Below are 144,179 nucleotides of genomic sequence, written 5' to 3'. Positions count from 1 at the left end.
TCTTAATGATGGTATGTGAAAGAACATCTCGGCAAGGCACCTTAATGAAATGACAATTGGTTGAAGACTTAGAAGATTAAAAATACCCAAGACTTTCAGAAGCCATATCTACTTTCATTTGGATCCTTTAAGGGAGAGTGTAAAATAATGTTCTCTGCCAAATAACAAGAAAGCTTATAGCAAATAGAGTAAAAATCTTTTTAATATATTTTTTAAGGATGTAACCATTAAAAATATCTCATCAGAAAAGCTAAAAATAGGAGCCAAACTCTCAAACTTGAATATATCATACAGACACATTCTGACAAAAGCTTCCCATGAGTGGACTAAAATATTGCCAAAAATATTTAGATTCTCTTAAAATGAAATGCCTTTAATTTCTTCCATAGAGGAGATATTATTGGTCAAACCCTGTGTTAGACACAGTACGCACAGTCTTTCATTTAACTCTGAGACCAGTCTTATGAGGCAGGTCATAGTAAACCCGTTTCGCTGATGAGAAAACTGAGGCTCAGAAATGTTAAGTACATTGAGTGGAGCTCACAGTAGACAAGACTTCACTGTTGTTAAGGCATGATTGTCATTTAATAGCAAACTGTGGCCATACTGTATGTCCCATTTTATAATCATCACATTAATCAATACTACAAAGAGAAAAATTGTGGTCAGGCAAGACTCCTTTTCTAGGTCCAATATGGCAAACAAAAGGCAACACATTTCATGACAAGAATTCTAAATTCTCTCCCTGGCTCCCTGGCTCCACCTCAAGCACACTGGATAACTTGAGATAGCCATTCCCTGTGTTAGTTTCCCCAGGAAAAATATCATTGAGTACCTACTTGTTCCTAGTACTCCACTAACCATTTTCACATGCATTATCTCACCTAATTGATTCAACCTAATTAAAAATTTTTTTTCCTTCTGCATAGCTAGCAGATATGAAAGGTGTGATAATATCCTGTGTGAAAAATTATGTGCCAGTATTTACTGATAACATAACAAACTACCATCATGATCAATTAACCAACAATATTCCTTGAATTTTTCTTATACTAAATACATTTACCAACCCTAAAAAATTTTAAACTAATATATTTCAGAATTAGTAAATGATTTTCAAATTAGTACCCAATGCATAATATAAGTCACACGTGGTGTTTGCCAATAACTGTGACTAATATTTGGATATCTTTTCAAAAAGTAGGCTATTCTGAAAACTTCTTAATATTCATATCGCTAGGTGAATTAGAGATGAAGGCTATTCTCTAAGGGCCAAAAATGTAGCAGAATTGCATGATTGTCTACTCTAAGTCTATCTTGCACATTCTGTAGAGCCATGATTTAGTACGTAATGAGACCTAGAAACAAATATTAGAATATACTCATAGTCCTGTGAGTAGACTGGGAATTTTATCTAGAGTACATGAGTTAACAATCTAGATTTTAAAGTATAGCCTTGTCCTACTGCGCACCTTTAAGCCCTCAGGTCTTGCTGTGCACCATGTAGCCAGCACACAGAGAAGTGAGATTCTACAATCCATGCATTGTTCTCTGTGTTAATGCAGAACCATTTGCCTTTGGCTGTTTTTATTATACATCCTTACCTGCTCCCATTCTTCCTGGCTTCTGACTTTGACCCAGCTTTGCTTATGCCCTCACCTTGGCTCTCACACTTGCTCTGCAACACTGCTTTGATTGCTTCCAACATCTTTTGCATTTCCTATCATGATTTGAGTTTTCCCCTAGCAAGTCAACCTTCAGTTTCTCTGCATTAAGGTTCAGTATGGTCTATGTTAGTCCTTAGAACACTCTGATTTGGCATGTTTCATAAAGGTAGTACTACTGTTGTGCTTGTGCTGTCCTTTGAGCAGAAATCTAGACGTACTAAATGTAATTAGGATGATGTTATTAGGTCAAAGTTATCCTAAATTCAACAACATAAACTAAGCAACTTGTTATAAATCAGACACTGACTCTACAAAGATCTTCAAAGGAGAATCATCTTTCATTATATTAGATTATTTTTTCAATATACACACATACATAAATGTGTGAGTTGGCAGATGAAGTGGAAAACCAGATTTTGAGGGCCATTATGTCATCTGGAAGTATGGGTCAGTATGGTCAAAGAACTGAGTATGTGAGAGATCCCCTATTTCAAGCCTTTAGCAGTTTTGCAAAGATTATCTCTACATCATACTTAGTAGCAATGGTTACATGTGGTGGTTAATTATAAACTTTTGGGACCACAAGAGTCGTCATACTAACTGAGAGCTGAAGAGTAGGCTAGAGATGAGGGAAGAATGGTTTAAAGTAAACACATAGCTGCTAAATATGAACCTGAAGAAATGCTGATTAGATCTTAGCCACTAGGGAGAAAAACACAGATTAACTGAGACCAGCAGTTCTCAAACAGGGGTTATTTTGTACCCCAGAAGACACTTGGCAAAGTCTGGAGACATTTTTGGTTGCCACAACTGTGGGAGTGGAGTGTGTGTTAATAGCATCTTGTGGGTAGGGGTCAAGGATGCTGCTAAACATCCTACAATGCACATGACAACTGCTCACAACAAAGAACTCTTCAACCTAAAAGTCCAGCAATACTGCCCAGATTGAGAAATCCTAATCTAGAGTAGAATATTCTGAAACAAGCTGGCTAATATTTAATCAATGTGTTAAAAGGAGAGCCACGTATGAATACAGCTTGCAGAGTATAAATGTACTCTGGGCCACGTATCAAGATTGCCTCTGCTGTTTCAGTCTTCTCTGCTATCCTAAATCTACTTATTAAGTATAGAGTTCTTTGCGATGTTTCCATTTACCTTTGGGTCAAAATCTTACTCAAGAAAATTTATAAAAACCATCAGTCCCAATATAAAATGGCTTACCACTCCATGAGCAATTCTCTCCTAGAAGTGGAAATATTTTCATAGGCAACGAAATACAAAAGATCACAAAGAATGAATCTCTAGTTATGGAATCTAGGCATGAATCAACTTAGTGTAGAAGGTTTTAGCTTGAGGGGGAAGTATTTATGCATGCAAACCAAGTAATGGGTAAATGGACACTTGGTAATCTAGATATCTCAGGTAGGTTAATGGGAAACAAACTAACTTCATAATTTTAAGTGAAAGCCATGCAGGTATAGGTAATTTCAGGATTCTGCAGGCCAAGTTTCAGATTTATATGGGCTCAAGACCCTGGCTGTACAAGTCTCCCCAAAAGGAGGAAAGGACCACCACCAACAAAATAAGATTAGGTTGTACAAATCTATATAAATCAAAACTAATGAGTTATCCACAGTTCTAGAAATAGGACTATTTCATTTCTTTTCCTTTTAATGTTTGTGAGCATCATAAGGCTAAAGTCAAAGTATCCTGAAAATGTACTTCTTTGAAAATAATGTTGATTTAAACGTATTATTAACATACGTTAACATTATTAATATTATTAACATATGTTATAGGACTATAGGTTATAAGCAGTAACCTATAGTTTGTATAAACAGCAGAGTCTGAAACTTTATGTAGAAAGGATCATGGAGACTAGTAACAAATAAATAATATAGAAAAGAAAAGATAGTCCCAAATTCTATTAGAAATATACTCTACTTAGCATCCAGTAATCTGGGATTTCTGTAGCATGCTCTGGAATGCACAACCCTTACGCTCACTTTGGCTTTGCTCTCCAGCTCTTTTCTAGCCTTTGTCTGTGTTTTTCTCATTTCTGGCTTCTTTCCCCACCCTCTCCTTTGTATATTTTCCCTTCCGTCTCTTGCTTGAGCTAACCCCTGTTTTGTATTTCTTCTCATTCAAATTCCATCATGTAGTCAAAACACACACACACACACACACACACACACACACACACACACACACACACACACACACACACACACACACACACACCAGTCCAGAGTTTCTACGTTGCTCAAGATCACTCATTCAGTCTCAGTGCAAATTTTAGTATTTCTTCTCAGCATTAAAAAGCTGATTTCATTGTGAAAGTCAGACAAGGATTTTAGTCCATGAATAAAATATGCAAAAGGGACACATGCCCAGACAGACTGAAAGGAAAAAGCAACACAACACATTTTTAAACTAGGTAATGAGGACACATAAAGGAAATATATTTTTCTCCTTATGAAAATAATATATATTCTTTTGAAAATTTAGAAAATATAAAGAAGAAAATTAAAATCATCTGTAATACTTCCACAAAAGATATAATCAATGCTCACCCTTTTCTATATTGCCTTCTAATCTTCTTATATGTTCATATACATGTATAAATATACACATTAAAAATAACAAAATTGGAAGCTTACTCTTTGTATAGTACATACACACATACACATATATTTAATTATACATTTAAATATATAGTTAAACATCTATAGATTAAGCAGTTTTTAAACATTCTAAAATAATTTGGCTTAACAATGAGATTTTTTCAAAAAGCAAAACGAAACAAAACATGCTCCCTAAGGAATTGGCTGTATATCCTCATAGTAAAGATGTATCACATGATTGGTTGGTAAGGTATAGCACAGATCTAGAACGGTGCTGCTTTTTTTTCTCTTCCAGTTTTATTGAGATATAATTGACATACAGCACTGTATAAGTTTAAGGTGCACAGCATAGTGATCTGACTTACATACATTATGAAATGATTACGTCAATAAGTTTAGTGAATATCTACCATCTCATACAGATACAAGATAGAAGAAAAAGATATTTTTTCTTATGATGAGAACTCTTAGGATTTACTCTCTTAACTTTTATGGATAACCTACACCAGTGTTAATTATATTAATCATGTTGTACATCACTAGTACTTATTTATCTTATAACTGTAATTTTGTATATTTTGACCACCTTTGTCACCATATAAAGATATTACATTATTACTGACTATATTTCCCACTATGTACATTTCATCCCTGTGTTGCTAATGAGATTAAGGCCATGAGTTCAACCTCTGAATCGGTGAGTTTAGCATCACACATACAAAAGCTCTATTCTGTGGCCCCAGAACACCCCCCAACCCCAAACAGCGACTTCATACATACGCATCATTGCTCAAGAGATGTGCATCAGGAGAATGTGAGTGGCTGGTGAAACCCACTATCTCATAAGCCTATCTCGGCACCCGAGCCCTTCACTTAGAGTAACAATGTTCCCATCCTGAAGGATTACTATTCCACAGGATGCACTTTAGGAAATGCTGGCCATACTATTTAAACTTCCCAACATCATATCACATGAGGAGCTTTGTGATCTGGCTCCATCTAACCTTAGAAACATAATGGGAAAAAGCTTATGCTCTGGAATCAGGTAAATTTGAGTTTGAATCCTTAACCTTTATAAACCTCATTTTTCTCTTCTATGAAAGAATTAATCACAACACTTTGCACATAGCTATGAGGATTAAAAATAATGTGAATAAGATTTATCATAAGAGCCTCTCTTATGATAAATAAATGGTGGACGTCTTCATTATTATTGTTGTTGCCTTTTTTTTTTTTTAAACACATTTATTCTATTCTCCCACATAATCCCTCTCCTCAAGCCCAACAGTCGTCCTGGCAATCATATGCAAGTTACACCACCAAGTTTTGACAAAAGTGCCAACTTTCTTCTTGTTAGAACTGAACGTATATTGTGTTTTGCCATTGCCTATCAGGTCAGCATACTTAAGCAAGGGAGTAAACTGCGTCATGAGCATATTTAAGCAAGGGAGTAAACTACTCAAGTACAGTCACATTGCTGAAGAGTGACTGCTTAAGTAGTGTGATAACTATGGGTAATTTAATGTATGCTGGGAAATATTCTTACAGTCTAGTGCCAATTGGGTTATGATGATTGCTGGTTAGTTTAGTGTTGCCTTGAATCTTCTCATCCCCTAAAGAGTGCTGCCCACAATTCTGCAGTGCCAGGAAGAACAGCACTTGAGAATCACTGCACTAGTCATGTCAAACCCCCAAGCTTGCTCTTGCTTCCTTGACTTGGCACAAAAAAACAAAAATTACTCTTCTTCTTGTCTGTCTAGTAAGCTCTACTTTCAGCACTCTCTTTAAATGTTTATCTACTGTTTAAAATCCAGGGTAGATGTAAATTATAAATGGTAGCCTAGAAGACAGAAGACAAAGATGAGAAGATAATAATGCTATAGGAAATTTAGAAAAGATAGGGCACTTGGTGAATGCAAAAACAGATTTTCAAAATACGAGCATTTAGAGCCAATGCATGGTTCTCTGTGACAGAATTTACACATATTATTGGTTCTGAAGAGGAAATAACAATGCTCCACAGGCATTGCTATTGGGGGATATTTAATGATACTATACACAAGAAGTGTCATGGCACTTAAGCTCATATACCAGAAGGGATTGGTTCTTTCCTTTGATGGCTGGGGAGTATAACCCTGGGCTGGAGAACATGAGCTCAGGCCAGGTTGTTTAGTTACTCTGAAGTAATAATTCTAAGGTGAAACTCAGGAATCTACATTTTATATAATGCCACTAATTTACTCTGATGCGCTTGATCCATAAACCACAGTTTGAGAAACAAATCTAAAAGTCATTTTCCAGTCGATTAAAAAAATACAAAAAAGATATAACTGAAACACAATTTTAAAACTTGGAGGAAACACATACACACACACACACACACACACACACACACACACACACACACACACACATCTATGTTTCTAGCATTGGAAACTAGAACCATGACTCCTATATACTCAGAACCATTCTAGCATCCTTTCTCAACAAATGGCAATAAAATCTACTTGTTATGGACTGAATTGTATCCCCCCCGCAAATTCATACACTGAAGCCCTAATTCTCAATGTGACTGTATTGGAGATAGAGCTTTTGAAGAGATAATTAAGGTTAAAAGAGGTCAGAAGGGTGGTCCCTAATCCAACAGGACTGATGTCCTTATAAGAAGAGGCAGAGATACCACCCACACACAGAGGAAAGGCCGTGTGAGGACACAGTGAGAAGGCAGCCATCTACAAGCCAGGAAGAAAGTATCACCAGAAACTAACCTCCTGGCACCTTGGTCTTGGACTTCCAACCTCTAGAACTGTGAAAAAAGTAATTTCTGTTGTTTAACCCACCCCGTCTGTGGTATCCTACATGGCAGCTCAAGCTGACTAATATATCTACTATTCTAAACACTAAGAATATATCTATAGCCCAGAGATAAGGTCTATTAATGGAAATTACTGATGTGGACACAACTATTTAACTCTAAAAAAAATTTCTCAGAAAACGATGTTTTCACAGGTCTTTACCCATGGAGAAATTTTTTAAAATGGTGTTTTGGTTTCAGTATCGTATTTACATACATTAAAAATTATTGATAAAAATGTATAATTTTTTAAATAAACAAACTGAAAAATAAACTCTTCTTAGATCCATCACAGAAGTGAGGTCACAGGGAAGAGCCCTGCCCCAAACATAGGAGAGACAGACAGAAGGCTACAGAGAATCACAACTTATTGGAATAGAAACCTACAAGCAGAAAACACTGTAAGAACCAGTGCTGGGGTAGGAAATCTTGAACTGTAACTGATGAATTGCTGGAGGTCCAGTGGGGACGAGTCTGACAGTTAAAAACTCCAGGTGGGTCCAGTCATAGGGCAGTCCCCACACTTTTGAGGCTTTTACCTCCAGGAGCTCTCCCAGGTTCTCACAGTAAATATTAGAGAAAAATCCCCTCACGCCTCCAGCAGAGGGGAGGGCAAAAGTAACCATTTTGAAATACTCTTCTCAATAATTTCTGCCCATAAGAGAAACTTTTATCACAGATCAACCTATCAGGATTTTATTAGAGCCTAACCAACCTGAGGGAAGGGAAATACCTAATTCTAGCATCCTCTAGCCATCCTGTCCTTCTTAAACAGGGAAGAAAACTGAGATGTGCTTGTGAAGTTCACAACCCAGAGGCACGGACTAACTAAGAGACTGAGATCTAACCATAGGACTATACAGTGCTTCACCTTCCCCCTCCTCTCACCTCACCACCACATCACTAAAGACCAAAGACCTATCTAGTTCCTTTATCTAGTATATCATGCTTGGCTTTCAACAAAAAATTACAGGGTATACTAAAAGGCAAAAAAATAGTTTATAGAGACAGAGTAATCATTAGAACTAGACTCAGACATGGCAAGGATGTTGGAAGTACCAGACTGGGAATTAAAACAACTATGATTAATATGCTAAGGGCTCTAATGGATTACACAGACAGCGTGTAAGAACATATGGGTAATGTAAGCACACAGATGGAATCTAAGAAAATCAAAAAGAAATGCTAGAGATCAAAAACAATGTCACAAAAATGAAGAGTGCTTTTAATGGCCCACTAGTAGTCTGGACATGGCAGAGGAAAGGATCTCTGAGCTCGAGGATATGCCAATGTAAACTTAACAAAACTAAAAAGCAAAGAGAAAAAAGACTGAAAAAATGAAACAGAAAACCCAACACCTATGGGACAACTACAAAAGTAGTAACATATGCAAAATGGGAATACCAAAAGGAGAAGAAAAAGAGAAAGAAATTGAAGAAATATTTGAAGCAATAATAACTGACAATTTCCCTAAATTAATGTCAGTTGCCAATCCACAGATGAAAGAAGTTCAGAGAACACTGAGAAGGATAAATGCAAAAATTAAAAAAAAAAAAAAAAGACATCTGGGCCTACCATATACAAACTGAAAATCAAAGAAAAAGAAAAAAATCTTGAAAAAAGCCAGAGGAAAAAACACTTTAACTATGGAGAAGCAAAGAAAAGAACTATATCCAACTTCTCCTCAGAAAACATGAAAGCAAAAGAGAGTGAAGAGAAATATTTAAAGTGTTAAGAGGGAAAAAAAAAAACCACCAACGAAGAATTCTATATCCTGTGAAATTATCCTCCAAAAGTGAAGGAGAAATAAGACTTTCTCAGACAAACAAAATTGAAGGAATTTGTTGCCAGTAGACCTCCCTTGCAAGAAATGTTAGAAATTCTTTAGCGAGAAGGAGAATGATACAGGTTAGAAACTTGGATCTATTTTTTTTTTAAGGTAACATTAGAGAAGGAATAAGTAAAGATAAAATAAAAACTTTTATTTTTTATTATTTATTGATCTAACAGATAAGAGTTTGTTCAAAATAATAATAATAGCAAAGATGTATTTGGTGATTATAGCTTATATATAAGTGAAATGAATAACAACAATGTATTATTTGAAAGTAGACTTAGATTAGTTGTAAATGTATATTGTAAACTCCAGGGCAACCACTAAAAAAGGAAAAAAAAAGTAGTATAATTACCATACTAAGAAAGGAGAAAAAAATAGGATCTTATAAAATACTCAATTAAAGCCACAAAAGGTATAAAGAGTGGAAGACTGAAAACAGGAACAAAGAAAGAAGGCAATGAATAGAAAACAGTAATAAATATGGTAAATATTAATTTAACTAGCAGCTTTATTCATAATTGCCAAAACATGGAAGCAACCAAGATACCCTTCAGTAGGTTAATTGATAAATAAATTGCAGCACGCCCAGACAACGGAATATTATTCAGCACTAAAAGAAAAAAAAAAAAAGAACAATCAAGCCATGAAAAGTCATGGAGAAACATTAAATATCTGTAATTAAGTGAAACAAGCCAATCTGAAAAGGCTGCATATTATATCATTCCAACTGCATGACATTCTGGAAAAGGCAGAATGGAGACAGTAAAAAGATCACTGGTTGCCAGAGGTTAGAGGAAAGGGGTGGATGAATAGAAGAATACAGAAGATTGTCAGTGCAGTGAAAATACTCTATTTTAGAGAGTGCCACTGGAGAGATATCTGTAAGTCTTTTGCAAATACAGGTTTAGTACATAAAAAAACTTGGGTTAAAGACAGTGGTATGCTAGAGCCTATTCTAAGCTTGCTAGATTTGATTGTTAAATATTCAGGAATTTTGTGTGCTGGTTGTTAAAACATTGTAGCTTGAAACCAGATAATGTGGGATTATTTATGACACAGAAATTGGCAAAGGCTACAAATCAGGCTTCAGTGTTTTTTTGTCTGTTTGTTTAGCTTTGTTTTGTTTTGTTTTGTTTTTTAACCTCTTCCAGAAGTAGTCTATCAGCACGCCACTGCTTAGAGACAAAATTTGAGGGCTATCAAAATAAAAGTAATGACAGTGGTTATATTTTCTGCATAGTAACTTACTTTGAGGTGTATCAGTATAAACTAGGAACATCTGTGAATTAACTTTAATCCACACCCCAGGGGTAATTAGTTTGCATTTGAAGCAACCTAATCATGAATACACACTCCAGTGATGGTTATAACTTGTACTACACTTTAGATATTATTACAGAAATCTGCACCAGGGGTTTATTAGCTTAAGAAATATTCAAAATAACTTTTGTTGGTGGTAGTGGTGGTGAGATGAGGGGTATTGAAGACATGTGCTAGATTAGAACAGGTTACAAAAATCCAGCCAGCTCCAAAAGCCAATAACTGAACTGCCCTCTTAAGACCAGAGTTCCATTTGATCCATTGTTCCCCACTTCCCATCAAAGGAACCGGTTAAAAAGCTGGTGGTTCTTTAACAAGGTTTTTAAACTGTTGTTGTGCCTTCTTGATAACAAGTGGATATATATTTGGCATTGGACTAGTATCTGGTGGAAATGGTATGGCGAAGACATCTTCTTTGAGACACCACTAGCTACCAATTTTTACCAAAAGAATCTGGCAGTTTCTGAACTGCCACTTTGACTGAGGTCATTTTGTGGTGGAAGAAAGTAAGAGTTGACAAAGAAGTTAGGGCTTCAGCCCCTTACTTCTGGGATTATGTCAAGTCCCCTCTAAAGATTTTGTTTCCAAGATGCCTTGTCTTTATTGACCTTACATATTGCCTTAAGAACAATCTTTGAATCATGTTGTTCCTCTGCTCTAAAACTTGCCACGATATTTATTAACTTAAAAATTACATCTCTTAATAAGGTATTTGGAATCATTCATAATCTGGTTCTAATCTAAAATCCTAACTAAATGTCTGGCTTTTCCTTCATTCTAGCCAGACTGCTTTAGACAGTCTTTGAAACATACTATGTGCTTTCCTTTATAAGCAATGTGCTGTTTTTATGATGTTTTACTTGAAGATTCTCAAAGTGTTGTCCCAGGACCAGCAGCATCAGCATCACCTGGAAATTTGTTAGAAATGCAAAATTTCAGGTCCTATCCCAGACCTGCTGAACGCTAAACCCAGAGGCTGGGCCCAGAAATCTGCATTTTAACAAGAGCTCTAGGTGATTCAGATGCATGTCTTGAGAACCACTGATACATTCTGCATATTCTTTTATTGAACATCTGTTGAGCCCCTTACCATTAGGCTTTAAGTCCCAGATCAAACCCAGCCTCTCTGTGAAATCTCTATCTTCTGAAAATCTAAAGTACTCATTGTTCTTACCACATGTTCATCTTCTACTGTTCGGTCCTTTCAAATGTTCTAAGGCATATATATCTAATTCCCATCTAGACTGTAATACAACAGAGAAAATTTTTTTGTATCTCCCTTATCACCTAGCAAGGTAGTTACTGTTGAGTAAGGAGAGGAAAATGGACTTTGATGAGGTGTCCAGTATAGGCCCTGATCCCTGTAAGGGAAGTGTAGTCAATGCTGTGGTGCACACCCAGACTTCCCTTACAACACTGAGACACTCCTTACCCCAGCTTCCTGGGTCAGCCTCTCTCTAGGAGTTTCCCACAGCCAAAGAGCACCAACATGTCTCACCCTTCCCCCAGGGGAAGTCCAGTGACTACTCATAAAACGTTAAAAGGCCAGGCCCCCCTCAAGGTAGGACAATTCTGCAGTACCATCCCAGCTCCAGAGCTCCCCAGAGGATAGGCCAAACCCTCTGCTACAACTGCCTTGCAGTTTAACTTCCCCCCTTCTCCTTCCTGCTTCCTTTTCCCCTTACAGCTCTTATTCCTGAGAGCATTTCCCAATAAACCTTCCTATAAATCTCAGAGTCTTGGAGCCTGTTCTCTAGGAAACCCAACCTATCACAGAAAGCTAGAGGGCTTCTGGGCACTGATGGCTTTCTCCCCACATCATGATGCACAGTTTGATTCAAGAACCAAGAAGGCATGATACAGATATATATAAACCTTCCCTTAAAGGGAAGCCCATGGATTGTGAGTATAAATTCCTTCAAAGTAGTAATCTAATCTTGAGTGTAGTAAAAGAATAGTGGCACAGAAGGAATTTGGCTTCTCCCATCCTGTAGGACCCTGCCCTGTGCCTACAGCATCCTCGGCAGCTGATTCGTTCCATTAGAGATTCTGGGGCCTGAAGGACACCGTACTGAGAAGCAATGCATCTGCTCCTGCTCTGCAGCTCCTCACTTTGGATCAGTTCCTGTTACCTGGGCTACTTAAATCTGGAGCATAATTTAATTGAAAGGTGGGTGTGTGGGGCGATGTTCCTTGTCATATTCTGTATCCACCTGAAGTTCTATAGTTGCTACAGTGGGCACACACATTTTTAAGAGACAGGCCAAGGCCCTACACTTCATTTTGTTTAGGCAGAGTTATGACAGATATAGGTTGAGTAGACAGACAAAACCAGTAGACGCGACTTATGTAGTGTGATTTGAGATGTGTCAGGAAGGTGAAGTTCTCATTTTTCTCATATGAACTTTGAAATTCAACCATTCCACCATTAAATGTTTCCTCCTTAAATAACAGAATGCATATGGAACAAGACAGGCAATCAATAGCTGTTGGCTGAATTCAAATTTAACTTGTTGGATTTCTAGGTAAGTTTCCCACTGAAGTTTCCTACTGAAGTTCAAATACCTTATGTGCTTATTGGATAAAATGTCTCCAGAACTGAGTTGTAAGATTAATTTCAAGATGTGGACAATTGAGTACAGGTCCATGGAGGTAGAATGAGAGGCAAACCTGAAACATGAGGGCAGGAGTGGGGAGAATGGATGCTTAAAAAGAGAGATAAGATCAACCCAAAGAAAACTTTGTATTCCTCACAATTTTGCTGCTTCATAAAGGTAATGTCAAAATTTTCATATGAAATCCACATTGGGAGACACCATTGTAGGTATATGCTTACTGCTGTGGGCCACATTGAGAATAATTATTTAGACTATAAGTCCAATGAGAATGTTATGCAATTATGGTTGGCCCTCACTATCCACAGATTCTATATTTGTGAATATTCCTACTCTCTAAAATTTATTAGTAACCCCCAAAGCAATACTCCTGCTGCTTCTGTGGTCATTCACAGACGTGTGTGTGCAAAGAAGCAAAATTATTTCGCTTTTTCCCACTGCACATTTCCCAGTGAGTATGACCAAGGCAACAACTCTGCATTCTTCTTTCAGCTGTCCTACTCTTAATGAGTGTCCTATTTGCAATCTACTTAGTGCCAAATTTTCTCATTTTTGTTAGTGATTTCACTGTTGAAAATGGTCCCTAAGCATAGTGCTGACATGCTGTCTAGTGTTCCTAAGCATAAGAAGACTGATATGCCTTGAGGAGAAAATATGCACGTTCAATATGCTTCATTCACACGTGAGTTATAGTGCTATTGGCCGTGAATTCAATGTTAATGAATCAATGATATATATTAAATGTCTTCAAACAGAAACACACATTAAACAAGGTTATATATTGGTAGGTTGACAAAAATGTTTTGACCAGAGGATTGCAGGAAATGAATCCTGTATTTCCACTAAGAACAAAGGTTCAGTGTTTGTTAATTCAGTGTTCCTGGTGACTTTGGAGAACATAACTACTGCAAAAAACGGAACTTGACTGTATTTCCACAGATAGTCTCTCCATGTCCCTATAGAGTGCACCAAAAAAACAATCATTTTGAATGTTCCTCAGATTCTGCAGGTCCTTCGACAATCTACTCGGCTTAGAGTCTTACTTTTTCAGGTTTAAGAAGCTGCTGTAACAGAACTGTGTCCCCACCCCAACCCGCCAAATTCATGTGTTGAAGCCATAACCCCCAACATGGCGGTAGTTGGAGACGGGGCCTTTACAGGTCATTACGTTTAGACGAGGGCTAAATCCCTCATGATGGGATTAATGCCCTTATAAGAAGAGACACCAGAATGTCTGCTTCCTATCTTTCTCTTCATCTGCATGCACCAAGGAAAGGCCATGTGAGGACACAGCAAGAAGGCAGCCATCTGAAACCTGAGGAGAGAGCTCTCACCAGATACTGACCCTACTGGCACGTTGATTTTGGACTTCCAGTCTCCAGAACTATGAAAGATGAATTCTTGTTGTTTAAGCCACCCAGTCTGTGGTATTTTATTATGGAACTTGAGCTAATTAAGATGAAAGCATCTGTATAAGAAGCTCTGAACTCACATATGTATTATTCTTTCACTAAACATGTGTGCATTCCTTTCTTCCCCCTTCTTGATCAGGGCCTAGGTGAGTTCACCAGTGCGACAATCCAAGTCCAACTAACTAATAACCCTGTCAAGACCATGAAGGTAATGACATATAGTGAAATGAAACTCCCCAGGTCAGGAGGCAAGGAAGCCAGGAGAGAAAGAGTAGGATGTGAGTAAGCAAAAAAAGAGTACAGGATTAAAGAGTGCTGGAGTTTCCCAGCTTTGTATTCCAGTGGAGAGTGCCGAGGTGGCTTAAAGGTACAGAAAAAACAAGCTAGGATGGTGGGCTAGAACCTGAAAGAGGATTCTAGGGGTGTGATGTCCTTCTCTTTATCCCAGAGGAAATCCTCTTCATACTTCCACTGATCTAAATTAAAACTAACCACCCAAAAAGACAGAGGCACAACTTTCTTTTCAAAAATAATTTTGAAAAATTAATTTTTTTTTCTGATTATAAAATTTATATGCAATCATGAAAATTCAAGCAATACAGAGAATCACAGAAGCTATCCCTACAAATTCCATCCATAAGAGACAACTATTGTTTGCATATTAGTGGCCATCCTTCCAGCTGATCTCAACAATATGTCCTAGACATCAATAGTTATAGAGCAAGATAAACATTTTAAACATATGCATGAATCAATGGCATTTATGTATCATAATTTATTTTTAATTGCCTATGCAAAAACAATTAGATTTTTTTCCACAAGATAGACTACAGTGAACAACTAACTCTGTACATCTGGGCACACTGGTTGAATTATCTTTCCTTATTAAATTTCCAAAAGAACTATTTCTGAGTCAAAGTGAATACACATTTAAATTTTAGATTGATATTGAGAAAAACAACCTTATCACAAGCCTGTCAAAGGGCATTAAGAAAATTTAATCCAGGAGAGATACTAAGTTTAAACAAATAGATTGTGCACACTCTTCACTTCTTTGGGTTTTCTGACTGGTATGAAGTCTCTGATATTGGCTGTGGCATGAAATCAACCACTATTTACATTGCAAGTAAATTTATCTCCACAATGCATGTGTCAATACTCTAAAAGTCCTAACTTCCTACCAAAAGCTTATTCAATTATCAAAGTCAAGTTGATGTAGAAGCTGTGAATGCAGAAATATCAGTAGCAGTCTGAGAAAAGCCTCACAGGAGATGCCTTAACCTCTTCTAAACTGTCTCTACTCATAATTGCTTGTGAATATGTGCCTTAGTCAATTTGGGCTGCTATAGCAAGATACTACACACTAGGTGCCTTAAACAACAAATAGTTCTTATGTTTGGGGAAACTGAGAAGTCCAAGATCAAGGTGTCAGGAGATTCAGTGTCTGGTGAGTCCAAGATCAAAATATTGTCAGATTCCCTGTCATTTGCAGATGGCCATCCACTCCTTGTATCCTCACATGACACAGAGCGGGCCAGCTCTCTACCTCTTCTTGTAAGGACACTAATCTCATCATGGGGGTTCCACTCATAACTTAATTAACTCCTCCAGGCACCACCTCCTAATACCATCACATTAGGGGTTCAACATATGAATTTGGGGCAGGGGGACACACTCAGTTCATAACAATATGTTCCAAATAGTTGCTCTATGTAATTAAAGTTTTAAAATTTGTGAATTGTCTCAGTCTTTCATTTTCAACATCTTATCAGACATTTCCACTTGCATGTTCTATAGCCTCTCTAGACCCAATCAAAAATAGGGGGGTTTCCCTGGTGGCTCAGTGGTTGAGAGTCTCCCTGCCGATGCAGGGGACATGGGTTTGTGCCCCGGTCTGGGAAGATCCCACATGGCGCGGAGTGGCTAGGCCCGTGAGCCATGACCGCTGAGCCTGCATGTCCGGAGCCTGTGCTCCACAATGGGAGAGGCCACAGCAGTGAGAGGCCCGCGTACTGCAAAAAAAAAAAAAAAGGAATACTAACAAATAATATTATTTGTGTTTTTTTAACATCTTTATTGGAGTATAATTGCTTTACAATGGTGTGTTAGTTGCTGCTTTATCACAAAGTGAATCAACTATACATATACATATATCCCCATATCTCCTCCCTCTTCCATCCCACCCTCCCTATCCCACCGCTCTAGATGGTCACAAAGCACTGAGCTGATCTCCCTGTGCTATGTGGCTTCTTCCCACTAGCTATCTATTTTACATTTGGTAGTATATATAAGTCCATGCCACTCTCTCACTTCATCCCAGCTTACCCTTCCCCCTCCCCGTGTCCTCAAGTTCATTCTCTACAACTGCGTCTTTATTCCTGTCCTGCCCCTAGGTTCTTCATGACCCCCCCTTTTTTTTAGATTCAATATATATGTGTTAACATACGGTATTTTTTCTCCTTCTGATTTACTTCACTCTGTATGACAAACTCTAGGTCCATCCACCTCACTACAAATAACTCAATTTCATTTCTTTTTATGGCTGAGTAATATTCCGTTGTATCTATGTACCACATCTTCTTTATCCATTCATCTGTCGATGGACACCTAGGTTGCTTCCATGTCATGGCTATTGTAAATAGAGCTGCAAAGAACATTGTGGTACATGATTCTTTTTGAATTATGGTTTTCTCAGGGTATATGCCCACTAGTGGGATTGCTGGGTCATATGGTAGTTCTATTTTTAGTTTTTTAAGGAACCTCCATACTGTTCTCCATAGTGGCTGTATCAATTAACATTCCTACCAACAGTGCAAGAGATTCCCTTTTCTCCAAACCCTCTAGAGCAATTATTGTATGTAGATATTTTTGGTGATGGCCATTCTGACTGGTGTGAGGTGATACCTCATTGTAGTTTTGATTTGCATTTCTCTAATGACTAGTGATGTTGAGCATTCTTTCATGTGGTTGTTGGCAATCTGTATATCTTCTTGGGAGAAATGTCTGTTTAGGTCTTCTGCCCATTTTTGGATTGGGTTGTTTGTTTTCTTGATATTGAGCTGCATGAGCTGCTTGTAAATTTTTGAGATTAATCATTTGTCAGTTGCTTCATTTGCAAATATCTTCTCCTATTCTGAGGGCTGTCTTTTCATCTTGTTTATGGTTTCCTTTGCTGTGCAAAAGCTTTTAACTTTCATTAGGTTCCATTTGTTTATTTTTGTTTTTATTTCAATTTCTGTAGGGGGTGGGTCAAAAAGGATCTTCCTGTGATTTATGCCACAGAGTGTTCTGCCTATGATTTCCTCTAAGAGTTTTAGAGTGTCTGACCTTACATTTAGGTCTTTAATCCATTTTGAGGGTTTTTTTGTGTATGGTGTTAGGGAGTGTTCTAATTTCATTCTTTTACATGTAGCTGTCCCGTTTTCCCAGCACTACTTATTGAAGATGCTGTCTTTTCTCCATTGTATAGTCTTTCCTCCTTTATCAAAACTAAGGTGACTATATGTGCATGGGTTTATCTCTGGGATTTCTATCCTGTTCCATTGATCTATATTTTTGTTTTTGTGCCAGTACCATACTGTCTTGATTACTGTAGCTTTATAGTATAGTCTGAAGTCAGTGAGCCTGATTCCTCCAGCTCTGTTTTTCTTTCCCAAGATTCCTTTGGCTATTCAGGATCTTTTGTGTTTCCACACAAATTGTGCAGTTTTTCTAATGCTGTGAAAAATGCCATTGCTAGTGTGATAGGGATTGCATTGAATCTGCAGATTGCTTTCGGTAGTATAGTCATTTTCCCAATGATGATTCTTCCAGTCCAAGAAAATGGTATATCTCTCCATCTGTCTGTGTAACCCATGTCTTATAGTTTTCTGCACACAGGGCTTTTGTCTCCTTAGGTAGGTTTATTCCTAAGTATTTTATTCTTTTTGTTGCAGTGTTAAATGGGAGTGTTCCCTTAATTTCTCGTTCAGATTTTTCATCATTGGTGTATAGGAATGCAAGATGTTTCTGTGCATTAACTTTGTATTCTGCTACTTTACCAGATTCATAGATTACCTCCAGTAGTTTTCTGGTAGCATCTTTAGGATTCTCTATATACTGTATCATGTCATCTACAAACACTGACAGTTTTACTTCTACTTTTCCGACTTGGATTCCATTTCTTTCTTTCTCTTCTCTGATTTCTGTGGCTAGGACTTGCAAAACTATGTTGAATAACAGTGGTGAGAGTGGGCAACCTTTGCTTGTTCCCAATCTTAGCGGAAATGGTTTCAGTTTTTCACCATTGAGAACAATGTTAGCTGTGGGTTTGTCATATAAGGCCTTTATTATGTTGAGGGAAGTTCCTTTTTTGCCTACATTCTGGAGGGTTTTTATCATAAATGGGTGTTGAATTTTGTTGAAAGCTTTTTCTGCATCTATTGAGATGATCATATGGTTTTTCTCCTTCAATTTGTTAATATGGTGTAACAAACTGATTTGCGTATATTGAAGAATCCTTGCATTCCTGGGATAAACCCCACTTGATCATGGTGTGTGATCCTTTTAAACTGCTGCTGCTTTCTGTTTGCTAGGATTTTGTTGAGGAGTTTTGCATCTATGTTCATCAGTGATATTGGCCTGTAGTTTTCTTCCTTTGTGATATCTTTGTCTGCTTTTGGTATCAGGGTGATCGTGGCCTCGTAGAATGAGTGTGGGAGTCTTCCTCCCTCTGCTAATATTTTGGAAGAGTTTGAGAAGGATAGGTGTTAGTTCTTCTCTAAATGTGTGATAGAATTTGCCTGTGAAGCCGTCTGGTCCTCGGCTTTTGCTTGTTGGAAGATTTTTAATCACAGTTTCAATTTCAGTGTTTGTGATTGGTCTGTTTATATTTTCTATTTCTTCCTGGTTCAGTCTCGGAAGGTTGTGCATTTCTAAGAATTTGTCCATTTCTTCCAGGTTGTCCATTTTATTGGCATATAGTTGCTTGTAGTAATCTCTCATGATTCTTTGTATTTCTGCAGTGTCAGATGTTACTTCTCCTCTTTCATTTCTAATTCTGTTGATTTGGGTCTTCTCCCTTTTTTTTTTTTTTTTTTTTCCGGTACATGGGCCTCTCACTGTTGTGGCCTCTCCCGTCGCGGAGCACAGGCTCCGGACGCGCAGGCTCAGCGGCCATGGCTCACGGGCCCAGCCGCTCCGCGGCATGTGGGATCTTCCTGGACCAGGGCACGCACCCATGTCCCCTGCATCGGCAGGCGGACCCTCAACCACTGTGCCACCAGGGAAGCCCTCTTCTCCCTTTTTTAATTGATGAGTCTGGCTAATGGTTTATCAACTTTGTTTATCTTCTCAGAGAACCAGATTTTAGTTTTATTGATCTTTGCTATTGTTTCCTTCACTTCTTTTTCACTTATTTCTGACCTGATCTTTATGATTTCTTTCCTTCTCCTAACATCGGGGGTTTTTTGTTCTTCTTTCTCTAATTGCTTTAGGTGTAAGCTTAGTTTGTTTATTTGAGATGTTTCTTGTTTCTTGTGGTAGGATTGTATTGCTATAAACTTCCCTCTTAGAACTGCTCTTTTTGCATGCCATAGGTTTGGGGTCATCGTGTTTTCATTGTCATTTGTTTCTAGGTATTTTTTGATTTCCTCTTTGATTTCTTCAGTGATCTCTTGTTTATTAAGTAGTGTATTGTTTAGTCTCCTTGTGTTTGTATTTTTTACAGATTTTTTCCTGTAATTGATATCTTGTCTCATAGCGTTGTGGTCGGAAAAGATACTTGATATAATTTTAATTTTCTTAATTTTACCAAGGCTTGATTTGTGGCCCAAGATATGATCTATCCTGGAGAATGTTCCCTGAGCACTTGAGAAGAAAGTGTGTTCTGTTGTTTCTGGATGGAATGTCCTAAAAATATCAATTAAGTCCAACTTGTTTAATGTATCATTTAAAGCTTGTGTTTCCGTATTTATTTTCATTTTGGATGATCTGTCCATTGGTGAAAGTGGGGTGGTTCAAGTCCCCTTACTATGATTGTGTTACTTTCCATTTCCCCTTTTATGGCTGTTAACATTTGCCTTATATATTGAGGTACTCCTATGTTGGGTGCATAAATATTTACAGTTGTTATATCTTCTTCTTGGATTGTTCCCTTGATCATTATGTAGTGTCTTTTTTGTCTCTTGTAATAGTCTTTATTCTAAAGTCTATTTTGTGTGATATGAGAATTGCTACTCCAGCTTTCTTTTGATTTCCATTTGCATGGAATATCTTTTTGCATCCCTTCACTTTCAGTCTGTATGTGTCCCTGGTCTGAAGTGGGTCTCTTGTAGACAGCATATATATGGGTCTTGTTTTTTTATCCATTCAGCCAGTCTATGGCTTTTGGTTGGAGCATTTAATCCATTTACATTTAAGGTAATTAACAATATATATGTTCCTATTACCATTTCCTTAATTGTTTGGGGTTTGTTATTGTAGGTCTTTTCCTTCTGTTGTGTTTCCTGCCTAGAGAAGTTTCTTTAGCATTTGTTGTAAAGCTGGTTTGGTGGTGCTGAATTCTCTTAGCTTTTGCTTGTCTGTAAAGGTTTTAATTTCTCCATCGAATCTGAATGAGATCCTTGCAGGGTAGAGTAATCTTGGTTGTAGGTTTTTCCCTTTCATCACTTTAAATACGTCCTGCCACTCCCTTCTGGCTTGCAGAGTTTCTGATGAAAGATCAGCTGTTAACCTTATGGGGATTGCCTTGTATGGTATTTGTTGGTTTTCCCTTGCTACTTTTAATATATTTTCTTTGCATTTAATTTTCAATGGTTTGATTAATATGTGTCTTGGTGTGTTTCTCCTTGGATTTATCCTGTATGGGTCTCTCTGAGCTTCCTGGACTTGATTCACTATTTCCTTTCCCATACTAGGGAAGTTTTCAACTATAATCTCTTCAAATATTTTCTCAGTCCCTTTCATTTTCTCTTCTTCTTCTTGGACCCCTATAGTTCAAATGTTGGTGTGTATAATGGTGTCCCAGAGGTCTCTGAGACTGTCCTCAATTCTGTTCATTCTTTTTTCTTTATTCTGCTCTACAGTAGTTATTTTCACTATTTTATCTTCCAGGTCATTTATCCGTTCTTCTGCCTCAGTTATTCTGCTATTGATTCCTTCTAGAGAATTTTTAATTTCACTTATTCTGCTGTTCATCATTGTTTGTTTGCTCTTTAGTTTTTCTATGTCCTTGTTAAATGTTTCTTGTATTTTCTCCATTCTATTTCCAAGATTTTGCATCATCTTTACTATCATTACTCTGAATTCTTTTCCAGGTAGACTGCCTATTTCCTCTTCATTTGTTTGGTCTGGTGGGTTTTTACCTTGCTCCTTCATCTGCTGTGTGTTTCTCTGTCTTCTCATTTTGCTTAACTTACTGTGTTTGGGGTTTCCTTTTCGCAGGCTGCTGGTTCGTAGTTCCCGTTGTTTTTGGTGTCTGCCCCCAATGGGTAATGTTGTTTCAGTGGGTTGTGTAGGCTTCCTGGTGGAGGGGACTAGTGCCTGTGTTCTGGTGGATGAGGCTGGATCTTGTCTTTCTGGTGGGCAGGACCACGTCCAGTGGTGTGTTTTGGGGTGTCTGTGAACTTATTATGATTTTAGGCAGCCTCTCTGCTAATGGGTGGGGTTGTGTTTGTATCTTGCTAGTTGTTTGGCATAGGGTGTCCAGCACCATAGCTTGCTGGTCATTGAGTGAAGCTGGGTCTTAGCACTGAGATGGAGATCTCTGCGAGAGCTTTTGCCATTTGATATTACGTGGAGCCCAGAGGTCTCTGGTGGATCAGTGTCCTGAACTTGGTCCCCCCTCCTCAGAGGCTCAGGCCTGACACCCGGCCAGAGCACCAAGACCCTGTCAGCCATGCGGCTCAGCAGAAAAGGGAGAAAAAAAGAAAGAAGGAAACAAAATAATAAAATAGTTATTAAAATAAAAAATTATTAAAAATAAAATATTAAAAAGTAATTAAAAAAGAGAAAAAAGGAAGAAAGAAAGGAGAGCAATCAAAGCAAAAATCAATTCACCAATGATAACAAGCGCTGAAAAGTATAATAAAAAATTTAAAAAAAGAAACCAAAAAAAAAAGAAACAAAAGACAGACAGAACCCTAGAACAAATGGTAAAAGCAAACCTATACAGACAAAATCACACAAAGAAGCATACACATACACACTCACAAAAAGAGAAAAAGGAAAAATATATATATATCGTTGCTCACAAAGTCCACCACCTGAATTTTGGGATGATTCATTGTCTATTCATGTATTCCACAGATGCAGGGTACATCAAGTTGATTGTGGAGATTTAATCCGCTGCTCCTGAGGCTGCTGGGAGAAATTTCCCTTTCTCTTCTTTGTTCACACAGCTCCCGGGGTTCAGCTTTGGATTTGGCCCAGCCTCTGCACGTTGGTCGCCTGAGGACATCTGTTCTTCGCTCAGACAGGGCGGGGTTAAAGGAGCAGGGGCTTTGGGGGCTCTGGCTCACTCAGGCTGGGGGGGAGGGAGGGGCATGGAGTGTGGGGCGGGTCTGCGGCTGCAGAGGCCGGCATGACGTTGCACCAGCCTGAGGCACGCCGTGTGTTCTCCCAGGAAAGTTGTCCCTGGATCACAGGACCCTGGCAGTGGCGGGATGCACAGGCTTCCGGGAGGGGAGGTGTGGGTGGTGACCTGTGCTTGCACACAGTTTCTTGGTGGCTGCAGTAGCAGCCTTAGCGTTTCATGCCCGTCTCTGGTGTCCGCGCTGACAGCCACGGCTCGCGCCCACCTCTGAAGCTCGTTTAGGCAGTCCTCTGACTCCCCTCTCCTCCCGCACCCCGAACAATGGTCTCTTGCCTCTTAGGCAGATCCAGACATTTCCTGGACTCCCTCCTGGCTAGCTGTGGTGCACTAGCCCCCTTCAGGCTGTGTTCACGCAGCCAGCCCCAGTCCGCTCCCTGGGTCCGACCTCCGAAGCCCGAGCCTCAGCTCTGAGCCCCCGCCCGCCCCATTGGGTGAGCAGACAAGCCTCTCAGGCTGGTGAGTGCTGGTCAGCAACGATCCTCTGTGCAGGAATCTCTCCGCTTTGCCCTCTGCACCCCTGTTGCTGCGCTCTCCTCCATGGCTCCAAAGCTTCCCCCTGGCCCACCCCGTCTCCACCAGTGAAGGGGCTTCCTAGTGTGTGGAAACTTTTCCTCCTTCACAGCTCCCTCTCTGAGGTGCAGGTCCCGTCCTTATTCTTTTGTCTCTGTTTTTTCTTTTTTCTTTTGCCCTGCCCAGGTACGTCGGGAGTTTCTTGCCTTTTGGGAGGTCTGAGTTCTTCTGCCAGCGTTCAGTAGGTGTTCTGTAGGAGTTGTTCCACATGTAGATGTATTTCTGATGTATTTGTGGGGAGGAAGGTGATCTCCGCGTCTTACTCCTCCGCCATCTTGAAGGTCTCAGTATTATTTGAGTGCACAATATGTATCAGGTGTTGCCACAAAAATACATGATCACTCAAATTCTCAGCAATTCTGCATGATAAGAAGTATTACCTCATTTTTATAGATGAGAGAGCTGAGGTTCCTCCACATATGATTGCCTAAGGCCACCATCAACCATTAAATACAGGGAAGAGGAACTATTTATTTATTTAGCTGTGCTGGGTCTTAGTTGCGGCACGTGGGATCTTTAGCTGCGGCATGCTTGTGGCATGTGAACTCTTAGGTGCAGCATGTGGGATCTAGTTCCCTGACCAGGGATCGTACGCAGGCCCCATGCTTTGGGAGCTCAGAGTCTTAGCCACTGGACCACCAGGGAAGTCCCAAGAGGAACTATTATTATGAAAACTTCCTATATTCTAGTTGTTTTATATACATGCAACCCTTGTAGTTACCCTGTGAGTTAGGTGTCATCTGTAATGTATAGGTAAAGAGTTTCCCACTCATCCCCTCCATTTTCTAGCATCTACAACGGAGCACCAGGCACACAGCAGGCACCAGGGAATGGATACATGGGTAACAGTGCCCCTCAGCAAATATGGGCTTCCACATGGATACAAAATAGCCATTTAAATGTCTCATCAAACTTATGTCCTTCAAAAGAAAAAAAAAAAACTCTTAAATGTTCAGGTTTAAGAAACAAAAGCAAAACTTTAAAATAAAGTGATCACTTGCAGTCATTTTCAGATGTCCATCAGCTCTCTGAAAGCAGTCTCCTTGGTAAAGAATTACAACAGCATCATACTGATGGTGGGAGGGGATGTACATAGTAAATATATTACCTTAATACACAGTTTCCTCTCAAATTTAATCCTAAAATCGTTACACATTATTTACAAATTTCAAGATGTTATCTCACTGTATCATGGGCTCCATAATAAGTAAAGACTAATGTTTAAAAAAAGATGAATAAGACAAATAATTTCAAGGCCAAGTACTTGTCGCTTGTAGATTAAATTTGCAAATCTATTCATTTAGCACACTCAATTGGGAAGATGGGAGATACAGAGTTAGTCCCCTAAGTGACCTTTTCCTGAGAAATAATTAATTGGCATGTGCTATGCTTTGTTAAAGAAAGCAAACACCCTTCATGAATATGAATTTAATGCCTTTTGAAACAAATAGATCTAGATTTTTTAACCACTTCCTCCTTTTTTTGGTCTCTGCATTTTTGAGAAACCTAAACAAAATTCTATTTAGTCAATATAAGTTTTCACAAACAAATAAAAGGCTTCTGGAACCAGTCTCCTATTCATGGGTTTCCATGAACAATTACTGGAGATGTGACCGCAGTGTATAACTCATGTGCAAGGTATTCAAAATGCATCAGAAATGAGGAATGTCTGAAAAACACTTGATTCACGATCTCCATTCACAGAAGCCAAAGACAGAGCTAGAGACAAAACTAAACGTTCAGTTTCTATAGCAGAGGGAAACGTAAGTATTATGATATTGTATTTAATGCAGACTACAAATAAGGAGGAGGGGATATCCCACCTGCCTTGCCTTTCCCTTTCTCTCTTCCTGAGGAGCAAAATGCAAAACCTGAAGGCCTGGGACATGTTTGGGACTCTATGATAGCAAACACAACAAACAACCATGAAACATTTAAATTGTTTGTGTGCGTGTGTTTTATTAGGATACTGGAAGAGTTACTATTTCTTGAAACAATGTGGGACAAATCTTGATGTGCAAGAAATTTTAAGGCTGAGGAAATCTACAGAAACAACTTTTAAAACGTGCAGAAAAAAAGCCTTAGGTGAGAAAGAGGTGAGGGGGGGGAGAGAGAGGGAGAGAGGAAGGGAAGGGGTGGAGGAGGGAGAAGGGAGGAGGAGGGAGAAAGAGAAATAGAAGATTAATCTTCACACAGTTTATTATGTAAGGCAAAATGCTTGGTAGTTATTATTTGTCCAGACTATTTAAGACAAATGAGTCTATCTCCTGATGAAGGGGGGGTGGGTGGAGAGAAGAAAAAGGAGAGAGAGATTGAGAGAGAATGGCTCCGTCCATTTTAAACTTAATCAGTATCCATGGTGATGTATTTCTCCAAAATAATAAAATGGATTAAGCAGGAGCTAAGAGAGAAAAGAGGGCGACCATTTTATGCAGCCCCCCACAAGCCCAATTCCGATGAAATATACATAACATAAGAATGTCTGCTGGCAAGTAGCCACAGGAAGAGCCCCTGGAAGATTAAAGCTGTGGCCATAACATTAACAAAGTACAAACCACACTGAATTAATGAGCACTGGAGATAGACATTCAGTGGAGTCTTAATTTATTTTCCTTTTCTAGCTCATCCTTTAAGAAAATGACAGTGTCTTCTTATCGATTTTACACTCAGAGATCAATCAGAATTGCCCTGACTCAGACAAAATTTACAGCAGGCTCTGACACCGCCCCGAGCATGTGGGCTCAAACAGACATTACAAGGAAGCAATAGATCATGTTTGTATGTAGAGCTTGACATGCTTAAAAATAAGCTAATCTGTAGTGGAATTTCCTTCTTTTTGACAAGTTGCTCTGCCCAGCTCTTCGGCCCCTTGTTATGAATTTCTCTCTGGGCTCCACTATTAATTATAACATGCGAAAAGGATTCATGTAGTTAGGCCCTGAGGGAGGTCCTCTGATCTGCAGTTTTAGATAAAATATAAACTAACAGATCACTCCTACTTAAACAATGTGAAATGTCACTCTGAGGCACTCCATAAAAAAAAAAAGCTAGAGGTGTTCTGTCAAGAGCTATGATCAATTCTGACAACCCAACAATATCAGGGCTAAATGATGGGCCTGTACATTCCTAAACAGCCCCCAGTGGAAATTGCCGTATCCGGAAGCTCTTTTGTGCAAGTAACTAGCTGTATTAAATGCAATAATTACAGAAAAGACACTGATGTGGTGCTCAGGCGGTTGTTGGCTAACCTGACTTGTTTCCACAACACCATTTATCTTGTAACTGGGGCCATGTGTGCCCTGACTCGACACATTGGAGCAAAAGTCTATGGAGCTTCCCTTTCCGAGCCCACAAGAGGTTCTGGCTCACAGTGTGCCAGTGGAGAGAATTATTCTGGGAGGCATTTGCTCATCAGGGACCGAGGAGAAACATGGAAACAGTTGCCTGGGGAAAAAGCATTTTGTGTGTGGATCTGGCTGCAATGTGGCTGCCTCTGCCAGCAGCTCAACTCCAGGGAAAGCCCTTGCTGGCTGGGTGAAAGGCCTGCTTCCGCCCAAGGCGTGTGGCACCTAAGCCCCCAGCAGACGCAGGCGCTGAACAAAAGATAGTGGAATAGATCCAGTGACACCTTTTCCTTACGACTGACTGACCAATAGTATAAGACGATGTTACTCTATACTGTTACCTGGAAGGAAATGAAACCATTTAGGTATCAGAATGTTTATCTTAACAAAGCAAGTGATTTACCACAGTTGGGGAGACCTCTCTGAGATCACTGTTTATGACCATATCACAAAAGAATGACAACTAACTTTAAAATGTATGTGGAGAGCAACACAGACATTCTCTCCTATATGGAGGAATGCCACAATTCCTAGAGTTTGATTCTTAAAGTTATCTTTTTCTTAAACCTGCACACTAGAATATAGATTGATATCTTAGAAATTTTCAAATGGTTAAGGAGGTAAATTCACAAAGGACTTCTCTAACTTCCTGTAAAAAAGAAAACACCACTGCATTAAGGCTCAAGGTATTTCAAGGAGCGGGTTTTTATTTTGCTTTGTTTTTGCTATAAACACCCATACATGGACCTTGACATTTTATTTTGCCAGCAGATAATAATTATCCATAAAAATCATATCCAATAGCACCAAACATAATTTAAAACTATTTACTGAGAAACTCCTCTGTGCCAAGCTCTGATAGATGCTGAGGATACAGATGAGGAAGTTATGACCACTTCTTAAGCTGAATGTAAGTAGGAGAAAGAGACAGGTCAACAATTATCTTAATACACTGTAATAAGTTTTTCATAAAAGTATGCAGTGCTACGGAAACACTGTTGAAAGGGATCCACACTGCTTGGAGAAGAAAGAGGCTTTCCAGAAAATAACAAAGAAAAAATAACAGACATTTCATTTGGACCTTGAAAGATGAGCAGAAAAAAAAAGAAAGAAAGGAAGAATGATGAGCAGAAATTTTCCACGGTGACCTGGGAGAATGGAGAAGAAAGGTGTCCTTGTCAGTGCGAACAGCATGAGCAGAGAGAGGTATGGAGGTGTGAGAGTGTCCTGCACTCTCAGGACATGGAGGTGTGAGGTCCTGCAACAGGAAGTACTCACGGAGACCAACACAAAGAAGGATGGCAGAGGAGGAGCTAGGATGGAGGTGAGGTTAGGTCAGTTCATAGGTCTCCAGGAACAGAGACAATGCGGAGCCTGTGTGTATGTGGCAGGGAGCAGGGAACACACACACGTGCACACATACACATGAACCTGTTTAGAAGGAGCTTAGCATGACTGTTTCCCAGAACAAGAACTCTGGCAAAAGTGTCAAAGGGACCGAGGACACGGCTGAGATAGTTCAGGCAAGGGATGCTCAAGCCTTCATTTCCAGGTGGGTTTGCTATATTTATATGTCCCCCAAATGCTTTCTCGATCTGGGCAGATTAGTTTCTCCTGCTCAAATTTTGTAAATAGCCATTTTCTCCCTGTGAGTAATTTTGTTGTGCTTGTTCTAGAAAAAGGTTAGGGACCCCTGATCTCTGAGAAAGGTGAGGGAGTGCAGTGGTTGAGTGCCCAGACTCTGGAACCATAATGATTCGATTCAACGCTTAGCCCCACCTCTTATTTGTGGTTTGACTTTGGGAAGTTGCTTAGCTTTGCTGTGCCAGGTGCTGTCCAGTGTAAGATGGCGATAATAACGGCACCTACCCTTTACGCTTGTGAGAATCAGATTAGTTCTCATATTAAGTGCTTAGAGTAGCATCTAAATTGCCAGATCTCTTTGTCAGATTTGAAGAGGGGTTTCAAAATTAGCATAATGGAAAATTATCTAGATCTAAATATTATAATATGATCAAATAAGTTGATCAGTGATTTCAGGGAGGTCTCCCAAATTGCTCCAAATCATTTTATTCTTAAGCTAGATATTCTGATACCTAACTGGGTCTTTCCAGGTAGGTCTAAATCTCTTGATCTAAATATTGCTCTCCATGATGATTCAGATCCATTTTAATATACATTGGAGCTGTTATAAAATATCATGGATCTAGAACCTGAGGTTGCTGGGTCCTGGCAGAAAACCAGGAGGGTAATTAAAACTTGTCAGGCACAGGGACTTCCCTGGTGGTGCAGTGGTTAAGAATCCACCTGCCAATACAGGGGACACGGGTTTGAGCCCAGGTCTGGGAAGATCCCACATGCCGCAGAGCAACTAAGCCCATGTGCCACAACTACTGAGCCTGCGCTCTAGAGCCCGTGAGCCACAACTACTGAGCTCATGAGCCACAACTACTGAGCCCACATGCCACAACTACTGAAGCCTGCACGCCTAGAGCCTGGGCTCTGCAACAAGAGAAGCCCATGCACTGCAACAAAGAGTAGCCCCCGCTCACCACAACTAGAGGAAGCCCACGCTCAGCAACGAAGACCCAACACAGTCAAAAATAAATAAATAAATAAATAAATTTATTAAAAAAAAAATTGTCAGGCACACACAATGCTGTTCCATGCCTCCCTCCACATCCACAGCAGAGAAAAACCAGCAAGAATGCTGATCCAGAGAGTAAATGTTCTAAAAGACAAGATAAGGATACACAAAGTCAAAGCGGATCACCTCTGAAATGCAAGAAAGACAGGTGATTCCACCACATCAGTATGAACATGATGTAAATGTGGTGTTGTTTAAATTGGAATTTGACTTATCAGTTGACAATAAGATGAAATATCAAGGACCGTGCACAAGATCTCCAATAGTATACTTGAACATATGTCAAATGTATAACTTAATATTTCAAAGTCTATTAACTTGTAGACTAAAACAAATGGCTTTAAAATGGATGGCACAACAATATAGGTATCTACTACCTTCAGATTTCTGTGGCCTGTAGACTCAGTCTCCCCTCTTCAAGTTTTTTCAGATAATCAAACATTACTTTATGTTATCATTTCAAAGTGATGGCTAGGTAACCAGTACTCTTTTTATGATGTTACTCTCAGGCATGTTAACTCACTGGCTTTGCTTCAATTTCTTCTTATACATAAGGATTAATTCTTTTTAAAATAAAAAAAAACTTGGTGGTTTTCTTACATTCATTCATTCATAGTTGTGGTAGAAAAACATGTAACAGAAAATTTACCATCTTAAACCATATTAATGGTACATTTCAGTAGTGTTAAGTATATTTCTATTGTTATACTACCATTACCACCAACTATCCACTTAACTCTTTTCATCTTGTAAGACTGAAACTCCATACCTATTAAACAATTATCTATTTCACCAGCCCCTTGCAATCACCATTCTACTTTCTGTCTCTATGATTTTGACTAAGTATCTCATATAAGTGGAGTCATACAGTATTTATCTTTCTGTGACTGGTTTATGTTCACTTGGCATAAAGAGATACCATAATAAGTTTCTACCTCATGTCCATTAAGATCGTTACTATCAAAAACAACCAGCAGACAATAACAAATGTTGGCAAAGATACAGAGAAATTGAACTGTTGGCAAAAAATGTAAAATGGTGCAACTGCTCTGGAAAATATTATGGTGGTTCCTCAAAAAACTAAAAATAGAATTACCATATGATCCAGCAATTTCATTTCTGGGTATATACCCAAAAGAACTGAAAGCAAGAACTTAAGCAGATATTTGTACACCTATGCTCAAAGCAGCTCTCTTTACAGTAGCTAAAACATGGAAGCAACCAAGTGTCCATCAATAGGTGAATGAATAATCAAAATGTGGTATATGCATACAATGGAATATTATTCAGCCCTAAAAGGGAATGAAATTCTGACACATGCTGCAACATGCATGCACCTTAAGGACAAAGATTGATTTTTGCAGATTACTACCACTGCCACCTCACCCATACCTGAGGTTGTTGTGGATACCAAATGAATTGTGCACTCATGAAATACTCATACTGTACAATACACAAACGGATGGGTAACTGAAGGCAAGTACTTATTTTACCTCTAAACTTTTCACTTTCGTACAAGGAGTACACAGATGTTTACATTTGCTCAGCCAAATGGTAGAAGAGTTATCCTTTTTCCCTTATCTAGCCTCATAACAAATATTCAGCTGCATTTCCTTTGTTAGAACCAATTCACAGTATATTAATGAAAACTATATTAGTAGTTTATTACATTAGTGAATACTCTGAAATAATGGATGCTTGACAGTTTCTCTTTCTTTGTGACTTATGGGTCTTTGGTTCTTTCTTATATATTTATATACTCTACAGTGTACATATAAGTTTCATTTTTAACTTCTGAATTAAATATTATAAAGTTGCATAAGAGAAGGAACGACTGAACAGATAAACTGTTATACTAAAGTGAACATAACTTGACCCCAATCACAAAATTTAATAATGTTTTGCTATGTAGCATGTAATCATACCTAGTTTAATTTAAATCAGTGCTACTGTGAATAAATTATAAAGATCTGGTCCCTAAAGTGATGAGATGAAGTTATATTAATTCATTCTTTCTTTTAAAAAATTCAACCCATAAATGTATACTGAGAACTTCATGTGTTCTCTGTGTGAGTCAGCCACTGGCTCCTACTTTTATTTTTATCCTAAGAGATATTTCCATATGTTCACTATCCTTCCCATAAAAATCCTATTTCCATTCATTTGTCCTATCATGTTCATTCGCCTTATGAAATCATTGTTTTATCAATTTGTTCTATACATTGTCTTTTCAGAATGAAGTTCCAATGTCTTTTGGCCATTGAAATCATTCTTTCTGTGGCAAGAGATAGCAGAAGAAATAATGCTTCTGAAATATCTCCAAAACTAAGTTCAACTAACCCCACTTAATTTCTTCCCAGGTAGAATGTTTCCTGTTTGCCAATTAACTTTGTTTGCCTTCTTTAGCAACTTAATTACTGTTCAGTGGTATAAGGTAAACAACCCAAAATGGGTGGATTTAAAAGGTACAAGGGATGTAGAAAATTACTTAAATTTGCTAATTTGCTGTCAGTCCCTTCCCAGAGGTTTGCTTTCCATCTCTCTGCCTCTCTTGTCATTTTTTCTCTTGGTGATTCAGACTCTCCTAAACTTCAAGGGAAACTCCCATATGGATAATGTTCCATTTGATTTTTGTCTGTGCTAAGGGTCCCCCATTATGCAAATACTCAGGAATTGCCTTAACTTATAAATCAGATGTTTTTTGAAAATGAGTGGGAAAATTAACTAAATATTCTTTGTGTTATTTTACTTTTTTCCTTATCATACAATTAATACACATTCATTGTAGAAAATACAAATAAAGAAAGATAAGGCTTCAAAATCGTCCACAAATCTTAACCTTACACCCAGAAATAATCACTAACAACAGTGTATGTGATTCTGGTCTTTTTATGTATCATGTTTATATATTTTTAAATATGTCTATGTTTGCATATATCTATATTTATGTCTTCAATGAGATAGTAATGTGAAGCTATTTTGCATCCTTTAAGTAAATACTTTTTCACCAACTTCTTTTCCATTTGATAGATACTTCCTTTCATTTTGTATTATGGAAGGATTATAGTTAACCAAACTCCTATTACTGGTCTTTCAGGTTATATTCAAATCTTTGGTATTATAAACTATTAACATTGTAGACTAAGTTTTGTCCATAATCTTATTTCCCTAGTGTACTTTTCCAGAAAGTAAAAATATTTGGTGAAACAAATTGTTGGTAATTTTTTCAGGGTACTCTCTACCTTTTTTTCCAGAATAACTGAAGGTTGAGAAACGGATCCACTGAGTATCTATTTAAGTATTTTGTATTTCTGTGAAGGCAGAGTGAACTCCATTGAGAACATCTGGACTCCCCGTTTTCTTCCCACTTGGGGCAACTCTGACTTTCTTAGGAGATCATAATGGTGAAGCAAGCAACAAGTGCCTAGAAATATAGACTGAACTACATAAAACTGCTACTTTCGTAGCTCAGAAATGGTTGAAAGTTGACAACTTCATGTTGTTTAAAGTTAAGTCACTTTATCCAGTAGTGAAATAGCCTTTTTTCTGGCCCTCCTCACTTAGAGCATTTTGCTATTCTGATGTGTTTTGGTGCCCTGAGCAATTTTTATTTTGAGGCTTGTGATAGAAAACATTGTCGTATCAAAAGTAGTTAACTGGCTTCAGTACAGTATATGCATTAAGTCAAATAAAATATCCCCCCAAACTTAAGTAGGTTCTAAGTATGTCCGTAACAGCTCTAAATTGTATTGAAGGAGAGTAATAAGAATGCTCAAACGTAGTTTAAAGATGTGCATGTTAGTTGAGAGGATGTTCTGATTTCATTTTAAGTAAGAAACTATTTCAAAGCATCTGTGTATTCTGAGCCACCTAAATAGATAAATGCCAGCAGTTATACCCTTGACTCAGAATTTACAATTATGGAAGTTCTACATTGGCATGCTGTGCGGGCCACCGTAAAGGTACTGTAACGTATGCCTGTGAAGGAAAATATAGAACTTTCATGCATCAAATGAGCAAGGCTTGACAGGCAGTTCCATTTTGATATGGGTCATGCTGCTGATAACTACTGCACTTTTTAAAGGTTACATTTTAAAGGTTACATTAATGCTGAAGTTGTGCATGAAGATGAGTACCCTGTGTAACCATAAGCTTTATATTTCACTCATCTCCTGTCATCTCAAAAATATAGTTAGTGATACAAGTGGGACATAACATTTTGAAAAGCTCACTTGGCATGATAAGAACTTACCCAACCAAAGCACTGTTTTTTTCTGAGTAGTAATTCCATTAAGGGGAAAAAAAATCCACATGACCTTATTTCTTTCCTATCTTCTTTCAATCATACCACAATATTATGAAACAAATTGCTACTAACAGTGAGGCTGTCATATTCAGGAATGAAATGGGTGAGCCTATAAAGGCAAGTGATTGGCACAGTGCAAGTTTCTTTTTATCAATTATACCACTCAACAAAATACCAATGTTTTAAAGGGCTCTACAAAGTCATGAACTAAGATGCAACCCATTCATCCGTTGAATACTAGGATGTCCTCATGGAGATTCTTCCTAGAGCTTACCAATAAACACATCAGAAATTCAATAACTATAGATCATAATTCCTGCCTGCAAATAGCTAGGTTATGTCCATGAATTTCATGAGGGGCTGGTATTCTTATCTATAAAATAGAGATATCAATGTCCAATTTCACAACAAAAATACGTATCAATATTATTAAAATCAACCTGATAAGGCATGAACCCTAGTTTTAAAATCTGTATCTGTTTACAATTTCAGAATCTTCATAAATATCCCCCACCAAACACTTGTCACTTCGATACATTTTAAAAAGTGACTTATTTGTTCAGTAAATATGTATTGAGCACCTGTTTTATACTAGGTACTGTGCTAGATGTTGAAGATAAAGCAGGGAACTGGACAGAAAGAGCCTCGTTTTGTTGTGTTTTCATTCTCTGAGAGTAAAACATTGAACTGAATGAAAAACAGAGAGAAAGACATTGCATCTTTGGTTTCATTTCTGATCACTATTGCTCACCAGTAGTCCCCAGAGCAAAGTCTAAGATTGGGTTATTGAGTAGAGTGGTTTTCAAACTCTGTTCACTGGAGTCCTATGGGTCTATGGATGGGAATTAGGAGGAGGAGTTCAGAGTGATGAGCAGGGTATGTAAGACCCCCAACCATCCCAAGATTCCACCACAGCAGTCCCACTTTTAACAGTTTTATATACTATAAAATTTTATTTGGGAGATGAAGCATTCTGTTATTTGTTATTAAAAGGAAAAAACTCTCTGGATTAACAAATCTTTCCAGATATGACTGAGATATTGAGAAAGAATAATAAATAGATTTGTTTAAGGTGTTAAAATAGTAGCACACCAAGGGTTCAAACACAGGTCTCCCAAATTAGTCGAGGGCTCTTTGTACTTTGCTACTGAATTGCTCAGGCATACACTCAGTCACCAGTTGGGTAACTTGCAATTTTTAACTTTTGAAAATTACAATCTTAGAGCTAGAAAAATGTTAAGAATTATCTACTGCAACCCCTCATGCTATATAAGAGTTTCTCAAATTGTGGCTTGTGATCCATTAGTTGGACAACAGATTGAATTAGTAGTGGATAGGAACCAACATTTTTTTTCTTTTTTTTCTTTTTCTTTTTTTTTTGCTTTACGTGGGCCTCTCACTGTTGTGGCCTCTCCTGTTGTGGAGCACAGGCTCGGGACACGCAGGCTCAGCGGCCATGGCTCACGGGTTCAGCCGCTCTGCGGCATGTGGGATCCTCCCAGACCGGGGCATGAACCCACATCCCCTGCATCAGCAGGCGGACTCTCAATCACTGCGCCACAAGGGAAGCCCTATTTTTTCAGTGGAAGAGAAAAAACCAGAAAATATCAGAATGCATACCATGTGGGATAAAGGTAAGAGTTATTTCATGAAATTTGTGTAAAATATACATGTATACATAAAATACATATAGGTACATATGTATGTGTGCATATATATATATGCACACATATATACAAGATCATGAATAAAATGTATTTCTTACGGAGGGTCATGATCAAAAACACTCAAACACCATTGATATATACGAATCCCTTTACCCTTATTCAAAGATGAAGACTGCAGTAACAGAGCCACGGAGCTCTCATCCCTTCCCTAGGTAACCATTTGTAGTTCTACTAGATCAAGACAGTTATATAGCATTATCCCTTGATCACGTTATATTTTTGTCCATTAACCATTCCTCATTTTTTTAACAGCTGCCCTGTGATAATTTCTAGACCTTCCTCCATCGTGTATGTTGTTAGTGGCTTTGTTAGAATGAGACGTCCTTAAATTTTAAATAAACCTCCTAGGAGCACCTCAGTACATAAGGCAAATGCTAACAGCTATAAAAGAGGAAATCGACAGTGACACAATAATAGTGGAGGACTTTAACACCTCACTTACATCAATGGACAGATCATCCAGACAGAAAATTAATAAGAAAACACAAGCTTTAAATGACACAATAGACCAGGTAGATTTAATTGATATTTATAGGACATTCCATCTGAAAACAACAGATTACACTTTCTTCTCAAGTGCACACGGAACATTCTCCAGGATAGATCACATCTTGGGTCACAAATCAAGCTTCGGTAAATTTAAGAAAATTGAAATCATATCAAGCATCTATTCTGACCACAATGCTATGAGATTAGAAATAAATTACAGGGAAAAAAACATAAAAAACACAAACACATGGACGCTAAACAATACGTTACTAAATAACCAAGAGATCACTGAAGAAATCAAAAAATACCTAGAAACAAATGACAATGAAACACAACAACCCAAAACCTATGGGATGCAGCAAAAGCAGTTCTAAGAGGGAAGTTTACAGCAATACAAGCCTACCTCAAGAAACAAGAAAAATCTCAAATAACCTTATGCTTAAAGGAAGTAGAGAAAGAAGAACAAATAAACCCAAAGTTAGTACAAGGAAAGAAATCATAAAGATGAGAGCAGAAATAAATGAAATAGAAACAAAGAAAACAACAATAAAGATCAATAAAACTAAAAGCTGTTTCTTTGAGAAGACAAACAAAATTGATAAACCTTTAGCCAGACTCATCAAGAAAAAGAGGGAGAGGACTCAAATCAATAAAATTAGAAGTGAAAAAGTAGAAGTTACAATGGACAGCGCAGAAATACAAAGCATCATGAGAGACTACTATGAGCAACTCTATGCCAATAAAAGGGACAACCTGGAAGAAATGGACAAATTCTTAGAAAGGTATAACATTCCAAGACTGAACCAGGAAGAAATAGAAAATATGAACAGACCAATCACAAGTAATAAAATTGAAACTGTGATTAAAAATCTTCCAACAAACAAAAGTCCAGGACCAGATGGCTTCACAGGTGAATTCTATCAAACATTTAGAGAAGAGCTAACACCCATCCTTCTCAAACTCTTCCAAAACCTTTCAGAGGAAGGAACACTCCCAAACTCATTCTACAAGGCCGCCATCACCCTGATACCAAAACCAGGCAAAGATACTACAGAAAAAGAAAATTACAGACCAATATCACTGATGAATATAGATGCAAAAGTCCTCAACAAAATAGGAGCAAACAGAATCCAACAACATATTAAAAGGATCAGGGACTTCCCTGGTGGCACAGTGGGGAAGAATCCACCTGCCAGTGCAGGAGACACAGGTTCAAGCCCTGGTCCGGGAAGATCCCACATGCCGCGGAGCAACTAAGCTCGGGCACCACAACTACTGAGCCTGTGCTCTAGAGCCCAGGAGACACAACTACTGAGCCTGCGTGCCACCACTACTGAAGCCCACGTGCACCTATTGAAGCCTGTGCTTCACAACAAGAGAAGCCACCGCAATGAGAAGCCCACACAACGCAATGAAGAGTACCCCCGCTCGCTGCAACTAGAGAAAGCCCACGCACAGCAACGAAGATCCAATGCAGCCAAAAATAAATACATTAAAAAAAAAGGATCATACACCATGATCAAGTGGGATTTATCCCAGGGATGCAACGATTCTTCAATGAAAGCTAACCAATCAATGTGATACACCATATTAACAAACTGAAGAATAAAAACCATATGATCATCTCATTAGATGCAGGAAAAGCTTTTGACAAAATTCACCACGAATTTATGATAAAAACACCCCAGAAAGTTGGCATAGAGGGAACTTTCCTCAACATAATAAAGGCCATATAACTACAAACCCACAGTAAACATCATTCTCAATGGTGAAAAACTTAAAGCATTTCCTTAAAGACCAGGAATAAGACAAGGATGTCCACTCTCACCACTATTATTCAACATAGTTTTGGAAGTCCTAGCCACAGCAATCAGAGAAGAAAAAGAAATAAAAGGAATACAAATTGGAAAAGAAGTAAAATTGTCACTGTTTGTAGATGGCATAATACTATACATAGAAAATCCTAAAGAGGCCACCAGAAAACTACAACAGTTAATCAATGAATTTGGTAAAGTTGCAGGATACAAAATTAATGCACAGAAATCTCTTGCATTCCTACACACTTACAATGAAAGATCAGAAAAAGAAATTAAGGAAACAATCCCATTCACCACTGCAACAAAAAGAATAAAATACCTAGGAATAAACCTACCTAAGAAGGTTAAATACCTGTAGTCAGAAAACTATAAGACACTGATGAAAGAAATCAAAGATGATACAAACAGATGGAGAGGTATACCATGTGCTTGACTGGAAGAATAAATATTGTGAAAATGACTATACTACCCAAAGCAATGTACAGATTCAATGCAATCCCTGTCAAATTACCAATGGCATGTTTCACAGAACTAGAACAAAAAAATCTTAAAATCTGTATGGGGACACAAAAGACCCCGAATTGCCAAAGCAATCTTGACGGAAAAAAACGGAGCTGGAGGAATTAGATTCCCTGACTTCAGACTGTACTACAAAGCTACAGTAATCAAGACAGTATGGTACTGGCACAAAAACAGAAATATAGATCAATGGAATAGGATACAAAGCCTGAGGAAAACATAGGAAGAACACTCTTTGACATAAATCACAGCAAGATCTTTTTTGACCCACTTCTTAGAGTAATGGAAATAAAAACAAATGGGACCTAATGAAACTTAAAAGCTTTTGCACAACAAAGGAAATTATAAACAAGACAAAAAGACAACCCTCAGAATGGGAGAAAATATTTGCAAACAAATCAACAGACAAAGGATTAATCTCCAAAATACATAAACAGTTCATGCAGCTCAATATTAAAAAAACAAACAACCCAATCAAAAAACGGCCAGAAGATTTAAACAGACATTTCTCCAAAGAACACATACAGATGGCCAAAAGGCACATGAAAAGCTGCTCAACGTCACTAGTTATTAAAAAACTGAAAATCAAAACTACAATGAAGTATCACCTCACACCAGTTAGAATGGGCATCATCAGAAAATCTACAAACAACAAATGCTAGAGAGGGTTTGGAGAAAAGGAAACCCTCTTGCACTGTTGGTGGGAATGTAAATTGATACAGCCACTATGGAGAACAGTATGGAGATTCCTTAAAAAACTAAAAATAGAATTACCATATGACTCAGCAATCCCACCACTGTGCACATATCCAGAGAAAACCATAATTCAAAAAGACACATGCACCCCAGTGTTCATTGCAGCACTATTTACAATAGCCAAGTGTCATGGAAACAACCTAAATGCTCATCGACAGACGAATGGATAAAGAAGATGTGGTACATATATACAATGGAATATTACTCAGTCATAAAAAGGAACGAAATTGGGTCATTTGTGAGACGTCGATGGATCTAGAGACTGCCATACAGAGTGAAGTAAGTCAGAAGAGAAAAACAAATATCGTATATTAACGCATATATGTGGAATCTAGAAAAATGGTACAGATGAACTGGTTTGCAAAATAGAAATAGAGACACAGGAAAAAAAAAGAAAGAAAACTATATTAAGTATAAAGATATATACATATATATATGAAAAAAATAAAAAAATAAACCTCCTATTACATAATGAAAATAAGGAGCTTCTTGTTTAAAAATTACTAAGAACTTCAGAACAGTGACTACAGAACATTAAGCCGAGCATGGACAGCTTTTAAGCATAGGGCCCTGTGCTACCACACAGCCTGTATGCCCAGGAAGCCAGCCCTGCCTCAAGGTACAGCCTGCTTATTACAAGGTATCCCTGGGTCTTTCAGGGATCACACCTCTATTACTGCAGCTGTGACCACAAGAGTTTGTTATTTCCAGAGCGAGCAGCAACTGCAAAGGTTCCTGGCCTGCAGAAACTCCATCTAGTCTCTGAATACACCAGGAAGAACTCTGCCTGTTTTGTGCATTCTCTTTTGCCCTGGACACACCACCCCCTTGCATCTCTGCTCCTCAGGCATGGAGGTCTTTGATGTGAAATTTCATGCTCAATCTCATGGTAGCCAGACCCATGAGTTATGTGGTGCTCAGGGTTCCAGAGACAGCAGTGTTCAGCATGCCTGGCTACTGAGTTTGTTTCAAAAATGCTCTGTTCAAACAGTGAGCTGCTCATTAAAATGCTGTGAGTTGGTAAGATATCCCTAAAATAGATATTTAAAAAAATCTCAGCAAGTCTGTGAAAACCCAACACTTATGATATTACTTAGAGTGCTGAAAAAGTCTATCTCACATTTATAAATAAGCCAAAATAAGATAATTTCATCGTAAAATGCTGGAAGCATTCAGGGCTTTATCTTAGAAGGATATCCTAAGTAAGAAAGTCTCAATCTTTTATTTTAGAAACATTAATCTAAATTGCAAATACTTTAAAACACAGGCCAGTTAAAATTTTAGATTAAATATTCATTGAATGTCAAAATGAAGTTTAGGAATCAAGTCAAGTTAACTATATTCTTTAACAAATTATTATTATGAAATTTGCCTTATATCTATTAAAATGATAAGTAGAAATAAATATTGGCATGTGAAATTTAATGTGTTAAATGTACTGGCACACTTTTTATAATGAACCATCCTAGGTAAAGCAAGTCTCCATTTAATGCAAAATTTTATTCTTCGGTCTGCAACTTTCTGCTTTTTCCACTCCCATTTAAACATACATGGTTCTCAAACTGACTTATTTAATTAAAAGAAAATTCTTTCTTCCAGATAGCACTGCATTCTAAAAGAAGTGCCTTTGTAGCTGACTCCAAAGCATGTCACCAGAATACAAGGCTCTTAGAGAGGAGCTGTGACTCTCACTATGTGCCCCTACAGCGTTGGACTCATAAAAAGTACTCAGCAAATGTTCACTGAATGACTGAATGGATTCCTCCACCCATGTCTCCAAGACTGAAGATTCTCCTTGCTGAGAAATCATCACTCTGGTTCATACACATTTTTGGGTGTGAGAAAAGCCCATTTTGATTTTGGAATGACTTCCCAAATAGCTAAGCATGAGTGGAGGGCATCTCAAAAACATCTCTCCTTAAATATCCTCTTATACAGTACACGTTAAATAGAATGAGTGCCTGTATCATTTGGGACCCGGGCAGAAGTAGTACGTTAAATTTGTCTTGGGGTCCATCTCCCTGGATTTTAACACCATTCTCTCTCCTGAGTCTTGCCTTTTTCTCTCTGCTGCTCAGCTAACTTAAGAAGAGCCCTTGAAAAATCCATCTTAAGAGAAAGAAAGGAAGTATTTTTACATAGGGGTCTCCATCGATAGCTTCTTGCTGCGTGGAAATTTGCTTATGTTGAGATACCAATACCATCTGCTACACCATTATGTGATTGACAATAACGTTTGCCACCCAGAAGCTAAAATGTAATGAATCTTTCATTGGTCAAGAGTCAACTGAAGGGCTTCCCTGGTGGCGCAGTGGTTGAGAGTCCGCCTGCCGATGCAGGGGACACGGGTTCGTGCCCCGGTCCGGGAAGATCCCACATGCCGCAGAGCGGCTGGGCCCGTGAGCCATGGCCGCTCAGCCTGCGCATCCGGAGCCTGTGCTCCACAACGGGAGAGGCCGCAACAACAACAAAAAATCATGTTTAATATTTATTTAGGGTTTATTATGAGCCAGCTATTGCACTAAGTACTTGACATCTATTAATCCATTTGATAGTTCCAGTAACTCTATGAGGGAGATACTGTTACCACCCCTGTTTAATAAATGATGAATCTGAGATTCAGAGAGATTAAGCAGCATTTCTAAGATGGTTTGTAAGTAGTGGATCTGGGATTCTAACAGGGATAGTCTGGAAGTCATTACTGGCTTCCAGTTGAACAAGAAGAAGGAGGAGGAGGAGGGGAAAGAGGAAGGAGGGAAGGAGAGAAGGGAAGGGAAGGGTGCATCTTAGAAATTAAGAAAACCAACAAGGGGCTGTGTTATCATTAACAAGCTCCCAAGTGCCTGATCATGCACAGTAAGATTTAGAATTCTCCACAGGTTTCTGTGAAGCCACTTCTTACTATACATCCCTGACTGGGAATCAGTAATAATTCTTGTCTTTACAATCTTTTTTTTCAGTTGACTCTTTTTTTTTTTTTTTTTGGTGGTACGCGGGCCTCTCACTGTGTGGCCTCTCCCGTTGCGGAGCACAGGCTCCGGACGCGCAGGCTCAGCGGCCATGGCTCATGGGCCTAGCCGCTCCACAGCATGTGGGATCTTCCCGGACCGGGGCACAAACACGTGTCCCCTGCGTCGGAAGGCAGACTCTCGACCACTGCGCCACCAGGGAAGCCCTAAACATGATTATTTTTACTAGCATATCAAATAGATAATCCTCCCTAAAATATACAGAACCAATGATTATCAATCTGAATATCTCAGATTGTTGATCCTGTTCCACAAATTGTATTGTCTTGTCTACAGCATACCATTTCCATTTGTTTTTAAATTTTATGATCTTTCTGACGGCGCACCTCAGAAAAATCATTTATTAATTAGAAATAAGAGTTGTGGGTTATTTTTCTTGTGAGGATGTTTCATAGTTTATCTTCTTAAAGAGAAAGAGTGAAGGCAACTAAGCTCAGAGAATTTCTGCTTCCTAGGAAGGAATGATGTCATTATGAATGATGAAAGCACATTGCATCATACAAGTCAAAGAAAAGTTTAATATCCGTGAGTGGTCAGTTAGTACCTGCATGTTCAATCTAGCTTATTCCTTATTCTTGTTTGGAGTAAATGGATGCTGTTTGTTATGAAGGAACATGTGATGAGAGAAAACAGATGATCCTCACAGATTCACGCCCCGCAAGAGTGCAAGGAGTTGCAGCAGTAGTGCAGCACAGAAGGGCACAACACAAGAGATACATTCCTACAACTGTGAGCAAACTGAAAACATTACACTATTTTTTGTTCATAAATGAAATAAGGTATTAAATCTACTCAGGATATTTATTAAATAAAGACGTCATAAATTCTTATATAAATGATCCTTTTCTAAGTTAATATTCCCCCCCCTTACCAATCCTTCAACCCTGTATTAATCTTTGTGGTAAATCCAGAAATTGGTATATGAGTCTGTGTAAAGGGGAAGATATAGATAGAGTGCTCTCCAGCTTCCTGCTTTTTTCCAAGTTTCCCCAACATTTTGATCACTGAGCCTAATATGTGATCCTCTGGGATAGAACATGCTGTTACCTGCCATTTAAAAGATTAGAGAATATGCACAAGGCTCCCCACTGGCTGTCCATGGCTGAGTTAGGATTGGAATATTAAACAAGAAAACATCTAGGTTTCTGCTTACATCCATTTGACAAATGTCTCATGTACAAACTCAAAGAACATTTCCTTCATGCTATAATTTACTTGCAGATTACTTGAAGTGGAAACAACTCCCATTTCCCCAACCTCATTCCAGCACCACCCCCTAGCTCCACCAACCCTACTCATTACAGGAAGAAATCTGTTAATTATTCTTACTGCAATTACTCTGAAAGAGCTCTGGACTAAAATGAGTTACTTGCAAACATCAACAAACAAACTCCAACAATAATTCTAGCGTACATTATTTAACAGAGGTGATAAGAGGGACTGGCTGGATATTTACTATTCCTACAGTATTCAGGTCCCTCTTTCCAAAGGAAGAAGAAGGAGAAGGAGAAATAGTTGCAGGACCGTCTGTGAGTGTTGGCATGCATAAGAATTCTTTTGCATGCAGAAGCTGAATCTGAACATCTGAGTTTCTTAGAGTTTTGCATGTAAAACATGAATATCAGTGCCAAATCTGTACCATGTACAAAGAGGTGAAAAGAGGGAAAGACTTCTGGGTACACTCTATTTTCTCAATAGCTACTTTAAATATTCTGGAAAATCAGATATTTAGATTCTATGTAAGCCAAGCAGCTTTCCTTCCTTAGTTCAAGAAAGAAAAATTAGAAACTGGGAAACTAAACTCTTCAGGCAGTAGAACACAGGCTCTAGGGCCATACTGCCCAGGTTCATATCCCAGATGCATCACTTATGACCTGCATGTCCTGTGTCAGCCTCTGAATCTCCTCAGCCTCAGTTGCCTCATCTATAAAATGGGAATAATACTAGTACCTTCCCGATAGGATTGGTGGGAGGGTTAAAATGAGATGGGTCAGTTAAAGAGCTTAGCACAGAGCCTGGCACATCATAAGCCTGGGCTCTGTTAGCTGTTGTTGTTGTTATCCATTTCACCATCACAGGACAAGTACTGGTCTATAAAGAAGAATGAGGAGAATGAGCATTCACAACCAACCTCTTATAGTAACGTCTGTGCTACTCTATGTTTCTCCCCTATAAATGAAAATAAAATTGTCTTAAAAGTCTTTCCACAAGAGTTATTTAATAAAGTCCCTCCTCAAGGTAAGAGTTTTTCTGGGTCCTGCTCCCAATTAGCAGGACACTCAAAGTTTGGAAACTGAATCATGGGTCTAATTGTTCCAAAAGAATATATGTTGCCTATACAAAATAATAACTGTATTAGACCTCAATATCACAGTGAAATTGGTTGTTATGAACACTTTCATAAGCAGCAGATAATAAACGCATTTCTTTGCTTTCAAAGAATAAGATGCTGTGCTGTAAATAAATCATTACATTACATCAAAGATACTAAAATCAACAATCACCTGATTATCATTGGCAAGCCTTGTCTAAACTCCATTTTTTTCCTAATTAAATGAGAGGATAGAGTAAAAGAAATCTTTGCAAAATGTCCCTCATACAATAGAGTTTCTAACTGTAGGGGGTAGAATGATGCATCCATTTCCACTTACTGTATTAGGGAATGACTAAATTACTTGTAGCTCCCTTTCTGCACATACACTTATGAGTAATGATATAATTTTCTAAATCACATAAAAATACATAAACAGGATTCAGTACCGTTCTGTGCCTCATTTTTGTGAGAATTCATGTGGATGCTAACTTTATAGAATATATCTTATGAGAATTTTTAAAAAGAGGCCTTCTTAGTTCTGTTACAATTCAGGCTATATATCTACATTATACATAGTTTTAGCTCTGAACTAATAACATAGTCATGTTTTGCTGTGTTTTGTCATCTATATTCAGAACCTGAGATCATAAAAATTCACTATTTCTCAGCTTGCTCATAACTTTCTCTTATAAAATTAAGCTTTTATTCCAAGTCTTAATATTTGAATCATTTAAGGTTCCTTTTTAAATGCTGAGTAGCCACAAAACTAGCAATGTAAATTTTATTTAAATTGATTTTATATCTTCATCACCACTCCTTATAAAAAAATCTCCTCTTATTACTAGAGATAATGTATGTGTCAAAAAAGAAGCCTCAAATGCACTTCCTGTGCACTTGACAGGGTGACAAAATATTTCTCCTATCCTTTCCTAATTGAGCTGCAGTACAAAGGAGGACATTATAATAATATTAATAATAGTTACATGGATATTTGTAGGTACTGTGTAACCCTTCAGTCCATTTTCCCAGACAATAGTGGCTACAAAGAGGCTTCAAAATAGAACATCGCACAATATGAATGCCACTTTTTTCTATCTTACATTTTAAAAACATCATTGAAATCAGAAAGTTCATTTACAAAGGACTGGCAGTTGCAATCACAGCAATAATGTAGTGCTGAGAAAAAAAGGGTAATTGGTTTGGTAAAGATCGCTTTCCATTACACCATAAAGCACTACACAATAGGAAAGGTCGCCAATTAAGCAATCATGAATACCAAGTACTGAAGCTGATGAAAATAGGGCAGTGGTTTAAATAGATTTGCAAGCAATTTACCTTTTCACAATGTTGGCAATCTGATGCAATTTGCTTGCAATTTTGTCTGCTTTCAGTAGCACTCGAAGCTGACACTACACAGACCAAATGGCAAAGAGGCCCTGCATAGAAAATGTAAAACTATCTTGGCTGCATCAGGAAACCAGAATGGTGGTTCATCAGGAAAATTACAACAATTAACATAAGTGCTGCAAAAATCAACACTTTAAATGTCACACTCACTAGTCTGTCCAAAGACTGTAGAAGTACCATCCCCATCGCCGGACTAACAGTAAATATGAAGCAATCACCACCAAACCTTGGGGCTGATGGCTTTACAATTGACGTGACATTCTCTGAGTGATAAAATAGCCTCTCATTTTACAAAAGTAAGTATTTTTCTTTTTTAGACTTAACCTGAATTATGTCAACACAAAATTTACGTTTAATTTTTTTCCAACTTTTTCGACAAAGCCATTCCATGCCAGTGTGGGTGTAGTTGGTCTTGACATTTAAAAAATAACTTTATATTTCAGAGAATTAGAGCCGAGTTGATAAAAAATAATCCCTCCTCAAATATTGATCTGGTGCTTTCAAATGTAAATCATGTTCCAGATTCATGTCGAAAGCTGTTATACTGTATGAGGTACAGTGTGTCTGACCAGAGCCTATTTTATTATCTTAGAGAGGGCTCCAAAAAATCATCCGTGGATATTCCCTTGAGGACTGCTAGAATTACAGATGCCATCACATATCTATATCAATGTATTCCCAGCTAAAAGTTAGACACCTTGACAATAATTGATAACTTCTGCTTTGGCGTCCATGTTTTGAGAAGCTATAAATTTGTCAGGCTTCGAGGAGAATTGGCTTATAGTGTAAACCTAATGATTTCTCAGTGAACTGGGAGGATCTAGTGGTGAGAAAACAAGAGTGGAGTGTCAGAAAATCTAAGTTTAATTTTAATCTCTATATTGGCTGACTGTGAGGGTTATTTTAGGGCTGTGTCTACAGAGGGCCCATCTTTTAGTTTTGAGTGAATTGACTGATCATTTAGGCTTAAGAACAAAGTTGGATTTCTCTGCTCATGAACATTCCTGCCTTGCTTGGGTTCAGACACCATAATTTCCACAGCAGCAAAGAAAGAAGAGTATCAGACACACATGTATGTGATGTGCTCAAAGTTAAGGGTAAACAATTTTATTGTGAATTTAGTGAAAAGATCCATTGTGATAACAGCCACTCCATCCCCTATCAGCTTTTACTGCACAGCAAGGCTCATCTTTTACTCTTAGGTCTGTAGAAAAGCATTTCTTAAACAGAAATTGAGACTTGGCCTGTAGAGCCCAGATGTGTCCATAACTATGGACCTAATACATGGTGGTGACACATGACTCTGGGATTCTTCCCCCACATGACCCCTCAAGTCATCACTAATGAGGCATTTCATTTTGTCAGGAGTTACCTCCCCCCTACGCCCTGACCTGCCCTGAGTACCTTACTCCCTACTACTCTGTACTAAGCAACAGTGTCAACTCCAGGGAAAAGTTTTATCAGCTGCCTCTTGCTATGATCATCTTAATCAACATCAACATAGACTACTCCACTGACAGAGTCTCCAGGGCTGTCATCCATGCTGCCCAATGAAGGCCGTCCCCAGACACCGAGACACTGTCCAGAGGACTGGGGCCCAATGATGGCCATGCTAGCTCTTCCAGATGCCATTCATTGCTCAGCTGAAAGTTGAGGGCTCAGCCTCCATAGGAGCTGCACAATCCTCTTAAAAGGGTTTACATTTTCTGCAAAGTGAAGCTTGCAGAAGGAGGTAATTATTCCCTACCTGGTTTTAGGTGGCCTGAATGCAACCATTTTCTGAAGGAATCATGCATTTGATATCTATTCTCTGACAGACTTGGAGAATAAGTCACTCCAGGAAGGGAGTGACCTTCTGTTGCCATCTGCAACATGACAGGGATGATTCTATGAAAGGATGGCATCAGCAGTCTCCAGAGTAAATTACAGGCTTGGAATAGCAATAAGACATTTGCTATCTCACCAATACAAAATACTCAAAAGTTTCTAAGACTGCTTCCAGAGAAACAAACGTTGAGAAGAATTAGCTATTTTTTCCTGTGTGTGTGTGTGTGTGTGTGTGTGTGTGTGTGTGTGTGTGTGTGTATGTGAAATGCAGCGTGATCAAGAGAGTGGTATACAGGAGGGTGGGGAGAAACTATCGTTAATTTTGATAAATGTAATGACCTGTGGGTTTTTTTCTCAGCTGTTGATTGGTACCACCGAAAACAATTATTACTGGTTAATTTAGTTGCTGGCATAGTGCATAGTAAATATTGCTGTTGTATCACTCTTTATTAACTGCAGAAAAAGCCTTTCATTTTATTTATCAAGTTAGTCAAAAACACACACAGCAACCGTATGACCATAGAGTGTGTCAGAATCTCAAAACTATTTCAAAGTCTCCTATTATAGTCCTCATGGTCTGTCTCATAGAAAGATTAGCATTTACTGGAATCCAGGCCTCAGAGACTGTAATTTAAAAGATGAAATTTCCCAAAGAGGAGGTTTCAGAATCTTTACTAGTTTGGGTTGAACTACATATATACATTGATTAGACTTGCCCAATCAAATGTAACAGCATGAATAAAATACCATGTAAATTCTTGTAAAACTACTCCATTGGACTTGCCACCATCAAGCAAGCAAGATACATAAAAACCGTAGCCCTTTTTGGGAAACAATGCCATTTACCCAAATAAATATTCTTAGTCTTCAGAGTAGCTTAAAAAGACAAGTAATTAATAATATTTATAAATAAAATAATAAGGGTTTAAAATATGAAAAGAGATTTCCTCAAGTGGCAGTTACTCGAGGAAACTGACTACTTTGAGGTCAGGTATGAGTTGAATTTTGGCTCTGTTATTTATTAGTTGTGTAGCCTTAGGCAAATCACATAATCTCTCTGAGTCTAAATTTTGTCATTTGTAAAGTGGAGATGATAAATCTTACAGAGCCTGTGAGCAGTAAGAATATCGCATGGCAAGTGGGCTGTACTAGAGGTTTAAATAAAGATCGTCAGCTATTATGATTGTGGTTGTTGATTTTGGGGTGTGCGATGATGACGATGATGATAATGGTTGAGAATCTAACCTGGTAAGCATCCAAGGGCCTCCATTTTAGTGTTTTTTCTATGCATTTCAAGGGCAGATAGTGTACCCATGGGCAAAAATGGAAAGTAGCTGCTATATTCAAATGAGCAATGCACCTTGTATTAAAATTTTTTTAATGTGCAATAAAATTCAAGAAACTTTTAATACGTCTTTTTTCAAAAAGAAAAGAAATTACTCAAAAGGTACTTATCAAGTCAGTGAAATCACATTGCAATTCTTTGTCTTTTGGTGATTTACTACAAAGCAGTTTTCAAAATAGAATGAACAATATTCCAAAAGCTTGGCATATGTTTAAAAATGTAAATTGTTTAGTTTCTCCAAAAACTACAAAATTAAGCATAAAATTTCTGTTCTTATAGTATTTCCTATACTCTTGGCTCTTGATAAACCTACACGCCAGTGTGGAAAACTCTAGAGAATGTCATTGGAAAGCAGAAGGGGACAGAGGAAGTCAGACTTGAAGCCCAGTCTGTTCCAGAGCATCTCTGAACCTCCAAGCAGGACGGCAACCCAAATCCAAATCCTGAACAAGCTGGGACGAGCCCAAGACCAGCAGGATTCACAGTGTCCTCCTGGGATCACAATTCTGAATGCTTTAGGAAGTCCGGGTGGCTCTATTAGAAGGAGTTTGGCCATTCCTCACTTTAGTGGAATGCTGGTAGATGTTTCCAGTACCATACCTACAAGACACCTTAAATCTCTGAAACCAGCCTCTCTCAGCCCCCAGCTGGCCTGTGGTGGCTGTCTCCCGGCAGCTGGAAATACCAGTGAGTGTTCAGGGTTCACAGAGCTTAGTTCTAGTGCACACTTTCACCCAGAAACCTATCACTGCTTTTGAATATTTCCGATCTGAGCCAAATTATATTCATTCAAAAAACATTAACTGAGCACCTATTATGAACTACACTTTATGGGGTGCATAAATAATGAATTGCCTGTCTCCAAGGAGCTTATAGTCTAGTATAAGAGATCAGAGGTACTCTACGGCATACAGATATCTAAATAAAAGATTAGAAATGGCAAGTATCATAAAAGAAATGCAAAATGTCAGTCGTTGAGAAGAGGTAGATGATGCAAGTAAGTATGAAGTATAAAGCATAGTAATTTCACTAAGTTTTGCTCTTTCCTTTAAACTAGGTTGATAGTGTTATAGAAAAGTTGGTGTTTGAGACCGTACTTAAAGGCTTTATTAGGTAAGCTTTGGATGGATAGGAAAAGTATTTCAAGGTGAAAGAAAGATCATAAGAAAGAAGGAAGGAGGAAAGGAAAGGAAGGGAGGGAGGAAGCCCACTTAGATCAGAAAATTCAAGTCCAGTTTGGCTAGAGTTCTAAAACAAAAACATTCAGAATTCTACATGTGATCCTGTGTGAGTTCATCTAAAAATCCTGAATGCTCTGGGTAAATAAGTTTCCCCATTTATAACTTCACGCATCAAGCATTTCATAAAGCATGTCCTCAATTACTGAACTTTATCATACATTGTAATTACACCTCACGTATGCTTGGGAATAATAATAATCCTGTACTTGAATTATCTTGAAAGGATGATACTAAGTCAGCAAAGGGCTGATTTTTCATTCTTCTTAGGTCAAATCACACTCTAATAAAATCTGATGCTGTAATCTTATATATTCTTAATCTTTTTCAGGTTGAATCTGAACTTGGCCCCGGGCAATGCAGCTCATATAAACGGCTGTAACAGAGCAAATGAGGATTTTACCAGCTCAAGAACACTTCAAACTGCATTTTCCAGTTTACCGCGAGCTCGAACAAGAAGTTATGATTTATGCTCACCCACAGGTCAACGAAAGTTTTTACTGACACTGGAAAACCCTGTGTACAATGGCCTAATAAACCTGATAAAATCAGATCTTTTGGTTTCAATTGCCTCCTATAGCTGTCTATAGCCACAACATATTCAGCTATGAAAATCCCACTTTCAGAACACTCTGCTCCTTTTTCTTTTGTTCCTTTTTAGTACCTGATCATACAGTATATGTCACTTCTGCAAAGTCAGCTGAGAGCTTCCCCTATTCAAAACAAACAAAACAAAGATCAATTCTTCAGAAGCTATAGATTACCCTTCAGTCACCACAGATGGTGACTTCGGGATTCTACGAGTCTTTCAAATGAAGTTCTTGGGGCCAGGATTATCAAATGTCATAGACCTAACAGGTCTAACAGCCTCACTGCTATTGAACTACTTTATGTCTCAGCTCCCAAGTTTGGTGGGAATAAAAATATTGCACAGATGGGACTATAACTGACCGTAGCCTGCTCCATTGTATGTCCAACCATCTCTAATTGCAGCAACACACGAGAGGAAGAGATTTGAAAGGGCAGGTGACGGGAGAGGAGGGGAACCTGGTTTGACTTAAACAGCACAGGATCCCTCACCATCAGGCCTGATGTACATCAGCCTGACAGCTAATTAGGGTAGACATGAATTTTTCCAATGTAACAGATGTTCGCTAATCAGGCCAGATTTGGAGCCCTTGCGCCAGCAACATTTCATGCACAATTTAACTATCTAAAAGGAATAAACTACTTAATGCATTGTACTGAAGGCACAGCTGTTTCACAATCAGAAAATTTGCTGTCAAAGATGTTCTCTTTAAAACTGACATGTTTTTATATAACTCTGATGGGGTGTTTATAATGTATTAATAGTTGTCAGCAAGAGCTGCTGTCATCATCAAGAAGTAAAATATTTCTGAAGGTATATTAAAACGAACAGACTCCTTTCTCTTCCCCCAAAATACATTCAGATAATTTAACTAGGTTGGATGTGGTCTGCTGTGTTCCAAAATATATTTGAAACAAAGAACATCGATGTATTTTTTTAATTTATTCTAAATTTAAGACTGAGACCATGCCTCTGCCTTGCTTGTGGTTTAAAGTTTTAAAACAATTACAGGTCCACATTTAGTTACAAAGTGGGATTTTTTTTTTTTATCATTTTAGTTTTACGTAAATACACTAGGGGGAACATCATTACCACACCAAAAATGCTTTACTGGGTAAAATGAAGGTTTGACATCTTCATAAGCACAAATTAATTTGGTTAAGAATGAAATGGGATTTTTCTCTCTCTTTCTCTCTTCCTCTTTACACCTAAAGTACTAACTGACCTACTATTATAAGAAAAGTCCTAAATATGAATTTGACAGTTCAGTTTTCTTTGACAGTTTAGTTTTACAATTTATTTGCATTTTTTAAATGATAAAGCAAAATAACATTTAATACCCTATGAATATTGAAAAGTTCACATCATTTAAAAATATGGCTTTGTAAATCTTAAAAACCTGTATTTGAAAGAGACGTTAAATATAAGCCAGTGACTTCAAATTCCACAATAAAGACAGGGTGTAGGGCTATAATAATCTGTTTGTATTGTCTACATAATTTAGCGATTTGCTTATTTTAGTAACATTTTTAGCAGTTTTTCCAACCATTTTATGACACAATTTTGTTATATTCTTTTCAACCAATACTGATATTGGTTGAATTCAGAATCATGAATTATGATTTATCTGGCAAGAGAACTACTGTAAGTAATGTAGTTTCTATGCTGACTAGGGTACTGTTGACAACTTCTCCCTGTGCTGGCCCAAGTAGATATGTGACTCCTAAAAGGCCCTATATTGAATTAGTAGTATCAGTAGCCGAGATCTTCTGGTAAATTCAAGAATAATATCTTTAAAATCCAGTCTCAGGTAAAGAAATGTTTTCAGGACTGAAAAGGTCATCTAGGAGTCTCTGCTATGACTTGAGTTTATTACTTTTATAATATGTTTTCCTGATGTGATGACTTATCCACTGGAAACTGGCTATAGACCAAATGTTTAAACGTCATATGTTTCCAGCTGATGACAAATCATGCCACACCTAGAAAAGAGTTTTCAAATCTGCATTTCATAATTGTGCAGTTTAGCCCTGAGAGATATTAAAAATTAACTTCACCAAAGATTAAAAATGAAATGCTGCGCTTCCCTGGTGGCACGGTGGTTAAGAATCTACCTGCCAATGCAGGGGACACGGGTTCAAGCCCTGGTTGGGGGAGATCCCACATGCCGTGGAGCAACTAAGCCCATGCACCACAATTACTGAGCCTGTGCTCTACAGTCACGAGCCACAAGTACTGAAGCCCCTGCACCTAGAGCCCGAACTGCACAATGAAGAGTAGCCCCCCGCTTGTCACAACTAGAGAAAGCTGCGTGCAGCAACAAAGACCCAATGCAGCCAAAAATAAATAATAAATAAATTTTTTAAAAAAAGAAAAGAAATGCCTCGAGTCTATTACTCTTCTTTTGGATATTCTATGTAAGTAGATGTTTGCCATCGGTAATTACAATATCGTGCGGACATGACTCTTTGAATCTTTAAGACAATTTCATAACCACCAGCAGCTCTTTAACACGGGGCTCATTTTCAATTAAACTGTAGAAAAATCTCTTTCAAGTAATAAAGCTCCAAAATACCACCCATTTCCTCTTTAATAATTCAACTTTGCACATAAGTATTTTATAGGATGATTTAATTTTTAAATATTATCTGTAAATTTGGATTTCATTTAGAATAAAATCCATATTCTTTACTACAAGCTATGAAACTCCACATTATCTGGCCCCTCCCACCTCCCAACATCATTGCATGTCACTAGCTCTTTGTTCACCATGATCTAACTAACATTGATCTGCTTACTGTAACTTGAACACACCAAAATCTTTCTCTCTGCAGGGTATTTTTTTACTTGCTTCTTTCAGTCTAGAATGCCCTTCCCCTATTGTTGGCATGTCTGGCTCCTTATCCTCACACAAGAATCAGTTAAAATGGAACTTATTCAAAGAAAACTTCCCTGACAACCCTAATTAATGTTGCCACTACTCCAACCTCCACCATATCACACTGCTTTTTTTCCATAGCACTCATCCAAATAAAAATAATTTGCTTATCTGTTTATTTTCTGTCTCCCCACCACCTCAAATCTTCAAGAACTGTGATGACCAATACCATAACCACTAGCCACATTTGGTAATTTAAGTTGAAATTAATTAAAATTAAATAAAACATAAAATTTTAACATAGCATTAAATCAAATTCCATTCCTCAGTTGGTCTCAAAAACACAGATACAGGGCTTCCCTGGTGGCGCAGTGGTTGAGAGTCCGCCTGCCGATGCGGGGGACACGGGTTCGTGCCCTGGTCCGGGAGGATCCCATGTGCTGCGGAGCGGCTGGGCCCGTGAGCCATGGCCACTGAGCCTGTGCGTCCGGAGCCTGTGCTCCACAGTGGGAGAGGACACAACAGTGAGAGGCCCGCGTACCGCAAAAGAAAAAAACAAAAAAACCCACAGATACAGAACATTTTCATCACACAAAACGTTCTATTGGACAGTAGTGATCTAGAATATAATCTCTGAGAGCAAAAGAAAGCTCTGAGCAGTGACTACAAAAGCAACTGATCCGTAATAGTTCTTTTCTATTTTTTAAAAATCTTTATTGGAGTATAATTGCTTTACATTGTTGTGTTAGTTGCTGCTGTATAACAAAGTGAATAAGCTATATGTATACGTATATCCCCATATCCCCTCCCTCTTGCTTCTCCCTCCCACCCTCCCTATCCCACCCCTCTAGGTGGTCACAAAGCACCAAACAGATCTCCCTGTGCTATGCGGCTGCATCCCACTGGCTGTCTATTTGACATTTGGTAGTGTATATATGTCAATGCCACTCTCACTCCGTCTCAGCTAACCCTTCCCCCTCCCCGTGTCAAGTCCATTCTCCACGTCTCTATTGTTGTCCTACCCCGAGGTTCTTCAGAACCTTTTCTTTTTTTCTTTTTTGGTTCCATATATATGTGTTAACATACGGTATTTGTTTTTCTCTTTCTGACATACTTCACTCTGTATGACAGTCTCTAGGTCCATCCACGTCAACACAAATAACTCTATTTTGCTTCTCTTTATGGCTGAGTGATATTCCATTGTATATACGTATCACAGCTTCTTTATCCGTTCATCTATCAATGGACACTTAGGTTGCTTCTATGTCCTGGCTATTGTAAATAGTGCTGCAATAAACATTGTGGTACATGACTCTTTTTGAATTATGGTTTTCTCAGGGTATATGCCCAGTAGTGGGAGTGCTGGGTCATATGGTAGTTCTATTTGTAGTTTTTTAAGGAACCTCCATACTGTTCTCCATGGTGGCTGTATCAATTTACATTCCCACCAACAGTGCAAGAGGGCTCCCTTTCTCCACACCATCTCCAGCATTTGTTGTTTGTGGATTTTCTGATGATGGCCATTCTGACCGGTGTGAGGTGATACCTCGTTGTAGTTTTGATTTGCATTTCTCTAATGATTAGTGATGTTGAGCATCCTTTCAGATGTACGTTGGCAATCTGTATATCTTCTTTGGAGAAATGTCTGTTTAGGTCTTCTGCCCATTTGTGGATTGGGTTGTTTGGTTTTTTGATATTGAGCTGCATGAGCTGCTTGTATATTTTGGAGATTACTCCTTTGTCAGTTGCTTCGTTTGCAAATCTTTTCTCCCAATCTGAGGGTTGTCTTTTCATATTGTTTATGGTTTCCTTTGTTGTACAAAAGCTTTTAAGTTTCATTAGGTCCCATTTGTTTATTTGTGTTTTTATTTCCATTTCTCTAGGGGGTGGGTCAAAAAGGATCTTCCTGTGATTTATGTCATAGAGTGTTCTGCCCATGTTTTCCTCTAAGACTTTTATAGTGTCCAGTCTTATATTTAGGTCTTTAATACATTTGGAGTTTATTTTTGTGTATGGTGTTAGGGAGTGTTCTGATTTCATTCTTTTACATGTAGCTAACCAGTTTTCCCAGCACCACTTATTGAAGAGGCTGTCTTTTCTCCATTGTATATTCTTGCCTCCTTTATCAAAACTAAGGTGACCATATGTGCATGGGTTTATCTCTGGGATTTCTATCCTGTTCCATTGATCTATATTTCTGTTTCTGTGCCAATACCATACTGTCTTGATTACTGTAGCTTTGTAGTATAGTCTGAAGTCAGGGAGCCTGATTCCTCCAGCTCCGTTTTTCTTTCTCAGGATTGCTTTGGCTATTCGGGCTCTTTTAGGTTTCCATCAAGATTGTTAAATTTTTTATTCTAGTCCTGTGAAAAATGCCATTGGTAGTTTGATAGGGATTGCACGGAATCTGTAGATTGCTTTGGGTAGTACAGTCATTTTCACAATGTTGATTCTTTCAGTGCAAGAACATGGTATGTCTCTCCATCTGTTTGTATCATCTTTAATTTCTTTCATCAGTGTCTTATAGTTTTCTGCATACAGATCTTTTGTCCCCTTAGGTAGGTTAATTCCTAAGTATTTTATTCTTTTTGTTGCAATGGTAAATGGGAGTGTTTCCATAATTTCTCTTTCAGATTTTTCTTCATTACTGTATAGGAATGCAAGAGATTTCTGTGAATTAACTTTGCATCCTGCTACTTTACCAAATTCATTGAATACCTCCAGTAGTTTTCTGGTAGCATCTTTAGGATTCTCTATGTGCAGTATCATGTCATCTGCAAACAATGACAGTTTTACTTCTTCTTTTCCGATTTGGATTCCTTTTATTTCTTTTTCTTCTCTGATTGTTGTGGCTAAAACTTCCAAAACTATGTTGAATAATAGTGGTGAGAGTGGGCAACCTTGTCTTGCTCCTGATCTTAGTGGAAATGGTTTCAGTTTTTCACCATTGAGAACGACGTTGGCTGTAGGTTTGTCATATACAGCCTTTATTATGCTGAGGTAAGTTCACTCTATGCCTACTTTCTGGAGAGTTTTTATCATAAATGGGTGTTGAATTTTGTTGAAAGCTTTTTCTGCATCTATTGAGATGATCATATGGGTTTTATCCTTAAGTTTGTTAATATGGTGTATCACACTGATTGATTTGCATATATTGAAGAATCCTTGCATTCCTGGGATAAACCCCACTTGATCATGGTGCATGATCCTTTTAATGTGCTGCTGCATTCTGTTTGCTAGTATTTTGTTGAGGATTTCCGCATCTATGTTCATCAGTGTTATTGGCCTGTGGTTTTCTTTTTTTGTAACATCCTTGCTGGCTTTGGTATCAGGGTGCTGGTGGCCTCATAGGATGAGTTTGGGAGTTTTCCTCCCTCAGCTATATTTTGGAAGAGTTTGAAAGGAGCGGTGTTACCTCTTCTCTAAATGTGTGATAGAATTCGTCTGTGAAGCCATCTGGTCCTGGGCTTTTGTTTGTTGGAAGATTTTTAATTACAGTTTCAATTTCAGTGCTTGTGATTGGTCTATTTATGTTTTCTATTTCTTCCTGTTTCAGTCTTGGAAGGTTGTGCTTTTCTAAGAATTTGTCCATTTTTTCTAGGTTGTCCATTTTATTGGCATAGAGTTGCTTGTAGTAATCTCTCATGATGCTTTGTATTTCTGCAGTGTCACTTGTTACTTCTTCTTTTTCATTTCTAAGTCTGTTGATTTGACTCTTCTCTCTTTTTTTCTTGCTGAGTCTGCCTAATGGTTTATCAATTTTGTTTATCTTCTCAGAGAACCAGCTTCTAGTTTTATTGATCTTTGCAATCATTTCCTTCATTTCTTTTTCATTTATTTCTGATCTGATTTTTATGATTTCTTTCCTTCTCCTAACTTTAGGGTTTTTTGTTCTTCTTTCTCTAATTGCTTTAGGTGTAAGGGTAGGTTGTTTATTTGAGATTTTTCTTGTTTCTTGAGGTAGGACTGTATTGTCATAAGCTTCCCTCTTAGAACTACTTTTGCTGCATCCCATAGGTTTTGGGCCGTCGTGCTTTCATTGTCATTTATTTCTAGGTATTTTGTGATTTCCTCTTTGATCTCTTCAGTGATCTCTTGGTTATTTAGTAGTGTACTGTTTAGCTTCCATGTGTTTGTATTTTTTACAGTTTTTTTCCTGTAATTCATATCTAGTCTCATAGTGTTGTGGCCGGAAAAGATACTTGACACACTTTCAATTTTCTTAAATATACCAAGGCTTGATTTGTGACCCAAGATATGATCTATCCTGGAGAATGTTCCAAGAGCACTTGAGAAGAAAGTGTATTCTGTTGGTTTTGGATGGAATGTCCTATAAATATCTTTTAAGTCCATCTTGTTTAATGCATCATTTAAAGCTTGTGTTTCCTCATTTTCATTTTGGATGATCTGTCCATTGGTGAAAGTGGGGTTGTTCAAGTCCCCTACTACAATTGTGTTCCTGTCGATTTCTCCTTTTATGGCTGTTAGCATTTGCCTTATGTATTGAGGTGCTCGTATGTTGGGTGCATAAATATTTACAATTGTTATATCTTCTTCTTGGATTGATCCCTTGATCATTATGTAGTGTCCTTCTTTGTCTCTTGTAATAATAGTCTTTATTGTAAAGTCTATTTTGTCTGATATGAGAATTGCTACTCCAGCTTTCTTTTGATTTTCATTTGCATGGAATATCTTTTTCCATCCCCTCACTTTCAGTCTGTATGTCCCGAGGTCTGAAGTGGGTCTGTTGTAGACAGCATATATACGGGTCTTGGTTTTGTATCCATTCAGCCAGTCTATGTCTTTTGGTGGGAGTATATGATCCATTTACATTTAAGGTAATAATCAATATGTATGTTCCTATTCCCATTTTCTTAATTGTTTTGGGTTTGTTATTGTAGGTCTTTGCCTTCTCTTGTGTTTCTTGCCTAGAGAAGTTCCTTTAGCATTTGTTGTAAAGCTGGTTTGGTGGTGCTGAATTCTCTTAGCTTTTGCTTGTCTGTAAAGATTTTAGTTTCTCTGTTGAATCTGAATGAGATCCTTGCTGGCTAGAGTAATCTTGGTTGTAGGTTTTTCCCTTTCCTCACTTTAAATATGTCCTGCCACTCCCTTCTGGCTTGCAGAGTTTCTGATGAAAGATCAGCTGTTAACCTTATGGGGATTTTCTAGTATGTTATCTGTTGCTCTTCCCTTGCAGCTTTTAATATTTTTTTCTTTGCATTTAATTTTTGATAGTTCGATTAATATGTGTCTTGGCGTGTTTCTCCTTGGATTTATCCTTATGGGACTCTCTGTGCTTCCTGGACTTGACTATTTCCTTTCCCATATTAGGGAAGTTTTCAACTATAATCTCTTCAAATCTTTTCTCAGTCCCTTTCTTTTTCTCTTCTTCTTCTGAGACCCCTATAATTCGAATGTTGGTGCATTTAGTGTTGTCCCAGAGGTCTCTAAAACTGTCCTCAATTCTTTTCATTGTTTTTTCTTTATTCTGCGCTGTAGTAGTTATTTCCACTATTTTATCTTCCAGGTCACTTATCCGTTCTTCTGCCTCAGTTATTCTGCTATTGATTCCTTCTAGAGAATTTTTAATTTCATTTATTGTCTTGTTCATCATTGTTTGTTTGCTCTTTAGTTCTTCTAGGTCCTGTTGAACGCTTCTTGTATTTTCTCCATTCTATTTCCAAGATTTTGGATCATCTTTACTATCATTACTCTGAATTCTTTTCCAGGTAGACTGCCTATTTCCTCTTCATTTGTTTGGTCTGGTGGCTTTTTACCTTGCTCCTTCATCTGCTGCTTATCTCTCTGTCTTCTCATTTTGCTTAACTTACTGTGTTTGGGATCTCCTTTTTGCAGGCTGCATGTTTGTAGTTTCCTTTGTTTTTGGTGTCTGCCCCCAATGGGTAAGGTTGGTTCAGTGGGTTGTGTAGGCTTGCTGGTGGAGAGGACTGGTGCCTGTGTTCTGGTGGATAAGGCTGGATATTTTCTTTCTGGTGGGCACGACCACATCTGGTGGTGTGTTTTGGGGTGTCTGTGAACTTATTATGATTTTTGGCAGCCTCTCTGCTAATGGGTGGGCTTGTTGTCCTGTCTTACTAGTTGTTTGGCATTGGGTGTCCAGCATTGTAGCTTGCTGGTCGTTGAGTGGAGCTGGGTTTTAGCGTTTAGATGGAGATCTCTGGGAGAGCTCTTGCCGATTGATATTACGTGGGGCCGGGAGGTCTCTGGTGGTCCAATGTCCTGAACTCAGCTCTCCCACCTCAGAGGCTCAGGCCTGACAGCCCGCCAGAGCACCGAGACTCTGTCAGCTGCACAGCAGTGAATGTGGCAGTCTCCATTATGAAGTCAGATTATGAGGGTCTACAATAGCTGTTCAGCTAGAACAGGCTGACTTGGTAGCAATTTGTCTATGAGGCTGTCTCCAGCTGCTGGTGGCTAAAACAGTAGGTCTCCGCATGTGATGCCAGAGTATTAAACGTTTATATAGATGTTTTCACTGGGTTCAGTCACAGATTCGGTACAGAGAGTTTCAAGAACACCTTACTCTCTCAAGGTTGTGTGCTTGAAACAGCTCCTAAGTCTGAGTGTCTACAAACTGCAGGAAGATGAGACCACCCAGGGTGGCCTGCAAGCCATGATTCTTGCCACGAGCCCTGCTGCTGCCGTCATGGAATCTGGCTTCCCCCGAGGCTCTGCAGTGAGTTTTCAGTGAAGCTTTCTCTCTGTGCTGATGAGATTCATGCTACCTGAGGTGCCCAAAGCCATAGAGTGCTTAAATGTTGGGGCGGGGGTACAAACCCAGCAAATCTGGCTCCAAGGTCTGTGTTACCTCACCCGCTATGAGTGTTGGGCCAAGGCTTTCCATAATAGTTCTTAATTACTTAAATGGATGGATGGATGGATGGATGGATGGGTGGATGGATGAGTGAACTCCAATTTATACATAATCATTGAGAAGTATGACATTCCAGCTAATATAATACTATGGTTTTGATTTAACCTTCTATTCCTGATATCAATTATTTTAATGGGCTGAGATAAAGTATACTGATACTAGGGTATATCTAATATGATTTCATCTTTTTCTGGAAAATACTCAAGAAAGAAATTCCCATGTTGACCAAACTAGAACCACAGGACCAAAAAAGGTCCCTTTATTTTTTTTAATTTATTTATTTTTATTTAATTAATTTACTTATTTTTATTTTTTGGCTGCCTTGGGTCTTTCTTGCTGCGCGCAGGCTTTTCTCTAGTTGGGGCAAGCGGGGGCTACTCTTCATTGCGGTTTGCGGGCTTCTCATTGGGTGGCTTCTCTTGTTGCAGAGCATGGGCTCTGGGCACGTGGGCTTCAGTAGCTGTGGCACTCGGGCTCAGTAGTTGTGGCTCCCGGGTTCTAGAGCACAGGCTCAGTAGTTGTGACACAAGGGCTTACTTGCTCCGCGGCATGTGGGATCTTCCCGGACCAGGGCTTGAACCCGAGTCTCCTGCACTGGCAGGTGGATTCTTAACCACTGCGCCACCAGGGAAGTCCAAAAAAGGTCCCTTTAGAATCAAAGGAGCCTTAGGCTTTAGATCACAGCTAATGTAAAAGTAGAAAGAGCAGGAGTTTGAGCTCTGGTAATTGCAAGCTCAAATCCTAACTCTGATATTTACTAGATGATGATGATGATTATCATAATTTTGAGGGATTGACCTAGTCTCCCTGAACCCCATTTGCCTGAAATGTAAAATGGAAAAATAATACAACTTCCCGGGGTTATTCCAAGATTAGATGTCTTGAGAATGCTTGGCTTACAGTAGACTCACATTAAATGGCAACTATCATTATAAATCTCCTTGAATTAATGGCATGAGAGCAACTAGGTCTTTGGAAATCCTGGTCTATGTTATTTCACTCCTTTTCTGGCATTATTCTTCAACTCAGAAATTTTTAGAACTGAAGCCCTACCCCAAAATAAACACTGTTATGACTTTTAGAGGCTTTTCATAAGCATTGTACTCAGAATGGGAGATGGAAAGTAGTTAGGGCTGTGGATGAAGGTTGTGGGAACAAGCTAAACACAGAAACAGCTGCTTACCAGACAGCTCCTAAAACAGACTGGCTCATGTTTTAAATTTTTTAAAAAATCCCTGAAAGTATAAAAGATTTCTAAGGCTCAATAAGTACATAATTTATATACAGTATCTGCTTCATCACTTAACTTAGAGAGTTAGGTAGCTGCTGTTAAGCTTAGGGAGCAGAAAAAATGGAACCTATGAGATCAACAGAGAGGAGATCCCAGCTTTACGTGTTTTTCTGTTGATTTAAAAAAAGGGCAATTTTATAATGTCATCAGAGACAATGAAAGTCTACAACCTCAATATTATTGTTGAATCACATTTAAAGATTGTGAGCATCTTTGATGTGAACCTTTGTATGATGTGGGTCCAGGAACTGCGATAGAAAACATATTTTTTTATTAACTATCAGGAGGAAAGAGTTCATATTCGTGTGACATTCTCCTATTTCTGGAACAAAATTTCGAACACTTCTTAGCCTACCATAGAGAAAAACGTATATGAAGAATAAACTTAAGCTTTATTAAAAACAAATTGCTATTTATTTATTTATAAATAAACAACAATATGGAGGTAAAAACCTGCCTTAAACAGAATTTACTGAGGAATATTTTGGAAGAATTTTTGTAAGACACCTGTAGCAGAGTACACGTTATACAGCTAAAAACCGTGAAGGGGCAATTCCTTCTTTTTTGATTTATAGACAATTAAGAGGATGATTTTTTTAAATGCTTTGTAATCATTTTACAAAAAAGCCTTGGAATGAGAAAGGTACAGAGCCACTGTCATGCACCTCTTGCCCTGTGATTCCCAGAACAAGCTTTTCTAGGCCCACTTTCAGCACAAATGATATTTTTTGTTTATTTATTTCATATGCATGTCCATTATTTGCTGTTATCACTTTACTTTCATTTGCAAGATTTAATCTCTCTCTCTCCCCACCACAACCGCCCCCCCCCCCGGCCCACTCTCCTCCTATTTTCTGGAAACATAGACGGTGATTACACATGTTAAAATGAAAGCCTCCAAATGAAATAAAATGGAGAATTAGCAAGAGACACTAAATGAAAGTAAACAAGCAAGTGAAGAACAAAACAAAACAAAACAAAACAAAAACGGTAGGCTGAAGTCTCAGACATGATTTTGGTGTGATCCTAAACGGTTCTCTTCACAGCTTAAGGGCTTGTCTTCCTTGACTATAAAATGAGGACATCGCAATATTGCAGCCCTAACGGTTCAGGTCTGCTCCTTGGGGATCTTTGGGATATTTCTCAGTCATGACTCCAGATAAATCAGTGTTAACAGCCTCTTGCCATTTGCATTTCCCTGGGGATGAGTTTCCTCCTTTCCCTTCCCCTATTATCTTTTGGGTGTGTAGTTTCTTTGGACTTTCCTAGATCCTGTCTGTCTGCATGTGGGTGCTGATTTTGGCATTTCATTCTCCCCTCTCATTTCCTTCAAGTATTTCTCTCTTTCTCTTTTTAAATTCACTTCCAGCGTTGTTTCTTTGTGTGTCTTCTAGGAATACTTAACCCATTTTTAAAGCAAAAGCATGTCAAGCTTGAATAAGAACTCAATCATTTTAATGTCCTGGAACCTTTCCTCCACACACAGCAAGTATCAGTTTACCGAAAAGCTTTGACCATAGGGCAGAGAACATGTCAAAAATACTATTCCTCCTGTGATTTCCAATCCTCCCCATATTGCAATGCATGGAAAATGTTATGGGCAGAGGCTCTCTTAGTGATTTTACTCGGGACCATAGCTTACAAAGTTAACCACTGGCAAAGGAGAAAGAAAAAAGCAAATACAAAACCCCAGTGCCTGAAATGAATAAATAAGCTAATAACTGAAGTATCAAAATGCTGAGTGAGATAGAGGCAGATTCTTTAAAAACATTGTGAATGATTAATATATCTTCATAATTTAAAAACCAACAAATATTAAAACATATACAGTAAAGGCACTTGCTTCCACCACTGTTCCCATTTGTCAGTTCCCAAAACCTTCCATACAGAGTACAATCTTTAATAGTTCATTTGCATAATTCTTTGTATAAATAATATTACGCAAGATAGAATATACATTTATATTCTTTCTCTTGGAACAAAAGGTTTATACACACTGTTCAGCACAATGCTTTTTTTTCACTTCATATATCTCAGAACTCTATCCATATTGATACACAGAGAGGTTGTCCAGTTTGTTTGTTTTTTAACTTCATTGCATATTATTCCATTGCATAAATATACCATGATTAATTTAACCAGTCCCCTATTGGTGGACATTTGAATTGATGCCAGTCTTTTGCTACAGAAAACAATGCTGCAGTACATAACCTTGAACATATGTGATTTCACATATGTATAAGTTTATCTGTAGGAAAAATTCCCAGAAGGGGGATTGCTAGGTCAAAATACATATGATTTGTTACTTTGACAGATAGTGCCAAACTTTCTTCCATAGATGATGAGCACTTCATATTGCTGTCAGCAATGTATAAAATTGCCTGTCCTCCATAGCCTTGAAATCAAAATGTTAATACATTTCTGCATTTTAGAAATTTGGAATTTTGATTATGTACTCTGGTAAATTATCGTATCTTGCTGTGGTTTTAATTTACTTTTATGTTAAGTGAGGGTGTGCATTTTTTCACATGTTCAACGGCCATTCCTTTTCTATAAAATGCAATTCAACTCTCTTTTTTTTAAATTGAGTTTTAAATCATTTGTAGAGTGTCTTTACATATTAGGGCAATCAGGTATTTGGTTGACAAGAAATTATTTTCCTGTTTTGTTGTTTTTCTCTGGATTTGCTCATTGTTTTTGCTTTGTTTACATTCAGAAGTTAAAAAATTATTTTTCTATAAATGTATCTAAATTTTTTATTATGGTGTAAAGGTCACAATTTAAAAAGCCCTTGTCACTCGAAAGTTATAAAGAGATTTTTCATGCTGTCCTCTCTATTATTATGGCTTCATTTTTTAAATCTTTGAAACTTTTAGAGATAATCCTAGAGTATGATATAAAGAAAGGATTAAATGTAACACTTTTCAAATGGCCTTACCATTGCCCAGCATTACTTACTGAATAATCCACCTTTTCTCCCAATGACTTGAGATTCCACCTTTAGAAAATGATAAGTTCCGGACTTCCCTGGTGGCACAGTGGTTAAGAATCCACCTGCCGATGCAGGGGGCATGGGTTCGAGCCCTGGTTCGGGAAGATCCCACATGCCGTGGAGCAACTAAGCCCGTGTGCCACAACTATTGAGCCTGCCCTCTACAGCCCGTGAGCCACAACTACTGAGTCTGTGCGCCACAATTACTGAAGCCCGCGCGCCTAGAGCCCGTGCTCCGCAACAAGAGAAGCCACCGCAATGAGAAGCCTGCGCACCGCAACGAAGAGTAGCTCCCGCTCACCGCAACTAGAGAAAGCCCGCATGCAGCAATGCAGACCCAACCAGCCAAAAGTAAAATAAATTAATTAAAAAAAAGAAAATGATAAGTTCCTTATTCAAGGGGGGTCTTTAGACTTTCTGTGTTATCAGTCTGTACAACTACTTTGGATTTAGCTAGAGAGAGTTTCCTTGCCTTTTCTCTAATAATCCATGCTTTAGCCACTCAGAACTACAGTTGACCCATGAATTACGTCAGTTTGAATGACCATTTTTCAATAGCAAATACTACAGTACTGCACACACAGCCCATGGTTGGCTGAATCCATTGATGTGGAAGAACTGATGATATGAAGGACCACATATAAGTCACACATGGATTAACGAGCTAAACCAGCTCACCCCTCCTTGTTCAGGGGTCAGCTACACTCACTCTTCCACACCAAGCTCTTCAACAATGAAGCATCTCGGTTACCTCCATGCCTCTGCCCATGCTGCTCACCCTGCATGGAATGCCCACCTTGCCCTTGTCTGCCTAGTAAACCTTGATTTGTCTCTTAAGACACAGAAAAACTATAACGCTTCCAAAGAAATAAAGAGCAGAAAATGCTACTATAATAAAAAGGGGAGAGAATATTATGTGTATATGTAAACAAGAGGTGATGAGAGCAGTTGGCTCTGAAAAGAAGAGTTATTAGATTAGGATGAAAAGGGGATACACTTTTCCCTGAGTTCCTTCTGTACCATCTGCGTTTTTACCATGTGAATGTATTAAGAACAATTTCGTTTTCAAGGAATTATAATTAGACAATTTGTTGTCCAAGGAAATTAAGAATATAACAATATAGTAAATAAAAGACTATGAGAGAATTTTTTAAATTAATAATACATCGTCTCCATTGTGAAGCATCCTTCACCGTTACTCTATTCTCTATGGCAAATAAAGGCTCCTTCTGCTATGTTCCTATAGCACATCATAAAAACTTCATAATAGAAGCATACTGTGCATTATGGTGTTATCATTTGCCTGTCACTCCACTGAACTGCTGGATTCTTGTTCATCTTTGGAGCTCAGACACTGAACACCAATTAGTGTCACTTAGTAAGTGTACAATAAATGTTTGAAGAAGAAAGGAAAGAAGAAGGGGAGGGAGAAAGGGAGGAAGACATTCAGGGACATTACATTAGAAAATGTGCCTGTTGGGAAAAGGGGAATGGGAAAGGGAATGGGAGTGTAAATAAATAAAGCAAATAAAAAGTGACCTTACACAGACCAGTGATGAGAGTGTGCCACGAGCTGAAGTGTATGGTCCAGGGATTTCTTTCTCTCGCGCTCCACTCCCACTGTTTCTAGTCTACATATGGCAGCTGGAGTAATCTTGTTAAAAGTATGCCAGATCATGTCTGTCCTCTGGTCCAATCCCCACCCATCACCTCCAGCCAATGGCACCCAATTTTCACAGAGCATAATTCAACATTCTTATAATGGTCAGTGTGGCCCTGTGTGATCTGGCTTCTTGTCACTTCTCACCTCCTCTTTTACTCTTCTTCCCCTAAATACTTTTTTTCCCCACTCACATTGTCTCCTGGCTGTTCCTCCAATGCTGTGGATATGCAACTTTTGTAGAGCCTTTGCATTTGTTGCTTCTTCTGCCTGGAACATTCTTTCCACTGATTGTTCCATGACTCTCATAACCCACTCAAGCCCCAGAGAGCACTTTCAAGGCCTCATTCAAAATTACGAGCTGTCCTTAAGCCCTGACCGGGCATTCCCATCTACTTTCCTTGCTTTATTTCTCTTCATGGTACATATCAGCTTTTAACATACTATATAATGTGCCAAACCATTCTGTCTATCCCTACTAGAATGTAAGCGCATGAAGGAAGGGGTAATCTGGTACAACTTAGATATCCAGTAAATACTTGTTGAATCATAGAACAAAAGCATCTTAAGTTTATCAAGTGAAACTGAGCTTCCAAGGAACAATACTATATTTACTTATGTTTTGCAAACTGCTGATCCATCAAAGAACATGTCCTGAGATCTGGTGGGTTTGGGCTTTGGTCCAAAGTTCTTCTCACTTTCTTTTTGGATAGTCTTATCTACTACCATGAATTCAATTTCCATCCATAATATAAAGTCTACATTTGAATGATATCCAAGTGGAACTCTAGCCTAGAGCTGGAGGTTCCTGAACTCTAGATGGGTATATCCCAATACCTTTGGACATTTCCATTCTGATAATTTACAGGCACCTCAAATTCAACATGTCTAATACTGAACTCATTCTCTTCTCCTTTAAACCTACTCTTTAAGTTTCCTTTCTCAGAGTAATACATCGTCTCTCAGAGAACAATGTGATATTCTTGCCAGTTGCCTCAGTCATAAATCAGAATGTCATTCTTGACTTCTTTTTCACACCCAAACTTATCCAATCAACCACAAAGAGGTACTAATGCTCATTTCTCAATATCTTTTGAAGCATTCACTTTTGCCATGGCCACCATCCCCATTTCAGCCATTACTCTCTCCCATTTGGATATTGCTACAGCTGCCTCACTTTTCTTTCTAGCTATTTAAATCTGATCATAGTAGTTAACTTCATTGGGCATGTTCTATGCACTTTACATCCATTTAAACCCCACAATAATCCTATGCCATAAGTTCTATCATCATTATTCTCGTTTTACACATAAACAAAGGCATGAAGTGTCTATGTAACTTCTCAAAGTCTTGTCACTAGAAAGTGATGGATCTGAAATTTAAACCCAGGGAGTCGGGCTCCAGAGCCCATGCTGTTTACCATTATCTTATTTAACTCTGGATTAAGTCGTACCCTTGCTTAAACACTTCAATGCCTCCCTATTACTCTAAGGATGATGCTCAAATTCCTTACTATCCCCTCCAAAATCTGACTCTTACTCATCCCTCTGTCTTTATCTTCAACCTCAACAGCCACCCTCACCCCTACTTCCACCCCTACTTCCCCCACCCCTACCCTCTGCTCCATCACTAATGAACTTCTTTCAGTCCCTTGAATGCTTCTGTGCTCTTAAACACGTTATTCTCTGTGCCTAGAATACTTTCATTATCACTCCATCCCAATTTGCCTATCTTATCCCCATTCACCCTTACTGTTTCACCATAGGTCTTTCTGAGGGAAGACTTCCCTGATCACCCCCTCTTGCCTCCACATCTAGCTGTGGGGATGCTCTATTTTGCTCTTATGCAAGCCTATGCTCTAGGATTCCTTCTTCCTTCTCACTATACATGGTCCCACTGTGAGCAGGCCCAGCCATGTGCCAGTGGCTCCTAATCTCTGTGTGATCTCTCCCTGAACTCTAGCCTCAGATATCTGACTGCCAACTTGACTTCTCTCCATGGAGGCCCAACAGGCCTCATTCAAACTTAACACAGCCAAAACAGTATTCTTTCTCCATCACCATCTATTTATTTGTCCAAATCTATTATTTTATCTTATTTTTATTCTTGTTATTACTTAGCACTTTAATATAACCCTGCAACAAGTCCTATTAATCCTATCTCTAAAGAATATCCCAAATCTATCCACTCCGCTCTGTCTCGCTTGCTTAGAATATGTCAACAGCCTTATAACTAGATGCCATGCTTCGCACTTGCCACATTCAGCAAACAAAGTAAATTTTAAAAAAGTAAATCAGATCATGCCCTCTCCTCAAAACATGGCTTTCCATCATACTCTGAATAAAACTCGACTCTTACCCTGGCTCAGCTATCTCTTGGACTTCATATTATACAACTCTGTCCTTGCTACTATCCCCCAGTCATACCCCTCTTCTTTCTGTTCCTTCCTTCTTAGCATCTGTGTCTGCTAAATTTGGATTCATCTGCAATGACAGAAAACCCCAAATAAAGATGACTTACATGTATTGCTTATTTTATCCTCAAATAAAAGAGATCCATGGGTAAGTAGTTCAGGCTGGTATGGTAGTTCCATAATTGTCAGGGTCCCACTCTACTTCTATCTTGTGGTTCTACTATCCTCTGTACAGGGTTTAAACCACATAGTCTAAGATGTTAGCTTGAGCTCCAGCCATCACATTCACATTCCAGCCAGCAGGAAGGTTAAAAGGCATACTTCTGCTCTTTTAAAGGTATATACATTTTTATCCCACCAGCCAAAACGGAGTGACATGGCCACATCACCTTTCAAGGGAAGCTGTATCAATAGTTCCTCTTTTTTGCTGAGTAGTATTTCATGGTACAGATACACCACCAATTGTTTAACCATTTACTCACTGAAGAACGTTTGAGTGTCTTCTGGATTCTAGCTATTGCAAATAAAACTGCTATGAATATTCATGTATAGGTTTTAATGTGAACATAACTTTTCATTTCCCTGGGATAAATGCCCCAAATTACAACTGCTGGCTCATAAGTACTTGTTCAGTTTTGTAAGAAACTGTCAAAACTAGCATAGTTGTACCATTTCACATTCCCACCAGCAAAGTATGGGTGATCTAGTTTCTTTGCATCCTAACCAGCTTTTGAGGTTACCACTATTTTTTATTTTAGCCATTCTGACAGACGCATAGTAACATTTCATTGTGGTTTTAATATGCACTTTCCAAACGGCTAATGATGTCAACCATTTTCCATGTATTTATTTTCCATCTGTATATCCTCTAGTGAAATGTCACTTCATGTCTTTTGCCCATTTTCTAACTGTCTTGTTTCTTTTTCTACTGTTGAGTTTTGAGAGTTTGTGATGTATTTTAGACACACGCCCTTTGTCAAATGTGTGGTTTGCAAATGTTTTCTCTCAGTCTGCAGCTTGTTTTTTCATCCTCATCATAGAGACTTCCACAGAACAAAAGTTTTTAATTTTGATAAGTTCCAATTTATTAATTTTTCCTCTTTTGTATCATACTTTTAGTGTCAAATCTAAGAACCTTTCCCTAGGTCTGAAAGATTTTTACTATGTTTTTTTTTTCTAAAAGTTTCATAGTTTTGCATCTTATGTTTAAGTCTATAATCCATTTTGAGTTAATTTTTTATATAAGTTATAAGAATTACATCAAGTTTCTTTTTTTTTTTTTTTAATCTATGGATGCTCCAGAAAGAAAATATTTTAAAAGGAATTTTTAAACAGATGGCTGTCCACAAATTTTTAAAAACATGGTGATTAACAAGAGCCAGAATGGGTTCACTAAAACCAAGTTAGGCTAAACCAACTTCTTTTCGTTTTTAAAACACTAGATTTCTAGGGCGATTTGGAGAATGCTGGCAAAATAAATCAAACTTAAGTTGAACACATACCCCTAGATGGAAATACAGAACTCAGAGAGGGAACTATAACAGTCCCACTATATTTAATACTTGTCAGAGCAGTTCTGGAGTAAGGCTTTGCCTATGGGTGATATGAGCCCATGTGCCACAACTGCTGAAGCCCGCGTGCCTAGAGCCCGTGGTCCGCAACAAGCCACCGCAATGAGAAGCCCGTGCACCACGGCGAAGAGTAGCCCCCACTCGCCGCAACTAGAGAAAGCCCGCACGCAGCAACGAAGACCCAACACAGCCAAAAATAAATTTTTAAAAATAATTTTTAAAAAAAACTTAAAAAAAAAAAAGAGTACATCAAAGGATTTGTGGAGAAGAAAGGCCAAATGATAAGGTCTGCAATTATGACTTTTGAGGACTGCTGAAGGACCGTGTATTGCTTATTTCACTTTCAATGGACAGTGAGATAGTGGCTAGTCAGGCTGGAAAACAGTAAGCGTAAAGAAGACGTGAAGCAACTTTGAAATGTTTGGCAGGCCATCTCATGGAAGAAGAAGAGGAAGGGTTATGCACAGCTTTGGGGAGGCCAAGCTAAGACAAGAGGGTGGAAATAATGAGAAGCTTGATTTCAGCTCAATGTAAGGAAAATCTTTCTAATACTTGTACTAGTCAATCACAAGGAATGATCTAGCTCAAAAATATAGTGAACTCCCTGTCAATATAACTGTCATGAGAGGTTGATCCAGATGACCTCACCAGTACGTAGCCAGGGTTAAAGATCTTGAATTTGGAAGAGGAGAATTTTCTTATAGGCTGGAGAGGTGAGGCACGATTTCAGAGTGAAGAGTGCACTTTAGGTTTCTTAGATGGTTGGAGGCGTTGTGCTTTAAAGACATGAAAGTAGGGATCTTGGCCAAGGAAGAGATACAGAGGTGTTCATCTTGACTGAAGCAGAGATTTTTTGTGGGGAAGTATCATCTAAAGGTACCTCCCAGCTCTGAACCAACTATTAGGTCACATCTAGGCTGTGATTATCTAAAGGAATATTATTCCCAGACATAACACTCAACCTAATGGTTGCAATGAGGACATACACAGTAGACTAAGATCTCAACTGGAGTCTTTTGCCATGGAATCAACATGCATACACTCTTCCAACTATATTTTATTTTATTTTTCAAATTACTTATCTTTTTTTTTTAGGGTATATACTTAAACGTATTTTTTAAAATTAATTTACTTTATTTTTGACTGCGTTGGGTCTTTGTTGCTGCCCACAGGCTTTCTCTAGTCGCGGGGAGCAGGGACTACTCTTCAATGAGGTGCACAGGCTTCTCGTTGCAGTGTATTCTCTTGTTGCGGAGCACAGGCTCTAGGCACACGGGTTTTGGTAGTTGTGGCACATGGGCTCAGTAGTTGTGGCTCACGGGCTCTAGAGCACAGGCTCAGTAGTTGTGGCACACTGGCTTAGTTGCTCCGCAGCATGTGGGATCTTCGCAGACCAGGGCTCGAACCCGTGTCCCCTGCATTGATAGGCAGATTCTTAACCACTGTGCCACCAGTGAAGCCCCCAACTACATTTTAAATGGAATCATGAGATGTTAGAAAAGGGGCCTCAGGTACCATCACTTCTAATATACCCACTTTATAAGGAAAAAGAAAAGAAAAAAAGAGCAGACTCAAAGAAGTTCAAATTTTTTACTTGAGAAAACTTTCTATATCTAATTAGTGAGAGATATTTAGGCACCCTTATTCCAAAAAGTTGATGTTTATTGGTTAGTTTCCATGTGTAGAGCACTTCATGTGGATTATATAATTTAATCCTCACAGTAATTCTATAATCATTAATTTTCATTAATGCCATTTGCAGATGAGAAAACTGAGGCTCAAAGAAGAAAAATTACTAGCTCCAAATTGCACAGCTGGAGAATAGAGGAGCTAGGATTTAAAGACTAAGCTATCAATTTATAAGACTGTATGTTTTTAAGAATGTTTTAAGTGTATTTTATTATTAATTTTTAGTTAGAAAGGTAATTTGAGTCCAACAATACAGAGACATATAAAGAAAAAGTTAATAATCTGCCTCTCTCCTCTCCCCAACCACACTTCTTGGGGTCAATAAGGTTTCCAGTTTGGTGCATATGATCTTAGACTCTTCTCCAAGCAATACCCAAATGCTTAACCATTACATTACGTGGTCTCCCTAGTTCTGCCTCCCTTCTAGTATAGCAAACTACCTCCAAATAAAAGACAGAGAAAGAAAGGGAAACTTTAGAAAGGACATGGTAAATAAGTGTCAACTGCCCATATTTGATTAATATTTAACAAACTAAACTAAACTCACCTGGAGGCTCCACAAATGTGGGGATAAACATTTTCTGGTAAGATTTATTCTGATGAATATGTGCAACTAAATTGAAATGGGCAGGTCTAACTGTGTGACTGTGCTATGGAAAATCATTAATTTGTCCTCATAACAAACAATTGTTCCTTGTCTGAAAACCAGATTTGGATGTTAAGTTTGACCCTGGAAAATAAATGATCATGGATAATTGTAGGAAACTCTGAAAATTTGTCTTTTCTAGTGGGGATCCAAAGGGGCCTTATTTAATGTGGTAAGATCACAGTGTCCAGCTCTCTCTCATCCTATCAGGAAACAAGGTGCCCCTTTTACTTTTCAGGTAAAACAGATTTCCATTTGTCATGAGACAACTGTATTCAAATACTGTTTCTCTTCTAAAGAAGTGCCAGATTGAAAGGGATAAAATTAGTTCATTCCATATAATCAGATGTTTAGGAAACAGTGCAGAGATTTGTAACAATCTGACAAATAAAAACACATTTATCCAGAGTCTTTCCTATTTGGATTCCTATGTTGCTTTTAAAATCTGGAAAAAAATATTTGTCACAAAATTATTCTGACTTAATTGAGCACAATTCCCCCAAAATGTGCTATTTCCAATCTTTCTTGCCACAAAGTTTTTCCGTAAAACTTTGTGCAGAATAATGTCTCCTTTCACAGTTTCAAACAGCTTAACAGCAGATCAAAATATAGGGTCAACATCAGCATATTGAGATGTACCCAAAATAGGAACATTTTTCTTGTATCTAAAAATAAACTACGACTACTTCATTTTATGGAATAAAACGGATCGAGAAGAGAGAGCTTATAGCACTACCTACAGTGTGAGTGACCGCTCTTTTCATTTCTTGTAAATTTACCAATGCAAATTCAGCAATGGTTTTGCCCAATGATTGCCAATTTAGGCACCAACTTTCTCAAAGAAATAGCCTGATTAGAAAATAATTGTACTTCTTTCTCGCTACTGTTACCACACCTGCACTTTTCATTTCCTATAAGGTACAGTGGCAAAACTGCATCTTTCCACTCTGCCTCTTTTATCTGATGTAGTGGATGACAGGTAATCTAGCTGAAAGTTCCAACAATTGCACCACCAGAAAAACACTGGCTGATGAAATCTGAGCAGTTATCACACTAACCATCACCTGTCAACCCCCTTGCTTCAATTTAAGGGCGCATCAATTTTCTGAAGAGGAAATCAAGGGCAAAGAATAAAAGCGCTTCAGATAAACACTGACAAAGGCCCTTTCTGCCTTTTTTTTTTTTTTTTTTTAATTTATGATGGGATGTACTATCATAGGTTGCTCGGTGAGGTTTTATCAACCATCCTGATACATCCCAGATAGCTCGGAATTCTTTGGCCGTTGATGAAGTGTTATACTTGCACTTACTGAAAGGGCAGAAGATTTCCAACTGAAAATTACTTTCACTAAATACTACAAAGATATTGAAGCCAGAGAGAGCCAGGGGATGGAACAAATGACAGCTGCATATAACAATGAACCTCTCGGTTCTCGAGGCTGGCAGACTGAGTAGAGTAAGAACATGAACTAATGTTTTCTTAAAGCCAAGGAGCATATTGTGTAACGTGTTAGGCACAAAGAGTTCGTATGTTTTTTGTGGTAAGTTGGGAACACAGTGCTGCCAATTGTACTTACAGTGTGTCCTGTCACTGCTTCCAGACCAAGATTTTTTTTCTAAATGTATCTGGTTACCACATTCAAAATACACATCAAATAATGGTATTTGGTGAGAGGAAAGATAAGGGCTAGGGAAGTAAAAGATATAATGACACAGATTTTATGAGGCACTTGGAACTTGGCCCTTAGCAAAACAGATCTGTTTTCCTTCTGGAGTTGAAAGCCATAGGGTTGAGGTGCTGAGCCTTCTGTGTTTAAGAGCAGTTTCCAAAATCAGGCAGATCTGGGATTAAAAGCTGTCTCTGACTTTACTAGCTGTGTGGCCTTAGCAAGTCAGTAAACTACCTAAACCTCCATTCCTCCTTTCCAAAATGTCGCTAATAACAGTACCTAACTTGTAGCACAGTTAGCAGGATGAAATTAGATAGTGCATTTAAAACATTTAACAAACTACCTGGCACAACACAGGCCTATAGTAAATGTCAGATCCTCTCACTCTAGCTCCTAGTAATGTGTTGCGAGGCCATCCGACCCTGAACTTATTTCTCCTCGAATAGGAATAATTCCTAGAAGACCTTTCCCACTTTTTGAATCTTGCAGTTTGTCCCCAAAATAAGATTCTCCCAGGTCAAAACAATTAAAAGAGATGTATTCTAAACTCTGGTTTAACTGGGGAAAAACTATTGCTTGTTTTTGATTTGTTTATACAACACATTTCTCGTTTGCATTTTCCATGAGAACCTGAAACCAAACCACAAATATGTTTTGCTATTCACTCTTAAATGATGAGATTGTTTTCATTATTATTCAAATGTAAAAGAAAAGTGTGGACTTCTTAGAACCTCACAGTATTTTTGTATTTGTTTATATCTTTTAAGAATCCTGAAGTACTTGGAGACATCTCCTCAATTTGCACAATATTCCTGTGACTAATGAACAAGAAAAGAAGAAGGTGGAAAAAAAAAATGAGGTATAGAGACAGTTGATATGGTGCCCACATTACTCAAGGAAGCCATGCTAGAGTGGGACGACTGCCAGGACACTGGGCAACCAGCCTGATCCCCCACCATTGCTGTGCTTCCTGAACGTGGCAAAGCATGTGGCTCTCTGGTTTCAATATTTCTCACAGTCCTCCTTATGATGACATTCCTCCTGCCTGTGCTTGTAGCCCTCTTTAGACTGACGATAAACACTTAAAAGGCAGGGACTGATACTACTTACTATTTCCCCCAGCACACCATCTGATAGGCTAAAAATGTGTGTTTCATCTGTTTTTACTTGATGAAAAAAGCAAATTCACAAATGTGCAAATTATCGACTAGACTGTTCATCAACTCTATAAGGATGAACTCTTGGGATTCTTATCTGTTTCATTTTTTCCAAAAAGTTAGGAAAGGTAGGTTTTTTGGGTTTTGTTTGCTTGTTTGTTTCACTTTTGCTGTCATTTCCCAAATATCTGTTATACGGCAATCTTGCATTTTCTGCTTATTTCCAGTCTCCCTGTCCCAGAGGTACTAAACAAAAGTGAAAGGAGGAAGGCAATTATATTTAGATGGAACTAGACCCAACTGCCACCATTGGGCAACATTCTTAATAGCTCTAACATTTGCTTTGCCTTTTTTTTTTTTGGCTTTTTAATGGCTTTACTAATGCATAATTTTCTTCTTTTTTTTTCTTTTTTTTAAGATTTTTTTTTTTTGATGTGGACCATTTTTAAAGTCTTTATTGAGTCTGTTACAATATTGTTCCTGTTTTATGTTTTGGTTTTTTGGCCGTGAAGCATGTGGGATCCTAGCTCCCCGACTATGGATCGAACCCACACCCCCTGCATTGGAAGGTGAAGTCTTGACCACTGGAGCGCCAGGGAAATCCCATCAATGCATTATTTTCATAAAAATATACTGTACTTATTTAAAGCAAACAATTTAATAAGATTTGACCTACATACATACTTGTGAAGCCATTGCCATAATCAAGATAATGAACATTTTGCATCAACCCCAAAAGCTTCCTTGCGTCTGCCCCTTTCTAATCCTTCTCTCTACCCTCTCCCCACCTCCTGCTCCCATTTTTATGCAACCCTTCTGTGAAAAATTAGTTTGCATATTTCATAATATCACATTTCATTTCTTGTCTGAAACTTCGTAAGTTTGTTAGGCTGCTTAAGTAAGATGATATGATACAAGTGCACCTAAAAAAAATCACTCAAGAATGTTCCCTTCGTCTGCTCATTTTCCCTTCTCTATTCAGACAACAGTGTTTATTCCAACAGTATTTATACTTGGATAAATCCATCTGAAGGCAGCATTTCTAATATTTTGTTTGTTTTGTATGGGAATTTTTAATTTATTTAAAGCGGCACTGCTTTCCTACAAAAGCCATGCAGGGTGCCAGTGACCCACGGGCTGAACCTATAAATAGGAAATATTTATTTTGGAACAGTAGTGTTTCAAGTATGATTTGACTCTAGGCAGTTTTTTATAACAGTCATTGTACTATTATCTTTGCCATAGTTTTAACAAAAAAATAGGGACTACCTCATTTATGAGCAGAGCCATCAGAGGAAGTACTATTCTTTTTCATCCTACAGAAATATTTTAATGATGGTAACTAAGGATAGGGGGGCATAAGGCCTTTTGTCGTGCTGATTTACAGATTAACAAAGACTCGAGAATCACTGCTTTACAGCAATTAATATACACTCTTGGTGAGAACTAGCAAGAATGAAGAACCAACTATTTGAGTTTGTCTGATTACGTAAGAAAGCAAACTGACTAACTTCTCTCTCCTGGACAGTGTCCTCCTTTGGGAAGGAAGGTATTAGCAGCCTTAAAACCAAGGAGGAAAACTGTTCTTTTTATAGTGAGGTGTAGAAAATGAGACAGCTTTCTTACCTCTGTGGCTTTGGGGGGGTGCTCTTTCCATTCAGTGTAAGTTGAAAGAAGTATTTTTCTTACAGCATTGTATTTCCAGCTCTAGGTTAAAGTTGCTATGTCAAGAGAATTGATAATATAATCCAAGGTACTTCTTCCTATCACTTCAAATTTCTGGGCATGTCTCCCAGGAAAAAAAATTAATCTGCATTTCCATTTTCAAAGTGCTTTTAACTTAATGTAGTTAATTCCTCCATTTTTGCAACCAAAATATCCCCATTGTTGTTCAGACAGTTCTACTTTCCCCTCCTACAAGTAGTCTGGGGCACAATGGAAAAATTACAGTAAACTGAAAACAACCTTGGTTTTCAGAATTTTTTTAGAAAGTTGTATTATTGGTTCACGACTGATAACCAGTTTTACAGACAAAACCATGGCAGAGAATCTTATCTTAAATAAAGTCAAACTAATTTACACACTGTTGATGACAAATAAATGATGGTGGATGCCTCTATTCCAAAAAAACCAAGCAATCAAAATGTTCAGATTGGGTGGAACCAACCTTTACCCCAAAATCAGTGAGACCCTCTTCCCCAAGCAGATGCTCTTCCCCTCTTATAAGGAATGGCATTAAAGGTACAAGTTCTATGATACAGGGAATCCCTTCTCATGCTTCTATCAGCCCAAAGAGAAGTAGCTTCTGATTGGCATTGCTGGAGCCCATTGAAGTCTTGTTTGCTGCCAATGGTCATTATGACAACATCTGTGACTAAGATGTGGAGGTTTAACTGCCTCATTTTCCTTCAGCTATGAAACCCCTTGGTTCATATAAAAAGGCTTGGTCAGGAAATTCCACCAACAGCGTGCATCGGTTGGTGAAAATCACATGATTCTGACCACAAAATAAGCTATTTCTAAATCCTTGGCTCAGTTAGGCCATGCACAAAATCTGGATGCAGACACGTACTGGATTTCCTTGACTTGATAAAAAGAACTGCTCTCCTAGAAATATGCAATGTATGACTTTTTTCTTCCTTGGTCACATAGAGTTGTAGTATGCTTGCATACGGGCCTGTTTCCTCCGGGGTGTGTGTTACACCTGCTTGCTCCTTATTTCTCTCCTTAGGCTGCATAATTAATTCTTTTTTTATTCAGAGAAATTATTATATTTTTGTATTCTAAAGCCCCATTTCAAATAAGAGATGCTAATGTTGTTCAGAATTGCCTAAGCTAAGCTCTCGTGCATATTACCGCAAGCAGTACAAAATGTATATATAAAAGGAGTTTCTCAGCTAGAGGTAATATTTGAGTAATTACTACCAAATCATTACACTGGGGGCCATTAAAGTAAACTGCATTAACAAACTATTAAACATTTTTAAATAAAAAGAAACCAATATATTAATACATGTTTAGAAACTTAAAGATTATATTTTAAAATATCATACATTTTTATGACATCATAGATAAAAAGTTTGTTTCTTTTCACCATAAAGCTATACTTTAAGATTTTTTTAATGAAGAAAACCTGAAATGAAATTAGTTACCTACAAATACAGATTGCAATTACTCATTGGAAAATCATTTTTCTAAGCCTTCAACTAAAGTCTCAAAGTCATAGAAAGTTAGAATTCTTTCAAAACTAATTTTTGGTTAAATTATATTTCATTTAGTATCACAGCCTTGTTGTTCAGCTGGTTAGCCATCCACTGACTTTTAAATGTACAATATCCTGTGATGGAGACAATTATTTGTCATTTAATTAAATCCTAAAGCTATTGTGTTCCACTCAAAATAAATTCTAAAAGTAACAGTTTAATAAAAAGATTATTGCAAAACATAAACTTATTTTATAAACCCTTTAAGGGTGGGGAATTTGTCTTCTACCATGTTATCTTCGACACACTCCGTGGCATATAGTAAATGGTTTTTGGAAAAAAAAAGAACATAATAGCTCTTGATTCCATGATTCTAAAATCTAAGAAATTCCTATTTTAAAAGGAATAGTAGTAAACTATATGCTTATGACTGTACATTGATCTGAATGGGAGAAATGATACAACCTCCTTTTAAAATACAAAGAGTTAGTGAATTGTCTTCTTCTGATCAAGTGGGATAATATACCTAAGTTACAATAATGGATTTTATCATGAACATCATTTGTACTATTAACACAGAAAGTTTTGTCTAGTACTTAGAGGTTATTACTTTTAAGTAACTATTACTTTTAAGTTAATAATGATAATTCTGAATCCTAATATCTTACTTTCAATGAATAACATTCCTATTCAAAGAGCAACTAGATATACAGAAAGTGGTCTCAGTGGGATTGCAGTAGACACAAAATGAAAGAATAAACAGTTGAAACACCCTACAGAAAAACCTAAGAGGTCTGGTTTTAATTTTTGTTGGTGCTTTTATTTTTTCATTTCTGAACTAGTTTCACATCAGTACCTCTTACACACACACACACACACACACACACACACACACACACACATACACTCTCACCAAATTCATAAATGATGAGAAGGCAATTGGTCGTTTAACAGGAATTACTAACTAAATTTTTCTGTGATGCTAGTTGTACATACTGAGTTGCGTGATGTGAGTTATGAACATGAAATTGCCTAGAAAGCACAAGAACCTTGGCAAATATTCAGAGTAGAGCACAATGCTTTAACACAATTAAATGGTTTAATGACAAGTGGGGAATTACTGTAAAATATAAAGCTGGCAAAAGGCAGCAAACAGCGCCTGCTGGCTAGACTAAGAAATCCAAAATGGATTCCAGGAAGAGAGCACAATGCCCGGCTGCTGCGGTGGTTGCCTGTTCCTCCTATACTGTTATTACTGTTCAACGGTCCTGAAATCTGAATGACAGTGGCCTGAGCCCTTTCAAACAACAGAAAGAAGGTCAATTTTTGTAATGAGGAAATGGAAGTGGTGGCAGCGGAGATCACTGACCCTTACAGTTTCCTGTGCGACGAAGGAGCAGTGAAGTGCGCGGGGAAATTACGGTGTAGGAGAACAGTGACACCACCATCATGAAACACGGAACCAAGGAACAAGTAGCAAATGCACGAAAGTGTGCATAAATCAAGTATATGCCATCAACCCTGGGCTTATTCCTATTCTCAAACTGTGAAAAATTGGGCCCAACAGTTCTGCGAAGAAAGGAAAAGGCAAAGGGCCGAAAATCAAGTTCAAGACTATAAAATGATACTTTTAACCATGGGTAATATTTAAAATATTCTGCAACTAGAAGCTCTAGGTACTGACCAATCAGAACAGATGCTGGTCAATGTGCTGAAGCAGGATCCTCGAGACCAGCTGTCCTGCCAGGGGCTACCTAGTTAATTCCTAGATCCTGGGTGGGTGTAGAGGTCCAGACTGAAGCCAAGGTAGCTCAGGAAAACAGGTGAGATAGGTGCAGTTGGAACTGGGCCAGTGATTGTCTATCAACTGATGCAAAGTTATTTCAATATTGTAACATCTAGTGCAGGCTACCAGTGTATCCCAGTGCATTAGTGCTGGTCTTAACCCTGCTCAGTCTACTGCCATGGCCTACTCACAGGGTATTTTGTGGTGTATAGAAAGGTAAGAGTAGCTTATTAGCAGGGCTAATTGAAAACCTGTCTTTGATATCTGATGACCCTTTCATATTTCATGTCCCTCAGTATTATGTTACAAAATCACTGTCACATTCATAACCCAGGAGTTTCTGAATTAGGAGATGTGCTAAAGTCACTAACGTAATTAATGAAGTTTAGGGACTAGCAGATGCAAACTACTATATACAGAATGGATAAACAACAAGGTCCTACTGTATAACACAGGGTGCTATATTCAACATCCTGTGATGAACCATAATGGAAAAGAATACAAAAAAGAATATATATATATACGTATGTAAAGCTGAATCACTTTGCTGCACAGCAGAAATGAATACAACCTTGTAAATTAGCTGTACTTGAATAAAACAAGTTTTAAAAAAATAAAATAAAATAATTAATATTAAATTTTTTTAAATGAAGCTTATTCCACTGGATAATAATGATGGTTATCTGATGATTCAAGGAGCTCAATAGATTTTTTTTTTAAACTCCAAATATTTAATAAAAAATTCATAAAGAAATCAATTGAAATAATAATTTTAAAGATCTTTCTGAAAAACGTGAAATAATATTTAATCAGTTTTCTTTGCCTCACCAGATACTGCAATTTGAACATGCCACAAGCTTTACTTCATATTGAGATATTTTCCTTTCAGCCAGAGTTTTCATATAATTTATTGATCTTTCTCAGTTGCCAAAAAGGCATCCAGAAAGAAAAGTTTATTTAACATTCTTAGACAACACCTTCTAGGGTAATGTTAGCTGATTTCTCATGGAAAAATGTCAAGATAGGGCTTCCCTGGTGGTGCAGTGGTTGAGAGTCCGCCTGCCGATGCAGGGGACACGGGTTCGTGCCCCGGTCCGCGAAGATCCCACATGCCACAGAGCAGCTGGGCCCGTGAGCCATGGCCACTGAGCCTGCGCGTCCAGAGCCTGTGCTCCGCACCGGGAGAGGCCACAGCAGTGAGAGGCCCGCGTACCGCAAAAAAAAAAGTCAAGATAAGAGAACACATTTTGATTCAGGTGATAAGATATCTTGAATATTTAATACTGCTGCATATTTTTTTAAATTATGGAGACTATTTTTGTGATTTGATTGCCACAAGAATTCAGGTGAAGCAAACAAAAAGTAGAAGGTTTGGTTATGAAAGTTGTAACATATTTCATAGTCAGGGCCTGCAAAATTTTTAGTTACGTTTTGATTTTCTCTAAAAACTGACATATCATTGAGACTATACTGATGTTGACAGACCAGGCTTACAAATATATTTATGGAAAGAATTGTTGCATTAACTAAACAAGCTATTGCACCAGGAACAGTCCCTGGGCATTTACATTCAACTTCTGCTACATTTCCAAGGGCAGGCCACCCTGATATGGCATGTTTATGAAAAGTAAGTAGCATTGAATACTGGCAAGTCCCAATATAACCTCTGCAGAAACGTTGTATGGGAGCTCAGAAGACTTTTATGATGGCATCCTAGACTTCTCTTTTGCAATAAAGCAGAATTGCAATCATGACTAAGTTAGACCAGACCTAGCAACAACATTTATGGATTTGACAACTTTGCATTTATACTTAGCATGTATCAGTTTAGTACTTATAGTAATTTTAAAGGACAAAATGTGAAATATTAGCAAACGGGATACAGAATGAAGATTTGGAAGTATCAAGACGTCAGAGGGATACAAAGACCAAATGTTAGTTATCTTCTTTTTTTTTTAATTAATTAATTTATTAATTCATTTTTGGCTGCGTTGGGTCTTTGTTGCTGCATGCGGGCTTTCTCTAGTCGCGGCAAGCGGGGGCTACTCTTTGTTGCTGTGCACGAGCTTCTCATTGCAGTGGCTTCTCTTGTTGCAGAGCACTGGCTCTAGGCACACGGGCTTCAGTAGTTGTGGCTTGCGGGCTCTAGAGTGCAGGCTCAGTAGTTGTGGCTTGCGGGCTCAGTAGTTGTGGCTTGCGGGCTCTAGAGCACAGGCTCAGTAGTTGCGGCGCACGGGCCTAGTGGCTCCGCAGCATGTGGGATCTTCCCGGACCAGGGATAGAACCCGTGTCCCCTGCATTGGCAGGCAGATTCTTAACCACTGCACCACCAGGGAAGTCCCTAGTTATCGTCTAATATGGAGTAAATGTGATCACTTAAAGATGATTCAAGTGACAGTGGCTAAGATTTTAAGAGCACCTGGAAGGACAAAGAAGCTGTAACAAAAGCAGTGACTGCTCTAAATTTTTTTCCCACATGTGACAAATGGAGGAAATGCCCATCCTAGTACAGAAAAGGAGACACCTAGTCACCAAGAGGAAAGCCAGGAGGCATGATGAACGTGACACACAATTTGCACAATGCACAAGCCTGGACTGTCATTCATCTACATCTAAAAGAAATATTTGATCACATGAACTGAGCTTCTAAGTAAGTAAATTATCATAGAAAAAAATTTTTTCAGACCATAAAGAAATGAATATTTGAGCCAAATTTTCAAATATAGCTATTAAACACTCCAAAAGTGCCACCACTGAGCAACACACTGTCTTTGACTTCACGTGCTATGGGAGGGCAATAAGCAAATACAGAACAAGGACAGGGATTGGTGGTGGAAATGAGTGAAGAAATCATGTTTGTCTATATTCTACCTTGCAGTGTACCAAAAATTGAAGGTTTTTTTAAATAGCCAAAAGAAGATAAACTGAAGTCTAAACTTCTTTAAAGGCTCAGCCTTCAAGGAGCGTCTTCTTTGAGGCTACACACATAAGGAGGCAGGAGAAAATGCCCATAAATTTGAAAAACTACGTGTCCCTCATACATTTCAAGTTGACATCTTAAATTAATCATAAGCGAAAATAGTTGTAAAGGATATAATACTGACATTTTAAAATACAACTTTACATTACCTTTTTCAATGAATTCAGTGGGACATAAATGCCATAGTGATTTGACACTCATCAACATCCACTGAAAAATAGATTCAACCAAGTTTGCTTAAATAGTTGCAAATTTTACATGATTCTTTTTTCCCACTGAAATTGTGTTTCCATTTCTCTTTTCTCATACTGTTTTATCTTACTATAATAAGTGTTTAATATTTGAAAGTCCTTTATTGATTATGTTATCATACTTCTCTGCAGCAAAAAAGTATATAAACTGAATTTTTTTAGTTTAAAAAATATCCTGTTATCATGAGGTCTTAAGTATTAAAAAAACATTATTCTGCACAGAGGGTTTTTTTTTAAGCATTAGTAGTACACAGTTTAACAAAACAATATAAATATTTCAAAAATGTTTGATAAAGATCATTAAATATAAGAAGTAAAATTTTATTGGAAATGCATCTCCTAATGAGGCGGGGGCATAATTATAGTGTCTTAATTAGAGATGGCTTCTGCACACCAAAAGATAAACTGTCCCTTTGTTTGGCATCCTGGGAGTTTTTAAACCCTGCAGCTGTTGGGAACATTGTGATGATGTGGCTAACTTTGGGGTATAATATAAACCTAACACTGTGTAATATAACTTTGTAATATAATATAATAACTTTGTAATATAAGTGTGTAATAAACTTTGGGGTGTAATATAAACTTAACAGAGCCTTCCACTGTTCAGCACAGCTCCCAGCACCCAACAGGTAATCAATGAATATTCATTTTCTTGGTCTTCTCCTTTCTCATCCTTTCAGCTCTCAACCATGCTGGGGCAACCACTAGCCTAACAAATGAAGCCATCCCAGCTCCAAGAGCATCGTTTTAACAAGGATCTCCTCAGACAAACCAGTGTAAATAGAAACTTCCTTGATGTCACCATGTTCTCTTCGGAGCAGGAAACAAAGATTTATAAAAATAGGTTTATATGTGTAGATATACTTTTAATCAAATGGCTTAATGTAATATATACACATATAAAACTCTAAAACCAATGTTATTGAAAAATTAAGTTCTATGTAAGGGCATTAAAACTACAACATTTACTGAAAAAATACACCAACTTAAAAAGCTATATTTCTTTTCCAATATTAAATGCTTACAGTATGTCAAGCAAGTAGAAACTGCACTTGGATATACAATGCCTGGAACATTTGAGTCATTTTTAAAAACACTGATGGTGTTTTAGAAGGATTGACCCTTCTATTAGCATAAGTAGGCTGTGCATTTTTTCACATGTAATGACTTCTGTTTCTACCCCCTGCCTGAGTATACCGCCTACTACTGCATCGTCTGACTCCACACTTCCCCGCTGGTCTCCCTGTATTCTTCTCACATGAGGAAAACACTCTACGAAGCAGGTACTCTTTTTTTTTTTTTTTTTTTGCGGTACGCCGGCCTCTCACTGTTGTGGCCTCTCCCGTTGCGGAGCACAGGCTCCGGACGCGCAGGCTCGGCGGCCATGGCTCACAGGGCCTAGCTGCTCCGCGGCATGTGGGATCTTCCCGGACCCGGGCACGAACCCGTGTCCCCTGCATCGGCTGGCGGACTCTCAACCACTGCGCCACCAGGGAAGCCCGGTACTCTTTTTTTTTTAACGGATAAAAAAAAATTAATGGCTCATTATTTTTTTTGTGATAGATTGTTTATTAGTATTTTTTGGTTTTGTTTTTAGCTAGAATATTTCTGCTTCTCTTTCAAAGAAATGTGCAAAGGATGTCAAAACTCTTTAAAAAATAAATAGAATCTTGTTTCAAAATAAAGATTTTAGGAGAACTTCTTTGTAAAAGCAAACTATTGCATTTTAAGTGTCTTTGTTTGTTAGCAATCCCTAATATAGCAACTCAACAGTAATTGCTATTTTATAATCTCCTGAATATTGAACTATTTATTATGCAAGTTAATACTCTTTGGAGTATGCACCCGCCTAGCCATGGAGTTCTTTTCTGTTTACATATTTTACTTTTGCAGCTTTTGCCAGTCACTGTAAAGAAGCATCTTGAAATTTACTAATTCCAGGCATAAACAGACTTCTGCCAGACACATAGCAGCTACACTTCATGTCTTTGTTTTTAATTAAAGAAAGACATACGGCAGACTGGCAAAATTTGGGGAAAACATTTTTTTGTAACAGCTAGGAGTTCTCTTCAGCAGAATTTTATTGTCATCATGACTACAGGGCCCCAGGACCAGGCTGTGACTCCATAATCCCCAGCAGAATGCGGGGGTGTAACAAGAGGTCTCGGGTTGAATTCCATATAATTGTCCTTTTGCAGGTCAAAAATGGTTGAATATTGCAATTTCATGTGGTTCAACCAAATAATTGCTGCATATAGGCTCTTTCCTCAAAGAAAGCTCCACAACATAGACTCCTTCAGGAACATGCTAGAGAAATGCTCCCCAGGAACTATTTCCTAAATTTGGTAAAACTTCATAATACAATATTTATTAGTTTCAGTATAGTCTACCAAGTCATTTCATGCAGCACAGACTTGGTGGGCAAGTGTTTTGCTATTCGACTGGATATCTGTTCAATTCACCACAGCCCTTCTTCTACCAGAAGCAATTGGCCCCATCACAGTCCTAGAAGTATCAACAAGGAGCAAGGGATGTGCACCCTGGGCTGAAGTGTGAGGCAGTCAACAAAAGAGAATGGTCTGAACACACAAAATATGTTGACCATCTTAAGACTGGTTCATGATCACTGTAACTGGCCCCCAAATAGTTCTACCTTGCATTTGTATGAATACACCCACAAGGCAAGCAGGGTGTATTATTCCCATTTTACAGATGAGGAAATCAAAACTCCCAGATATGAAGTAACTAACTCAGGGTCACCAGTGAGGAAATGGCATATCTAGGTGAGAACTCTGTTCTGTCTCATAGTCTATTTCCTTGGGAGATAATATTTGAAAATTCAGGACACTGGGCAGAATGTCCCTTTAACTTCTTCCCTCCTCTTCTTAGTGTCCTGTGCACACATGCTAATGAGGTAAGATGACTAGGTGTGGTGGGTTGGCTGTGACTCCACAAAGAGTCAAGCACTTCTCCACTTCTGTGATAAAGGATGAAAATGATGAAAACACACATACTCCTTAGGAGAGGAGAGAGGGTAAAACAGGAAGTAAGAATTTCATAGATCCATGAGAATGGAGATCTAGAATCTTTGCATCAGTGTGGAGCAAGAAGAGGGAGAAGGGAAGACCACTCTTCCTTGGCAGAGAGAGCTGCATGGTTGGTTCTGGGCTTTATTTTCACCATAGCAACATGAGTTGAACATGCCCTGTGGACAAAACCCAGTTATATAAGAGAATCACATATACACACACTCACTGACCTTAGGAAATTTACCATCTGAAGAACGAGCTTGGACAGGCAAATGAAAAAAATGCATGGCAAAGACACCTGTGAGTGTTAATATGGATGTTCAAATGCTTGGAATGATAAATGTCATAAGAGAATAGCTATAAGAACCTTGAATAGAAATTGGCCCTGCAAAAGCTGGGAATTCTAAAGAGATACTTAAAACTTCAGATAATCGCCAAATGCTGGAGCAGAGTAAGATCAACACATAGGACACTTCTCTTTGAGAGAAAGTGCTTACCTGTTTGAGGTGCCAAGTGGCCTGGAAATATCTAGCAACTCTTGACTTTAAACTCTATTCATCTAGCTCCACTGTAACATAGGAGTCAATAAAAATAACTAGAATTTGTATAGTAACTTTCTTCTAAGGACTCAAAGAAAAATATAGGAGAAAATAGAATGTGTTTAAAAATAAAGCCCATCATCTCTATCAAAAAATATGCTAAATTGAATATAAATATGATAAATATTCCCACCCCAAAGTGACTTTCTATTTTTGCACTGTTGTGAAAATTCTTGTTATATGTCATGGTTAATCAAATTGATTTTTAATCCTAAAGGCAGAAGATATTTGTCACAGTCTATAACTTTCTGTACGTATTGTAGTTTTTGTTGGAAAACTCATCTACCCTGAAACCTATGTCCCTGTGTCCCTGACTTTTTGTACTAGATCAGCTTGTGTAGCTGCATTTGTATGGATGTAGATACTGCACTAGAATCTTACAGAAAAGGAAGATGTGAAAGCTTAAAAGTCATGTAAGAAGTAAGTGTAGAATGGGTCTTATCCTGTCTGTAAAAACTCAGAAATCAAAGCCACTGAAGCCTGCAGAGAGAAAGCCACCCTTGACCTTTCCGGATTGATCATTGGGTGGGTACATGAGCCCAGGAATTTCACATGGATCTCCTTTGTATCCTGGTATATAAATACCAGAAAATATGAATATTCAAATATGCTAACCAAACTTAGACCAATTCAGGGCCTGATAAACAGAGAATGTCCAACAATTAAAAATCATAAATGTGTGTAAGGTAAGTGGAAATGTATTTATGCTTTAAGTGTTTTTAAATGGCTCAACTGTCACTTCTGATTTTCACTGTGTATGTCACCACACTCTTCCAGGCTGGACTATCTTGGGGACCCTAAATCAGAGATGAAGTAATAAATCAGGATCATCATAATAGGATTAACACAAAGGCCACTAGAAGACCAAGCCTATATGTCATCTCACATTTAAGTTCTTTTCTCTCCTTATGCACTGGATCCTTCCAACGCCCCCTTTGAGGGCAACTTTCTATCCCTTTACATCTTTATCAGTGCACACACATCATTGTATTTTCCTTAGTTATATGTGTCTCCTAACCTAATGCATTAGTTTCCTTGGGCTGCCATAACAAAGTACCAAAAACTGTGTGGCATAAAATAGAGATTTATTGCCTCACAGTCCTGGAGACTAGCAGTCTGAAATTGAGGTATCAGCAGAGCCATGCTCCCTCTAAACCCTGTAGGGGAATGCCCCCTTGCCTCTTCCTGGCTTCTGGTGGTTTGCTGGTAATTACTGGCACTTCTTGGCTTGTGGATGCATTACTCCAATCCTCCGTCTTCACATGGCATTCTCCCTGTCTCTGTGTCCAAATTTCTCCTTTTTAAAAGGACACAAGCCATATTGGATTAGGGATCACCCTAATTATCTCATTATAACCGAGATAAATTTGCAGACTCTATTTCCAAATAAAGTCACATTCTGAGGTACTGGGGGTTAGGACTTCAACCTATCTTTTTGAGGGCACACAATTCAACTCATAACACTTAGAATCAAGTGCTCAAATGCTCCATTTAAGAAGTAACTCACTAACTAAATAACCCATTGTGCCAGATAATGGAAAAATAAAGATTATGTTTTTGATGGCATAGTTAGTATCTTCATTTTTTATCCTCCATGTCCAGTATAGTAGCTAGCACAAAGTTGGTGTATTAGAAAAGTTTACTGATTGCATTAAGAATGGGCAAAGGAAGGAAAATAATTCCAGTGTTGAGATCCTAAACTCAAACCTCATAAGACGCCTCCCCCTTCTTGAGCTCAGTATCAATTTTCAAACAAGTCAGTGCCCAAAAGGGCTGAAGAAACAGTGAAGAATAAACGCCCTAAGTCCTCACTCAGTCAATGTGACCTTCACTTCTAATAGAGGCAAAAGTCATAATTACCCCACATCACTTAATATTAATTGCAAACATTAAGTGCAAAATAGCAATTGTCCAAGTCCTAGATTTTTATTTATAAAAATAAATAAAATTTGGTTATATTAAATCCCACCAAAGTCTAATTTCCAGAAGTTCCCCTGGACTTCCAAGTGGTCAAAATAAACCTATCTCAGTCTCAGAAGGAAATTCATGGAGTGATTCAGCACAAATTCTATCTCCAGATAAGACCTTCTCCCAAGGTTTCAAGAAACATGGATGTTCAGCCTGTTCTCCAGGTTCTGCAGAACTGGGTCCTACATTCACCCTTGTTATCTTATCTGGTTGCAGTACTTAATCAGCCTTGTTGTCAGTCTCTTTCTTCTGGCTAGCCTGTGGCATTTCAACCCATTTTTTCTGCCACATGGCATTTAACTGCTCAGCACCTTCCTATGTGTACCCCTTCCCCTTCTGTGTCTGAATGGCAAGCCCGCCTGTTGTTTGTTTCCTATAATATGTAATCTAACATCTTTCATAGATGACTGTATTAGTCTGAGTTCTCCAGAGAAACAGAACCAATAGAAGAGAGATTTACTGTAAGAAACTGGCTCGTACAATTAACGAGGCTGAGAGTACCAAGATCTATAGTCCACAAGCTAGAGTCCCAGGAGAGCCAATGGTGTAATTCTAGTCCGAGTCTGAGTCCAAAGGCAGAAGCAGACTAATATCCTAACTCAAAGATAGTCAAGCAGAGAGAAAGAATTCTTTCTTACTCAACATTTTATTCTATTCAGGCCTCCAATGGATTGAATGTAGTCCACTTACATTGGGGAAGACAATCTACTTTACTCACTCTATGGATTCAAGTGTAAATCTCATCCAGAAACACCATCATAGACACATCCAGAAATAAAGTTTAACCAAATATCTGGACACCCCATAACCCAGTCAAGATGACAAAATTAACCATCACAATGACACACTGCAACACTCAAACCAGCATGGTCTTCTCTGAACCTCTCAAATATCTCCACAATCTGCTTAACATGTGGAGACTAACACTGACCACAGCATGTGACGACAACTGGACCAGCTCAGAGGCAGGAAGGATCGCTTCCCAGCCCTGAAGAGGCACATCCCTGTTCACACAACCTGCCACCAAAGGTGAAGTTGTGAACACAGAGAGAGAAACAGTCCTTGCTCCTTGCTCCTGCCAGCCACAGAGGGAGCCCACTAGTCTGCTTTCAAACCTCTGCAAGCCTGAGGATTCCCCTTTCATTCCATATGGCCCCAAGAGTACTGCATGTTTCAGATCTGGACCTAGGATCCAATTTGGGTGCTACTGATGATAACAATAGTGACACTGCAGCTACCCTTTATTGAATACCTACTCAGTGCCAGACATTTTACATAATTATCTCACTTAGTGTCATCTCACATGGTTAATATTTATTACCTCACTTTCACAGGTGAGAAAAGTGACTCTTAGGTAAATAACTTACTTCGGGCAAGTAAAAGTTCTCTAATTCATTCCCAGTCCCAACTCCAAAGCCTGTGCTATTTTCACTGTCTGCACAGCTCCCAGACTTGGTTGAGCAGGAGGACACCCACTGGGTGGCTTAAGGGTTGCCAGTCCTCTCAAAACATTCTGGACTATATGGGCTACGACAAGGGATCGTATTCAGTCCTAGGGAGCTTCTCCAAACTCCAGCCCAGGATTATAACTGGAGAGTCGGTTTCCAGGGATGAAAATGACTAACTGATCTTGGCATCCCTCACAACATCGGACAAAGACACCTTACACTTAACAGACAATCAAACTTATACTGAATTAGTGTTCCTTGTGCAGAGGCAGGGTTAGCATTCCCCTTGGGTCTTCCAGAATTTGCATAGAATGACAAGGCTGAAGATGAGAAATATCCTTGGAGGAGCAATTTTCAAGTTCTACTTGTAGGACAGTAGGGTTGTATTTTAAATTTTTCTAATAGACTAGCTCTCCTAACCACCTTTGTCCATTATTCTATTCATGCAATCCATCATCAATGAATATATGAATATTTATGTGTAGCTCTAATATGTATAGCACTTTAGCAGGCAATTCCCTTAAAGACTGCTGCAGTGGTCTGTGAACAAATATCAGTGGGGTCTCATGACCCTCTTCTAGGCCAACTTTTAACCTGATTAATTGGAATTATAATGTCACCAGGCAAGCGATAGTGGGGAAACAAAATTTAAGTCAGATTACTAAGACAGTGAGTTAGAAACATGAGTGTGCGCCAGAATGCCAACTGCTGTAACTAAGAGAGTGAGGTTTGCAGACCCAGTTCAGCAGAGGGGAGGATAGAGAAGGGAGGGACAGTGAACTCGGCCTTGACACTGATGGGTTATTCCAGGAAATTCTCAGGACTTCTTTGTTTTCATTTTCTATCTTAATGAACACTTACAAACTTAATGTTGCCACAACCCCAAAAGGCTAAATTTATGCTTCCCAACATTTTTCGTATTTTTAGACTGTTTACGACAATTATGTTTTATCAAGAGTTACATGGGCACAATATTCATTGCAGCTCTATTTACAGTAGCCAGGACATGGAAGCAACCTAAGTGTCCATCGACAGAGGAATGGATAAAGAAGATGTGGCACATATATACAATGGAATATTACTCAGCCATAAAAGGAAACGAAATTGAGTTATTTGTAGTGAGGTGGATGGACCTAGAGACTGTCATACAGAGTGAAGTAAGTCAGAAATAGAAAAACAAATGCTGTATGCTAACACGTATATATGGAATCTTTTAAAAAAAATTGTTCTGAAGAACCTAGGGGCAGGACAGGCATAAAGACGCAGACGTAGAGAATGAACTTGAGGACATGGGGAGGGGGAAGGGTAAGCTGGGACAAAGTGAGAGAGTGGCATGGACATATATACACTACCAGATGTAAGCAGCCGCATAGCACAGGGATAGCACAGGGAGATCGGCTCAGTGCTTTGTGACCACCTAGAGAGGTGGGATAGGGAGGGTGGGAGGGAGATGCAAGAGGGAGGGGATATGGGGATATATGTATATGTATAGCTGATTCACTTTGTTATACAGCAGAAACTAACACACCATTGTAAAGCACTTATACTCCGATAAAGATGTTAAAAAAAAAAACAGTTATGTGGGCAGACCTCAGGAAGGGATTATATGTATGCCCTCTGGTCCTACCTTCTCTCTCCAATGCTGGAGAACAAGACAAAAGTCTAAGGGTCTGAATTAGGGTATGCATGGTAAGGGAAAGGGTCCAATGAATTATTCTCTTTCCCCATCCGTGGTCAGAACCAATTAAGAGACACATAAGTCAGTCTGGCAGAGGAGGACCAAATTGTCAGCTTCATGACTGATCAAGCCCTGGAGAATATGCTTAGATGTGTGAGCACAAGTGTATTCCAAATTGCAATCTAGAATTCAGCTAGGCTTACCCCTAGGTCCTGGCGTAGGAGCTGACTGCTCTACCGCACCGCAGAGAACAGCTGGGTGTATATTCCACCTGCAGGAGGGAGACACAAAAATAGGGCTCAGCAGGGATGGAGCCACACAGGCCTGCTCCTCCTCTACAACCCACCCATCCCACATGTGCTGCTCTGCCACACTTCCTTCCCTCGGCAAGTGAAAGTGAAGAGTGGCCAGGAGTGCATCTCTAAACTAGTAGTTCTCCAAGTGTGCTCCGAGGACCAGCAACATCAGTGGCGTCCGAGAACTTGTGAGAAATGCAGATTCTCAGGCCTCACCCTTGACCTACTGAATCAGGAATACTGGGGCCCAAAAAGCTGTGTTTACAAGCCTTCCAGGTGATTCTGCTGCTCACTAAGGTTGAAGGACCACTACTCCAAAGAGTCATTCTAAACCTAGAATCACCTGGGACATTTTTAAAATGTCAGGCCGTCCAGGCCTTCCTCCAGACCAATAAGACCAGAATCTCTGGGGTGAGGCCAGGTATCAGTATTTTTAATACCTATGGTAGTGACTGAATATGAGAGCTTTCTGGACATTGCAGATGTTTAAAACTAACTCTTTTATGGACACATTTGTGGGTGAAGAGACCTCCTCCCTCTCCCACCTGCACCCCTCATTGCTGGGGATCTCCCTCCCGTACTTTGCTACAATGGTAGTTCTCAACTCAAGGCAATTTTGTCTCCCAGGGTACATTTGGCAATGTGAGCATGCAGTTTTGATTGGCAGGACTGGGAGAGGGCATGGAACTGGCATCTAGTGGGAAGAAGCCAGGGATGCTGCTAAACATCCCACAATGCACAGGATAGCTCCGCACAACAAAGAATTATCCAGTACAAAACGTCAATATTGCCAAGGTTGAGAAACCCTGCCCTGCACAACAGCCTATATTTCTGAATCTACTATATACAGTAATTGTATATACCAAGGTTTGGCTGTAATAAAACTGCATTTTTAAATGATTTACAAAACTCTTTCCTACAAATTGGACAAGTTTTTCTCCTCCCCATTTAGAGTGGAGTTCTGGATCCTTTATCAATATTTCTTCAGTTATCTCCTTTATGATTGCATTTCAGTGTAGATGTCTAGACTACAGGCTGACAAAGGCTATCCGCCATGTCTGTTTTCTCACTTTGTAAAACACCTTGCAGGGTCCCATGCAGACAGGCACTTGATTAATGCTATTTGATGATGACTGAATTAGCTTTTCTTAGTTGGGAAAGACAACTCTTTTAAATGCAAGTACCACCTAACCTCAGTATAATTTCAAAAGCATTTTATTATGTGCAACCTTTGTATCTATAGTTCTATAATTCTGCATTTAATATATTTCTTGCCATATCATGGGAATTCCAGAGCAGCTCTTTGTCAAGTATGTTCAGGTGATCTCAATGTGCTGGGCTCCTTTCTGTTCTCTTTCATTTACATTTTCAATAGGATACTGATACATTTCCTGCTAAATGCATTCTGTTTAGGGTTGCCAGATAAAATACAAGGCTCTTAGTTAAATTTGAATATCAGATAAACAATAAATAATGTTTTAGTATAAGTTTGTCCCAAATATTTCTTGGGATACACTTAGATTAAAAAATTTGTTGTTTATCTGATATTCAAATTTCATGCACATTTCAAATTTCACAGAAATTTCATGAGTTTTCCTTTAATATATGCCATCTTTTTGAGAAAATTTACGTTCTTTTTTCAGTAAAATTACTAGTTAACTTTCTATTAGAATAAGGGCTGATATTTTAGATCATGTACCCAGAAGGGCCATACTGTTTACTAAAATATTAGTATCTTCCAGACATGTTAGAAAATGGGCACTACTCTGAGCCTCCTAAGTGGTCTTCCAACCTCCCCCAAATTTCTTCTGAGTCAGCAACTAAAGGGTTAACACCTGGCAACTGTATAGGGTCACCAAGACCTGGCTCAGTTACCTCCCCTGACATCCATTCTGAATGGTCAGTGCCTAGATGCACTGCTATTAAATGTTTTTAATATCAGCCCTAAGTACGACTCTCAATTTAAAGTATACAAATGCTTCCCCAAAGAATCAAAATACAGATACAATTACATCCCGTGTATATATTCGAATAAATATATTTTTAAAGTCAAGCACACTTTCATCTCATTTTACACCCATGTCTTCTCCCCATCTTCCTCCTTCCTAAGTAAACAGGGATGGTGCCTCCTTTTTCGAGGTTGCTTTTGCTACCATAACAATTCTCCAGCTTTCCCAAGGGATTAGCCATGGTGCGATTTACTTTTCACGGAGGGCCCATTTATCTTCCCCCTGACAAATTTCAACACAGGCACAGCTCTAGCATGAACATTTCTGCAGATTAATCTCTCACCCTTCTCAAAGAGAAGAATTATTCTTAAACAATCTATTTCAATACAGAGTTCCTGGTGTGAAGTTAATTTCTACAAACCTTGTGAGCATGCTACCAAACACCATCTCAGTTATTCACTGAGAACAACAGAAGCCCTCTGGTTTGTAGTTTTTCATCCTTATTGTTTAAATGTAAACAGGAAAGAAAAACAGGCCAAAGCATGCTTTTTAAAAAATCAGTGTTTCTTGCAAACTCTTGAAATGGTTACTGTGTACAATGGTCTGTGGACATTAACTATCAATAAATATTTATTCAGCATCTACTACACATAACATACTAGGAAAGGTGATATTTTGCATACACAGGTGAACAGACATTATGTGGTTTTGAAAAAAAAAAGCTAAGCAAAATTAGCCATGTGTTCAGATCAGTGTTTTATAAAGCATGACCCTATTTTGCTGTTAGAAGAAATTAACACTTGACTATTAAGAACAGCTAAAAAATATTTAATAGGGCAAGAACAGAGTAATATAGCCTGGAAAAACTATCAGGCACCACAAAGACATGATGGGGAAAAGCAAATAAGAACAAATAAAACAGAAAGAGAGTGGGTGGATGGCCAGAAGCCGAATATGAATCACCAATTCAGTGCTATTGTGTTAAAAGTCAATATGATACCAGCACAAATCAATAGGAGTAGAGTAGGCAAGGCTGAAACATAATTCTTCTTCTCTCCTCCCCATTAGTCAGAGTGAGAAAAGTATCCTGTTTTGAACAGCACACTAAAAAAAACTGTACAGAACCCAACTGTATTCAAAGAGAAAGCTGACTAGCTAAAGGGACGGAAAAGGAGCCTGACAAGGAAAGATGAAAACATATTCAAAAAGAGGCTCCAGGGTGACTTGAAGTCTATTTTTAAGTATCTACAGTTTTTGAGGATAATTCTGGCCAGTTCAAATGAGAAAAAATATCAGTCTGAAATGAACCTTATAGTCATTTCTGCTAGACATAAGGAAACTCTTACTTCGCCACTAGGACAATAAAACAATAGAATAAGTGTTACCCTAACACAAAGATTGCCAGGTGTCCATTTCTTAATTTTTTTAATTAAAAAATTTTTAAAGGTAATCTTTATGAGTTAATCATTCGTATGAAGGTTAGGGGATCTCTCATAGTCATGTCCAACTATATTATAATTATACAGATTTATACAGACTATAAGACTCACATATCTACGTGTTAAATGAACATTATCTTATAAAATGCCCAGAGTCTAGTGCAACAAGGGGAAGCTGGAAAAAGTTGTACTATATTATACAGCTATTTCTCAATAAACACACATCACTAATATAAAAGCAAACCACATCCCTCTCCCATCAACACCTACATATACACATATTCTCCACTCCTGTTCCTGGCTCAGTCACACAGCCATTGTAGAACTGCATAAGAGCTAACAGTCTAACTACATTCTCGATCATCTTGCAATTTGTTGATGATTAAGGAGATTGTGTGTGATAAGTAATGATATGTGGCAGGCACATTTTTGTTATTGGATGTAGAAAAACAATACTCATTAATTTGACTAAGTTTCTGGCTATTTTCTTATGGTCAGTTTTAGTTTCATGGATATGCATATCACATTGAATTGGGTAGCTAGAAGGTGGTCTGTTATGATGTGGTTAAGCTTTTTTTATTACAAGTCCCTTGTAAGGAGTTTTTTTTAATATTAAGAAGATAATAATAGCACATTCAGCTTCAATTTCACTTTTCACTCTTTCCTGAAATTGCCTTACTTTTTACACATTAATATTATGCTCATCTGAATATTAAGACACCCATAAAAGGAAAGGTAGGCTCTGTGGTCTGGATTATATTTTTAGGATGAGGAAGAATGTTACTTTGGTACAGAAGATTAAAATGCTGATGGCGCTCGACACTGCTTGCTAGAACCCTAAGAAGTTTTAGTGAGAACATACTACCTCACATTAAAAGTTCTTTTGTAGTATTTGAGAATTGTTTATAGTCTTGGATGAAATGATTGTCCATATTTCTCAAACTGTAGCTGCATTAGTACTTCAGCTCATACCTGTTCCACTATTATGTCATATAAGCACTGTTCTTGCAGTGGTCTCATGCATACTCATTAGATGGTCCAAGGAACCTCCCCCGCTACCCATCCCCAGTGTGACACAGAACAATCGAGTGTGAAGAGGCCAAGTGAGAAATGTCCTGCTCTTCTCCCATTTATATTCCCGCTCTTGTTTTCCTGGGAGTTCTTAAGGAAACATCCTGGCAACCCCCAAAAGTTAGTTACTCATGAATATTAAAGAAGAATCAGAATTAAAACAAGTGACTGTGGGCATAGTGACTGCATATATAGAGGAAATACTGAATTCTTACTAAGGTTCAGACATTGTTTTAAACACTCTCTGGGGATCTAAAGATAAACCAGAAAGAGACTCTATAGGAAAACCCAAAGTCTGGGATTCGAAACAATGATTTTCGAAACTAGCCTTTTATTTTCACCCAAATTTTCTACAGAATATTTTTGTCTTGAGATAGCTTCAACTCCCTAACACACAGGGAATTTCATATATTCCAATATCAAAACCTACGCAAATAATAAATACTGAGAAAACACTATGAGCAACTGATGCTACATGGTCTTCTGATAAGTGGAAATACTTTTCACACAAGATCATATTATGGGATTGCACTGATTGGGAGAGATATTTACTTTTACTCACCACCCTTCACCACTGAGAATCTTAATTTAGGATGTGTGTAGCCAGCAGACAGGCTCATGAATTGTGACTTTCACCTGAACAACGGATAGTCGAAACAGCCTCACATACGTTTTGGCACTGATGTGTAAAAAATTGCCAGAGAAATGTCTTGGTATTGCCCGAGGTCTTATATCTTACAGCAAAGTGGCGGATTAAGGGTACAAACACACTAAAAATAACTGCGTTACAGTATCTCGGGTCAGAGACTGAAATGTGAGTCCTTATATTTCAACTCTTTCCCTTTTATTAATTTTTGCATTTTGTTTTGTCTGTCTCTTGGTATGTACTTTAGAAATCAGATAGAAAACCATAATTTGGGGCTCAGTTTCCTCAATTAGCCCTTCCTATACTTGCTTTGGGAAGTTCTTTTAAACACTGAAGTATTAAGATCAAAGTTCTGGTCAACAATTTAGAACACTTTGATTTTCAGAAAAAATACCACATAGTTATTAGGCAGCAAATTCTAGGTTGTAAGTCTGGGTTTGTCAGCCTAAATGTGTATATACATGGGCAGAGTCCTAAAATTCAAACTTTGTGTTTTGTATGTACAAAATTTTAAACATTTGGCCTCCAAATGAGTTAGAGAAATCAGTGGTACCTTATAAATGTGATGTTCTAAACAGATATTTCAGTCTCTCAATCCAACTACAAATTCCCTTCCTGGTCTTCTGGTGGTTCTAACTGGTATCAGATCTTTACTTAAAACACTTTCTCCTGAAGTCAGTTCATCTAATCACCATGTAGTAGTTTCCTATTGATGTTGCAACAAATGACCAAAAACCTAGTGGCTTCAAACAAAACAAGTTGTTTATCTTAACAATAACTTTTAGCAATAACAACAATAACTTGTAATCTTAACTGTAAATAGCTTACAGTTCTGAAAATTTAAAGCCTGAAATGAGTTTTAGAGGGCTAAGCTCAAGGGGTTAGTTGTGCTACATTTCTTTCTGGAGGCTCCAGGAGAGAATTGATTTCCTTAACTTTTCCATCTAAAGGCTGCCTGCATTCCTTGACTCATGTTCCCTTCTTCCATCTTCAAAGCTTATCACTTCAGCCTCTACATTTCAACTGTGCTGCTCCAAAGTGTGTTTGTATTTGCCTCTTCCAGGAACCACAGACCATCTCAGCCTGGATACCTATAATGTACAGTATCAGTCTGAGTTTTTGTTTTTCTTTTTTCCACGTAACAGTATGGTAGAATGAATCCTGGACCAAACTCTTGGGAGAATAGGCTTTGAGAACCAATCCTCAGAGGAGACTTTCTTTTTAAACTCTTTACCCAGAGCCAGTGTCAATATGGGCAAGTATCTGCATGCTCTCTCCCTCTGCGGGGAAGCAGTTCTAGGTCAATCTCTGGGCATCTTTTTGGTGCCCCTTCTTCATCAATCCCCATACAAACTCCCACACTATTCCAGCCTCAGACTTTGCTTCCTGTCTACCTGCAGATGTAGTCTAAGTTTTAGGGTGTCAATGTTTGCTTAACTCTCCCCATTCTCACTTTCTGGTTTCTGGCCTCCAAGAATTCTCCTTACTTTCCATTCAATTCAGTAACGTATTTAAATTATTATTTTAAAAATTTTATCCAAGCATTCTTAAAAGTTCTGTACTGAGAAAATTTATCTGAATATTCAGCCCACCTTAAGTAGACCCCCTAAAAATTAAACTTTAACAGAAGGGTCTTTAGACTTTAAAAGCCTCTTACATTCAAAAGTATAGTAGATATTTTTAAAAATAAGATGCCCATGATTATACAAAACAGTTCTATTATAAAAGTCATAAAGTGAAGCAGAATCACCTAAGTCAAGTTAGGTTGTATTTATTTGGTTTTAATTCTAAGAAAGCTATAAAGATGAAGAGAAGAAAGAGAAAGAGAGAACACTCAATTACAAAGCCACTCAATAAGGAATTGAGTTCTAAAATAACTTGTTCAATAGATAAATTGATCAAAAGGTAAACTCATTGTGGATAATATGGCTGTTCATGAAATGACAGCTGTTCTAGGTCTCTGTTGCATCTTCTTTCTACATGAACTTTTATCTTAGTTTATTTTTTTTAAATGAATTTGTACAATTAACGTGAGCTGAATGACATGTGGTCCTGGCTCACTTTCTATTGAATAAAAGTGTTATTTTCTTCACCAAATACAATAGATACTTGGGAAACCCCACAAGGAGATATTAATAAAACAATTGAAGTATTTTACTTTTCTTTGCTTTACATATCTGATAATTATTGCCTAAAAATATTTCACACAAATCAGCTAGTTTCTATAATATTTAATTTGATGAAAGCATTGTTAGAAATACATGACTGCCATCAACAGAGACATATTAACATACACAATAACCAGCATCATAAAACAACTGGCCAAGTAGCTATACTGTTCAATGATTCTGGCTCCTTCATTTTGAAACTGCCTTTGAGTACTCAATGTTGAAAGATGACTGACCACAAGAGACGCTGAAATTTAAAATACATAATACAATTGATTCATAAAGCCAAGGTTGCTAATTGGGTAATATTGTGCCTGCCTATGAATTGGCTATCATAAATTTGACTAAGGCACCTTAGGATATTACATGAATTCTTTCACCCATAAAGTATATTTCATTAAACTGGACATTGCCCGGCACTGCCCAGGCAAAATAGTATATTATATATACTATAGTTTAAACAAAACTATTATACCACCACAAAACTGTTTCTTGAATCACTTAACCACCCAGCATAAAATCCATGGACACATAACAGGAGTCACTACAATAGGAAGTAAAAAACTAATTAAAATGCCACAGTTGTGTGCCAATTTTTCTTCCCTAATGGCAATATTGGAGACCTAACATAACTTTGCTTCAAAAGATTAAAAACACTTTCCTCTTACCTACTCTCACATAAATGAAAAATCATTTATACATATCTGGCAGAAATTACATGCTAGTTTAATAGGATATTTTATTCTCTTTGTTCACTCATTAAATATTGGTTTGTACACTAACTTATTCTTTTGTGCTGAAGGAAGTTATGTATCAACTGTCTATGAACTGGTCACAGATATGGCATTTCCATGTTACCAAGCCACTTCTATAGTTAGTGACTGTTCAAACCTATATGTACATCCAGATAAGGAGTACTATTTTTAGGATACAACTAGCTTAATGTAAAAGGCAAGAGCAGACAACATAAATGTGCTACACTGTGAGATCCTTGAGGGCTAAGACTGTGCTTCCTTGGCCACTCTCAGCACAATGCCTTACACACAGTGGACATGCAATGCGTATAAACTTAAAAAATCATGTGATGCTTACTACAGAAGAACCGGTTCTCTAAAGCTCACCATGTACACGCACATGAGTATGTGTACAGCTGCATGCACATGCATACACACACCAGTGTGCCTCTTTTGAAGAGAAATAAGATATCCTTCAATTTCCTGCCCCAATCTCAGCTAATCTTCGAAAACTAAACCAAGACTGAGGAATATCTCAGCAATTTGTAAAAATTCAACTCCCCCACGTCCATCTTTTAAAGAGTGAGTGCAGAATTCTCCAAGCAACGAATACCCATTAAAATAGGCCCAATGCCACAGAAATCTTGACTGGGAAAAAAGATTAACAGAGCCCATCTCCTAGTGAATAGAATTTCTTATCTCTTCCGAAGGCGGAGCACCTCTGGTTGTTCCATATTTTACCACACAGCCTTTTTATTTGAGGAGGGATGGCCAGAGCCACAGGTCTAGGGACAAATTGAAGACAGGTTATTCCCCTTCCTCACAGAAGATCTAGGCACAAAAGTTTTTAGAATGGTGTTGTGAGACTCTACCTTGAAAAGGAAAGAATGTTTATTGAATCTTCAATATAATAATTATGTTTTTTCTATCGGCTCCTCAATGGTGAGGAAGTGAATACCTCTTAAATTCAATGCTTGTGTCCAAATGACTCATGAGTCTGGAGACAAGAATATCAGTATATTAAGAACCACTTTTTGAAAGTCTCCCTGAGGCTACCCAAGTATATTAATAGCTAAGACATGTGCTGGGACGCTGTCAAATGAGAATTTAAGGTGAAAAGGATCTTATTTATCTTAACTGAAACATGATTTTAGAAGACTACTATTTAGCTTCATTTATTGACTTTTTGAACTTTCTAACAGCTTCTAGACTTCTTCTGCCGAGTTTTGCAATCTTCTGCTCTTTCTTCCAACCTTCCAAACACTATATTTTTATGATTATTATTTCTCTGAGCTGAGACTGGAAAATGTTTTATCAAGAAGCATTTTCAGTTGCCTATAACTTGGTGAAAAGATACTTACTCTTGTTGTTGAAATTTTGTACTGTTATGGTGTTTGAAGAAATATTGATTAATATGAGTATATTTTAAAACTGTTTACTTAAGCTTCACCAGTCAACTTTCAGCCTTTCTTTAGGTTGCACTCCCATAGCAAGATGCACTAAGGAGTAGTTTTTGCTACTACTTCCTCTTCTTTCCTCCACTTAAAAAAAATCTTTTCTACTTAAAAAACTTTTTAAAAATGTTTTTTGCTTTTAAAAAACTTAAATTCTTACATTTAGAGACCCAAAGCAATCTGAAACCACCACCACTAGAACAAAACAACTACAGAAAAATGACAAGAAGTGTGGGTAGGTATCAATGTATTTCAAGCATTTCAAGCACACTTACTTTCCTGTAGTTAACAAATACACAAGTGAGCAGCACATGTATAAGTCGGGAAATTGAGATGGGTCATTCCTACGTATAGAATCTCTGGAAATACCAATCGTTATTATTGTCAGTCATCAAGTGATTTAATTTTCATAACTGCCAAAGAAAATAATTTTAATTTCTACCACTAAAAAAGATGTTGGACAAAATATATTTGCATGAACAAAATGGACAAGTTAGTAATAAGGAATGGACATTAATCTTGTAATTTTCTTTTTACATTTATGTACCGTACTAATGAAAATTGCTGTCATCCACTACTAAGTGACTCATGTCACTCTCTATACCAGGGAATTCAGATCCTTTCCCTAAAGGACCTGGAAATTAATAATGCAGCCCTGTTCTTTATCTTTTTATATGCTATCTCAACAATCTCACTTGAGAAGCTGTTTCCTCATTGTCTCAGTTATCCTTCGCTGCACAACTAACTACCACAAGACTTAATGGATTAAAACAACAATTCCTCTGCTGGCTGTGCTTACCCATGTGGCTGCATCAGGTGAAAGATGAGAGAGGCTGGAAGATCCAAGGTGACTGTACTCGCATGTCTGATACTTGGTTCTATATGTCACCTGGGAAGCCTCAGTTCACCAAATGGCTTCTCGTCCTCCAGCAAGCAAAAGTTGCTTCATATGGAGGTCTCAGGGTGGCATTCCAGGAATGCAAAGGCAGAAACTCAAATCCTCTAGAGTCCTAGCCCCTGGAATTCACACATGTTGTTTCTGGCACCTTCTATTGGTCAAACAAATCTCATGATCAGCCCAGATTCAAGGTATAGAGAAAGACTCCATTTCTGGATGGAAGGAACAGCAAAGTCATATTGAAAAGGGGCCTGGTACAGAAACTGGAGGTATTTGTGGCCATTAAACAATCTACCACATCTGGTTACAAAGGCCAGCTTCTCAGCTCATAGGGCAGGTGGACATCTCATCCCAGGTATTTGAAATGGCAAATGTCTGATGTCTCCGTGTGTCAAGCATTTGAAAAACACTGAGTGCAATACTAGAAATAGTAAACATTCCATACAATTTTGAAGAAGAAAGAAGGAGTAATCTAGAACTTTGGTAAATACATTTTTCCTGATCAAACCAGGAACTGATGTCATCAGCCTCATGTTTCATGCTCTAATCCAACATTTCCTGTTGTGTGACAGCCACTGTGGTATCTTGTAAGAAAGGTCACTGGCTCAGAACTCAGCAAGCGCTCACCATGGGCCTACTGGGCGACCATTTCTAAACTAAACCGTGCTTTAAATACTCTTTTGAACCGGTACTATATGCACAGAATTGTGATATAGGCCTTGGATGGAAAATATAGGTAAGGGCATACAGAAATGGGAGAGATTTGTCCTGGGTACTTTGAGAGAACAGAGGAAAGGAATCTCATCCATCCTTACCTGGAAGACAACAGAAATAATGATTTGACCACTATAAAAGATATATCCTCTTTCTTTGTTATCACCCTTTTTACTATATTTTTCAAATATCAGATTATCTCCTAGAGAAACTACAGTTAAAAGCATAAATTTTTTTTCAAAGCAATGTCAACAGTGAAGGTTGGGTAAAATTCACATCCCCTTTATGTTATTTAAATTCCAGTGACAGCATCTACATTTTATACCCTAGTAAACTTTCACCTTGATGTATATAAAGATAGATAAATAACAGAATTAATAGCATTTATTTTATCTAATTTAAAGATCTCCATTATTTGTGCTATAAATAACACTAGTCATTAATACTTGTCTACAAACTGTAAGTACATTTTAATTATATCTCATTATGGCAAACAACTACAAAACATAGCTTCCTGTCTCTTTCCTTCGGGGTGAAGAATCTCTAGATTTTGAGAGGTTCATTTCCTACACATATGCATATTTCTTTGTGCACTGAAAGTGGAAGATTTCTTTCAATTTTAAATGTTTCCCTTGGACAATGATCAATTTTTTGTGAGTGGCATTTTATCTTTTAATTTATTTTAACTGCCTGAAATGGACCAGCTGCAGAGTGGGAAGTGTGCTGACATTTATCTGAAGTCTTATCTTTATTAAATCACTTGTATTATTACACTACATAAACAACTTAATAAACACGGCAAATACTTATCTAACTGGAGTCAGTAAGTCTATTGAGCCAGCCAATTTACTTTTAATTTTCTGAAAAAGATAAAACCTCCTGTATCAGTTGAATCACTAGGGAAATTAAGTCTTCAGTTATCAAATCTGTTACCAAATCTGAAGTACCCCCCATGAGTACCTGGAGGGCTTTGATTCTTTCTTTTCTATAGACACCCAATGGAACCTTAAAGTGACCTTTCTCCTCATTCCACTTTACAAATGTAAACAGTCAGGAAGGTTTCTTTTTCTAACTTCCCCCAATACCCCAATAACTTCCAGTTGCCCTTTGCCATACTTGCTATTAACAAAAGATTATTGAGTTTTCTTCAAATATTCACACTCACATTCGTATTAAAAGAACAATGAGATATGGTCTTCACAAAATTAAGTTAAATGGAAGGTCTGTGGTCTAAATCTGTGCTGCCTAAAATGGTAGCTACTGGCCCCATTAAAATTTAAATTAATTTAAGATTGAGATTAATTAAAATTATACAAAACCTAAAATTCTGCTTCTCAGTCACACTAGTCACATTTCAAATTCTCAGTAGCCGTATGTGGTTAGTGGCTACCTGATTATACATCATACAGATAGAACATTTCCATCATTGCAGGAAGTTCTATAAGACAAGACTTATCTGAATAACATAGAAAATGACCATTAGCCTAGTCTAAGCACCTCCATTTTTTTTATTCTAAGGGTATTACTTCCAACTGTATTTTAAGGCACTTTTTATTGTTTCTTGTGTTTTTTTTAAGTAAAAAAAGGTATGTTGAAGCATCCTTTGTTTCTTTCCTCAATGCAATTCCCTTCATCCCCAGGGGGAACCACTATCCTGAAGTTGAGGAGCATCTCTTCCACACGTTTTTGGTTGTTGTTTTTTTCCCACACATTTTTAAAATATATTTTTCCTAAATTAGCATATAGCAGCATTTTATTATTTTATATTAATAACAATCCAATTAAAAATTTTCACTCAAAATTTTAATTTAAAAATGTTTGCATGTTAATAGGTTGTTTAGTATTCCATTGCAGGTAAGTCTCAGATAATTTTTGATTCCATTGAATGAATATACCCTATTATTCAGTCATATTTCACCTCATATATATTTTTAAAATATTTCCCTTCTCAGAAATAGCCATTGATTAGGTAATCAGTATAGAAAAAGATAATGGAATAAAAACTATTATTTCATTTGACAAGTATATTCTACTCTCTTATTCCTCACAGCCAAATCCCCTCTACAAAATAAAGGCCTGGGTAATCAAGTACTATTAAACATAAAGGCTTCTGTGCTTCTCTTCCCTAGATACTGTTTACTTCAAAGAAAGCAAATAATTGCAGAGATTAAGGTATAAGATAGTGAAAACTCTCAGTGAAAAGAAAGAATTGATAATATTATCTTTTCATAGTTTTAAATGATACTTCTGACACTTATTTTTGACCTGCTAGAGGATAGGAATATGATCTCTGCCATGTGGTGAAACATGCTAGAATGAACCACTGATGGTAGGGTTAAGGAGAAATCATCCTGTAATCAGTGTGATCCAACTCACCTTCTTGGGGAACAAAAAAAAAAGCGATATATTTCTTTTTAGTATTCAAACTAGTCACTTGAGTTCTTGTAGTATCCGGGTTAGACTCTGCCACCTCCCTGTGGCTCACAACAATCAAGTGAACTTGCTTAGTTTGAAGATGGAAGACTATTTCCAACTGTCTCTTAGAGAGAGCTGGAGAATATGCTGAGCCTGTCTCAGATCCTTGTTCACCTCCCCAAGTCTTCTGTCGCCAATATTTGGCAGCCATATTAAAAACAGGTCATCTGGGCTTCCCTGGTGGCGCAGTGGTTGAGAGTCTGACTGCCGATGCAGGGGACACGGGATCGTGCCCCGGTCCGGGACGATCCCACATGCCGCGGAGCGGCTGGGCCCATGAGCCATGGCTGCTGAGCCTGCGCCTCCGGAGCCTGTGCTCCGCAACGGGAGAGGCCACAACAGTGAGAGGCCCGCGTACCGCAAAAACCACCAAAAACAAAACAAGAACAACAACAAAAAAAGGTCATCCATATAATCAGAGGTTGCCTGTTTTGAATTATTGTATGCCAAGAACTTTACATATCATATTTTACTAAATCCTCATAAAAATCCTCAGAGGAATGCATTATTTTTATCTCCAATTCACCTGTGACAAAACTGAGGCTCAGAAAAATTAAGAAATTGGAGAAAATTGTGCAGCTAGGAAATAACAGATCTTAAATTCAAATCCAGAAAAACTAGATACTAGTTCTAGTTTTGAACAAATAAGCTATGTGAACCTGGCAACAATATTAATGATCACAGCTCTTTCCAGTACTTTATTTTTAAAAATTCTATCACCTTAAGCCTCCCTTGTCTCACCTATACAATAGGAAGATTAAATTATATGATCTCTAAAGCATCTTCCAAGGCTAAAATTGTGTGAGTCTAAATGACAAAATCATTAACAAGTGCTGATTAAGATACATTTGTTATAAAGCAGGCCTCTACCAGAGACAGAAAAAGAAAAATCCCTATTCTCGAGGATCCAATAATCTAAAACAAATACCAGTGTCACAAATACAGACGATGAAATAGAGAGCAAAAAAATATACGATATACCTTTAAAACCTAGTGAATGCTAAATGTACAAATAAATACTGGAAAATGTGAATTATAATTCTACTTTCAGTATACATTGACAAATTGCTTTGTTTTTAACAAACAAGACTGTAAGCCCCATGAGGACAAGAAATGGTTTGCTCCTCCTCATTGTTTACCTAGAATTGTGATTCACATCAAAAAATATTTGTTGCCTAGACAAATGAATGAATGAATGGGCATCATCAAACAATGGGGGGGGTGCCCAATAGGAAGGCCAGTTCAGCCAAGGGGAGGTGAAGGAGGAGCCCAAGAGAAGATCACAAGGTTTAGATCAGCTAAACCTACTTCTGCAAGAGTGGATACAAAACCTAAAATGGCAACAGGAAAGGTTAAGTCTTCAGACAAAAGCAAAAGGGAAGAGGAGGGAAAAGGGAAAACAGGCTAAAGTGTGTAAACAAGAAACTAAAGATTAACCTGCAGAAAATGGAGAAATTAAAAATGAGGAGAATCCAGCCTCTGATGACGAAGAGAAAGAAGCTAAGTACGATTGATATCATATGCCAGATCTTACCTGTGGTTCCTATTTCCCTTTTTGTAAAACCCAGAGAAATATTTTTAGTCAGCTATTTTCTAAGTGGGAGTTTTTTAACAGACACACTTTTAAAAAAGAGAATCCCACCTCATCCCATTTTTAAGTGTAAATGCTTTTTTTAAGAAGTGAAATAATTTGCTCATTGTTTATTTCTTGGTACAACCAGAGAATACTGAAGTATTGAATTATGCGAAGCTTTGACGGTCTTCAGTGTCAGCCTAACATTCCATAGAAGGAAGGGGGGAATTTTATACCCTATAATACAAAGCATACCAAATGGCAATTTGTAGTCACAGTTGTATGTTTAATATGTCCTGAACATTTTAAATTAATTCTATTCCCATGTAGTAGAATTGTTCGCTAAAGAAAACCACTCCTTGACCTTGGCTTTCCTTATCAGAATTATGTGACTTCTGTCACATAATGGTAGTAGTAGCAGTCCAGTTTGCCTAATTACTTTGTTAATGTGTGATGAAAGACTGAAATTTGGGGGGTGTAGTGTAGATGATATTATATTGTGAGTCAGTGGGACTTATAATGAAACAGCTTATCAATACAGGAAGATATTGATACTTGGTATCCTCTTAAGGAAAATTCGCCTCCCAATTTTGAGCTGGGAAGTCACTGGAATAACAATTTAGCAAAGAATCAAAACTACAGAGCTTTTTAGATTTTCAGTGTATATGTCTAAAATTGTGTGTAAATTGAAATGTCTATGTACTGATTCTCAAAATAACCAATAAAATATCAATTATAAAAGTAAACAGGGACTTCCCTGGTGGTCCATGTGGTTAAGAATCTGCCTTTCAATGCAGGGGACACAGGTTCAATCCCTGGTCGGGGAAATAAGATCCCACATGCCATGGGGCAACTAAGCCCGTGTGCTGCAACTACTGAGCCCACACCACAACGAGAGAGCCCACGTACCGCAACTACAGAGCCCACGTACTCTGGAGCCTGCGCACCAACTAGAGAGAAGCCCACGCGCCACAACTAGATAAAAGCCTACGCACCACAACAAAGAGCCCGTGTGCCACAACAAAAGATCCCACATGCCGTAACTAAGACCTGACATGGCCAAAATTAAAATTAATTAATTAATTAATTAATTTTATGAAAAGATTTTTAAAAAATAAAATAAAATAACAAGATCCTTTATATCTCACTTCAGTACCTCTTAGGGCCTATGCAGCAGGAAAGAGTCAATTAAAGTATAAATTACTGACGTCAGTTTGCAGAGGTTAAAAGATTGAGTTTTACATCTGTTCACTTACTTATACAGTATAAGGGAGATAATATCCCTCTGTCTTAGTCCATTACAAAATACAATAGACTGGGTGGCTTAAACAACAAACTAATTAATTTCTCATAGTTCTGGAGGCTAGGAAGTCCAAGATGAAGATTCTGACAAATTTGATGCTTGGTGAGGACCCTCTTCCTGAATTGCCACCTTCTCCCTGTAAACACACGTAGTGAAAAGCAGAGAGAGGTAGTAAACTCTCTCACATCTCTTTGGTAAGAGCACTAATCCCATCATGAGGGTTTCACCCTCAAGAGACCTAATCACCTCCCATAGCCCCATCTGCAAATACCATCACATTGGGGATTAGGGTTTCAACATATGAATTGTGTGGTCCAGAGCACTACCTTAATGGGCTCTTATTTTGTGGTTTTGATTGTGTGTTTGTTATTAATAAGTTATGCTTCTCCAGCCTGACCTGGAGAGAAACTGGAAGGTAGAGCATAATTTTGGGGGATTGGAGGAGAAGGGATATTACTAAGAGACATCCTACCTGGGAGAGCTACACTGGACTAAGTACTATTACTATAGAGGCACAGATAAGCACTCTCAGTGTCACGTAGATGCCTGCATTTCTTCAGGCCATAATTGGGGAGTGGTAGTTGTCCTCTTTAGAAGTTTTCACCACTGTGGGCTGAGGGCCTGCTTTTCCAGCTGCCCACCTACATCAGCATTGTCTAACAGAAGGACTTGCATCCCTCCCCTGATACTTTGCTGAGCCCATCCTAACTGCCCAGAATACAATTAGCAAGTACCCTACAGGAGAAGTTGGGGTAGTGTGGCATTTCAGCCTACACCCCAGGTACTAGGTGGGATCAGCTGTTAGGGAACCCCCATCCCAGTTACATTAGAGTTTCTAGATCTGAGATACTTCAACAGATATTCTGTACTATGTATTTCAAAGCAAAAAAAGGACACATAGCCATAGAAACTACATATCCATTCAACACTGATTAACATTTAACACATATTATTAAGCAAAAATTTCTACCACCAAAAATGAACAATTAGCAAAACAGAATAATGGTGGGTGTTTAGTCTAAATTGTTTATTTGATTTTATGGCTAATTGTAGCCCACATTTTAAAAAATTTCAACACTCTATGAAAGCTTTTTAGAGTAATAATTTGACCTGGAAACATTCTTAAGAATCTTTACTCATTTCTACATTTTATGAATGAGAAACTGGGGTGTAGCAAGGTTAAATAAGTTGTGATATTTGGGAGCTCAATTCTCCCTTTCACCATATACTTGACCATTTCTCTGGCCAGTAGTTCTTCTACTGCCCAGGAAATAAAGCTGTGGGATTCTCCAAACAGCTGGAAAATTTCTGACTATGAATAATATTTTAATTCTCTTTGAACTCATCAAGCCATCTCTATTTTCCCTGACCTGGGTAAATCATGAGAGAAAAAAAAGCAATTCCTTCACTACTTTCAAAAATACATGGTAGCACCACATGACCATTGAACATCTAAAAACATTCTAGTTGTGTTGCTTTGATTCCAGTTATATATATATATATATATATATATATAAAAGTGTGTGTGAAAGAACTCTGAACCAGGAAATTTTTGGCAGTTTTAAGCAGGGAATTAAAAAGACGATTAGAACCACCAGAATGTGAATCCCCCCGCCCAACACTCTAGAATGGACCCACTAAGTGTCACTCATTACCAAATAAAGTTTAAGGGATGATGTCCTTAAAGCAGTTCAAGAACATCTTGAAGGAGAATTAAGAAATGGGTGATGGAAGTCCCCTGTCTTGATTCCTATTAAATAAAGCTCTAGCTATAATTATAGCTACAGGCAGAAGAAGATGGATTAACTCACTTCCATCAGAATTAACTGTGTGGCAACAGGAGGAGTTGGCTTTGGCTGGAATTATGGAAACCCAGTGCTAGATTAGCTCAGTGACCTCAGGCAAGTAATACCACTTCTCTGAGTCTCAATTTCTTCCACTGTAAAATGGGGATGATAATAGTAACTTCTTCCCGGGATCACTGTGAGCATTAAAGGGGTCATTTGTAAGTGCTATGGGGTTGGACTTTGTTTCCCCCCAAAATAGGTTGATGTTCTAACTCCTAAAACCTGTAAATGTGACCTAATTTAGAAAAATAGGGTCATTACAAATACAATAAAATTTTAAGATGAGGTCATACTGAATTAGGGTGGGTTTTAATCCAATTTGACTGGTGTCCTTACAAGAAGAAAAGACACAGAGGGAAGACAGCTGTGTAAAGACAGAAGCAGAGACTGAAGTGATGTTGCCACACACTAAAATGCCTGGAGCTACTAGAAGCTGGCTTTGGAGGGAACTAGGCCCTGGCAATAACTTGATTTTGGACTTCTAGTCTCTAAACTGTAAAGAAAAAAAAAAAAAAAAAATTGTCGTTTTAAGCCATCCAGTTGTGGTACTTGGTCACAGCAGCCCTAGGAAACTAATATAATAAGGTTTTAACATAATGCTTGGCACATAGCAAGAGCTCAATATATTATTATTATTTCTCAAGAGTGATGTGTACTTTGTTTTATACAAAGATGGATGAATCATTATGTTATAAATCATACCATAAGCTTCAGGGCCTTTCTTTAGCAAAGACCACTTCAGAGGCCCTATGTTACATCTCACTTTGTATTTCTAAAATTGTGTCAATATAAGCTTCAGTCCCCACAAAAACCATGATCCACTCCTGCCTCTGAAAAGTTTGAAGTTTCCACCTTTGGGTCTTGCTGTGTTTCCAGGAAAAGGCTGGGCAAGCTGACTTGGCTCTACTTTCAAGGCCTATGGACTCTTGGGGCCCTAACCTTGCCCTTGCTCTCTCTCATGAAGTTGTAGCTCTTTAATCATTTACCTCCATGCTTGGTGTTCTTGCCTCTGAGTTTCATGAACCTGCTTCATGGATTCCCATGAAACAAAAAGTAAAATGACCCACAGAGAAGTTGCCTTTTCAGCTTCCAGGCCCCTTAAGAGTTGTCTTATCCCACTTAGCAAGTACTACTATTTGTCTTGTTACATAGCAGAAAGGGCTGTGGAATCCCTTCTGGTTCATGACCCAAACCAGGGAATCTGTTTCTAGCTCATTTTCAAATCTGCACAACTGCCATTCCCTTCCCCCACCCCCAAAATTACCAACACCATCTGACAAGAAGTGCTGGATTTCCATAGTTGTGTGGAAAAGCCACACATTTGCTTGTGGTTGCAAGCACTCAACTTAAACGAACTGAAACATACCTCACTCCATGCGCTTCAGAGTACGCCTAGACATTTTAAAATGTAGAAAACCCTTCGGAACTAAGCAAATGGATATAGGTTCTTCAGATTATTAAATTCCTCACAGACTCTCAAGGGATTATTCCTTTGTAAAGAGCAGGTTAAATTTGGATTTTCATAAACTGGATTGTCTTAAAGCAGGTTACATCTGCACAGCAGCTGTGAGGAGAAATCGATAAGATGTGCTTATATAGTTCTTTCTGCTTATCAAAGGAACATGTATGGATGCCATCAAAAAAATATCTAAGAAGGCATTTGGGGGCCAGCTGTTAAGTCTTTATTCCTTTTCTTGTCACAATTTAACATCACACAAACTAGTAACCTTAGGTTGGGGCTATGGAGTCAAATTTGGATGCAGTACTCCAAGGAGATCCCAGTCAATCAGCTTCACTCACCAGTTAACAGGCTGCAACTTCACTACATGATCCCCAGGAAAACTGTGTGTGGGGAATGCAATACTTTCCTCAACACATTCTGCAAAAGTCTGAGAATCCTTGGAAACTGCTAAATCACCTTTTGACTGACATTCCTCCTGCTAAAGAGGTGAAAATCTGATTCCCTGATTCAAGGTGGAATTCCCTTTTCCAGGAATAAAAGGGCATAAAGCAATGCGGCACAGCCATGATGAAAAACAGTCTGAGAAACATGATGTAATACCCAGAAGTAATGCAAACTTGAGAGCACTCGTACATGCATTTCCATTTTAGGTCAGAACACCAAAATGAAGTTCTAATACTGTTCCAATTCATTTCGACCTTAAATAGATTAGGAGTTGGATTTTTGAAAAATGTGTGCCACGCTACATTGTTAAATCACTGTAAATCAAGGGATGATGAACTAACCTGATGTTAATTGTGAATACTGCTTCCAGGCCTCATTTTTAACAATGTAGGACTATGCTTTATTTTCAATAGCTTTTCAAATATGCTTAATTGCGTATTATAACAGAAAGCTCTTTGTAAAATTCTAAAACCTTATCTATTAAACGTTTTTCCATTATATATCTGCGTTCAAATCTCACACAGAAAATCCTCCCATTTACTTCCCTCCAATAAAGCTTTAGTAATTGTGAGTTTTCCTAATATAAAGATCTTTACACATCCCAATCAACTCCTCTCTCTCCCCTTTGATTCACAGAGATTTTAATCTGATAATACAACTCATCAGGTATCCACTTTAATAACTATTAAATGTAAAACACAGAAACATTCATGGTTAGAATATTCCTAAATCTTTTGATTGAACAGATCCTAATACTAAAAGCACTTTCAAAGGAAAAGGGGAAAGACGCAGTCCCATTATTACATTATTTTCTTGGCATTGAAAAAAAGTTCCATGACCCACTTTATTAGCAGTTTTCCAAATCAAGCTTATAATGATTTCTGGCCTCTGCCCTTGGGTGCTTTCCAAGGGATTTAGAGGAATATATCACCTTGGCTGATATGTGATATAACTATTTAGTACAGCTATGAAATTAACTGTTCACCCCTTAGCCTGGGGCTTAATGGGATCCAGGCTTGATATCATGGGCATTATTTAATAACTCAACACTCAACCCCTTTGCTTCGTGAAGTTTAACACTTTAACAAATGCTGACCACTTGCTGCTTTTGCTGAGAATCCCCTCTTTAAGCCTCACAAAGAATATTCTTCCTATTCATTTAACAAATATTTGTTGAGTACCTACCGTGCGCCAGGTGCTAGGTGCTGAAATCTGATGGTGAACCAAATAAACCCAGTCCTCATGGAGCTTACGGTGAGAGCCTTTCCAGAAAACTGCATAGTATTCATGCTCTTTAAAGGTATCTATATACTCTTACTACTACATTTAGCTAGTTCTTGCTCATCTGAAATTCTGGGCTTTTTTTTTTAAGTCTTCTCAAGTCCCTGTGTATTATATTTACATGGGAGAAAAGCTGAAGAAGTCCAAATAATTCAGTTTGTTGGGAAGACATTGTATTACATGTGACACCATATTTCTAATCATGCTTTTCCAAGACAACCTAAATTTATGAGACAGCATTGAATTCCATGCTAATATTGTAGTGTTTTGGAATCATCATCTCGTCACATGACTTTGCCTCATTTTTCCTCATGAATTGGAGGTGGAAGGGAGGTGGGAGAGAATTAAGAAAGTTAGCAACTTTGTTTTAAGGTATCACAAGCATTTTTTGCTATGTGTCCCCACAGCACTCAACACATAAATCTATATATATTGCATATTATTTTCTATAACCTGCCTTTTCCATTCCAATTGCCAATTCCTACCCTGTAATTTCTAAGTACACATAATTACTACTTCAGGTGTTAAATTCTACATTCTCAAGTATCTACACCCAGCCCTCCAAAACAAAAGACATCAGCTAGCGAAATACAATTACCACATTATAAAATGTGCAAACTTTAGCAATAATCATGGTCTAAGAATATTCAGACACAGACACTCTTCCTCAAGGAGCTGAATTAAAAGACCTACTGGTGAAATCTAGGTTTTACCTTCAATAATTTTGACTTCAGGATACACCTTTAATAAGTGACCAATCTCCAAACCTTAGGAATCAGAAAATAGGTATAACGAGAAAAATAACTGTTACTATGTGAATATTCACAACTTTTCACTGTCCTTGTAGGGAACATTCTCTATCTTCCTGATACTCAGTTCAATATTAATTTATTTAATTAGTAGGGATCAGTTGGATTTGAGCTCCAACTACCACCAGGCATTTTTCTAGGTGTTGAAGATATTGTTGTGGGAAATAAAAACAACTTCCTGCTCCAATGAAGCTTACCTTCTAATGAGAGAGGCAGATAAGCCCTCTGCTCTAGTCACCTACTCAGTCACATGGGCAGCTCTGCATGGTGTAAACATTGATAGACAATTCTGAACTTGGCTTTGTTATATACTACATTTAATATGCAGTCTGAATATAGCACCTGTACCACTCCAATCCACCAGTGTCTCCAGGTAACGTTTTATTGGCAATAATGTTCATACAAAAACCATTGAGATTTAGCAAATTCTGTAAATGGAAATAATAATGGAAGAGCATGGTATCTATTCTCATAAAGATGATTTAAAGCAGACCAATCAATTAGTATGTCTTTGGAGGGCAATTTGACAGTGTTCACATCTGATATCCAGCCTTTACCGGTTGTCTATGGCTGGCATCCATCCTGATTGATTGGAGCCCGTGCTGTAGTAAATTGTTAAACATTCAAATATCACCCTGGCAATGCTTCCCAAAATTTTAGTTAAATATGCCCTTTGACCCAACAATTCCACTCATGAGTATAACCTACAGATATACTTGCACATGTAAGAAATAATGCATGTAAAAGGAGAGTCATTATAATATTATTCAATATAGCAAGGGATTGGAAATTACCTAAATGTCCATCAACAGAGGTCTGGTTAAATAAATTGTGGTACACCCATAGAATGGATTATTATGCAGTTTTGTAAAGTATGAGACAACTCTGGGTGTAATGATATGGAAAACTCTCTAAAATGCATCGTTAAAGGAAAAAAGGTAGAAAACACTCCACACATACAGATACACACTTATGGTTCACTGAAAGTGCCTCCAGTGGTATATACAAACAACAGGTAACTAGTGGCCTGCAGGGAGGGATCAGGTAGCTTAGCTACTAGATGGTAGAGGGGAGGCTTACTTTTACCTCAAATCTCTTTGCTACCTTTTGAATTTTATACTATGTGCATGTAGAGCCTGCTTACATTATTTTTTGAAAGAAAACCAAATAGGACTCCCTGGTGGTGCAGTGGTTAAGAATCCGCCTGCCAATGCAGGGGACACGGGTTCGAGCCCTGATCCGGGAAGATCCCACATGCCGTGGAGCAACTAAGCTCGGGCGCCACAACTACTGAGCCTGTACTCTAGAACCCGCGAGCTACAACTACTGAGCCCACAGGCCACAACTACTGAGCCTGCGCTCTAGAGCCCACGAGCCACAACTACTGAGCCCGTGTGGCACAACTATTGAAGCCCTCGTGCCTAGAGCCTGTGCTTCGGAACAAGAAAAGCCACCACAATAAGAAGCCCGCACACCGCAACGAAGACTAGCCCCCACCCGCCGCAACTAGAGAAAGCCCGCATGCAGCTATGAAGACCCAACACAGCCAAAAATAAATAAATAAATTTATTTTTTAAAAACTGTCTGTATGTGTCTGAGTCACTTTACTGTACAGCAGAGATTGGCATAACACTGTAAATCAATCAACTGTACTTCAATTTAAAAAAACTCAATAAATAAATAAATAAAATGAGGGATATAAAAATCAAACACTGTCAAGTAACTTCTACTCTAACCAGAAGGTATACCATGCATACATATGCTGTGGGGATTTTTTTCCCTCTTTGTCTTATAATTCTAATAAAATGCTACTAAGCTTTATATTTTACATTCTTCCATGGTGTATAATTCAGAAGACTGATACACAACCCACATGTACTTTAGGTCTAGTTTCTGATTTTTTTTCTTTGGGCTTAATGTTGTTAAGTAGAATAGAAAGTTGCTTGCAGAGCCAGCACACTTTTTGATAAAAGCTGGTTCTTAGGGACTCTGAGTCAAGATCACACTGATTATTCATCCTTCAGCACATCACTTGTCAATGTCTACTCACTCACAGGTATACAGAAAAGATTCAAACCCGTTGAACTTTACCTTTTGTTTTCAGAAAGTTCAAAATTCCTTTACAAGACACAAAGGTAGATAATTGCAATGGTTTTAAAAAAGAAGAAACTTAATTCAATTATTTTAAGGGCAATGCCTTTAATTTTTCACTTTACTTACTGTCTATTGCTGACACATATTGACATAAGTACAAATAGATTATTTTCAAAGACTGTCAGGGAATATTTTTAATCTATAATAAAGAAAAGTTTGCATCTCCAGGAAAGTAATGAAACTTTGTGTCAAGATACATTTTGCACTTAACATTGCTGTAGATTTAAATCAATGCAGATAGCACTAAATAAAGCAAAACAAAACAAAACAAAAAAAATACAAGGGAAGATTCAGAAACATTGATCATGGCCAAAATACACCCCTACACTGTTAAGAGGCTTACTTCAGTAATATTTGTGGTCATTGACTAAATCAATGAAACTCATTCTTTCAAGAGTATCTAATTATAGTTCACAGTAAAGTGAGCCTTCTAATAAATCAGCATACTTTACATAGAATTACATAGAATTAGACAAAGCCAACATGGAAGTTAATAACACAGCACGAAGAATCTAGGATCAACTCTCAGTAGGCCCAGAAAAAAGTCTCATGATAAATTATTTCATTTAATTCATAGATGGAAACATTTCAAAGCTATGCCTTTCTGATAGATAGTTTATGGCTAGCAGTATTAACAGAGTTTGATTAAGCACTTAAGAGAAGAGATCAATATACCTCTGTCATATTTACACAATAAAAAAACGGCATGTTCAGTGAGTGCAGACCAACATGAATTGAGGTACTATACTATTCAGGAAGTTAACTAATATTTCTCACAACTACTCTGATGATTTGGAAAATAGGCCTTCTTAATAGAATTCAACAGTTTAGAAGCAATGGACTGAAACATGAGTGAAGTAAGAGAAATATCAGAAACAAAATAAATCATGTCAGTTAATATTGGCTTGAATTTTTTTCCCAAGAAGTATACACTTTTGGTTGACAGCTAAGCAAAACACTAGCAACAAATGGCTTACTGGTTTTTGGCCACTGGTGGTAAGAGAAGAAATTCAGACATTGAACCAAATTTGCCCTGGAACAACACAGGGTCTCTTGCAAGATGCATTAACAATTACAGTTCATTAAAATTGAAATCTGATTTTTATCCAGTCAGACTGCTGAATGTAGACAGCCAATCCTGATCATTAATATCCCAAAGTGGACTGAGACAAAATGTGCTGTTGAATTTAATTCCTGTTGATTCACAGCAAACGTTTCCAGAAGCAAAAAGCAGCATCTGAAAATGCTTATCAAGAAGCTCATGGGAATCTCTGTTGTTCCTCTAGGGCTGGAGGCACTGGAATGCTCCTAGGAGCTGAAGGTACTATATTATTGTACCTTCAGTACAACAGGGTTTGAGGACTTAGGCTGATTGACACAGTCTTGATTCCAAAAAGTAGACCAGTAAGGCTGGGTCATGACTGGCTCGAGTCTTAAATTTAGGAGCTGGAGCTTTAGACTGGAGAGACAGAAATCCAAAGTTACTGTCTTGGCTTTGCTCTGTATCAACAGGGAGTAAGAATCAGGTATTGGGAAGCGAATGAAAAGAGAAAGCTTTTGCAAAGCAGTTCAGTAGAAATGAAAGATTATGAACTTTGGAGCCCAAGAAATCTGGGTTTGACTCCACTAACTACATCCCTGCCTAGCCTCAATATTCTCATCTATAAAACTGGGGATATTAATTACGCTTTGCTGTAGTATCATAAGAATTTAATGAGAGCATACGGAAAATATCCATGACGGGGCTCAAAATGGGTATTATTCAGGAAGGTCCACCCACATGTTTTCTCATATTATAACTCAGAGGTACAGGTTTCATTATTTAATCTTTAAATACTCATAATAGGAAGTGCGATGGAGAACTAAATACACAGTCTAATTTGTTTTAAACTTTGGTGATTCCAAAAATTTAAGCTAGTGATTCTCATCCATAGCTGCTGTTGAGCTATTATAAACACCAAGGCTCTGTCTCATGCTTCACCAATTAAATCAGCATTTATGGGGGTAGATCCCAGGCTTCTGCCTATCAGCAAGATGGAGAACCATTGGTTTATAGAGTCTCTTTTGGGCACTTTTCAGTCATTTTGGATAACTGTAATTTACTTAAACACTCAAAATTCATCCCTTGAAGCTGGGCACAAAGGTTGGATTCTGTTAGGAAGATTAGAAATGGGGGGTGGGGAGATAGCTATTGGATAAGCAACAACGCTGTCGGTCACATTTGCTAAAGAGATTTCCAATGTCCTTTAGTATCCAAAACTGGTTTCAAGATTATTGCTAATCCTGTTCTCTCCTGTTTGGAACAATTAACCTCATTACATAATCTTGGAGGTAGAAGTTTGCAAACATGAAATAAGGAGGAAATCAAAGCATATCAATTTAATATTTGCCAAAGTTTATTCCCTACACGCTATTTTATTACCAAAAATGGACCACTTGGCCACAACCATGGCAGCTGGAGCTCACATGTTTGTGTGCATGCATGTAAATAAACACATATAAGCACAATTTTCCATTTCTCCTTTATTCTGAGCCCCTATTTCCTCTGACATACCATCGGGCAGTGGGCTGTTTGTAGGTGCAATAGTTGCTGGACAGTAATATGCATTTAGAATGGGAGTTAAAATTACAGGGCATCAGACTCTACTTGTTATTCTGTCAAGCATTAGGGAAGAATGCTGATTATTAAAAAACCTGAACAATCAATTAAAATTGATTCTGGTTTGCTCCCCATTAATTCTCTGGCTGAAACTTGAACAGAGGGGAGGGCTTTTAGAAGACAAAAACTATAAAGCAGAGTTCCTCCTGTTCATATTCTTGCATGCTGAGGGATATTGAACTTCTTTTCTAATTGGCAGGTACTTCAAGATGCAGATCATTTAAATGCGAAAAACTCTTATGTGGAAAAAAATGCAAGAAAAGGAGATGTTTCCTGCCAGCCAATATTCCACAATAGCCCATTCTATTAGTAATCTATCACTGTTATTCCTATTAGAGAAAGCTAGAGGGAGCATTACTAGTTGAGAAAGGTGTAAATTGATAAAAGCTGATATTTGACTAGTTTAATGTAATAACTCACCTCCAGATTATTATCCTGTAAAGAGCCTATTGCTGCTGCCGATTTAGCCTCTTATCCGGGTGGCTTCTTCTCTAAGCTTAGCTACTACATCTCTGACAGCCAATTTCCACAAGGACCACCTTCAGCTATTACCTTTAACTTCCACATTCTCTATTGCGTTACTTTGCCGCTCCCTGGGTTAGTCTCTGTAGAGTATCTATTGCCAGCCCTACCTGTAATCACCACCCTTCACCTCTCCTTATAAAAGCTACTTAACATCCTGTTGCTAGCTCACCTTTCATTCAAATGGAAGGCATCAGTGTGATTACAGTGAAGAGTGCTTCAAATCCAGTAGGCCAGTGATTCTCAAAGTCTGGTCTTTGGACCAGCATTCTCAGCATATCTGGGAACTGAAAGAAATGCAAATTCTTGTGCTCCATCTTAGACCCACTGAATCAGAAACACTGGGGAGAGGGTTCAGTAATCTGCCTTTTAACACATGGTTCTGTGCGTGTATATATATATATATATATATATATATATATATAAAACTGAATCACTTTGCTGTACAGAAGAAATTAACACAACATTGTAAATCAAGTATACTTCAATAAAATTAAAACACAAACACACATGGTTCTGACACATGCTAAAATTTGAGAACCACTGTGGTAAAACAAACTTTGCTCTGAGATCTTTCTCAGAGGGTTGTCCCTTTCCATTAGAGGGTGAGAGTAGATGGCTGGTAAGTACTGCTCTTGTTCTTAGAAGAGATGTCGTTAGCAGTTCTCTAATGTCATAGCTACATGATAACTTGGCTACAATTGCCACTCTGTAAATCTTTACTTTAGGCTGAAGATCAATGGCAAATTAATTCTATATTCCTCTACCTCATGCTCCCAGAGACATTTTGAACTTCTTAATCAGTTTTGTCTTTATCTATTAGATATCATTTGTCACAGAATGGACAAGTGACTGATGAGTGGGCCTTAGTGGAAAGCTGCATGTTTCCCTGTACGGGCAGATGGAAGGTTTGGGTTATTAATGCACAGAAGCTTCCAAATAATTTTCTCTGGAACTTTTCTTGAAGACTGTGATACATAGAGCTGGAAGAGTTTGCCAGAGGATGGGAAGAGGACTTAAACAAAACTGTCAGGTAACTCAGTACTTCCTCAAGTACAAGCTGTATGAACTAGAACAACTAGGACTGAGCCTAAGAACAAGTAAAGCTGTGCTCTCCTCACTTGCAAATAAAGGATGGTTTTGATGGGATGCTGATAGCAGAAATCCAATCAGCCCCATCTTTAGACAGTAACCTTTGTCCAATTTCCAAACATAAAATCTTCCAAATATTAAAACAGAGAATTTGGGGATCAGAAGGAATCTTAATAATTTTATAGATTCCCTCACTTTATAGGCTAGGAAACTAAGGCACAGAGATGTTAATGTTGCTGATGTCATACAAGATGATGATGGAAAAGCTGAGACTAGAACCCAGGAATCCTGTCTTCTATTCAGCGTCCTTGCATTACTCTGTGCTGAACCACCTGAGACCTGCCAGGACACAAACCTACTCATGCTGAGAGATGTTCTTATTAACTAATGACAACTGTTCTTGACGGGCATCCTATGTGTCATGATTGAAATTAAGACAAAAGTTATATCTCCTACATTTCCTGATTGGCTTGACCATCTTGATAAGAGTGGGGGTAACAGACCAAACACTGAGCCAATTGGTCCTTAGTAATTTCACTTTCGGAAGTAGAGCCTGAGAAAATTATCCAAAATATAAACAGTGGTTTATACTTTTTAAAATTGTAAAGAGCATAATTGTTAGACAACAGAGGAACTGTTGCACAAATTTTGCAATTTCTGTATGATGGAATGCTATGAAAGTATTAAAATTATATTATAAAGAATTTTTCATGATATGACTTAAACATGTTTAAGCATAATGACAAGTGAAGAAAAGCAGGATATAAAAGACTAACATAATACAATTTCAACTACATTTTTTTTTTTTTTTTTTTTTTTTTACGGTATGCGGGCCTCTCACTGTGTGGCCTCTCCCATTGCGGAGCACAGGCTCCAGACGCACAGGCTCAGTGGCCATGGCTCACGGGCCCAGCCGCTCCACAGCATGTGGGATCCTCCTGGACCAGGGCACGAACCCGTGTCCCCTGCATCGGCAGGCGGACTCTCAACCACTGCGCCACCAGGGAAGCCCTACATTTTAAATTATATAAATTTCTGTTGTATATTTAGAAAAATCCTGGAAAGATATATATCAAAATATTAATAGCACTAATCACAGTTGTTTAGGAAAATAAAGATTTTATTTTCTTCTTACTACATGTATGTATACTCTATATTTTATAATCTGAAACTGTATTACATTCAGAATAAAAAACTTGGGAGGGAGAAAATGTGAGCAATTACTCTTATATCGGTGTCTTGCTAAATTTCCTTACTCACAGGAAAATAAAGCAAATGTACTGTCAACTTTCATGTCTCCATATCCACCATAAAAGCTGGTTCCTTTGAAAAAATAAATTTAAATTACCTTCAAGAATGTCTTTTATAAGTCCACTGAAGAATTTAGTTAAAGTTTAGCTTTTGAGATAATTCAAATTCCCAAACTCAGATGGACGAGTAACTATGATAAGGTGAACACAGACCGCAGGAGCTTCTGATTAACCTTAGGAATCACATTCCTCTAAAGATATATGTAAAAGTTTAGAAGCTATACCCTGCAATTATCTATACTATTGAACATGACTTTTTAATTTGCTTATTACACACCTAGTATTTTAGCAACTATTTCAATATCAAAGTGCTTCTGATAAATTTGTCTGGTGTATATGTGTGAGTTTGTGTGTCCATAATTTAAAACCCTCATACAATATTCTGGCCAGTCACTAAATAACTTTAACATAGTCACAGTTAAGTGCCTAGAATCTCCTCTGAAATGAACTAGAGTATAAATAAATAACAATTTTTTTAAAAATGGCCTCATGTTGTAACTGAGAAGGGATGAGTTCCTGAGAGGGGTGATTCTAGAGAAGTGGGGAAATATTCAAGATAGAAAAATCTCCATATTCTGAAATCTGTTACCACCCAGGAGTAGGGGGAAATGGGATCAGATCCATTAGCCTGTTGAGAAAGGGAGCTCACAGAGAAGCTGGATTCAGAAAGAGGCAAGATTGAGAGCAGGAAAAGATAAGATTATTGTAAGGTCATCCAGGCTTTCAAATAAGGGGCAGCTCAAGGAAGGAAAGGTGAGTCTTTACTTCATGGACCCTCTGAGTGAAAAGAAAGAAACTTCACTGTTGCACTCAACATTTATCGAATGCCTGCTCCAAGAAAGGTCAAATGTTGAAGCTTTGTATATTGTGGTGGAAGGCAATTTGGACAAGAAATGGGGAGGTGAACCAGAAAGACTGGGCTTCTTCAGAGGCTAAAAGAACTGAATGTGAGAGATCATGCTGGAACCAAAAAAACTAGGAGACTTAGCCTGATGTAGCCACCCATACCACACATCTATGAAACGTGATGAGGAAGACCTGTAAACACTGCAGAGGAATGAGTGAGCCCAGGGATGCATCCTTAGGTGGAATAAGCAAGAGACAGAAGTATATGTGTATTACAGGCTATCTTTATGTAAGATGGAGAAAGGGGCATTCTGTGTTGTGTGTGTGTTATGTGCGTGTGTTTGCACACATATGTATGTGTGTATTTACTAAAGAAACGGTGAAAGGATAACCCAAAAAACAAATTTAAAAGTTACCTACATGGGAAGAGAAAGAAGGGAACAAAGACAGGAGTTAAATCTCTCTGAATTATCGTATGGTTTTTACTCAGGAACTGTGTAACTGTTTTACATAATTAAAATAAAATTTTTTAAAAAGGGAACCCTTTAAAATTGAAAACAAACTGAAAGTGAATCTAGCCATTTATTAATATGGTGGAATAGCCATATTAATTATTTAAGATCACTTTAGGACTTCCCTGGCAGTCCAGTGGTTCAGACTTCGCCTTCCAGGGGAGAGGGGGAAGATGGCGGAAGAGTAAGACGTGGAGATCACGTTCCTCCCCACAGATACATCAGAAATACATCTACACGTGGAACAACTCCTACAGAACACCTACTTAACGCTGGCAGAAGACCTCAGACCTCCCAAAAGGCAAGAAACTCCCCATGTACCTGGGTAGGGCAAAAGAAAAAACAGAGACAAAAGAATAGGGACGGGACCTGCACCAGTGGGAGGGAGCTGTGAAGGAGGAAAGGTTTCCACACACTAGGAAGCCCCTTCGCGGGTGGAGACTGTGGGTGGCGGAGGGCGGGGAGCTTCGAAGCTGCAGAGGAGAGCGCAGCAACAGGGGTGTGGAGAGCAAAGCGGAGAGATTCCCGCACAGAGGATCGATGCCAACTGGCACTCACCAGTCCGAGAGGCTTGCCTGCTTACCTGTCGGAATGGGCGGGGGCTGGGAGCTGAGGCTCGGGCTTCGGTCAGAGCACAGGCAGAGGACTGGGGTTGGCAGCGCGAACACAGCCTGAAGGAGTTAGTGCACCACGGCTAGCCGGGAAGGAGTGGGAGGACATATTTAAAGTGATGAAGGAGAAAAACCTACAACCAAGATTATTCTACCCAGCAAGGATCTCATTCAGATTTGATGGAGAAATTAAAACCTTTACAGACAAGCAAAAGCTGAGAGACTTCAGCACCACCAAACCAGCTTTACAACAAATGTTAAAGGAACTTCTCTAGGCAAGAAACACAAGAAGGAAAAGACCTACAATAACAAACCCAAAACAATTAAGAAAATGGTAATAGGAACATACATATCGATAATTACCTTAAATGTAAATGGATTAAATGCTCCAACCATAAGACACACACTGGCTGAATGGATACAAAAACAAGACCCATATATATGCTGTCTACAAGAGACCCACTTCAGACCTAGGGACACATACAGACTGAAAGTGAGAGGATGGAAAAAGATATTCCATGCAAATGGAAACGAAAAGAAAGCTGGAATAGCAAGTCTCATATCAGACAAAATAGACTTTAAAATAAAGACTATTAGAAGAGACAAAGAAGGACACTACATAATGATCAAGGGATCAATCCAAGAAGAAGATATAACAATTATAAATATTTATGCACCCAACATAGGAGCACCTCAACACATAAGGCAAAAACTAACAGCCATAAAAGGGGAAATCGACAGTAACACAACCATAGTAAGGGACTTTAACACCCCACTTTCACCAATGGACAGATCATCCAAAATGAAAATAAATAAAGAAACACAAGCTTTAAATGATACATTTAACAAGATGGACTTAATTGATATTTATAGGACATTCCATCCAAAAACAACAGAATACACATTTTGCTCAAGTGCTCATGGCACATTCTCCAGGAGAGATCATATCTTGGGTCACAAATCAAGCCTTGGTAAATTTAAGAAAATTGAAATTGTATCAAGTACCTTTTCCGACCACAAAGCTATAAGACTACATATCAATTACAGGAAAAGATCTGTAAAAAATAGAAACACATGGAGGCTAAACAATACACTACTTAATAACAAAGTGATCACTGAAGAAATCAAACAGGAAATCAAAAAGTACCTAGAAACAAATGACAATGGAGACATGACCACCCAATACCTATGGGATGCAGCAAAAGCAGTTCTAAGAGGGAAGTTTATAGCAATACAATCCTACCTTAAGAAACAGGAAACATCTCGAATAAACAGCCTAAACTTGCACCTAAAGCACTTAGAGAAAGAAGAACAAAAAATCCCCAAAGTTAGCAGAAGGAAAGAAATCATAAACATCAGATCAGAAAAAAATGAAAAAGAAATAAAGGAAACGATAGCAAAGATCAATAAAACTAAAAGCTGGGGTGCTTTGAGAAGATAAACAAAATTGATAAACCATTAGCCAGACTCATCAAGAAAAAAAGGGAGGGCTTCCCTGGTGATGCAGTGGTTGAGAGTCCGCCTGCTGATGCAGCAGACACAGGTTCATGCCCCGGTCTGGGAGCATCCCACATGCTGAGGAGCGGCTGGGCCCATAAGCCATGGCCACTGAGCCCGCGCGTCCGGAGCCTGTGCTCCGCGATGGGAGAGGCCACAACGGTGAGAGGCCCACGTACCAAAAAATAAAAAAGAAAAAAAGGGAGAAGACTCAAATCAACAGAATGAGAAATGGAAAAGGAGAAGTAACAACTGACACTGCAGAAATACAAAAGATCATGAGAGATTACTACAAGCAACTCTATGTCAATAAAATGGACAACCTGGAAGAAATGGACAAATTCTTAGAAATGCACAACCTGCCAAGACTGAATCAGGAAGAAGTAGAAAATATGAACAGACCAATCACAAGCACTGAAATTGAAACTGTGATTAAAAATCTTCCAACAAACAAAAGCCCAGGACCAGATGGCTTCACAGGCAAATTCTATCAAACATTTAGAGAAGAGCTAACACCTATCCTTCTCAAACTCTTCCAAAATATAGCAGAGGGAGGAACACTCCCAAACTCATTCTACGAGGCCACCATCACCCTGATACCAAAACCAGACAATGATGTCACAAAGAAAGAAAACTACAGGCCAATATCACTGATGAACATACATGCAAAAATCCTCAACAAAATACTAGCAAACAGAATCCAGCAGCACATTAAAAGGATCATAAACCATGATCAAGTGGGGTTTATTCCAGGAATGCAAGGATTCTTCAATATATGCAAATCAATCAACATGATACACCATATTAAAAAATTGAAGGAGAAAAACCATATGGTCATCTCAATAGATGTAGAGAAAGCTGTCAACAAAATTCAACACCCATTTATGATAAAAACTGTCCAAAGTAGGCATAGAGGGAACTTTCCTCAACATAATAAAGGACATATATGACAAACCCACAGCCAACATCGTCCTCAATGGTGAAAAACTGATACAATTTCCACTAAGATGAGGAACAGTACAAGGTTGCCCACTCTCACCACTCTTATTCAACATAGTTTTGGAAGTTTTAGCCACAGCCATCAGAGAAGAAAAGGAAATAAAAGGAATCCAAATCGGAAAAGAAGAAGTAAAGCTGTCACTGTTTGCAGATAACATGATACTATACATAGAGAATTCTAAAGATGCTACCAGAAAACTACCAGAGCTAATCAATGAATTTGGTAAAGTAGCAGGATGCAAAATTAATGCACAGAAATCTCTGGCATTCCTATACACTAATGATGAAAAATCTGAAAGTGAAATTAAGAAAACACTCCCATTAACCATTGCAACAAAAAGAATAAAATATCTAGGAATAAACCTACCTAAGGAGACAAAAGACCTGTATGCAGAAAATTATAAGACACTGATGAAAGAAATTAAAGATGATACAAATAGATGGAGAGATATACTATGTTCTTGGATTGGAAGAATCAACACTGTGAAAATGATTCTACTACACAAAGCATCTATAGATTCAACGCAATCCCTATCAAACTACCACTGGCATTTTTCACAGAACTAGAACAAAAAATTTCACAATTTGTATGGAAACACAAAAGACCCCAAATAGCCAAAGCAATCTTGAGAACGAAAAATGGAGCTGGAGGAATCAGGCTCCCTGACTTCAGACTATACTACAAAGCTACAGTAATTAAGACAGTATGGTACTGGCACAAAAACAGAAAGATAGATTAGTGGAACAGGATAGAAAGCCCAGAGATAAACCCACACACATATGGTCACCTTATCTTTGATAAAGGAGGCAGGAATGTAGTGTGGAGAAAGGATAGCCTCTTCAATAAGTGGTGCTGGGAAAATTGGACAGCTACATGTAAAAGTATGAGATTAGAACACTCCCTAATACCATACACAAAAATAAACTCAAAATGGATTAAAGACCTAAATGTAAGGCCAGACACTATCAAACTCTTAGAGGAAAACATAGGCAGAACACTCTTTGATATAAATCACAGCAAGATCCTTTTTGACCCACCACCTAGAGAAATGGAAATATAAACAAATGGGACCTAATGAAACTTAAAAGCTTTTGCATGGCAAAGGAAACCATAAACAAGACCAAAAGACAACCCTCAGAATGGGAGAACAGATTTGCAAATGAAGCAACTGACAAAGGATTAATCTCCAAAATTTACAAGCAGCTCACGCAGCTCAATAACAAAAAAAAAACAACCCAATCCAAAAATGGGCAGAAGACCTAAATAGACATTTCTCCAAAGAAGATATACAGATTGCCAACAAACACATGAAAGAATGCTCAACATCATTAATCATTAGAGAAATGCAAATCAAAACTACAATGAGATATCATCTCACACCAGTCTGAATGGCCATCATCAAAAAATCTAGAAACAATAAATGCTGGAGAGGGTGTGGAGAAAAGGGAACACTCTTGCACTGGTGGTGGGAATGTGAAATGGTACAGCCACTATGGAGAACAGTATGGAGGTTCCTTAAAAAACTAAAAATAGAACTACCATATGACCCAGCACTCCCACTACTGGGCATATACCCTGAGAAAACCATAATTCAAAAAGAGACGTGTACCAAAATGTTCACTGCAGCTCTATTTACAATAGCCAGGACATGGAAGCAACCTAAGTGTCCATCAACAGATGAATGGATAAAGAAGATGTGGCACTTATATACAATAGAATATTACTCAGCCATAAAAAGAAACGAAATTGAGTTATTTGTAGTGAGGTGGATGGACCTAGAGTCTGTCATACAGAGTGAAGTAAGTCAGAAAAAGAAAGACAAATACTGTATGCTAATATATATATATGGAATCTAAGAAAAAAAAAATGTTATGAAGAACCTGGGGTAAGACGGGAATAAAGACACAGACCTACTAGAGAATGGACTTGAGGATATGGGGAGGGGGAAGGGTAAGCTGTGATAAAGTGAGAGAGTGGCATGGACATATATACACTACCAAATGTAAAACAGATAGCTAGTGGGAAGCAGTCGCTTAGCACAGCGAGATCAGCTCAGTGCTTTGTGACCACCTAGAGGGGTGGGATAGGGAGGGTGGGAGGGAGGGAGACGCAAGAGGGAAGAGATATGGGAACATATGTATATGTATAACTGATGCACTTTGTTATAAAGCAGAAACTAACACATCCTTGTAAAGCAATTATACTCCAATAAAGATGTTAAAAAAAAAGACTTCACCTTCCAATGCAGGGAGTACAGGTTCAATCCCTGGTCAGGGAGCTAAGAGGCCACATGCCTCGTGGCCAAAAACCCAAAACATAAAACAGAAGCAATATTGTAATAAATAAAGACTTTAAAAATGGTCCACATCAAAAAAAAAAAACACTTCATTACAAAAAAATCACTTTAAAACAAAGTATTTGTACAGTCTGGTAATAGAGATCAAAAAGGCAAAAGAACCACAATGAAATATTAAACTGCATTCAGTTTAAGAGTTCCTTACTAAGAGCTGTTAGTAACATTACTATATATGTAGATATATATGTATATATGTGTATATATATATATATACACACACACACATATAAATACACATACAAGTGGAGAGAGAAGGATAAAGCAAATAAAATGATTATAGATTATGTTAATGTTAATTAGAAAACCAGATATTCAGTTAAGAGAAAAGAGAAACAAATATAAAATCAAAAGGATTAAGTAAAATAAGCTGCAATTTTATATTTGAATTGGAAATATCAGTACACCTTCATAATTTATTTCTCTTTCTTAAAAACATATCATAACTGCCAAATAAAAAAATTTAAAACCATTGACAACCCAGTAGCAACGAGCACTCCTAGGGCCCAGAATATGACCTTTAATACCATTTCTCACTAAAAAGAAACCATTGCTAATTCCAGAGATACAGGAGAAACTAAACAGAATGTACCTAGGATACCTAATAGCAAGTATGCTATCAAAGTTTACTAGAGTCACATCAAATGGGCATAACAATCAACTTCAAGTGGTTCTTCCATTCAGAAATGGGATAATGTAAGTACCAAGAAGAATATGACTGCAATGCATTGAAAGCTGTTAAGTTTATAAGGGCGCCAAAAAACAAAATAAAACAAAGCCCTGCGTTTCTTTTAAAAGTTGCCAGGACAACAAATTCACTAATCTGAAAACTGATGGGCAAAAAAATAAAAAATTTTACTGCATATTTTGTACAAATTGATTTCAGATTAATTAAAGAGCTGATGAGCAAAAGTTCTCCTTTACATAAAGATGAAACGTGGCTAATAAATGAAGAAGGAATGGTTTAACTGGAATATCACCATTTTCAACCCCTGATGAAATAACTGATATTGCAACCACCTTCAGTGGCTAAAAGCCATTAGGCAAAAGGTTGATGGGTAACTTTATAATGGAGGTTTCAGACTGGCAACATTTGAACTCACTGATCAATCTCATCATCCAGTAAAAGCAGGACAACCAGGTATTATGCACATCCTGCTGTGCTGCAGTAGGAAATAAACATATTTATGAAGTATGCTTGCAAAAAATCAGAATCCACATGCAATCAAGGGTCTAGATCTTATCAACAATTTACAGGAAACACAGTGAATAGAAAGCATGCTAAACGACAGCAGAATACAAGCCAAGTTTAAATCATAGGTTATTCTATAGGAGAAATGGCCCCCAAGGTTTTCAACAGATAAATAGCCTGATAAGGGGGAGAAGGCTACTATATATCAGAGTCACTTAGACCAAATGTAATGCAGAGACCTTATTTGGAAACTGATTCTAGCAAACTAGCTCTAAAAAGACATTTTTGATACAATTTGATAATCATATTAATAAGGAATCTTTAAAATTATGTTGGTTGTGATAATAGCTTGTGGTTTTGTTTTTTAAAGAGTCCTCTAAAATTAATAAATCGAGTTATGAGGGTTTACTTAAATTTACCCACCTAGAAAGGTCTTGCCCTAAGGTTTCTTCACAGACATGTGCAAAGTATATTAAATGGTTGGGATATATTGGAGAATGACTGGGTATGAAAGGGAGTAGGGCCCAGGGATCCCAGGGTCACTAGGTTGTTAAAATTACACCAGTGGTGAATCAGGCTGGACATCCAGGAAGCCTTCTGTCTGGGTCTGTCCTAGGCCAACTGTTACCACAATTTTGATCTATTCACAAATACGGAGACCTGGGGTCTGTAGAGTTCGACTCATGGACACTGAGAATCGGCACCTGAGGAACTGCTTCCTGCCAGAGGATTAGTGACACGCTTTTACAACCTTTATAAACTGTGGGTGATGGGCACAGACAGGAGGCAGGTGGAGAACAGCTCCCACCCCAGGGCCTGGAGCAGGACTTCTTAACCTTGGCTGCACGTTAGAATCACTGAGGGCGGGTAGCGGGGTGGGAGAGGTGGGGACACTTTGAAAAGTGTCCTTGCCTGGACCCCACCCCTCAGACATTAATGTTTTCTTTTAAAATCCAACCTCTGTCCCCCTCCCATATCAAGTGATTCTAATGAAAATCCAGGATTGAGAGCCATACTGACCAAAGACATGGGCGTAAAAATACCAGCCAGTCCTCTTCAGACACCACGGTTAAGAGCTCAGCTTTGGGGCCAGACCACTTCAGCTTGAATTCCAGCTCTGCTGTTGAACAGTTACATGATCTTGTACAAGTTATATAACCTCAATGCCTCAGCCTTCTTATCTGTAAGATAAGGATAACTAAATACATAAAATTGTGTCCCTCATATGACTGTTGGGAAGATTAATTGATTTAGGCATGTAAAGCATTTAGAAGAGAGCCCCGCATTAAATACGGATGACTATTATATCTCACAGCATCTTCTAAAAGAGAACTGCCTTTAAAGTCTCTTTGGCTTAGTGAGGTACTTAACTCAGGGATGGATTTCAGTCATGCTTACTGAATTCTCTGATGTAACCAATGAGACTAACTACTCTTTCTAGGATGCTTTAACTGATCCCCAGGTTGGGTAAACGTCCTCATACTTTGAACTTTGCAATCTGACATTTACATTTCTTACAATATCCCAGAATATGTCTTTTCACATCTAAATCCTCCCACTACACTAAGTTCTCCAGGGCACTCTACGGTGAACAAAATATTGATAAAATCCAGAACAGGCAATGATGTGGGGAAATGAACACTTTAAAAGTGATCATGGACTCCTTAGCTGACTGTCACTCTGGAAAACAAAGAATGAGAGACTGAGGGATAAATTACAGAACATGTAACTTTTAATGGCAGAGAAAGAAAATAAAGGGGGAGGACAGAATGATCTGGCAAAGAGAATAGTACAGACTAGCTTAGGACATCACCAGAAAGGTGAGAAGGGAGATACACAGGATGAAGTGGGTGACAGGGATCCAAAGATAAACCTATTATTCTTCACAGTACTACAAAGGTGTTAGAGATTCCATTTTTCCTAATTTTTTAGCCAGAAGGTTACTTAGAACCTGAATCTTATACAAAATACAACAGCCTTGTAGTGTTAAGGGTTAAGAAGTGAATGAATCAAAATGTGCAACCAGTAAATTAATCCCCATCCTTGATTATCTTAACTATGAACACTGTCATCAAACACTGATATTCAGAGGAGGGAGCAATCCATAAGCAGAAACCACAGAGACACTAGTACCATAAAACACAACTCACATTGTATGCTTTTTAGTCGCTACTGTAGGCATCCAGCTTTCATTTACCCATCAGCATAGATCCTGCATAAAATGTGGCATGTTTGCAGATGATTTGTTACCTAAGATTCACTATACGCTCAACTGGAACATTTCTTTTTACTTAAACAGCTATATAAACTTTGTTTTTCTTTTCAATCACACCACAGTCCTCACCTCATCTTACACATTAAAAAACTTGTGTGGAAACTATGAGTTCATTGCTTATACCTATTTTGAAATTTTAAATGATTTAAACTTAAACCTGAGTGAAAACTGGATCAGTCTTATATGAGAAAAAGGTAACAGCCATCAATACAAGTGATTGCCTGGTATGTATTTTTGCATTGATGATTTGTTGATTTCTTCTGTGATTTGTTTTATATAATACTCTGTAGCACGTTAGGAAATGATCTAAGCATTATCGATTTCCTACACGGGAGGCTACACTGAGTGCAGGCACAGCGCACCTTGATATTTCCCTGTGCATCATTAGCAGAAAGCAGTGACTCTGTAGAAGAATAACTAGGAAGAAGAAAATCAGATTAAATAATTAGTGTCAATTAGCTCTAGCAAAATCATTCGATAAACAATTGGTCTCCAGTGCCCTGCTTAATTATGTGAGACTTCCATGTTCCTTACCAAGCCTGCTTTGATTCATGTTGACTCTTGAGCTTCCCAGAGGTATAATTAATTATTGTCTTGTAAATAAACCCTTGGTAATTAATGGTGGCAGAAAACACTACAGTACCTTTTTTTAAAAAAGTATTCAAGGAGAAGACCTTGAGTATGTGAATGACTTTTGCAGCATTTTTCAGGAGGAACCCATCATATAGTTACAATAAATGGCTGGGAGTTGTGACTGAGAGCTGACAAGTGAAATCATCCTCCCCACTTTACATATCAGGAAAGAAAACACTTTATGTTCTGTTGCCTTTGAAAATGTTTGGTATTCACTAGTCACCATTCTAATTTGGTCTTGGACCTAATTAAAATACATTTTCAAACACCCAATTATAAATAATCAAATAGTTTATTTTGAGGGTATTATAGATAGTGCATTCACAGCCCAACAGGGAAAAAAAAAAAAGAGAGACAGAGAGAAAGAAAGAGAGACTGAAATGGAAATAGCATTCCATTATTCAGGTGTGCCTTTAAAAGCTGGCCTCTGGTCTCATCAGCTCTTAAATGGCATTCTAATCTCCTTCCAAGAATGGTAGATGTCAACAAGGTTATCACCCCGCACAAACATAGCTCAATATTTTGCACATCAGTGATGACAGTTTCTTTCATATGTATATTTAGATCTTATAAATAATTTACCTGTTTTTTGTTTGTTTGTTTTTGGATCCTTAAAAGCATTACAATATCATATGGGAGATCATTTTTTAAAGAACCCATAAAGCTTCCAATTTATAAGATATTAGACACACAAATCGAAATATAGGGAAATTCCAAACCATGGTCATCAGTATACAACTGTCATACTGGGATATTTTAGGAAGTTTTAGGTCTCTGTCCAGATTACTAATTTGCATATGCACTCACAGGATTCTAAAAGAAGCACAACGTGGAACCCATTCACTAAATTCCAGTAGCCAAAAATTTTAATATTAAGATTGCTTCCAACCATGGTCATATTTCCCTTGCCATGTCCTTCCCTGCAACAGACACTGATGTTATGGCTGAGATCTTGGCCTCTAATTCACTGTATCCCATAAATCTTTGGTGACCAGGAGAGTCTACTTTGAAGTGAGAGTGATGAAGCATGATTGTATTGAATTCCACGTATTAGATAACAAATAAATAACGTGAAATGATAAATCACAGGTTTTTTAGTCTTTTACATGGAAATACTTTACTTCTTTTATAAGCTATCAAATTATATTTGGTACTAATAAAATTAGCAAATTTAATTTTGAAAAAAATTAAATATAACCAGAAGGCAAAATTATAGCTCATACTTTTAAATAAAGGACTCATCATGCCTAGAAAAATTAAGATCATTGAAAAAATCTCTGAAACATATAAACTTTACACAGCATTCTATCATTTACCATGCTTGGTATATTTCCTAAAATGACATGGAAATATGTGCAATGACAATTATGTTTTTTGTTTTTAAATTTATTTATTTTGGACTGCATTGGGTCTTCATTGTTGAGCAGGGACTACTCTTCGTTGTGGTGTGTGGGCTTCTCATTGAGGTGGCCTCTCCTGTTGTGAGCACGGGCTCTAGGTGCACAGGCTTCAATAGTTGTGGCACGTGAGCTCACGTAGTTGTGGCTCACTGGCTCCTGAGTGCAGGCTCGGCAGTTGTGGCGCACGGGCTTAGTTGCTCAGCAGCATGTGGGATCTTCCCGGACCAGGGCTCAAACCCGTGTCCCCTGCATTGGCAGGCGGATTCTTAACCACTGAGCCACCAGGGAAGTCCGACAATTATGTTTTAAATAACATTCTAATACATAACAAAATTACTAATAATGTACCTCATGTCATAGTTTGGCAGTAATATTTGCCCAAACCTAATCAAATTTTAAAAATGGGTGCTATATAATAAGCAAAGAATAATGAGAAAACCACTGAGAAGAGAATGATGAGAAAACATTTCTTGTAAATTTGTACTGTGAAAGTGGTATTAACTCTAGCACACAAATAAGAGTACTAAAAATTAACATGGATTGAGTTAATCATTTCAATAGCTTTTTCCAAGTCACATCAGATTTTAAGACATATATATGATTAAGGGAAAAGAAAAACTCAAAAGGTGAAGAATTTCCTAATAAGTTTTACCATATATAGTGTGAGGGGAGCCCATTACAAAAACAAAATATATTTTTGTCCCAAAACATATTAAATAATTTATATGAAATGTTTAACATGTCTAAAAAATTAAGTATGCATAATAGAAAATATGCAGCAAAAGAAGTATGAGGGATGCTTCTGTGTAGAACTCAGTGAGCCAGAGATACAACTTTGAAACTCGGGGCTGTGCATCGTCAAAGCAGACAGCCGGCACAATGACATGTTAAATTACCCACATGATGTATGGCTTAATGAACCCCCTTGTGTTGATCACGCTTGGCATTAATCAAGAGCCATGAACAGATTCCCTTATTTTCTCAATGCTGTTCTGATAAACTGCAATTTCATTTAACCTTGGACAGCAACTTTAATAGCTTCAACGGGACAACTGTCGATACCTTCCTGGGTATACAGTGATTAAACCGCAACACAAGGTGCATGTCATGAATTTTCTTCATTTGAAATTAGAATTTTTATTCTTAACAACTATTTGCATAAAATATGCTAAACATGCTGAGATGTGTAAAGACTTGCACTAATCTGAAGTTTAGACTTGCCATGCTATACTATAAAATATTAATAACATATTCATGTGCATGTTTATTGGTGTATTTGCTTTACTTCTTTCAAATAACCCTTGCCCTGGACAGAAACAACAAAAGAAAGAAATTCAAAGTTGAAGTTAACTTTCAAGCAAATCTCCCCAACTGTCTATTGTATGTCCCAAGATACACCCTCCAGGTACTTGGGGACAAATGGGAAGATCTTCCCACCAGGTCCAATTAGGAAGTGAGTGATGCCTTCCCTTCTTTAAAACTTCACATGTAGTGGTGAGGGGCAAGATAGGGGTATGGTATTAAGAGATACAAACTACTATGCATAAAATAGATAAGCAACAAGGATATATTGTATAGCACAGGGAAATATAACCATTATTTTATAATAACTTTATATGGAATATAATCTATAAAAATACTGAATCACTATATTGTACACCTGAAACTAATATTGTAAATCAACTATACTTTAATTTAAATAAATAAATATTCAAGCAACGAAAAAAACTGCACATGTAATAGTCACATACTATGACTAAATTCAACTAAGAATGCATTGCTAAATAAAACAAAACCATCATTTTAATTTCCTTCCTATAACTTAAATATATTTGTTTGCTAAATATATCTGATGGCTGGTCAATTTCCTAAATTTTAAAGACAAGAGCTGGATGAAGAATATTATGAGGTGATTTTCTTTACACATGATGATCCATACATAATGCTAAGACACTTCCACCAAGTCAGTTCACTTGATGTTAGATTATGTGGAGTTTTCAGATGTGAGGTTTTATTTTGAGAGTTCATAACATCTCTGATACCAGTAGAGGGTGAGATTAAGAGTAAGGGGCCAAAATTCGTCATAGCAGAATTTCTTTCCCTCTGAACAAAAGGAGAAAATTAATGAGCCAAGAGGTATAAGAGTGAACAGGATGGGGAGCAGGGAGGCACAGTAAAGGTACAGATGGGGTCACACACATATACAATCCTCTATTTTATGAGAAAATACTCCTGACCATCAGTGTGATGTGAATACTATTTTCAAAAATCTGAAAACTGGCATCAGTGTCTACAAATTGCACTGCATGTGTTCAAGAGACATTTTTAATAAGGTGCCCCAGATTAGACATAACCTTAGGAATCACTTGGCTTTGTGTTTAACAAGTTTTTTCCTTTTGTAATGTTGATATAAGAATTTGGTTATTTGGGGATCAGTAAGCCACAGTGGAAAAGGTTTGGATTAAAAATTAGGGCACTTCAGGCACATGGAATGGTCTCCAGCACAGATCATACGCTAGGCCACAAAATGAGACTCAATAAATTTAAGAAGATTGAAATCATATCAAGCATCTTTCCTGACCACAATGCTATGAGACCAGAAATCAACTGGAAAAAAAAAAAAAAAACCTGCAAAATCCCAAACAACTGGAGTCTAAACAATATGTTACTAAACAACCAATGGGTCACTGAAGAAATTAAAAAGAAATTTTTAAAAAGTGGGAAACAAATGAAAATGGAAACACAGCAATCCAAAATCTATGGGATGCAATAAAAGCAGTTCTAAGAGGGAATTTAATAGCAATACAAGCCTATCTCAGGAAACAAGAAAAATCTCAAATAAACAACCTAACCTTACACCTAAACTACGAAAAGAAGAATAAACAAAATGCAAAGTTAGTAGAAGTAAACAAATAATAAAGATTATAAAAAAATAATAAATGGGACTTCCCTGGTGGTACAGTGGTTAAGAATCTGCCTGCCAATGCAGGGGACACGGGTTCAAGCCCTGGTCTGGGAAGATCCCACATGTCACGGAGCAACTAAGCCTGTGAGCCACAGCTACTGAGCCTGTGCTCTACAGCCTGTGACCACAACTATCGAGCCCACATGCCTAGAGCCTGTGCTCCGCAACAAGAGAAGCCACCGCAATGAGAAACCTGTGCACCGCAACGAAGAGTAGCCCCCTCTCGCTGCAACTAGAGAAAGCCTGTGCACAGCAACAAAGACCCAACACAGCCAAAAATAAATAATAAATAAATAAATTAATTTTAAAAAAAATGAAATAGAGTCTAAAAGAGTAATAGAATAAATCAATGAAACTAAGAGCTGGTTCTTTGAAAAGATAAACAAAATTGATAAAGCTTTAGCCAGAGTCATCAAGACAAAAAGAGAGAGGGCCCAAATAAATGAAATCAGATGTGAAAAGGGAGAAGTTACAGTCAACACAATACAAATACAAAAAATCACAAGAGATTACTATGAAACATTACACGCCAACAATTTGGGCAATGTAGAAGAAAGGGGTAAATTCCTAGAAGCATAAAATCTCCCAAGACTGAATCAGAAAGAAATAGAAAATATAAACAGACCAATTACTAGTAATGAAATTGAATCAGTAATTTTTTAAAAAAAATTCCCAACAAAAAAAGTCCAGGACCAGATAGCTTTGGTAGGTGAATTCTACAAACATTTAAAGAAGAGTTAACACCTATTCTTCTCAAACCATCCAAAAATTGAAGAGGAAATAATGCTTCTGAACTCATTCTATGAGGCCAGCAACATCTTGATACCAAAACCAGCAAAGACATCACACACAAAAAAAGAAAAGAATATTACAGGTCAATATCACTGATGAACATAGATGGCAAAATCCTCAACAAAATGTTAGCAAATCAAGTTCAACAATATATTAAAAGGATCATGTACCATGATCAAGTGGGATTTACCTCAGGGATGCAAAGACAGTTCAGTATCCACAAATCAATCAGTGTGATACATCGCATTAAGAAACTGAAGAATAAAAACCATATGCTCATCTCAATAGATGCAGAAAAAGCTTTTGACAAAATTCAACATTCAGTTATAATTAAAAATTCTCAATAAAGTAGGTATAGAGGGACCATACCTCAACATAATAAGGGCCATATATGACAAACCCACAGCCAACATTCATACTCAATGGTGAAAAGCTTAAAGCATTTCCTCTATGAACAAGACAAAAATGCCTATTCTTGCCACTTTTATTCAATGTAGTACTGGAAGTCCTAGCCACAGCAATCAGACAAGGAAAAGAAATAAAAGGAATCCAAGTTGGAAAGGAAGAAGTAAAACTGCCATTATTTGCAGATGACATGATACTATATATAGAAAATCCTAAAGATGCTACCAAAAAATGATTAGAACTAATAAATGAATTCATTAAAGTTGCAGGATACAAAATTAATATATAGAAATCTGATTCATTTCTATACACTAATAACAAATTGTCAGAAAGAAAAATTAAGAAAACAATCCTATTTACACTTGGATCAAAAAGAATAAAATACCTAGGAATAAATCTAACCAAAGAAGTAAAAGCCTTGTACTCTGAAAACTATAAGACATTGATGAAAGATTGAAGGTGACACAAATATACCATGCTCATGAACTGGAGGAAATAATATTGTTTAAATGGCCATATTATTGAAGGCAATCTACAGATTCAAAGCAATCCCTATCAAACTACCAAATGCATTTTTCACATAAATATAACATATAATTTTAAAATTTGTATGGAAACACAAAGACCCTGAATAGTCCAAATAATCTTGAGAAAGAAGAACAAAGCTAGAGATATCATGTGCCCTGATTTCCAACTATACTACAAAGCTACAGTAATCAAAACAGTATGGGACTGGCACAAAAACAGACACATAGATCAATGGAACAGAATAGAGAGCCCAGAAATTAACCCCACTTATATGGTCATTTAATCTATGACAAAGAAAGCAATAATATACAATGGGGAAAAGACAGCCTCTTTAATAAGTGGCTTTGGGAAAACTGGATAGCTACATGCAAAACAATCAAACTGGACTACCTTCTCACACTATATACAAAAATAAACTCAAAATGGATTAAAAGACTTACACATAAGACCTGAAAACATAAAACTCCTAGAAAAAAAACATGGGCAGTATTCTCTTTCACATCAGCCTTAGCAATATTTTTTTACATCTGTCTCCTCAGGGAAGGGAAACAGAAGCAAACATAAACAAATGGGACTACATCAAACTAAAAAGCTTTGCCTGATGAAGAAAACTATCAACAAAATGAAAAGGCTGCCTACAGAATGGCAGAAGATATTCACAAACAATATATCTGATAAGGGGTTAATATCCAAAAAATACAAATAACTCATACAACTCAACATCAATAAAACAAACAACACGATTAAAAAAAATGGGCAGAGAACCTGAATAGACTTTTTTCAAAGAAGACATACACATGGCCAATAGACACATGAAAAGATGCTCAACATCACTACTCATCCTGAAAATGCAAATCAAAACCACAAAGAGATATCACCTCACACCTGTCAGAATGGCTATCATCAAAAAGACAACAAATAACAAGTGTTGGAAAGGATGTGGAGAAAAAAGAACCTTTGTGCACTGTTGGTGGGATTGTAAATTGGTACAGCCACTATGGGAAACAGTATGGAGGTTCCTCAAAAAATTAAAAATAGAACTGCCATATAATCCAGCAATTTCACTTCTAAATATTTACCCAAAGAAAACAAAAGCACTAATTCAAAAAGGTATATGCATGCCAATATTCATAGCAGCATTATTTAAAATAGCCAGGATATGGAAGCAATGTAAGTGTCCACTGACAGGTGAATGGATAGAGATGTGGTGTGTATATATATATGTATAAATAATGGAATATTACTCAGCCTTAAGAAAAGTGAAATCTTGTCATTTGTGACATCATGGATGCATCTAGGGACATTATGCTAAGTGAAATAAGCATAAACAAATAAGCTGTTTTTAAAGGAACAAAGAGTGAAGGGTCTTCTTAGAGCCCATACAATGATTTGAACAGGGAAGTAAAGACTAATATCCATAAAATAAGGTCATCCATTTACAAAAGAATGGTATTAAACCAACTCAACAAATATTCACTGAGTTTGTAGTAAATGATAGTCAGTGGAAGGTGTGAATAAATCCTGACTTTAGGTTAATATATTATAAGTAGGACATAAACATGTTTGGGGGCACAGAGATGGATGTGCTTTTTCTCCCAACAATAAAAAAAATCCCACCAATATGGTGTTAAAATTAATGTGTTCATTTTATCACTTAGATGAGGGCTTTCTGCTTGACTCCAATATTTAAAAAAAATAAAGGTACTTCCCTGGTGGCGCAGTGGTTAAGAATCCTCCTGCCAATGCAGGGGACACGGGTTCGAACCCTAGTCTGGGAAGCTCCCACATGCCGCAGAGCGACTAAGCCTGTGCACCACAACTACTGAGCCTGTGCTCTAGAGCCCCTGTGCCACAACTACTGAGCCCACATGCCACAACTACTGAAGCCCATGTGACTAGAGCCTGTGTTCTACAACAAGAGAAGCCACTTCAATGAGAAGCCCACGCACCACAACAAACAGTAGCCCCCACTGGCCACTAGAGAAAGCCAGTGTGCAGCAATGAACACCCAACAAAGCCATAAATAAATAAGTAAATAAATAAATTTAAAATAATATAAGTTGCAGCCCATGTTTCTTGAATCATAATTTTGATTTTTATTTGAGGCCAAATAAGCATCAAGTCATAACATATAATGTTCTAAAATTTGGATGTTTAGGGGATTTCCCTGGTGGTGAAGTGGTTAAGAATCATCCCGCCAATGCAGGGGCACAGGTTCAAGCCCTGGTCCAGGAAGATTCCCACATGTTGCAGAGCAACTAAATTCGTGCACCGCTGCTACTGAACCTGCACTGTAGAGCCTGTGAGCCACAGCTACTGAATTCGTGTGCCGCAATTACTGAAGCCCGCGTGCCTAGAGCCGGTGCTCCCAAGAAGAGAAGCCACCACAATGAGAAGCCCACGCACCGCAATGAAGAGCAGCCCCCATTCACCACAACTAGAGAAAGCCTGCACGCAGCAACGAAGACCCAATGCAGCTAAAAATAAATAAAGAAAGAAATGAATTTATTTTAAAAAATTTTAATGTTTATACAAATACTTAATAGTTAAAATGTTAATTGTACCATGATAGTGAGAAAACAAAGACACTTTTTCCAATACAAAAGCTTAGATTCCTTGGATATAGTATTAGAAGCACAGAGGGGTTTGTGGAAGGGTTTTTTTCTTCTCCACAAAGATGAAACCTCACAAATCTGCGCTACAGAGAAAGCAAGATAAGGAATTTTTTTATTTGAGTCCTAAAATAACAAAACTATATTTATTTAAATAATTTAAGTTAAAATTTAAATCACTATTGCTGGAGGAACCTATGATCAATAAAATAACAACAAGAATTTTCTACCTTCTGGTTTTAATAAAAATTGATCTTCAGTGGGCATTTACAGTGTGTTAGGCACTGTACTCTACAGGTACTTTATAATCAATATTTGATTTTATCTCTGTAAGAACTCTATGATGTAGGTATTATATGATGTAGATATCTCTCTCTTTCTCACTTTGTTTTTTACATCTTCAGACAGTTTAAATACTTTCCCAAGAGCACACTCTTAATAAGTTTCAGAGCCATGATTTCAGCCTGAGCTCCTGTCTCTAAAATCAGACCTCTCCATCATAAGCAGTAATATACTGAATCACCTCCATTCCACCACTGGGGAGCAGTGCTAGTAGAAAGAAAACCAAATAGAATTTAAAAGGCTTCCTAGGTTGTCATATGTTTGATTTAGTGAAATACAAATCATGCCAATTTGCCACATAACATCAACAAGGCAAAGTTTAGAAGGCAAAACACCAGATCCCAAGAATCAAAACATAGAATTTCTTGGATATATGTATAACTAAGTCACTTTGCTGTACAGCAGAAACTAACACAACATTGTAAATCAACTATACTCCAATAAAAATTTTAAAAACACACACAGAAAACACAGAATTTCTGTTCTCACTTATCCCTACTGATTTATAAATTAATCTCGAAGAGCTTGACTCTCAGCTTGTGCATATGCTTTTCAATTCATCCAATAGGAATTGTGATAAATATCTCCCACCTACCATATAGAAAGGTTCTGAAAATTAGTAATGTTTGAAAAGATTTAATTTCTCTTGAGAAAGAAGCTGTGAGATATTGTATATTTTTATCCCAAACAACTAAATTGAGTACCAATGAAAATTCATTTAAAAGGGTGAGAATTGTCCCTTTAGAGCATGTGAAACTAAGAATTAAAAATTAAAGGATGAAAGTCATAACCCATTAGTAAGAGATGCTCAATGCTAGGCTAACAAAGCTTAAATATCAACCACACTCAAACAATCTGAAAGAAAATTTGCTTGAAAGGCTGGCTATCTGCTGGTCCAATTAAATATCTTTAAGATACAGATTTTGTTCTACTATGATATTTACCCATGACCTACATTTACATTATTAGATGTCTTAATTTTTATTTTTCCCTATTGACTCTTGAGATTTTAGCATTAAAATCTCAACTTTGTTAACAAAGGGAAGACATCCTACAAAACAATACTTATATTTATGTTCTTGCATGCTTAATTATAAGAATCCATCTATGTTTTCATGCTTGGTTGTAAAATAATTTTTAAATATAACTTATTTTTCCTTCTCTGAATTTTTCTTTTTTTTTGGCGGTATGTGGGCCTCTCACTGTTGTGGCCTTCCCCGTTGTGGAGCACAGGCTCCGGACGCTCAGGCTCAACGGCCATGGCTCACGGGCCCAGCTGCTCCATGG

Source organism: Orcinus orca, chromosome 9 (genome assembly GCF_937001465.1).
Source record: "Orcinus orca chromosome 9, mOrcOrc1.1, whole genome shotgun sequence".
Classification (NCBI taxonomy): Eukaryota; Metazoa; Chordata; class Mammalia; order Artiodactyla; family Delphinidae; genus Orcinus; species Orcinus orca.
This window is presented reverse-complemented; position numbering follows the sequence as displayed.